Below are 141,913 nucleotides of genomic sequence, written 5' to 3' on the forward strand. Positions count from 1 at the left end.
TTTCAAAGCAAAAAATGTCAACTTTCTGAATTAGTCGACTAATCGACTCTTAATCGACGGGACAAAACGATTGATTTTTGAAAAATTTAGCAACAGTCGACTGAAGGTTTTCGTAGTCGACCTCACAGAATGTTTGTTTTCAGAAAAATTTAGCAGGAGTCGACTGAAAGGTTTTTCAGTCTACTGATGATTTTCATCAGTCGACTAACTTTTCTTTAGTTGACTAAGTTTCAAACTTCAGATTTTAAAATGGTTCTGTTAAACACAGTAGTCGACTGATGATAACTGTCAGTCAACTAATATTTGATTTCAGTCGACTAACTACCGTTCCAGTTGACTAATATAGTCGTTTTTCTGTAACTTTTAAAAGGTGTGTCTTTTCATTTTTCAAACGAATTGACCATTCAAAAGTGATTGTTTTGACACCCCTTTATACCCTCAACGTATGGAATCTTTCAACTATAAATATGAGTGCATTCCACACTCAAAAACATTAAATCCAATTGAATTACATTGAATTACAAAGTTTGAATTCTTTGCTTTTCACTCCTATTCATTCAAGTATTCATTTTCTCACTCACTTGATATTTTTACTCCAGATTTTCACTCAAATTCCTTTGAGAGATAGTGAATTCGTGAGTTGAGTATTTCAACAACCTTAAAAGACAATTGCATTTCATCTTCATTTATAAGAAAGGCTCGTAGGTTGATTGTAAGTGTGTTCACTCTGTAAAAGGAAAGGACTCCTTAGTTTAAAGAAGTTGTTTGCTTTCAGTAGGGTTGTTACTGACAGTGGGACCAGATTTGGTATGTATGTTCTTATAGTTACACAAGGTTGATAGTGAAAATCTCAAGTGAGTTTTGCTTCGGAACTAGATGTAGGTCAGGAAGACCGAACCAGAATAAATTCTTGTATTGTTTGTGTGATTGCTTTGTGAATGACGTTATTTAAAAGCACTATTACCCCCCCCCCTCTAGTGCTCGTTGCCTCGATCCTACAACACTTCTATTTGGTATCAGAGCAAGGTTTTTATATCGTGATTTTACCGTCATCTAGCATGGCAACAACACTGTCTTCTCAGCACAAATAAGGATGCGCCTCAGTTCATCCTCATCTTTTTGATAGAACGAATTATGGCTATAGAAAAGTAAGAATGACAATATTCTTACAATCTATGAATCTCGAAATTTGGAGAGTTGTTTTAGAAAAGTACCAAGCATCATCAACTGATTTCAGCCAATGAACCGATGAAGCAAAGAAGACTGCTTTACTCAACGCCAAAGCTATGAATATGTTATATTGTGATGTTGACAAAGTAGAGTTTAATCGCATCTCTCAATGTTCTACAGCAAATAAAATTTGGCATACTCTTCTCGTTACTCATGAAGGTACGCCAAAGGTAAAGGAATCTAAGATTGCTTCTTTAGTTCATAAATTTGAATTGTTTAAAATGAAACAAAATGAGTCGATATCGGACATGGTAACAAGAATGACCGATATTACTAACACTCTAAAATCCCTTGAAAAAGAATATTCGCAAGTGGATTTAGTTAGAAAAATCCTAAGGTGTTTAACTCCTGAATAGAAGAGAAAACCACAGCAACAGAGGAAGCAAATGATTTAAACACCCTTTCTCTTGAAGATTTGGTTGGCAACTTAATGGCATATGAAGTTCAACTTTATGATAGACAAGAAGAAGAACCCAAGAAGAAATCTCTTGCTTTCAAGGCCATTTCTGACTCTGAAGATTCAGAAGAAGATAAAGATATTGCCCTCATCACAAGGCTATTCAAAAGATTCATCAAAAAGGAAAGATTTCAAAGGAAGGTAAAGAAAAATGATTCTTCCAATCTTAATAAAGTCAAGTGCTTTAACTGTAAAAAGGCAGGACACATCAAGAAAGATTGTCATCTTCTCAAAATCAAGCCTAATGACGAATTCAAGAAAAAAAAGGTATTTCAAGCAAGTTGGGATGATAGTGACTCCTCTTTCGATGAAGAATCAAATGAAGAAGTCGTCAATATATGCTTTGTAGCACAAGAAGACTCGGTAAGTCAATTTGAGTATGATGATTTATTAGAAGCATTTAATAATTTATATGCTAAATTTAAGAATCTAAATTCTAAAAACAAAGAGTTAAAAACTGAAAATTCAACTCTTGACTCTCAAAACAAAGTGTTACTTCAAGAAATAGAAGATCTCAAGAAGGAAAACTCCTGTCAAGCATCTGAGATAAAAGAAAATGGAGTTAGAACCAATGTCTTACAAGAAGAAATATCAAGTCTGAAAGAAAAATTAAATGATCTTTTTTCTATAGTGACTAAGCTCACTAATGGACAAGAAAATCTAGAAAGACTTATTGGTTCTCAAAGATGCTCAGTTAATAAAATTGGATTGGGATATAGTTTCTTTCATACTCAAAATAGACCAAATTATGTGGTAAAGAATCAAAGTCAAAATTCTCAATCATTGATTCAAATAACTCAATTTTCTAGTCATAATAGAAATGTATCTATTCATGGTACTTATAAAGCTTATAAACCTAGACATGATTATTCTAGAAATGCTAAAACTTTTTATAGAAAGAATATTTATTCTTAAAGGAAACCAAAATCCAAATGGATACGGATTCCAAAGGCTAATGCTCATAGACCCGAAAATAAAAAGGGGTCAAATGCTTTGTCTTCCAATTTTGTTGTAGGTACACAAAATAAGGAGCAAATGGATCTTGGACAGCGGTTGTTCCAAATATATGACTGGAAGGCCGAAGTTATTTTTCACCCTCAAAAGTAAGGATGGAGGAACTGCTACCTTTGGTGACAATAACAAGGGAAAAGTAATCGGTATTAGTAACATTGGTAATCTAAAATTTCTCTTGATAGAAAATATTTTTTTAGTAGATGGTTTAATGCATAATTTATTACCCCTTAGACTTGTCTCTCTCTAAGGGATAGTCTCTTCTCTCTTTGGGTGAGTTGAGCCCTAGTCGGTCTGATCTTCTAAGTGGACCAAGGTTACAACCTAGGCTTACCTTGATCCGGCTAGATCAACACCACCTCTCTAGCATTCTTGACCTTCTCCAGGCAAACCGTAAAGCCTCTGACCATTACCAGCTTAGCCAACCTCTGTAGCCGACCTTAACCAAGTTTGTCAAGCATCATTAAGGTGTTCATCCCTTCCCTTAACCCTAAAACCTAGTGTAAACACCCCCACACCCAATTCAAGCAGAAGTCTAACAAACACTTTTGTTAGACTTGGAAAAATCACCCAGCCCAATTCATAAGGAGTATGAGTTTGAAATTTGGACTCAACACACCTTAGAATATCTAATTTCAGCCCCTCGAACCTCAAGATTTATAAAGTTCTCTTTAAAGAGAACTCTACTTCTCAATTTAGGTCTACCGAAACCAAAACTCAATCTACTCGTAGAAACTCTAAAACACTTGCATCTTGTCTTAGTCATATCTCTCAGAATATTAACCCTTTAGACCTAAAATTTTAATAGAAGCTAACCCTAAGTGTCTAGATTAATCCCTCAAAATTTGGGATTTTTTTATGATGATAATTAGGAATTCTGAATTTTCTATCAAACCCTATTAGAAAATTGAACCCTACCTACTCGATTTGACTTTTAACCTAACCCAAGCCTACCAAGCCCAAACAATCATAAACCTAGTTCCAGATAAGCATCACTCATGCCAATGTTTCAAAAAAAATAACTAATTTAACTTATTATTTCTAAAAAAATGGTTGTTTCAGCTGTTAAACATGTGCTTACCAAAAAAATATGTTGTTGATGATTTTGAAAAGCTCGACAATGAACCATTGCCAATATCTCAATGAAAAAAGTCACCAAAAATTGTTGTCCGAGATAAACACATTGGGGACCATTAGTGGTGGAGCCAGGAAGCTAAACTGGCTAGGGTGGGGAAAAATGCACAGCGAAAAGGAAGAAAAAAAACACAAAGAACCTAAAACCTAATCAAATATTCATGCTATACATAATTTATATAAATTTTAAAAACCTAAACTCCTAAAATTTTAAGTTTATAGCTAAAATTAAGCATATGGAATCAAGTTTAATGTTGACTAAAAAGAAGAAATACATAAATACCAAACACAAATTGAAAAAAATATAAAAAACCCAAAACCTAATAAAATGTTCATGGTTTTTTCTATTTAAAAAACAAAAACTAAATAAAAAAACATAAATCCTAAACAAACATCATTCACATATATATGCTCATTGAAAAAATAAATAAAATCCTAAGTTTCCAACTAAAATTAAACACAGAATCATGCTTAATATTGATTAAAAATAAAAATACTTAAATACCTAATTAAATATTTACCTCATTTAAAAAAAACAAAATCAAACACCTAAAACATAATTTAATATTCATGTTATTAAAAAAACTAAATAAAAAACCTAAATTGTAACAAACATCATTTATATATAATGATTAAAAAACCATAAAATTTTAAGCTTGTAACTAAAACCAAGCATGTGGAATCAAGTTTAATGTTTATTGACATGAAAAACATAAAAATACTTAAATGCTAATTGAAAGAAAAAAAAACATAAATAATAGTAAAACCTAATTAAACATTCATGGCTTATGCCATTTAAAAAATATAAAATAAATCAAAATCCTAAATCCTAAACAAGCAGCATATATATATACATATATATATATATATACATACATATATATATATATATATATAAGAACACTAAAATATCAAGCATGAGATCAAGTTTAATGTTGATTGAAATGAAAAAACACAAAAATACCTAAATGCTAATTAAAAAAATTATAAAAACCTAAAACCTAATTAAATATTCACGACGCATGCTATTTAAAAAATTAAAACTAAATAAAAAATATAATTCCTAAACAAACATCACACACACACACACACACACACACATGTGTGTGTGTGTGTGTGTGTGTTATAACTAAAAAAAGTAAAAAAAACTGTTTCTAACTAAAATCAAGTATGTGGAATTTTTCAATCATATTTAATGTTGATTAAAAATAAAAACACAAAAACTAATGTTGCATTCTTCGCATTTGCAAAAACAAAATACAAAACATAATTGCTAATTAAAAAAATAATAAAAATCCTAAAGTCCTAAAGCCTAAAAAAACACAAGAAAAAGATGAAGATGGAATTCCCACCGCCCTATGCCCGATGAAGAGCCCACCGAACATTGGACTCGGACTGCATGCTTGAGAGAGAGAGAGAAAGTGTGTACCGATATATCGCACGAACTTCAAAAAATCATTCATGCAAAGGTTAAAATGATCTTTTTAAAACCGAACATTTGCGAATTAGGACATCGGGCAGATTTCAAAAAATGTAGGGCATTTTGGATAACATGTCATTTTTGTCATTGAGTACAGTCATTTTCCGTATGTAAATGGTGTGGGGTTAGGCTATGATTTTGACCCGGGTCTGGCCACATAGTTAACCTGATTCCGGACCCTGATCTAACAAGAACCAAACTTATATTTTCCTGACTCAACCCAGATTAAGACGCATACTATCCACATCCAAAACTCCATGTCAGTTCCAGCTCAAACCCGTCAGAACTCAGAGCAGTTTATGCCCATACCTTCAAAGCGCACCCTTGCTTTTCTCCCACAAGGGGTGGACTTCAGATCAGCAGCTGGTTGGGCCAATATTGGGCCAGGTTAAATAAAGGATAAGATCCAATAAGACCTGTGCAAGAGTCCATGACTTGGATAACCATAACGGCGCTGGGAAAGTTTATTGCAGCATTGAGGGTGTCTGTTTGTGCCCTTTCCTATGAAAGAGACTCGTTTTCCTAAGAAACAGGGCCTCTTTTCTACAAAGAGCGAAACAAACATGTCTAATAGAAACATATGGTGGGACCCACATAATAAATGCAAAGAAAAAACAGCTTTCCTGTCAAGATGGGTTCATACCCCTCCCGGGGAAGCGTTTTCCCTCCAAAGTGGCTCTTTGAAAAGAAAGAGGTTACACATTTGCTTTGGTCACAAAGTGGAATAAGCCATCAAGCTTGAGGAAGTTCAAGCTTGAGAAAGTTGGTCACAAGGTCAGTCTTGTGATCAACTTCCTCAAGTTTCAAGGAGCATTCTCAAGTGAAAATCACGATCACAATTTGCATTTTCTCATGTTTGTAAAAACATGAGAAAGTGTTGTAATTGTGATTCACGCAATCTTTAGAAAATCTAACTAACATGTCCATCCCATGAAAAGTGCAAAGCCTGTTTTTGCGGGCTCGAGCTTTCTATACGAGGCACTTGGAAAGGTTCACGCGTTTGGGTACTGGGAAAGCTTATGCAATTTAAAAGACTATAAGCACCTTCTTTAGCCTATTAACATGCTCATCCCATCGGCAAAGCAAGGTTTTTGGAAGGTGAAATTTAAACAATTAGCCAACGCCTTAGTATTCATAATACAAGCAATAAACCTCCATATCACATGGAAATTAGATCCACTCACACTTGCCTTTGATGAGTGAACACATGCAGCCAGCAACCAATGGCTTACCTTTGATCAACCACCTCTCTCTCTCTCTCTCTCTCTCTCTCTCTCTCTCTCTCTCTCCACACACAAACGTACAATGATACAAACACATCATAAGATGCGATTGTAACACCTACACTCGATACAGGTAAAATAACTAAAATGTTCAAACTATGAGAAACCCAATAATAATTCAAATAAAGTGATTATGTTAGCCAAATTGGTGTAAAAGAGGCTGTATGCCTGATTGCTGGTTATAGTTGCAGCCCTAGCTGAGTCAGCAGGGTCAAAAAAGAGAGCTGCTCATACCAAATGTAAGTTACTTGTGTAGAGGTAGATTGGACTAGCATAAACCTTTGGATTATGCAGCTCGAGAAAAAAAATCCTGTTTGTATGTGGCTCAGCAACAAAATGTGGTCGACCTAACAAGTGAAGGTTTGATCTTCTCCTCCTCAAGTGAGACCATGCCCAGATGGGAAGGATCTTCAAGCATCATCTTGGAGACCAAATAACCAGCAATTGACCAGATTTGAAGCTTGCGTGATTGTTTGCCAACATACCGACCAGTTTTACCATCATAATACTCCGGCCAGCCATCCTTGTGAAGCCTACGTTCAGCAAGTTCAAGAGCCTTTCTTGCTATGTCTGGCCTCCCGGTTTTAATGCATGCTGCTGTGAGCAACCACAGAAGAACTGCAAAAACAGAGTTATCATTAGATGAAACTGCCAAGTTCAAGTCAGTTAGCTACATCACATGGATACATCTTTGGAAGCAGGGATGGATACATGCATTTTGGTGAAGGTTTCCATTACAAAATCGCACGGAAGAGGATTCAGTATGGAAGGTTGGGGTATCCATGCAATGTAAGCAACTGGTTTAATGCCACTACAACCAGGAGCCAAGAATCAAAACTACCATCAGAACAAACACCAAAACTAATGAGCAGAAAAAAACTGGACAGACCATGGCCAGAACTACACAGTGGAACAATAAACTTTCGGCCTGTCACAGAGATGTTCCATTTTGATTCACGCTCTGTACCCCCACCCCATCCCATATACTACTCATATTGGAAACCTCGTAAAAATGCCGGTATCCCCATATCCATGTGGCATGGCTTTCAGCTTTGCAGCATCTCTCTTTTGGCAACAAGTGTAGTTATGAATAATATAAGGCCATATGTTAACAGCTGAACCATTTAGAGTCGCTCTATCTTAATCAAAGGATCTCGGATTTACATACTTCTGAGGGCAACCCCTAGTTTAGCTACCCAAAAACAAAAAAGAAAAGGAAAAAGGTTCTTATATAAGAGTATACATAAATAACAGCATGCTTGAGTGAATAACATTCTCATTTTACAGGCAACCACTGGATTGAAGCCAAAAATGCCCTCAAGCAGTTCAGCAGTCTGCATGTATATGCACACACATGCAGAATTCAGACAACAGAGAAAGAAAGCATGCACATCAGGGAAGAGCAAGGCAAAAAGGAGATGGAGACTCGGCACTTTGCTGCATGTTCTTTTTCCCTTTGTTATTATTGTTGTTGTTGTTGTTGTTGTTGTTGTTGTGTGTGTGTGTGTGTGTGTTTGAGAGAGAGAGAGGCCCTCACATGTGTGTGTGTGTGCGTGTGTTTGAGAGAGAGAGAGAGAGGCCCTCACCTGGCCAAGAGCCACCATTATGATAACTCCATCTTGTGTTTTTAGGATCACAACCTGTGACTATCTGCCATTCATGACTCTCCAGAGCTGGATAGGTGACCTTCAGAGGCATTTCACCAACAAGATCCTCCCATCGCTTCTCAATAAGATCCATTATAGCCTCGGATTGTTCCTGAGTAGCTAACGATGACAAAATTGCTATGCAGTTGCCCAAAGCGAACCATCGGAAATCCATTCGAGCTGGACTGACATTCCCAATGAAGTATCCACCATTTGTTGGCATGAAGTCAAATAACCAATCTGGGATTGATTCAGGATTAACATTGAACTTGTTAACAGCAGTATGAGAGTACTCTTCAGTCTTGTAACGATAAATATTGTTTAGCTGTTGAAAATCAAGCCAGAAATAGTTGCGTAAATGATATCTGAGAGCATGTAATCTTTTGTCTATTCTTGCTATGAATGCTTCCCCACCACCTTCCGCCCTCAGAAGCCGACGAGCACACCTCAATGCCATAAAGAACAATGCTTGTATCTCAATAGGATAACCGTATACACCCTGAATGAAGAATTACGTATAGGAGTTCTTGATAAAGATAATGACAAGAAGAAACATGCAGCTAGATACACTGTGCGTTTAAAAGTATAAAAAAATGCCTGGATTAAAAAGAAAGGCTACATTGTGCAAATGCTAGGTCGGATGAGCAAATGCATTAACCTATTCTCACAAATATTAGCCTTCATTTAGCATATAAGAGTGACATGTTGTGGAACTAGTACACAAGCAAACGCTTGCAAAAGAAAATGGCAGCATTTAGTGAGATAATACCTCCAATAAGCATCGGTATGTAAAAGATAGGTACTCCATACAACAAACAATTTTCACTATGATTATAGGATATAATAAAAAATGACAAGCAACAAAACAAATCTCCATTGGTCACATAATGCATGCTAATGTACCTCATGGTAGAGCCCGTTAGTGCTTCCAGAATAAAAACAAATAAAATCAAATATCAGAACTCTGAATAGGTAATCCAGATAGCCAGCAAAGCAAGCTTATGAAGTGCCACTGCAAATATGTTTGAGTCAATCTCGCATTTCTCCAATCACTTCATGGAAAAGGAGAACAGAAATGACTGCACAATTTTACTTAGAAGAATAAAGGAAAAAGTGTTTATCGAATTGGTATTTTCACAAGGTTCAATTGGTGAATTGACAACAAGGTATTCATAACCAATATTCACTTTCAACATACTCGGACTCAGGGAGCAGCATGAGTATCCCTGGTTTTACAATTGATGCTAAAATCAACTGTGTTATTCTTCCAGATGTCTATTATCAATGAAATTCACAGATAGATATAATCATAACAATGAATCTAAAAATAACCAATGGCAATAATCACTTACTAGTGATTCCTAAAGGAAAGATTTCAGGAAAGAAGCGGACGCCATACATATTTCAAGTGTTCCACACGACAGCTTAAGAATTGTTTATAAGAAGAAAGAGGAGAAACTTAAATGGCAATATTCCGAGCTGATCACAAAAAGAAAAAAAATACTAACAGCTTCCAGAACATATCAAAATAAATCACCATATAAATGCTCACCATTCTACGGTCAACCATACAGCAACCATCTGTACAAAGAAGAGTTGGAAAAGTATCAAATCCCTCAGAAAGGCAAAGCGATAATATCAACCTCATTCCTGTTTGGCAAGAAGGCATTTCTATTAGGGAATGATCTCCTGTAGCTTTTGTGTAAGCATTCAACATGAATATCCACCAAAACCCAGAATCAACTGGTGCTACTCTTCCAATAGCAGTTCCTCCAAAATCAGCAACTGTTGTGTCGGTATCTCTTTCATGATTGTGGAGAATCTTGAAACTTGCTGGCATAACTCCTTGCCCAAGAGTGAAGCAATCAACATGCTTCACCAATGACTGAAGTCCAAGGGTCCTCAAAAGGAAATTTTTTACTATTACTGGTTCATTATTCATCAAGAAAGCCAAACCACTTGGAACAAAATCTCTGACAAATACCTAAAAGATAACAGAATGCAACACTCAATACACATATCAACTGGAACATGCCCAGCTAATCTAGTCCAAGTACAAATGTCAAGATTTGCAATCTTTTACCTTTCCAAATTCATGAAGTCTTTCTTTAGCATAGTATAAACGAGTAGACACAAGCTAAGAGATAAAATATGATAAGCATTATTTTTATGCATAGTTAGCAAACCCGGCAAGTCGACCCGGGGATCGCCCGAGTCGACCCGGGGATCGCCCGAGTCGACCCGGTCGAACCATAACTGGGTCACCGATTAAGGACCACAGATCCACGTCTCTTATGTGTTTTTCATGCATTTTGTGATTTTAATGCATAATGCCTATAAAAGAATACTTGTTATAAAGAATCATATGTTTTTAAATCATAAATATTATGTATAGTTGAATACTTATATAGCTTAGTCATTGATGTCAAGTGCTAAATTTAGTGATTATACAGTATGAATTTTGATTTTTTACATATCTTAACACTAGAAAATGCATAGTCCTAACTCGTCCAAGTTACCGACTTGACCCGCTGACTCGCGAGACAAGGGTTGGGCAATCCGAATCCGATCACGAGTTTGCCAACTATGTTTTTATGTGATTATGACATATCAAACTAAACCATGCAAATTAGGACAATCGTACAAACTTTAGAATGACATAATTGTTCAACGTTCACACTGACAACTAAAGAAGCACAACATGAATTAATGAAATAAATAAAAAATACTAAAATACGCTAATATGTCATACAAATGCAAACAAATAAATCCTTGATCTCTTCCTTTTTTTTCCTTTTGTATCTTAATCCCGGATGGTACAAATACCATGAGTATATAGGATACACAATGGTGAGAAACCACGAAATGAGCCCACATTCATGCTGAAGTATGGGTGCCTCACTGGATTGTCTTGGTTCATGTTATACTTCCCATAGGGTGTAATCGGCTCTTCAATAAATTTGGTAAGGTTCACATCCATTAGTATTTGGTCCACGATTGCACATTGTTCCTCAAAGAAGGTAGCCAAATCAACATTTACGAGAATTTGATCCAATTCCTCACATGGGTTGGACAAAAATTCAAGTAAATCTGCACATAGGATAATCCAATCTAGATCTGCATGTGACTTTCGCTCCATCAATGAATTCCAACATTATCCTCCGCTTTCATCTCATCCATGGTGGCTATCAATGAATTCCAGCGTTATCCTCCACTTTCATCTCCTCTTGTCGCCATCCTTGACAAGAGTAAATCCTAAATTCTGCAGCAGGATAAACTGCTTCTGATGCTAAAGAAATGTTATCGGTACCATGGTTTAGGACAAGGGTTAAGCCCAAATTTGAGTTTGATCTTAGTGGTAGGTAAATTGGCTAAGTTCTGGAATTTTTTGGTGAATTATTGTGAGGTTTAGGTGGGTGCAATAAACTAGAATCTACAGGTCTGTTCTATGATAGAATTCAGTACCTACAATGAGAGAAAAATAGGGTATTATAAAATGCCTAAGTCAAGATTGTGAATGAATTTTAGGGTGAGGTAAATAGGGTTAGGTTAAGGACATGTAAGGCTAGTCGTGTACCAATTTTTAGGTCTATAGGAGGTAGGGTTAGGTTGTGTGTGAGAATGTGAGTTTAGGTTCACCTCTGCCCTGTTGTGGTCTGAAACAGAGAACAGAAACAGAGCAAGGTACAAGAAGCGGCTATTTTGAAATGAATATGTCACCAAATCCAGCAATTCAAGATTTTAGAATTATCTACATATTCCAAGGAATTCAGGAAAATTATTGGAAGAATTTTTCTCAGCAGATAATCCAAACAGGTTTTTCAAGTCGGAGCAACAGAAAAATTACAGAATAGGAACAGAAATCCAGTCTGAATTTTTGCCAACTTTGCAAGGGTCCTCAGAATTCACCAGAAATCCAAATGAGATGAAACAAAATTCTAAACTTAAATTTAGGATGTGAAAAATATATACCCAAAATTTAAGCTCCACATGATACTCCAGTAAATATCAAAAGTCGAAATAATCCGATGTGTCAGCAAAATTTCTGTAGGACATAACTATAGAGCAAAATTTTCCCGTGTGATTCTTCCCGGACCAAAGGTAGGAATTTCGCACCAGATGGCTCTCCAACACAACTCCAGTGGGATCAACACCATAAAGGCTTGATCCGACCCCCTGTAGGGCAAGAGAGCTCCCCGATTTACGTGGATCTACCAAATATCTTGAAAAAAAATAATGGCCGGAATTTCTCTCCAAATTCAAAAACTTTCTCAATTCAACCAAAACAGCCAAATCAGCACCCAACTATTGATCTAATAACATCAAAACAATGATCCATGCTCAACAAACTCAGATCCATAGGTCGATCATCACGAAATAGCAATCAAACATCAAAATCATCCACTGAATTTCAAGCTAAAATAGGGAAACTCATCAAACATGAAACCCATGCTTCTACGAATTCATTCAAGCATCTAACAATCCAAATCCAAGCATACACATTTCAGATCTCCAATATAACATAATAAGATGCTAGATCTATGCAAATCCAAGCAACCCAAAATGAACTCCACGGTAAAATGAAATCAATCTCACTGTTCTTCACTTGTTCTTAACATTGAGTAGTCGTTCTTCACATTGGATGCTCCAAATCACTAGGTCTGAATTAATTTGCTCCAGTTCTAATGAAACTCCTCCTATTTGAGTCGATCTACACAAATCCACACTCGGATGATTCATTTCTCTACACCGATTGCAAATTTCACGTTAAATTAAGAAGAACTCCAAATTGGCTAGCCGGAATTGCACACCAATGGTGAAATTCCTTCTTGAATTCGATCACGAACACTTTTTCTAGATTTTCTAATAAGATGGAACGAGAACCATGCTCTGATACCAGAAATGGTAGCCTATCATGGAGGAGATGAGTTGGATTGAAGAGTAGTGGGAGATAGGAGGTAGGCTAAGGTGGAGAGGGTGACTTGATGAAGAAGAAAGGGAAAATTCTCACTAGAAAACCTTAATGAGCCAATATCAAGCCTCAAGAGGCAAGAGCCACATCCACTCTACAAAGAGAGAGGCCAAGGAGAACTAATTTTCATTAAGATGGATCAAAAGCATATGAGATAATTCTAACATAAGGGCACATATAGACCCCCATGATCCCCAATGACTAAAATACCCCTCACTAATCCCTAAGTAACCATTTACAACCTCCATGGATCCTTGGATCTAATTACATAATGTGAGAGGATCAACTACTAAGCTGCCCCATACAAGAAGACTCAAAAACAAGAAAAATGTCCCAACAAAATGGTATGCTATCATTTTCATATGAAAATGGCCATTGATCTCACGAAACAAACATGCATCAAGAGTTCAGAACTTAAGAAATCCAATTCTCTAATGCAATTTCCACAATAATGAAATATAAACATATTCTTGTCCAATACCCTAAACACTGCCCAAATAAAGCCTAATAAGGGAAAAAAGAACAATTTTGATCTTACTCTTGAAAAGATTATTGAAAAACAAGGAAAAAACACATTTTAGTTGAATTATCATTTCATTACATGTGTAAGTTATGTAGTCAAAAGCGCTAGGTGGTGCCTAGTCGGTGGACCCCGAAAAGGACTAGGGCAACTAGTCGGTACCTTCATTTAAAAAATAAAAAATATAAAAAATATACAAAAGAGCTGCTAAAATTAATAATAAACATGTATGCAACATAAAATCAATTAACAATAAGCAATAGACAAAAAAAAGCATGTCAAACATTACAAAACCTGCTCAAATATTAAAAACAATTGAATAAGCAAAGCAAACAACTATGAATATCAACAAATGCCAAATAATTTAAAAATAATCTAAATAAAGTGCTAAAACTAATAGCAAACATGTATCCAACATAAATTAATCAACAACAAATGAACGAAGCATAAGATATTGCTATCGTCAAGCATAGTAAACATGTTATATTAGAAAAACTGGCCAAATATTATTAAGACTAACAGCAGAGATGTATCTAACATAAAAATAAACAATAAATGCACAAAGTACAAAATACTGTGAAAATGTCTTCAAAAAGATTGTGCACAAAGGCACTAGATTCTCAATACGAAATGTGTGCACAAAGGCTCAAGATGAACATTCACAAAAGAATACAAATGCACCAAAGCATAAAATAAAGAGAACTTTTATTGAATAAGTGAGAGAGCGTTACAAAAGCTTACATTTACAAAGGGGGGAATCCCCTATTTATATACAAATGAGGACCCTGGAAGGGGCTCCCACATATAGATGTTGGAGGGGCCCAACATCTATATGATGTGGGCCCCTCTATGGCTAAAAGACAAAAAATAAAAATTAAAAAAAGAGAAATAAAGAAATACAAAAAAAAAGAGCATATTCAAAAGGAATGTGTGAAATAAAAAAAAAAGATTGTTTTACGCCTAGTGGGTATTACAAGAATTATACATATATATATATATACACACACGTCTCTCTCTCTCTCTCTCTCTCTCTCTCTCTCTCTCTCTCTCTCTCTCTCTCTCTCTCTCTCTCTCTATATATATATATATATATATATATATATATATATATATATATATATATATATATTACATTTTAATATCCCCCCTCAAACTTACGGTGTAATGACCGAAGGTTTCAAAGAAGAAAATTGAATCTAGGGGAATAGAGAGCCTTAGTAAAAAAGTCTGTCAGTTGATATTCTGATGTTATATAAGGTAGATCTATGACTTTCTTCAAATATTCTTCTCTAACATAGTGGCAGTCCATCTCGATATGCTTTGTGCGCTCATAAAAAGTGTGGTTCTTGGCAATATATATTGTACTCTTATTATCGCAACACAGCTTCATGGATCTTTGAACATGAACCCCCATATCTTTCAGCAGCCGCCGAATCCAAACAATCTCCATGGTCGTAGTTGTCATGGCTCGGTATTCGGCCTCAGTAGATGACAAAGACACTTTTTGTTGCTTCTTGCATCTCCAAGAAATTAATGATTCACCTAAGAACACAAAAAACCAGTGGTGGAGTGACGGTTATTTGGATCACATCCCCAATCAGAGTCAGTATAAACAATTAAATTTAATTCAGAAGATGTGGATAGAATTACTCCCTTGTTTATGGACCCCTTCATATATCTAATAATTCGAAAGATGGCATTCATATAAACTAATGTAAGAGCGTACTGAAATTGACTTGCAACATGTACAACATGAGAGATATCAAGTCTAGTGATACTAAGATGCATCAAAGATCCAATAAGTTGCCTATAAGAGGTGGGATCTTCTAGAGGAACCGCATCATCAATTTTCATCTTTGTTCCTACTACTTCAAGAGTTTCACAAATTTTATCATATATAATTCCTGATCGGTCAATAATCTCAAGAGCAAGTTTTGTTTGAGACAAAAAATAACCCATGTGAGAGTAGGCAACTTCAATACCTAAAAAATATGTCAAAAAACCTAAGTCTGACATTTCAAATCTTTCTGTTAATGTGGACTTGATACTCTTAATTCCTTTAGGATCATCACCTGTGATTAGCATATCATCAACATATAATAACAAAATTATAATTCTTGCATTAGATTTCTTGACAAACAAGGTTGTGTCAGTATAACATGAAGTAAAACCATTTTTTATCATTAAATTATTAAACTGATCATACCAAGCCTTAGGAGCTTGTTTCAAACCATAGAAAGCTTTTCGTAGACGGAGAATTTTTCCTTTAGAAACATCCATACCTAGAGAAACATCCATATAGACTTCTTAATTTAGTCTCCATTTAAAAATGCATTTTTAACGTCCATTTGATATATATACTCTATTTTTTAATGTAAACAATAGTAATAACTAATAAGACACCTAATAGTGACCATACGCGCAACGGGAGCAAAAGTTTTATCATAATCTATTTCATATTCTTGACTATACCCTTTGGCAACGAGACGAGCTTTATATCTTTCAAGAGACCCATCACTCTTAGTATTTACCTTAAAAACCTACCTACGTCATATTAACTTCTTACCTTTATGTAGATTTTAAAATTCTCAAGTTTTGTATTTTTTAAGAGCTTTAAGTTCACTTTTCATTGCATCCCTCCATTCTATAATTTTCTTGGCTTCTTAAAAAAATTTAAGTTCCACATATGAATAAATAGCACTAAGGCATGCTCTATGTTTAGGTGAGAAAGATTCGTAGGATATAAATCTAGAAGGAATTCTTCTAGCTCTTTCGGTCCTATAATGATTTAGATTATTTGTGGAAATAGGTTCACTAGATTCACTATACTTTTCAATTACACTTCTAAAAGTGTTTCTATCTCTATGGGAATAGGTAATATGTTCATTGGATGTTCCCATTTCGGTATGTTGTTCAAAAGTTTGAAAATGAGAATCATTGCTCTCTTGTATATTTTCATCATTACCAGGAGCATCATATATCAATTCATCATCTCTAGATACATAATCATTTCTTGATAACAATTCAAACAAAAAAGAATAATCCATATTATCTCCATGAGGTTCATATTCTTCAAAACCACTAACACTTTCTAAAAAGGTTACATTTCTAGAAACATATAATTTATCATTTTTGACATCATAACATCTAAAACATTTTTGTGTTTCAGAATATCCAAGAAATGCACAAGGAATAGATTTTGGTGAAAGTTTATCATTTTTATCGATAAGAACAAAACATTTGCATCCAGAGACAGAGAGAGAAGAATAAGAAGAGGCAGAGGAAGGGGGAGAGAAGAAGAAGAGGCGAAAGCATACCTAGAGCGACGGCGCAGAGTGAGGGTGCTCGAGCCTGCGAGTGCGACAAAGAGTGAAAGATAGAGAGAGAAGGCTTTATAACCCCTCGACCGGCCCTTTTATCGTAAAAATGAAAAAAAAAACATTAAACGTAACTGCCCTCGCGCCTAGGCGAGGGCAATTTAAGGGCCGACTAGGTGCCTAGTCGAGAAAGTCATACCTCTATTGGGGTAAACTAGGAATCATACCGATTCCTAGTTTTTTTATGACTAGCCCTAGTTGGTGCCTTTGACTACATAGTGTGTAAGTGTTCTTTTTTATTAATGGTAGTCAAGCTAGGTGTTGCCCCTAATGAGATTCAAACTCAAGATCTTTTAGATAAGATGATGCAATTATTTTATTTGAATATCTAGGTGTAAGTTGGGATAAAAGTAGTGTTAATAAAATATATATCACTGTCATAGTTATAGGCAAATTTTTTTATATGTAATTTAATGGAAAAAATATTGTGGTAGTTTTCAGAGAATATCAGCCATTTAGAAATAATTATGTTATAGTACTTACTGAACGCATTACATGCATGACTACAAAGTTGACCTTCCTTCATAGTTCCAACATACAACTTCCAGATCACTCCCTCCTTAGCTTGACTAAACAATAATACATAATCGCAGACATAAGATATACAACTGAATATTCAATTCAATGATTCTTTGTCTCTAGTAAATACAAAGCAGTATGGGATCAATGCAGACCCTCAATATAATACAAACAATGGCAAAGAAGTCTTGCATATATGCTCCATACATTTGTTTGTGCAAGAGCCCGTACACAATCTGCTACACAAACATTTCCTCCTTTTATTAGCCCATGTAAATTACACATGTATTGTTCATTGGACTAGGCACAATGTAACACCCCGGATTTCCAAAACAATACTTGGTCAAAAAATCATGGATTTTTTTTTCTTTGCAGTGAAATTTAGAAAAGGTTTTTGACAACGAAAACATATGATAATGAGTCATCTATTTTAGAAAACACCTGGCAAGTCATAGGTATGTGGCCAAGCACTCATTGACCACCAAAGTGTTCTATTTATCAAAACAAGTTTATTACAAACATCACAAATTGAAAAAGCAATATTCTATGAAATTGGTTTTATAAATGAAGTGGTGCAACACTGTTTAGAGACCCTGAAACTCGATGCCTCCTTGCTCAGCATATCACATTGCAGGTTCAGTACATGCATTCTCCATTAAACGAGGTCAAAATCATCGTTGGTCTGATAAGAAAGCATTCAAATTCAAAGCAAGTATAAACTTGTGCAAATACACGAAGGGGCCTCAGTTCGGATCAACGACGGTCAAGTCTCCAAAACTTAACGTATATCACGAAAGCCTCCTCAGGGCCACGGTTGAAACATTCAAGCTCAAGTCTCAAAGACTTGGCATCTTAGTATCCCACGAATCCAAGCGAGAGCTCCTCGAGCTTAGCTTAGTAGTGCGAATACAACACGGGTTTTTGAACAATCGGTCCAGCAGTGTACCGATCTCAACACCTTTCACAAGGTTATGCATGAATCATCATAACAACGCACATTTATTCATTCATTGTTGAACTTATAACTAATGAATTGTTTCGATATTAACGTGTTCACCCCTTGGTAAGAGGGAGAACTTATCTTCAGCGTCAAATGAAGTCATCTTGGGGTTTATTATGCTATGTATTTTATATACCTCAGATGCCTGAGTGACAGTGTCCGTAATGGGGCGACAGTCAAAGCTCATGCCGGGATAACCCCACCAAGTTGTTTTGGATGCATCTTCTACTGCAGTAGTGGAGTTTAATCCTTAGATCTTAAGGATAACCCGACCTCAAAACTTCCTAAGTGACGGGGAGGTCCCTTAAACTCTTTGGTTCATAATAAATTTGTGTTACTCGTGTCTATACCATCATCGTTTGCCACGGCTAGCGTAATTTCTGAAGGAGTTCGGTGGCTTAACCGTAATTATTTGAATGCCACTTGGGCAAACGAGTGTGTTCTGCACTAAGGGACATATGTACCCCAACCTCATTCAGTATTCCGAAGCATAGATTGCCCGTGTGGTCCAGAGACTATCGTTAAGTTTTATTCATATGCATGCAAGACCCCGCTCTCGGCATCTACGGCCTTCACGAGCGCTTCACCCCTTTCGGGTGGACAATTAAGTTCGGCACGCCGACCCTTACGAGTCTTGTTGTATAACAGTGTTTCACATGGGCATGCATAGACAATGATCATCTTTGATCGATTGGTCGACGTATGTAGCCGTAACGAGTACTAGCCTAGTCAAGGCGCAATAACTAGTCTAACGCATCGGCCCTTACGAGTATAGTGCCCTTGCAGATGAAGGTGGAACGAGCCATTCAGGCAGGGTTACGACAATAGGGGCATCATCATGCCATTGCAATTAGCTCAAGCAAGTATTTTGCCAGACATTTCGGCAGCACTTCCTTTGTTTGACGGAGGAAGCGTGACAATCGTTTCTACTTATACAAAGTAACTTGTCAGAATTTTGGCACCACCTTCTCTGTTTGACGGAGTACGTGTCACGCTCTTTCTAAGCTCGGTGAACTTCTTTCAGAAAATTTGGCAGCACTTCCTCTCTTTGTCGGATAAAGTGTTTCGTTCTTTTAAGATCGGTGAGCATCTTTTCAGAAAATTCGGCAACACTTAATCTCTTTGACGGAAGAAACGCCATGCTTAAATCGAGGATAGATGTGCACCATTGTGCGTACTTCGCATCTATCATGGTTTGTTGGAACCTAGGCCTTAGTTAGGTCATGCGCAAGTGACTTAGGTGTTTATAAAAAGCTATTTTGCGCAAAGAGCAAAAGCTTTCCAATAGGGGTTTCTTTCGTCAATCAAAATCTTGATCGATGAACGACATATACAATCGCATTTGGCAATAGGAGTTGATCTTCGTTTGAACACTTGCTTATGCGCAGCTATATATAGTATAAGCACGAGTTTGTGCACGATATAATTGGTTCGTTGAAGTCTATTCATTTTGCATTTCGTGTTCATATGACATTTTTACATAAAATACCTCTTAGATTTATTCAGAATTTTGGCTAAAAATTTGCGAGTCTTACATCATTACCCCCTTAAAAGAATTTTGTCCTCAAAATTCTGTTAAGAGTACTACGTGAATAACTCAAGATATTTCTCCCACATATAAGATTCATAATGCTATCAACAAAAAGACCAAGTGTGACGTTTCTCTCACTAGTATGTCAACGTATCCATCCTAGTTAGATATCGGATAACAATTTTGCAATCATTTGCAAGGTTTCTAAGTATGAGTGGTGTGTCATTCACCTAGTTTGTTATCGCATTCATTCCAATCATAACCTCATATCACGATCTATGATCGATGAGGGTATACTTTTCATATATGAGTTCAGTATCAAATCATACTACCATAATGACTGCTTAGTTAAATCTATAATCTTCCAACTGGCTATCAATTATAGTCATTCTGTGTAATTATTTCATACACCCAGGTCATTCTCACAAGGATTTACCATATTGGAACAAATCTCATGTCAAATTACCCGGTCTTGAAAACATACCTCCTAACAGGCTCATCCTCGTCATACTCAACTGATATTGAGACAGTACACCCTCACAGAATCGTCCTAGCCAAGCTACTGGTTTTGGACATGTACACTCATACAGGGTCCCGTAAGACTGCCTAGTCGTGGAGTTGTACATCCTGGCTAGACTATTCGATCTTAAATATGTAAAACCTAACAGGGTTCTCTTCTTGGGAACAAATCCTCAACAGTTTACAAATTTTATTGACTTTTAGTGTCATTGCGCAAACTCAGTTACCCACTCATAGTGGTCAATAGCCAGCAATTTGGGCACAAGCACGTATAAATTTAATTTGACAAGTCCCAGATTTTCAATCATTACTTTGAAGAAATAAATACATATCGATTCAGATGACCATACACAAGGTTATGAGTCACTTGTCTAGACTCAAACATTCACTTTATTTTAATTTTCGATTGTTTTTTACCCAACACAACTCCTTATCAAGGGTATTTGAGTTCCTCGATAAGGTCATCATCCGTGAGTTGTTCGATTGACACAGCATAAACACGACTCGTCACAAGTTTTTGCTCTGCCATAGGTAGCGGTGGTCGTTGGAATGAGGGACGTTGTTGCATTTGTTTGGAAGGTCCTCCACATCTCATATTCCTCCGTTGATGGTATGAGGCCTTCTTGTGATATTCTCTTATATGATAGCATTGTTGGACGTAATATACGCAACCCCCCATATTGCGGGAACAGGCCTCTTCAGGGTGATGTGCGCTACACCTTGGACAACAAAAATGGGATTACTAGTTGGGCTAAATGGCTTCATCCATCTGCAGTGGCCACTCGGCCGGTGGAACGAAGTTCTTTACTCGGAAATCCCTCTTATGGAAAGGTGGTCATGATTCCTACTAATGCAGAGCAGGTTCGATCCAGATCCATACAGCCTGACCCAGGCAGGAGACCGGACATGCATGATGGGATTGAGGATCGGACCCGCGTAGTGGATCCGACCCAGAACATGGTACCAAGACGCAGGGATGGTGTACCCCTGCGTACTTATTCCAAACGAGCACAGGTTCGAGCGTGCCAGGCCCAGCAGCAACAAAAAGACGTCTCGGGTTCAGGACCGGACCCGAGACCCGAATCCAGTTGACATCTTTAAAAAACCCTATTCTAGGGTTGCGTGGAGCAGAGATTATTGGAGATTGCAGCAGCCTTTTGTTTCTGAATTATTTTCTTCCAGCATATTTCCCTTTGTTCTTTATTCCTTCCTATTGCTTGTTTCTATTTAATTTAAGATCACTCTATTGTTCGATTGAAGTGCATATTGAAATAAAGAAAACCCAACACCATCGATTTCAATGGTTATTCCAATTATTTTCTGAGCAACGCACGGTGTGGGAGTCGTGCTCTTCGTTTCAACTTTCAAGTGCCCGTGAAAGTCGATCCCCTCGCTGCATCAAAGTGGTATCAGAGCACAGCCTTCCTCCTTCGTCAGTGGTATGGCTCAAGAGGCGAGGAACGATCCTGGAAGTGGAAAAGAGCGAGAGGAAACCGGTAACGAAGATCCAATGACGTGTATAATGGAAATGATGACCAAAATGCAAAAAAATATGGTGCGCATGAACAAAGAAGTGGCAGAGATATCAAAACGGTTGGACGGTATTGAAGGTCAGCTCGTCGCCCTAGAGTCGCCAGCGGAGCCTCACACGATGCCAACCCAAAAAATGGGTACAGGAGTGGGCAACAGTGCTGTCGGTCTCGTCAATGCTGCAGTGATCGACCCAGTCCAACTGAATCGTCAGCCTGCCGTGCAACCAAAGGGCATCGGGGAGGATCTGTGCAGGAATGCCATCCGCAAGACGCTCCAGCAAGGAGTGTCGTTTCTGAACCCTGGCGCAACTGCCACTCGGGTGGTCGGAGCCCTCCAGCCAACCCCGGAGCCCATTGGAAACCCTCCTATCGTCGGCCTGGGTACACAGGCTTGGGACCAACCCACGGCCCAGGGGCTGCATGCCAGACATGGCCTGCAAGGCCCGAGCGTGATGCAGGGCCTGGTTGCAGGCGCGCCGGCGTCAGCCCGTGCCGGGGCAGGCCTGTCGACCCTCCTAGCACCCGTGCATGGGGGCTCGATCGCAGCCCACCAACGAGCAAAGGGGATTGATCCCCTGTGGATCGGACCGAACCTGACAAGGTCCGGCCATGAGCCGAGACAAGTGGGTCCTGGACCCGAGTCCCGGGGACCATCCTTTGGGTCCCCGGGAGAAGGTCCGAGTCTTGAAACCCCATACCCGACCTACCCAGTTGGGTTCGGTTCGCGGTTCGCCCCAAATCAGACCCAACCCACTACTTTTGATCCCCAAAATAGATCCAATGCCGACCCAAACCCATATCGGACCCGGACGGAGCTCCTGTTTGAATTTGAGTCGGGTCAAAACCAGACTCATCTTGTTGCGGATCAAGGATCGAGTTCAAACCAGGCCTTCTCATACCACAACTCGATCCATGATCCCACCTACCCCATTCTGGGTCCGACAAGTAGTTTAGGACTGGACCCGATCCGGATCCAATCGGGTGAATCATCCTAGTATTACACCAATCAAACCCAATACCCGTACCAGACCCATCCCCGATCCAGAAACCAGTACCATACCGGACCCAATACCTCTACCCTAACCTTACCCATAATCCAGACCCATATTATCCCGTTCCTTACCACCTAAATCCCTAGACCCGACCAACCTGTCCACCTTTAGTAGGACCCACTGACATACCAGTGCCACGACGTCGGCCACAAATGGCTCCCACCCACGGGCAAGCCAGACCGATGCAGTTTCAAGTAGCTGTCACGCAGATTCAGCAGGGACCGGTGCGACCTGAGCGTCGACCACCCGCCGTTGGAGTTCGTCAGCATCAGTATCCAGGCAAGCAGTACCGCGCAGAGGGTGATGAAGCAGTGTTGGATGACGACGCTTTCTGGAACGAGTACCCCGCAGGAATGATAGAGACTCGTCAACAAAGAGCACTTGAGCACCCATCCACCTACGGGGTGAAGCTAGACCTTCTGGAGTTCGCAAGCCGATTCGATGCAGAACAGTTTTTCGATTGGTCCTATGTCGTACAGTTTTTCTTCGACTATCAAACTATAGCTGAGCACTGTCGTGTCTCTCTAGCGTCAACTCGGTTGAAGGGCCTAGCACAAACATGGTGGGTTGAGCTGCAGAAATCGAGGGAACGGCAGAGACTAGAGCGCATACAGACATGGGAGAAGATGCACAGGTTGATGCAGTCAAAGTTCGTGCCTTCAGACTACGTCGAGCGAGTCTACAAGAAGTAACTGACCCTGCGTCAAGGCACCCGTACCGTGGCGAAGTACACTGCTGAGTTCCATTGTCTATCCCTGCGAGTGCAGATCGAGGAGACCGCCCGCCAGCAGGTCACGAGGTATGTTTCTGGTCTTCATCCTGCTATTTCTGATGATTTCAGTTGTGTCACAGTCGAGACATTAGATCAGGCAAGCAGGTATGCCATGAATGTTGAGGAAAAATTGAAAAGAAGGCAGAAATATAGAGTCTCCCGTACTGACCAGTCCAGTCGACCCAAGTCGAGTTTCCCAACTAGGAGAGCGAGCTCCCCTAGGGAGGAAGACTCAAAGTCCACCCCTAGGGTAGATCTTAGCAAACCCGACTAGTCTGGACCCGCATTCAATACCAGATCCAAAGCCAAACCTAGTGAGTCTACCATCCGTTGTTTTAGGTGTCAGGAGTTAGAACATATCGCGTCAAAGTACCCCACCGTGAACAAAAACGCCCATTTAGTCGAGGGTATAGTTGAGTCAGCATCCGATAGTGAGAGTGAGGGTGAGTCGTTGGTTGAAGGGGATGATGATAGGAAAGTCGTGGAGTTTGACGGCAACGTCAAAAATTTGTTATCTATTTGTCATGTTTGGACCGCACCGCGAGAGTCGACCCGTGCAAAATGGTTGCGGAACAACATTTTTAGAACTCGATGTAACTATGAGGGTCATGCGTGTGATGTTATTATCGACACTGGTGTGTGTGAGAACATGGTGTCCGAGAGTATTGTGTCCACTTTGAACTTGAAAACGGAGAAAATGTCCCAACCATACAAGATGTCATGGTTCAAGAAAGGAAACGAGGTTCCCATCACCCAGTGTTGTTTAGTTCGGTTCTCCATGGAGGAGCATTACCACGATGAGGCGTGGTGTGATGTAGCCCCTATGAGTGTGTGTCACATTCTTTTGGGTTGTCCCTGGCAGTTTGATTGCAAGACCATTCACGATGGTCGTAGGAACACGTACTCTTTTATTTTTAAGGGTCATAAAATAGTCCTCCCTATCAAGGAGACCGGTTTTCCCATTGTGGATAAGCTCGAGTGAGTTCCGAGGTTTGTGGGCCTCTCATACCGGTTTTTCCTGAGCCATTGTCGGGCGGATGGTTATTGTTTTGCCCTGGTGGCTAAGTCGTTGATGAGTACGTCCTTATCCGTTCTCGCGGACATCACCCCCCTTGTTGAGGAGTTTTGCGACATTATGCCAGATGACCTTCTTGATGGTCTACCTTCGATAGGGATGGTGCAGCACGCTATTGATTTTGTCCCGGGATCAAGTCTCCCTAACCTCCCCGCATATCACATGAACCCATCTGAGCATGTCGAGTTGTTGAGGCAGGTCCAGGAGTTACTGCAAAAGGATTTTATTCGTGAGAGTGTGAGCCCTTGCGCAGTACCCGCCTTGCTCACTCCTAAAAAAGATGGGTCCATGCGCATGTGTGTCGACAGTAGAGCGATAAATCGCATTACGGCCAAATACTGTTTTCTCATTCCTCGTTTGGATGATATATTTGATATGTTGGCCGGTGCCTCTATCTTCTCCAAAATTGATTTAAAAAGTGGCTACCACCAAATCCGTATCCGAGAGGGGGATGAGTAGAAGACGGCATTCAAGACACGTGATGGATTGTATGAGTGGTTAGTCATGCCATTTGGGTTATCCAATGCCCCGAGTACCTTCATGAATATGATGACCCAAGTGTTGCGCCCTTGTACAGGGAAGTTTGTCGTTGTCTATTTTGATGACATTTTGATTTATAGCTCGTCTTTGTCTGCTCATTTGAGTCATCTGCGTCAGGTCTTAGAGATTTTAAAAAAGAAAAAATTGTATGTCAATGCCAAAAAGTGTGAGTTTATGACGTCAAGTGTTGTATTTTTTAGTTTTATTGTGTCATCTGATGGAGTGAAGGCGGATCCCGCCAAAGTCCGTGTGATTGTAGAATGGCCTACCCCAAAGACTATACGAGAAATCCGTAGTTTCCATGGGTTAGCCACTTTCTACCGTCTTTTTGTGAGAAACTTCAGCACCCTCATGGCCCCCATCACGGAGTGCCTAAAGGGTACTAGTTTGCATTGGACATCTGCTGCAGGAAAAGCCTTCATGCTCATCAAAAAGAAAATGACTAGTGCCCCTGTCTTAGCCCTTCTTGATTTTAGCGCAGTCTTTGAGGTTGAGTGTGATGCCTCTAAAGTGGGAATTGGTGCAGTCTTGAGTCAGAACCGCAGACCCATTGCTTTCTTAGTGAAAAGCTGACCCAAGCCAGGTGCCAGTACTGCACTTATGATGTTGAGTTTTATGTCGTGGTACAAGCCCTTCGTTATTGAAGGCATTATCTTATTTATAAGGAGTTTGTCTTATATACAGATCATGAGGCGTTAAAGTATTTGAATAGTCAAAAGAAGTTGAGTGCTCGTCATGCCAAGTGGGTCAGTTTCTTGCAAGAGTACACCTTCAATATTCGTCATCAATCAGGTACTCTAAACAAGGTAGTTGACGCACTTAGCAGGAAGAATAGCCTTCTGATGACTATGTCTGTGCAGGTCATTGGGTTCGAGCAGTGCAAGGAGCTATACCCGACGGACCCTGATTTCCAGCAGGTCTGGGAAGGGTGCCTCTCCCCTGATGGCACAGCTGACCCACGATTTAGTATTCATAATGGTTACCTTTTTCGAGGTAATAAGTTATGTGTGCCTGCATTTTCTCTTAGACTCCAATTGATTTTCGAGTTGCATGAAGGGGGACTAGCTGGGCATTTTGGACATGATAAATTGTTCATTCTGTTAGATAAACGCTACTTTTGGCCCAAAATGTGCAAAGATGTCAAATTTGTTCAGAGTTGTCAAGTGTATTAGGTGTCCAAGGGTCATCGTCAGAATAGTGGTCTGTATACTCTGTTGCCCATCCCTGAGTGGCCCCGGGAACATGTGTCCATGGATTTTATTATGGTTCTTCCTAAAACCTCGTGTCGTTTTGATTCCATCTTAGTTGTGGTTGACCGATTTTCCAAGATGGCTATCTTTGTCCCGTGTAAGCGAACCACCGATGCTTCGTTAGTAGCCTCGTACTACTTCAAGGACGTGGCCCATTTTCATGGATTGCCTCACACGATCACCTCAGATCGTGACACGCGTTTTATGAGCCATTTTTGGAAATCGTTATGGGCCTTATTGAAAACCAAGTTTCAGTTTAGCAGTGCATATCACCCGCAAACCGATGGTCAAACCGAAGTCATGAACCGCACCCTAGGGAACTTGTTAAAGAGTCTCGTTGGAGAAAATGTCAAAACATGGGACCTAGTCTTGCCTCAAGCCGAGTTCGCATATAATAGCTCCATCAACCGGTCCACGGGCAAGTCTCATTTTCAAGTGGTTTATGGTCGATCACCCACTCATGTGGTAGATCTAATCCCTGTGACCAATCTCCCCGACCTAGCCCCAGACGCGTTTGATGTCGTTGAGTACATGTGTGATATTCATAGACAAGTCCGAGCCAAACTTATTGAAAGTTATGAATCCTACAAAGCTTTCGTAGACCAAGGTCGACGAGATGTCCAGTTCTAAGTCGGTCAGTTAGTATGGGTTTACCTACGTCCTGAGCGCTTTCCATTGGATACTTATGGCAAGTTGAGTCCTAAGAAATATGGCCCTTTCAAAATTATTCGGCGATTGGGTCTGAATGCCTACCTCCTTGAATTGCCTGAAGATTGGCATATTTCGCCTATCTTCAATGTGTCTGATCTATACGCTTACTGTGGGGACAACAAGTCGTCAAAGCCGATTTCTTCCCAACCAGAGGAGAATGATGCAAAGCAGGATCGATCCAGATTCATACAGCCTGACCCAGGCAGGGGACCGGACATGCACGATGGGATTGAGGATCAGACCCACGTAGTGGATCCGACCCAAAACATGCTACCAAGATGCAGGGATGGTGTACCCCTGCGTACTTATTCCAGACGAGCACAGGTTCGAGCGTCCCAGGCCCAGCAGCAACGAAAAGACGTCTCGGGTCCGGGACCGGACCCGAGACCCGGATCCAGTTGACGTCTTTAAAAAACCCTATTCTAGGGTTGCGTGGAGCAGAGATTATTGGAGATTGCAGCAGCCTTTTGTTTCTGAATTATTTTCTTCCAGCATATTTCCCTTTGTTCTTTATTCCTTCCTATTGCTTGTTTCTATTTAATTTAAGATCATTCTATTGTTCGATTGAAGTGCATATTGAAATAAAGAAAACCCAACACCATCGATTTCGGTAGTTATTCCAATTATTTTTTGAGCAAGGCACGGTGTGGGAATCGTGCTCTTCGTTTCAACTTTCAAGTGCCCGTGAAAGCCGATCCCCTCGCTGCATCACCTGCCCACCTGGGAACGTTCTCTTGTTGTTTTCATTGCTTGCTACTGGGCTCTTTCCTACGACCACTTTAGATCGCGCTCGGTCCGTGTTAATCTTCGAAGTTGCCGCCACAGCAGCTTGGAATGTTTGGTGCATACTGGTGATATCACGAGACGGTAGCCCTTCCCGTAACCTATTGATATATTTGTCGACCCTCTCCTGGTCAGTCTCGAATAACCGAGAGCAACATTACTCAAGGTTTTGAAACTTGGTAGTACAGTCGATGAGACTCATACCACCATTCTCTAGTTCAAGAAATTTTATCTTTTTCTTATTCCTAGAGTATAATGGAAAGTAATTATCCAAGAACGCCCTCTGAAAGTCACCCCAAGGGATGACCTCATGCTCTGATAATTGGATAATTTTTGTGGTATCCCACCACATCTGTGTGTTATCTTTCAGCCTATACGTGCCAAAATTTGTTTTTTTGTCCTCTAGCACTCCCAATACCAGAAACGCATGTTCCGTTTCCTCTATTCAACTTTCGGCAAGTTCTGAATCGGCTCTACCGACGAAGACCGGTGGGTCAAGTTTGAGGAACTTCTCATAAGTTATTCCTCCTGAGCTCTTGTTGCGAGGCGAGGCTGGTTCCTGTCTCGTTTTACGTATGGCAGTCACTAGGTTGTTGAAAGTCTCTAATAGGAACCCCTGCGTGTGGGACTTCTCGCTTGGCGCAGTTCTCCTCGTCGTAAGAGTTATTTATCTAGTCACATACAAACAACGTGATTCAGTTTCTCGATATAAATAAGTAAAAAAAAAATTACTTGTATATATACATTGTATCGCAAACAAGCATACATTACCTTTAATTACAAGTGTCACGCCACACTGGAGGACATTGACGGCGAAAACCCCACACATGATTCTGTTGACTCAAAACATAACTAGTTCCTAAGAACTAGATTTCTTTTTCGATAAAAATAGCCTCAGATAGGCTCATCGGTCAACACATCGCCTTGGCTTAGGCACAGTTGGAGTTGGCTTGGGCGATACTTCCGCATTCTCAAGTGAAACCGGTGGGTAGACCGGTGATGACCGTCCATTTTGTGGCATGGCAGCATTATGGCTCAGAGAGTCCGAGATCAAAATGGGCAAATAGAAGGAGCTTTATCCCTCATTTGGGTCGTCGAGGCTAGGCGTACGTGTTTCTAGATGATAACTTAGTGAGTGATAGAATTCAGAAGAGAAAAGTCAATCATTGCCTCCCAGACTCGGTGATCCTACCGAAGTCGATGAGGTACTGCTACTCCCCACATTATAGTGATGGGGTCCACTGATGCGCGAGGTCTTGTCTCTAAGACCAAGCGATGCGCGCCGACCTATATCGACGGTGTGTTTCCTTTGGCATTCGTTGGCGAAATGCCCCTTTTCACCACAAAATTGGGAGTCTTGGACTTCGAATTGACACAGTCATTCGAAGGGTATGATTTGGCACCGATAACAGTAGCCTCGCGAATCGTAGGTTGACATCTATATTTGATAAGGATTTACAAGATCAAAAAACTTGAAAACATATTTACATTGTGATACTACGAACATGACGGATCTTGAACCAGGTTTCTCAAACATAGGTTCTTATACCAATTGGATAATGCCTCAGATTTCCAAAACAATACTTGGTCAAAAAATCATAGATTTCATTTTTTTTAGCGTAATTTAGAAAAGGTCTTTAGCAACGAAAATAGACGATAATGAGTCGTTGGTTTTAGAAAACACCAGGCAAGTCACAGGTATATGGCCAAGCACTCATTGACCACCAAAGTATTTCATTTATCAAAACAAGTTGTTTATTACAAACACTGCTTGGAAAAGTAGTATTCTATGAAACTAGTTTTATAAATGAAGCGGTGCAACACTATCTGGAGAAACCCTGAAACTCGATGTCGTCTTGCTCCGCAGATCACATAACAGATTCACTACTTGTATTTCCCATTAAACGAGGTTTGGTCTATTCAGAAAGCATTCAAATTCAAAGCAAATATAAACTTGTGAAAATACACGAAGGGGTCACAGTTCGGATCAACGATGGTCAAGCCTCCAAGACTTAGCGTATATCACGAAAGTCTCCTCAGGACCACGGTTGAAACATTCAAGCTCAAGTCTCCAAGACTTGGCATCTTGGTATCCTACGAATCTAAGTGAAAACTCCTCGAGCTTAGCTTAGTCGTGTGGATACAACACGAGTCTTTGCCCTATCGGTCCAACAGTGTACCGATTTCAACACCTTTCACAAGGTTATACATAAATCATCAAAACAGCGCACATTTATTAATTCATTCATCGCTAAACTTATAACTAAAGCATTATTTCAATATTAACTCGTTCACCCCCTGTTACACGAGAGAACTTATCTTTGGCGTCAAACGAAGCCATCTGGAGGTTTATTATGCTATGTATTTTATATACCCCAAATGTCTGAGTGACCTTGTCCGTAATGGGGCGACAGTCAAAGCTTATGTCGGGATAACCCCACCAAGTCGTTTTAGATGCATCCTCTAATGCAACAGTGGAGTTCAATCCTTAGATCTTAAGGATAACCCGACTTCCAAACCTCCTAAGTGACGGGGAGGTCCCTTGAACTCTTTAATTCATAATAAATTTGTGTCACTCACGGCTTTACCATCATTGTCTGCCATGGCTAGCGTAAGTCTTGAAGGGGTTCGACGGCTTAACCGTAATTACTCGAATGCCACTTGGGCAAACCAGTGTGTTCTGCACTAAGAGACATATATACCCCAACCCCATTCAGTATTTCGAAGCACAGATTGCCCGCGTGGTCCAGGGAATACCGTTAAGTTTTATTCATATGTATGCAAGACCCCGCTCTCGGCATCTACAGCCTTCACGAGCGCTTCACCTCTTTCGGGTGGACAATCAACTCCGGTACGCCAGCCCTTATGAGTCTTGTTGTATAACAGTGTTGCACATGGGCATGCATAGACAACGATCATCTTTGATCGATTGGTCGACGTATGTAGCCGCAACGAGTACTAGCCTAGTCAAGGCGCAATAACTAGTCTAACGCATCGGCCCTTACGAGTATAGTGCCCTTGTAGGTGAAGGTGGAACGAGCCATTCAGGCAGGGTTCCGACAATAGGGGCATCATCGTGCCGTTTAAACTAGCTCAGGCAAGTATTTTGCCAGACATTTCTGTAGCACTTCCTCTGTTTGACGGAGGAAGCACAATGATCATTTTTACTTATAGAAAGTAACTTGTCAGAATTTTGATAGCACCTCCTCTGTTTGACAGAGTACGTGTTACACTCTCTTTAAGCTCGGTGAGCTTCTTTCAGAAAATTCGGCAACACTTTCTCTTTTTGTTGGAGAAAGCATTGCGTTCTTTTAAGCTCGGTGGGCATCTTTTCAGAAAATTCGACAATAATTCATCTCTTTAACGAAGGAAACACTACGCTTAAATCGGGAATAGATGTGCACCGTTGTGCATACTTTGTATCTATCATGGTTTGTTGGAACCTAAGCCTTAGTTAGGCCATGCTCAAGTGACTTAGGTGTCTACGAAAAAGTGGTTTTGCGCAAAGAGTGAAACCTTTCCAATAGGGGTTTCTTTCGTCAATCAAAATCTTGATTGAGAAGCAACATATGGAATCGCATTTAACGATAGGAGTTGATCTCCGTTTGAACGCTTACTTCAGGAGCCTGTGAACGATATAGCGTGACGGCGTAAGTTAAAGCATATTTAATGTTTGACAAAGAAAACCAAAATAAATAACTTATTGAAAGCAAATACATATATATTTGCGAAAAACAGGAGCCTTGGCATCGATCGAAGCAACGACAATCTTAAAAGTATAAGCAAATACATATATATTGCAGAAAGCAGGAGCCTTGGCATCGTTCGACGCGACGGCAATCTTAAATGCATAAGAAAATACATATATATGTATATTGCGGAAAGCAAGAGCCTTGGAATCGTTCGAAGCAACGACAATCTTAAAAGCATAAGCAAACACATATATATTGCGAAAATCAAGAACCTTGGCATCGTTCGACGCGACGGCAATTTTAAATGCATAAGCAAATACATATATATATATATATACTACAGAAAGTAGAAGCCTTGGCATTGTTCGATGCGACGGCAATCTCAAAAGCATAAGCAAATATGTTTATATCGAGAATAGTAGAACTTTGGCACTATTTGGTGTGCAAACCTATCCAAGCTATGCGGCGGTACTCCAGCGAAGTGGTTGAGGCACTCCTAGGTCGTAGCCAACACGTCCTTTACATCCGGTATAGTCACAACCAAGAGTGTCTCTTGCAGCTTTCGATGAAACGGCGATCCGACGAAGCCTAGACCAAGAGTCGGATTGGACCTAGCTTAGGTCCAACAGGGTTCAAACCTACCTCAACTAAGCTAGGCTAAGTCGGATAGGTTGGACCTAGGCAAGGGAATGGTAGAGGTCAGGACTAAGGGGTTTTGTCCCAATTGGGTTTGATCTAGGTCAAGTGGGTCTAAGCTCACTTCAAGTAGGCTAAGTCTAGGTCAAGTAGGTTTGACCTAGGTTAAGACCAAAACAAGAGAGCAGAGAGAAAAGCTAACTTGGTAGGTCAAGTGGATCTTGACCAACAGGGCTTAGCCTAGGCTGAGCAGGTCCAAGTGAGCTTGGTCTAGGCTAGAACCAAGAGAGAAGGGAGAGAGGCTAGAGAGAGAAAAAGGAAAGAGAGAGGGTTAAATGATTTTCTAAAAGGAGTCACTTCTTATTTATAGGCAATTATGTGGATCCGATCCAGAACTTACTTGATCCAAGATCCAAACTTAGTGGTGAAGAAATAAAATGATTTTTACGTCCCTATGGGGCCAACCTCATGATTTCATAATATATTTTTATGGGGCCCATAGGATTTTTTTTTGAGATATTGTTGTGGGGTCCACCGAATATTTTTTTGGGTCCCACGTATTTTTGAGGTTTCGCCATTATTTTTCACAAAAAAATGTGAGTACACCATTTTATTCGTATCGACGTAACTAAGCGAGTTGGCTCGTTAAAATCTCCTAATTTTATTCAAGGAGAGTTATGGCTCCCTGATTGTTTGAGCATATATCTACGAGGATATGTACGTCATAAGTATTTCGCATTTTGTGTTCATATGACATTTTTACATAAAATACCTTTTAGATTTATTCAGAATTTTTGTTGCAAATTTGCGGGTCTTACACAATGCTACATCTATAATTTCATTTAGCACATATTTCTCATTGCTGGCCATGTTTTCTTTCAGCAGAAGGAAGGGGAAGAAGAAGAAAAAGAGCGAAAAGGATATCAGTTGCAAACTTTCTCCCTATATCAATAAAGCAGGTTTCTTACAAATCCCTGAAATATTGTGCATACACTACAGAAAATGTAAAGCTTACATCATCAAACAAGAGGCTGCAGAATGCTCAAGGAAATGGTGCAAAATCTATGCATCTTCAATATGCATATATAGATAAATAAGAAGAAGAAGAAGAAGGTATACACCTGGTTGTAGTTTAGAGCATCATCAGTTGAGTGATCTAGTGCAGCAATTGTACCCACCATTTTCCCTTGAAAATAGACAATGGATTTTCTCAAGGTCTCCCAAGCATCACTCACTATTTGGTTTTGATTGAAGGAAACATGACCAGCGCGAGGGGTGCACGAAGTTGATTGTTTGGTTGGTGATAACAGACACTCCGATGATGCCGTGGATTTTAAGCATTCTATAAAGTGGGGGTCGGCAGATATGGCATGGTGAAGAAGCTCCCTCATGCTGGGTACATCGCAGGATACTTGACGCTCGATTTGCTGTAACGTTTTGTCCCTTGCATGCTTGAAGAAGTCCTCAGATGCATTTTGTATGGCACTGAAGCACGTCTCCATATCTGGTCCTGGTCCATCTGCTTCTTTTAGTAGATCTGACGATGACATACCGATATAATGTTATTGAAACCCACCAAGCCTCTGTTTGCACCTTGTGAGCAGAAATTGCAGCCTATTCCACAGAGACGATATAATTCTCGATGTCAATCCTTATTACACAATGTAAAGAAGCGATAAGAAGCAAATTGAGCTCCAAAACTTATTTTCCATGAGACCATAACATACAGTGAATACTCTGAGAATCACATACTGGGGAAAAACAAAACAAATAAAACAGGAATTGCATATATCCTAACCATCACACGTTAGGGACACGAAAGAATGATCGGGACTACCAACAACATAAACATCAAGTAACATGAAATTCAAAACCCGTGAACCCGCCTAATTCGCATCAATCATGAAAAAACACCACCAATCAGAACGGGAGACAAAATCTACCACCATCAATTTTATGGCGAAAAGCCCCTGATCATCCAATCCACGAAATTCAAAACCCGTAACCCACCTAGTTCGCGTCAATCGTGAAGAAACGCTACCAATCAGAATAGGCAACAAAACCCACAGGCATCTAATCTATAGTGAAAACCCCTGAATATCCAATCCATGGAAGCTGAAAATAGCACAAAACTACGAACGGAAACCCTAACCCATGAAACGCCTGGAACCAACATGAAAACGTAAGCACAATATGTTATTTGCAAAAGGGAAAAAATTACAACGACGAAAAAGAAACCCTAAATTCTGCACAGAACATTAAACATCGATGCGAAATGAAACGAAAAAAAACAAAACAATCGATTAACCGCGATTGATCCACATAGCATGTGATCGATTCGATAATTGAAAAAAAAAACGCAAAGAAAACGTATCTTTGGGTTACCTTCGGCGGGATCGGTAGTCGAAGGAAACACGGACGGTAAATGAGATCAAATAATTGCAGAGAAGAGATCGGAGACGAGTGAATAGGGTCGAGAAGAGGGAAAGGAGATCGCCTCGCCATGAGAATCGGACAGAGCTTCGTAATTCTCTCGCTCGCTTCAAACGGAGAGAGCGGGAAAAAATCAATGCATATTTATATCGGCGTACATCGATGTGACACGTAACTGCGTGGTGGAAATTTGGTCAAGTCTGGAAGTGTGAAAATTGTTCATATGAAACGCTTACATGTGAAAAACCCCATACGAAGAATTTTAAGTGTTTGCTTTGGTCACAGGTAGGGCTGGTAAATGAACGGAGCAGCTCGAGACTCAGCTTCGCTCGGCTTGTCACAAATTTGTTTGTGATAAGTTCGTATAGCTGGTGAGCCGAGCCATGAGCAGCTCGTTTAGCTTAAACTAGTTGAACTCGAACATAGGGTGTTAGGCTTGGTCAAATAACTCATATAAAAATAATATATAAATATAATATATAAAAAGAATAATGCATAAAAACATATATATGAAAAGAGTGATGCATAGAAAACATATAAATAAAATGTGAAATTTAAGCATAATATATATATATATATATATTAAAATGGGAATCTACCCGACTTCATCCATGCCTGACCCATTTCAGATGAAGTTTTTCAAAACTTTTGGTATTTTTTCGAAATTCTATCCTTGCAGACTTGCAAAATGTGTTCTGCGTGCTTGTTTTCATATGAATCAGGTCTTGGATCATTTGATTATAATGCATGGATAAGTTTTTATAAGTTTTTAAAATCAACGGTATATAATTTTTTTTTACTTTAGAGGCTCCAAATGGATCATGCAGAACACATCTGTAAGGTCAGAATTTCAAAGAATAAAAAGCCCATCAGGTATAGATCGGGCAAGATGGGGTCGGATATATTAGCAATGCATGGTCAGCGAAGAAGGAGAAGGCCTTCATCAATTGTTTTGGCTACCGATGCTAGGTCCCTAAGAAGGTCGTCTCGGTGTCACCAACCCCGGGTTTTTCCAGATTTTGTTTCATGAAGACTGTTTGTTGGAATGTTAGGGGCTTAAATTGTCCCACGAAACACCTGTTTCTGGCTAATTGGGTTAGGGAGGAAAAGCCTAACCTACTTGCTTTATGTGAAACTAAAATGGAGGTCATCACGCTCGTGGTCACCTCTAGCATCTGGCAGGGAGTTGACTATTTATTTAAGCCTACGGTCAATCATGCAAGAGGTATCCTTATCTTGAGAAAGCAGTCTTTAAATTTATCTGAGCTGGATGTGGGTCTTTTCTCTCTATCTGTTGCTTTCAATTTGCAAACAGTTGGTAAAAGAGTAGTGGTTTTTGTTGTTTATGGCCCTATTCCCGTCGTCATGAGGCTCGCATTTTAGGATGGTTTATATAGGGTTGTCGTTTCCAACGCAGATTGTCACCTTCTTATGGGGGATTTCAATTATTTGTTATCTATTCATGACTCTAATAACCTCGTTATTCATAATCCCTCTATGCGAGGTTTTCAAGACTTTGTTCATCGACATTCCCTCTACCTTATTCCTTTAACCGAAGAGCGCTTCTCTTGGTCGAATAGGCGGTCTTGTTCGTGTTGTAGGATCCTTGATAGAGACTTTGTCACCCCTAATTTATTGGACCTCATTCCCGACGTTAAGTGTGTGTTGTTTACTCCCTCTATCTCGGATCATGGGCAAATCATCACTCATTTGGGGGATGACTTTCAACCCACCAGGAGCTTTGCGTTTGAAGAATGGTGGCTTCAAGAGCCAGATTTTCTCTCGGTTATTGCTAAATTTTGAAACAAACCAGTTGATAAGCATTGGGCGACACTCCGGGTTCAAAATAAACTTTCTCGTCTAGCTAAGGATATCAAAGTTTGACTTCATAGTCGTAATGTGGATAAATTTCAGCAAATGGCTACATGGGATCAAGAGATTTCTATGTTGTATCAATCTATGTTTTCTCCTGACTCTCTTTCTGATTTGCAACTTCTCAGTCTCTAGGTCAGGTCCTTAGAATTAACTATACTCTTGAAAAGTTGAAGGGTCAAAGAGGAAATTCGTTGGAAGCAGATGTCTAGGGTAAAATGGCTTGTGACTGGTGATGGCAACACTAAATTTTTTTACTCATATGCTCCTTATCGTCATAGGAGGAAGGTCATTCCTTCTATCTCCATTGGGGGTGTTTTCTATCACAATCAGCACGTTAATCCGGCAGTCTTGCTATATTTTAAGGATTTATATTTTGCTTCATTAACCGGGGAGGGTGTCTTTGGTAATGTTTTAGTTGGGTCAATTCAGCCTAAGCAAGTCAAATTTATGCAAAGAAGGTTCTCTGACGATGAGATTTTTAGGGTCATTAAGGATTTGTCGAGTTCGAAAGCGCCTGACATTGACGGGTTTCATGTCGATTTTTTTAGAATCTTTTAGGACTGTGTTAAATCAGACGTGGTGAGCATGTTTGATGAGTTCTATCGTAACTCCAAACTGCCTTATCATTTTCATGTTGCTATTATTTCGCTTATTCCAAAAGAGGATGAGGCCACTGATATTTCACAATTCTGCCCAATTTTAGTTATGAGTGCTCTCTATCGGATGTTTGCCAAGGTTTTGGCGAATAAGCTGAAATCGGTGGCTAACTAGATTTTTTCAGACTCTCAGTTCGCCTTTATCCGTAATAAGAGGGTTCAACATTCGTTCATCATGGCGTTCGAGGTTGTTCATTCCTTGCAGCATAGTGGTCAACCTTACTTTGTCCTTAAATTAGACGTTCATAAGGCTTTTGACTCTGTGCATTAGTCATTCTTATTTTAAATGTTAGCAAATTTTGGTATTGGTCGTTGTTTTTCTGTTTGGGTGCGGGAGCTGGTCTTAAATGCCCATGCCATATTAAATATAAATGGTGTTAGAGGAGACATGTTTAAGCTAGGGCAGGGTTTGCGGCAAGGATGCCCCCTCTTGCCTTTGTTGTTCAATGTTGTTATTGAGGATCTTGTGGTCTTGCTTAAGCAGGCTGCGGTATCGTGTTTCATTGATCCTTTACAGGTTTTAAACTTCTCGGGTCATATTCTTACTTATGCTGATGATATGATCATTTTTTGTCATGCAAATATTCAGCAGATGCTTAGGTTCAAGCTTATCATTCAGTTCTTTCTCTCCCTGTCTGGGCTTTCTCTAAATGAAACCAAATGCTCTATTACCATGTTCAATGTTCATGCCAATATGCTTGCAGCTGGAAAGATACATTTTAATTGCACTATTTCTGACATGCCTATTATGTACCTGGGTTTGCCGTTACAAGTGAAGCACCTCTCTTTTGCTGCTTGGGCTCCAACGTTTTAAAAAGTGAAGCGCAAATTGCTTTCGTGGCAGTCGTCTTATATCTCCATCGTCGGTCGTCTAACCTTAGTCATACATGTTCTTTCAACTATTCCATAATTTTTCATGTCTATGTTTGTGATGCTTGTGGGAGTAGAGAAGCAGCTGACGCACTTGCTGACAGGTTTTCTTTAGTTTGGGTGTCAACTCAAGGGTAAGCGTCACTTGATTGGATGGCGTTCGGTGGTCTTACCTCGGCGTATGGCTGGTTTAGGCATTCCAACGCCCAGACTACGAAGCATTGTTCTTGTTGCCAAGTAATGTTGGTTGACCCACCAATCAGATAACCCTTGTGCTTGTTTGCTTCTTGCTAAATATGGGATTCATGCTCTTATCCCGGTTCGTCTGGGAACCCAGGGTTTGGTGCTCTCGCACTTGCGTAAATCATGGTTGAGGGCTTTAGCCTGCTTTAGAGACCATTTTGAGAACTACAAAAATTTTGGGCAATGGTTGCAGTGGGCGCTGGCGCCAAGCAGAGAGTTCCTCACCAAAAAAGTCTATAGATCGTTGCTCCTCCCGGGGGCTGATTGGTTGCTCGAGGATGTGCTTTGGGCGAAGGGTCCTTCTCCCCGTTCTCAAGTCCTGACTTGGTTAATTTTGCACGATAGGATCCAGACCCACAACAATTTAAAAAAGTGGGGCATTCAACTACCGAGTTGGTGCGTGCATTGTCAAGTTGCAGAAAAATCTATGTTTCACTTGTTTTGGTCTTGCCCAATATCTGTGGAACTCTTTAGCAGGACCTGGAGGCATCCAGAAGTGTTTTTTAAGGAGGAGCCTTTTGCACTAGATATGATCTTGGGTCCGATTTGTATTAGGCGCAGCCCGAGATGGAGGTTCATCTGGCGAACGTGGTTGCTTACTTCTTGGTGGTTTGTTTGGATGGCACGAGACGATGCTCATTTTCGTCAATTTCCGATTAACATTCAGAACCTGGTGCAAAAATTTTTGGTAGATATTTATGCAATCTTGCGTATGCATCTTAGTGATCTTTCACTCCCTCCTGCTGATGCTACATCTCTTTTGCCCCAATCTGGGCAAGCGGCTCCGGCGTGAGCCCATTTTATCTGTCTGATGTTCTTTTTCTCTTCTGCTTTCTTTATTTGTTTTGACTTTGCTGTTGTTCAGTTCATGGGTTCAACATTTTGTTGATTTTCATGAGTGATAATGTTGAGTCTCTCTCTCTCTCTCTCTCTCTCTCTATATATATATATATATATATATATAGTGTAACATATAAAAATATATATATTTCATATAGAAATAACATGTGATGTTTTTACAAGAGCTAACTCATATTTAACCTGTCACATTTAGGAACAAGCCCGGCTCAAACTCTGCTTGGCTAAACATGAACACAGGCCAAGTCACGAGCTCAATCCACTGATAAACAAGTTGAACTTGAACATGCCCTGTTTAGTTCATTCGATTTGTTTCTCATCCTAGTCCTGGGTGAAGATAAACAATTACATATGAGAAAGTAAAAGCTGGAATTGTTGTTCACAAGGTCAATCTATGATCAACTTTTCTCATGTTTTACTAATCTTGAGAAAGTGGTGTGGTTGTGATTCACAGGATCTTGAGAAAAATCCAAGAATCACAGCAACCGGAAAAGAAAGAAAACTAGAACTCTTCATATGAAAAAAATCCATGTGAAAAAACAGATTTTTATGAAAAAAATTATGTGAAAAGGTTTCTCTCTTGTAGATTGATTGTGCATGTGCACATGACTGCATGGACAACCAGGCATCGTTTGCAAGTGAGAAAAAAAATCATACAGAAAGGGAAAGTTTAGATAAGAAAAAATATCATGAAAAACTTTTACATATAAAAACGTTTCTTTTGCATGTGATTATGAAAATCAAATTGGTAAGGACAAATTTGAAAGTGATAAAAAAATATATAAAAATTTAATTTTTGCCTATAATTTTTTTTCATGTATATTTTTTTACATGAGAAAACTAGGTTGGGAATTTTTTAGTGTGTTGATTGGAGAAATCTTTTATGTGGAAATCAGGGCAAAATATACAAATTTTTTTCAAAATATTTTATATGGTTTGGAATTAGTATAAAAGTTGTCACTTTTCCTTTTCAAGTTGCATTATTATTCGTATTTCCCTTCTTCTAAACTTGCCCTTAAATTATTTTTTTTGCACGAGAAAAAGTTTTTATTTAAAACAATTGAAAATTTTGCACATTTTCCCCATCTTTTTTCCGCACTTTCAAAGATATATCAAAAGTAGGCGGTGGATGCAAGACGAGCTGCTTGCAGTTGCATGGCTCACAAAGAGTTCGTTTGAACTCGTTTTTTGTTTGAAAGGCAGCCCGTTTAGGGTTTATCTAGACCTAACTTGAACATGAATGAAATTAATGTCCGCCTCATTTGGAACCACCCTGTTATTTAACTAAACCCGTCAATCCATGTTGGTCCACAATGTTCAGCAATACCTGAATCCAAACTCGAACTTAAATCGAACTGGGTTGGGGTTTGGGTCTATTTGCTAGACCTGATAAAAAAGAGGTCTTCTTAAGACCTGAACTGTTTGGAGTCGAATAGATTTACATCTGAACCCATTAACCCAATTAGGTCTTCAATTTTAACCATAACTACATCCAAACCCGAACATAAATCAATCTCGGTTTGGGTGTGGGTCTAATTTTTTGACCTGATTCAAATATGGAGTTGACAAGAGTAGGTTTGAAGTCGAACCACAGGTCCACAACTGATCGGGTTACACTCCTATTGGCAACTCATGGAAATGGTGTTTCCATCTAAATGCAATGCTTCCAAAGAGAGTCTTAGTCTCAGTCTCAAACCTGACCCAAGCTCAAGTCAAATTGAGTTGCGTCTATATCCAACTTGTAGACCCGATTGAAAAACCCAAATCTTGCGAATTTTTACCAACCTAATTTATACCCAACCACATTAATTGCATACAAGTCAAACAAATTTCAATTATACCCATGCTCGAACCCAAACTTGAATCAAAATAGGTATGAGTATATTTATGATTTTCAAACCTATTTGAAGAAACATGTAAGGCAACCTCGCTCAAAATCATTTTGAAGTTGGGAAAGCTATCTTTTAGGGGTGATTCCCTTCAACCATCCCATGCACATCATCGTTTTTATTTTTTGAGGCATTGAATTTTTTTTAATCAATATAGTTTTACATTATCATGTTTTTTTTTTACTTGGACAAACTGCTCTAGGCGTCTTTGTAGTACCCATGATTTTTTTGAAATCTTTGAATAAAATAGAAAGAAAAATTGCAAGGGTTTTGAATAAAGTATCTTGATGTGGATCTTAGTGAATATATAACAAAAACAATTGACACATACTTAAGTTAAAAATATCCAATTGAAACACACAATATTCACTTAACCTAAGCTATTCAATTTGGATCTTAGATGACATCTGAATTAAATCTGTGGCGCCCCAAACCCCGACTTTGGAAACCTTAGAATTTTCTGTGATTTTTTTTTTTAAAGGTTTTACTAAAAAACAACGGAAAACAAGGTGTAAGGGAAACAACAAAGCCACGAGTCTGGACGGCCACAAGAGAGTGAAAAAAGGTAAACAACAGTGTAACCAAAGGTATAATTATACAACCACAAACGTAAAGAGGGTATACAACCCAACAGTTTAAAGGTTTACAAAAATAAGAGTACAAAACTCAAAATTAGGGAGTATATCCCAACCAAGTCTCAAAATCGTCCACTAGAGGGGCGCCACATGGGTTTGGGCCACCTCTAGTCAATCCAGATCTGAATCCATAATGCACTATATTTAAAACAATGCTTATTTAATGTTTTTAAATATAAAATTGACTTCAATAAATCATTTATTTGTTTTCAAAAACTTATTTGACATGAAATGTTTAATGCTACTTAAAGAAATTTCGCATCGTTTGCAAGAAATAGGCTTATTATGACTCGCGTATAATCGTTAAACAAATCTTGTAATTCACATGCACTGACAGGGTTTTTTCGTCGTATGGGTTCCAAATTTGGGGACAAACTATACAAATATATTACAAACTTACCCTTAAATTTCCAGAGGTTAATTAATCATGAATTAAGCTCTTCTTAATTATATACTGTTCTTACGCGATTTCGGGTCGCGCGCACAAAGCTGAAATACAATGCATAATCAAATTTATACTTACCTATGTGCAACCATCGTAAACACACGAAAATATACATATATCAACTCTATGCAAACAGTAAATTCTTCAGAAAATTTCACGGGTCTTACATCCTACCCACCTTAAAAGGGATTTAGTCTGCAAAATCACAAAACATCAAACAACGACAAAAATGGTCAGATCTCATCTGACGACGCCTAATCGGCCACAACTAAGTCTCTCGTAGACTTCCTCGGACAGAACTTGGCAATATGCCTCGGTTGTCCACACTTGAAACACTTGTCATCGTAACGAGGACAAGTTCCAAAAGCGTGATCTTCGTTGCATCGTCGACACTTCCACTAGACATTCGGTCGTTGGGATTGCCTCTGATGGCGATTCTGCTGCACTTTTTGACGCTTCCGCTCTCTAGTAGGTGGCAAGGACTCCACCTACTAGGATTCTTCTCACTCGTAATAGCAAAAACCTTAGTCTGTTGCTCGGCTTGGTCTTCATCCAATAGAGTAGCTACCTCAACAGCCTCTTCGAGCGACTTTGGCCCGCTAGTGAACACTTTGGTTCTCAAAGTATGCCTCAAACCACGAGCGAACTTCATTGCTCGATCATTCTCCGCAACATAAACATCCAAATAATATCGTTCCAAACAACAAAACCTCATAATATAATCAGACAAGGTCGTCGTTCCCTGTTGCAGATCCAGAAATTCTTACATCTTCTTACTGCGCTCATGCTTCATAAAATACGCAGAGTTAAACACTTCAACGAATTCATCCCACGTAACATTCATGTCTTTGAATCTAACTGAAGAAACAGTGCCCCACCACTTCTCAGCGTGGTCTTTCAAAAGATAGGTACCAAAATTCACTTTTTGTTCCTCTGGGACATCTAAAACGCGAAAAATACGCTCTATCTCACATATCCACGACTCAGCAGCTTCAGGGTCTGTCTTACCCTCAAAAACAGGAGGATCCAATTCCATGAATCGCTTATAGGTAATCGTACTATTGTTCTGTCCACCTTGGGTTACGGACTGAAGATTCACACCCATCTGTTGCATCGCAACTACTTGCTGTTGCACAACCTCTGCAAGGTTGTTCACAGTGCCCATAATATCGTTGCATCTGGTCTTCCAAGTCATCTATCATGACAAAAAGACGTAACAATCAAATGATAGGTCTGACAGCCATGCTCGCTAAACGATAATCGCAGCAATCATTCAAGAATTATAAGCACACTACACATAATTCAGACAAAAGCCATATCGCAATTCAATCATGCAACACAACACGACATATAAACATGTTTCACGAACAATCTTAAGTGACACCATACAAGGCCGCTATCGCTAGAAAATCACCATTCTAGCCGACAAATGTTAGAGAATCACCACTCTAACACAGCAAAACAAGGAGAACATTATACAAAGAACATCATTAGTCGTAACATCGTTAGGGAATCACCACCCTAGCGACATCGTTAGAGAATCAACCCCATATGACTAGGATTGGAACCCAATTCATATTAGGTCTAATTATGTTTGGACCTAAGAAAATATCTGAACTCAAAACAGATCTATATGGGTTTTAAGAACTTTAGATCTGTGGTATGTGGTTCTCCAAATTATTCGGGTCAACCCAAATGTGTTCGGGTGAGGTTTATACCCATATTAGGAGTTGAACCGAATATGAGAGAGTTTTGGATCCGTTTGAGACCCCAAATGGGTCTCACTAAGGTTTTGGATTCATAGAAGATCCCAAACGGATCTTCTAAAGGTAAATAAGATTCTAGGTTCATTTGGAGACCTAAGTGGATCTCATCGAGGTGAAAATGGTTTTGATCTAATTGAGACCCAAACGGATCTCACCAAAGTGAAAATAATTTGGATCTATTTGAGAGACAAATGGATCTCATTCAAGGTAAATGAGTTTTGGATCAATTTGGAGACGCAAATGGATCCCACTAAGTAAAATGATATTTGGATCTAGTTGGAGACCCAAACGGATTTCACTAAGTAACATGAGAATGTTGGATTCACTTGAAGACCCAATTGAATCTCTTTAAATAATTAAGGTTTTGGATCTATTTGAGAACCAAATGAATTCCATTAAAGTAAAGTAAAATTATGAATCTATTAAAAGACCCAAATGGATCTAACTTAAAATGAAAAGGGTTTGGGTCAACTTAGACCCAAATGAATCTAATATACATTAATATATATTGGATTTGGATTTCATGAGATCGAAATGGGTCTCACCAACTCCAAACCAAATAATACATCCCCTTAATGGATAGATTAGTGTTGGATCTCATTTGAATCCAATCCAAGGTCCAAATACTCACCCCATCACCTCTACATCTCTCGTTAAAGCCCTACTTATACCTATAGCCCCCTACCTACTCCCTACTTCCTTAATGGTGCCCCTTCCCTACTCCCTACTATTGTTTTTTGTCACTTACTCACTCCTTTTCTTGCCTTTAAAATGACTTTTACCCCCTCTCTCTTTTTCATATCTTACTCTCTTAAGTCTTCTATCCTTCTTTTGGAGTAAAAGTGTTTGTTTGTTTTTTCATGGTTTTTTTAGTGACTTTTAATTATGCCTTCTCTAAATCCATGAAATTGTGGGAATTCACTATTGAAAAAGTTTGCCATTTTTTGGGTTTCCATAATCTTCAAACAAGGTAGAGTAAATCTACACTGACTCTGGTATTTGTGCAATTCTAATGCATACACAATTTTTATGTGCTCTTACATGGGTTTACGATAACTTACGTACATGTGTAGTTTTAGGTTATTTGAAATGCATAAATTTTCATATTTATGTAGTTACAGATATATGGTTTTGAAAAATGTTCATATTACATGCTTTATGGTAAAATGAATATTTTTGCAACCATTGGATTTTTACGAGCAAAAATGTGCATATGTTAAAAAAGACTTGAATTTATCCATATATGAGTATTTCGAACACAGTTCAAATAAAGACATGTATATGTTCAAGTTTTTATTAATGTATTCCGACATATGTATTTCAAATTTTGTGAACATGTAAATACAAGTATATTTCATAATTTTATGAAAAAATGTGTGCATGTGACTCACTTTATGAATATATTTGTTTTTTAATGATTACATAATTATAAATATTTTAAGCTTGTGCATGAATGGAAAATCAAATTTTTAAGATAAGAGTACAATCGAGATTTTACAAAGTATGTCAATATGATGTTTATGCTTATATGAATAATGTGCTAATGCATTGTGTTAAATAATGCATATGGATACTTTTTGTTTAAGCTAAGGTATATTGAGTGATGCACGTATGTGATGCATAATGAATGTTGTAATGCATGTTGAATAATTGAAAGATGCAATGCATATTGAATGATGCATGTATATGATCCATAATTATGTAATGCATATTGAGTGATGTCTACGATGAAAAGTATGTTATCAAATTATTATGGCTCGAGGCCGGATGAGTGACACCCAACCTTATGCACGGTTAACTGAATCGATATGTGATAATGCCTCTAATGGGTAGCCAAGAACCTTATGATAAGGCTAATTGAAAATCATACGTGCTTGTGGTGAGTAGAAACTATTGAAATTGTAAATGATTAAATATTGCTTAAAGCATATATGCCGAGAGAGTTAATCAAATGATAAAGAACATGTATGTTAATTCTATTATAGCTTACAATGAGTGGATAAGCAGTACACTGTGTTTTGTGGTATATTGTTTCCTTAGCCATGAAGATAGGGAATAACTATCACCAATGTCGTGGGGTGGTAGTGAAATTATTCTAGCTAAAAGTAAATTACGATATATCAGGTTGCAGATGTTGGGATCTCTCTCGATTAGATTATCCCTCGCCCTGAGACCAGAAAAGATGTACAAGATCAGGGTAATAAGTCACATATTGATTGAATATACTCCATGGGTCCTGCCTCTAATATATATGTATGTATTGTACTTACAGAGATGTTATGAAAGAAAAATAAAAGTGTATTGTGCATATAATGAAGTATGACATATACCATATAAAAAATAAAATATAAATAAAAATAATTGTAAAGTTACCCATGCCTAAGATGAATGTTTAAAATGCATTGATAAGTCATGCATGAATTGAATGATCACGTATAATTAAGATTATTGTATAGAACATTGAACTGTTGTTTATGTGCACTGATAATTGCTTATTTACATGAAAATGCTATTATTAAATTGAAAAGAATGTTCCGTGTATACCCATTTTTTATGCATGTGTGTTTTTGAGAATACATACTAATTTCAATAGGATGTTAATATGTATAAATTAAATACTGCATATGTCCATATCAACTATAGAATGTGGCATGAGATTATGATTAAACAAATTAAACATGTGAGTGTATGACACATTAAGCCTACTTAGTTACTTTGCAAATGAATGCATTCCTGATTGAGATATATCACGTACACGTATCATGATTGATATATATCGTGAATATCTGATTAAATGAATTATGTTATCATTAATGTGTTATATGTATTAGCTATGTACACTCACTATGTGTTATAATGTATACCTATCAGGCATTCACGAGTTTGTTAATTTTTATGAGTTTTTAGGTGAAGTGTGATGTATAGCTGAAGAATGTATACGAGATGCTGCGACAATGTTGGGAGTCAGTCATTTTTTTTCCGATAACTGAAATTGAATATATTTAATTCAATTTTATCATTATTGTATGAAATGTAACTAGCTTGATTTTTTGAATCCAAGTTTAAAAAAGTTTTCACTGCCGATTTTAATAAAAAAAGTTTTATTTTTCACGTGTTTTTTAAAGCTTAAAATCTCAGGGCGTTAGAGACCTAGCTGGGCTGGCTAAGCCTATCGTACTTATGGGATTCATCCTTTGCTGCAAGGTACGATTAGTATCGGGTACCTGACCGGTCTCGAACCCAATCTTTTGGGTATGAACATGGAAAGTGCCAAACTGAATGATCTTTGTGTCGACCCGAACCCGATTCGAATAATATGCTGGCCGAGTTTGGGCCATGATTTGTTCCGGGCACCTGACCGGATTCAAGTATTTTTAATAAGAATACACTTATAAAAACATCGGTTTTGGGTTTGGAATTCCATTTTCGTGACCGAACAAATCAATACCCGAACCCGGCAATTTGTTATTTTTGATGGCTGCGGGTATACCCTGGGTCGGGGAAGGAACAATTTCGCAAATTACAAGAGCAGGGCCGTTTTTCCCATGGATCGGGCTTCCCTCTTTTATGCGTCCGATTGCTTCCCCTCTTTTCTTCCTTAATCATCCCTTCATTCTGGTTCGATTCAAGAACTCAAGAAGGAGTTTCGTGCTTCCTTTAGTCTCCTCTCCGGCTGTGTGTCACTCGAGAGATCTTCGTTACTAAACCCTGAACTTTGCTCGTTTCAACTCATCCCAAGGCAGATATAGTTCAGCAATCATGGGCTCCGGTACGGATTCCCTCTCTTCGATCACCATTTGGTTGTAAACTTAGGGTTTCATACGAAAGATTTACGGTTTGTAATTTTCTTGTTTTAGCCTTGTAATCAGTTGGGAACCATATATTTTACGGTATCGAGTTCGCGCTCAAGTACTAATCAAGATGCGGCGGTTTGCTCAATTTATGATGCTCGGGGATTTAGTGATTAGAGAATTGATTGAATTTTTGCATCATTTTCGTTTTTTTCCCACTTATTCTGTTATTCATGGTCGCCGAACTTTGAACGAGTTGAATTCAAGGTGGAATATCTGGAGATCACTTGACATATGGGGCAGTAATCTTCTACGGCGTTGAGTTTGCGCTCAAGATCTAATCCAACGCGAGATGCGACATTTGCTCAATTTATTATGCTTAGCGATTTAGTGACTAGCGGATTGCTTGAAATTTCAAACTGCATTTTCTAGGGTCTTGTTTATCTCGTTATGGTATTCATTGTCGCGGGACTTTGAATGAGTTGAATTCAAGGTGGAATATCTGGAGATCATTTGACATATGGAACACTAAATCTTTTACGGTATTGAGGTTGCGCTCAAGACCTAATCCAACGCGAGATGGGGCGGCATTTGCTCAATCTATGATGCTCAGCGATTTAGTGATTAGAGGATTGCTTGAATATTCAGATTGCATTTTTTAGAGATGCGGCGGCATTTGCTCAATTTATGATGCTTAGCGATTTAGTGATTAGAGGATTGCTTAAATTTTCAGATTGCATTTTTTATGGTTTTGTTTAACTCGTTATGGTATTCATTATCGCAAAACTTTGAAGGAGTTTATTTCAAGGTGGAATCTACTTGATATTTGGACGAATTAATTTTACTGGGTCTCAAAATCTTGAGTTTGATTCTTCTTCTTATCCTTGTTAATTTTTTTCCATAGCAGAAGAATCACTGCTCTGATTTCATCGTTTCTGTGATGTTTCTGTTTGGTTCAGAATTGCGAGTGAAATTCTCCTGTTATTTCGAGTTGTGGAAGTTGTATACGATTCCCAATGCCTTGTTTGATGATGCTCTGCATTGAGCTATTGTCAGTCGAAGCTTGAATCTGTTTTTTTGTTTTAGATGCGGACATGGAGGATTATGGATTTGAGTATTCGGACGAGGAACCTGAGGAGCAGGATGTCGATATAGAGAATCAGTATTACAACTCTAAAGGTAATGTTGTTATATGTTTTGAATGGGTATTTTGGAAAGTTAAGTTGTGGGTTTTGTTTACTTGTGAATGACAACCCTATACGAGCCGAACACATTCATGCAGTTATATGTGCATTTATTTATTTATTCTTCTAGCCTTTTGCTGCTATTCAATACGGGCATTAGCAACTTGTTTCACTGTTTCTTTTATAAAAGTGAACATTTGTTTGGTTCAACTTGTATGTAGTCAATTGGTTGGGATTGCAAAGAGGTTTACAGAGTTATGTGCATTTCTCCTTGTTCTTCCCATTGCCTAAGATAGAACCTGAGGAATGGCTTTTGATATTGAAAATCAGCACTATAAAGCCACATCCTGTAAATTTGAATGGGTAATTTACAAAGTTAAATTTTTTATTTTGCTTATCAAGGGAGTGCTGGCTGATGTGCTATACAAAGGGAACTCTGTTATTTTACTTTTATTGTATGAGGTGTATTTTTTTGAATGTTTGCTTTAGATGCAAGTAATCTCCCAATTGTATCAATTCTTGTTCTTTTTTTTGCTGGGGTGGGTGGAGTGGTGTTAGTGCTCATGGTGGGTGTTTTACACATAATTAGTAACTTAGCGGTTGATGCTAAGTATATAACAGAAGACCCTATCTAGAACTGTTTTGAATCAACTGTGGTTGTTTGGGAATCGCCTACAGTTACTAAGCTACAACCCAGTAACTTGGATATGGCTTACCTAAGTCAGTACAACAGCCAATACAACAAACAACAACAACTACGCCTTCATCCCAAAACAATTGGGGTCAGCGATATGAACCAAAAAAGAAATTCATTTTGGGTCTTCCACATGAATCCTTTTCCTCCAATCATTTCTATCCAACGCCATGTCCTCGGTGAGGTTCAAAGCATTCATATCCTTTCCTATCATCTCCATCCAAGTCTTCCTACGCCTACCCCGACCTCTTTTAACTAATATATTTTCCCATTTCTCCAACCTTCTAACTGGAGCATCATTAGGCCTTCGCCGAATATGTCCAAACCACCGTAAACGATTCTCTCGCATCTTATTTTCAATGGGTGCAACACCTACCTTCTTACGTATCTCTTCGTTCCGAATCTTATCTTTTATTGTATTTCCACACATCCATCTAAGCATCCGCATCTCAGCTACACTCATTTTTTGAATATGATGTCTCTTGGCAGCCCAACATTCCGTACCATATAGTAAAGCGGGTCTAATAGTCGTCCTATAAAACTTTCCCTTCAACCGCAATGACATTCTACGATCGCACAGCACTCCAGTAGCACTTTTCCATTTCATCCACCCAACCTTTATCCTATGATTTACATCTCCATCAATTTCTCCATACTTTTGAATAATGGATCCCAAATATTTGAAATAATCATTCACCGGTATATCTTGCTCACCAAGCTTCACTACACTCCCATCACTACTTCGTTGCTTACTAAACCGACATTCCATATATTCAGTCTTACTCTTACTCAACTTAAAACCTCTAGCTTCCAATGTCTGTCTCCATAATTCTAACTTAGCATTAACCCCAGCTCTAGACTCATCAATCAAAACAATATCATCAGCAAACAACATACACCACGGTACATTTTCTTGAATTGATCTTGTAAGCTCATCCATCACTATCGCAAATAGAAAAGGGCTTAAAGCAGATCCTTGATGTAACCCAACCGTTATCGGAAAATCGGTTGTCACCCCTCCACAAGTGCGGACATTGGTTACTACTCCTTCATACATATCTTTAATTATACTAATGTACTTGAGAGAAACACCTTTCTTCATCATTGTCCACCAGAGAACGTCCCTAGGTACTCTATCGTATGCCTTCTCTAAATCAATAAAAACCATATGCAAATCTTTGTTCCTCTCTCTATATCTTTCAATAAGTTGTCTAAGAAGATGTATAGCTTCCATAGTTGATCTTCCAGGCATAAAACCAAATTGATTCTCCGATATCATGACAACCTTCCTCAACCTAGACTCAATCACCCTCTCCCAAAGTTTCATAGTATGACTCATGAGTTTTATACCACGATAGTTTGTGCAATCTTGTATATCACCCTTATTCTTATATAAAGGCACCAAAGTACTCTTCCTCCACTCATTAGGCATCTTATTTGTTCGCCAAATCAAGTTAAAAAGATTTGTCAACCATTCTAAACCTTTCTCTCCCAAGTATTTCCAAGCCTCGATAGGTATATCATCTGGGCCAACTGCCCTTCTTGATTTCATTTTCTTCAAAGCCTCTGCAATTTCTTTCTTTTGAATCTTGCGTATGAAGTCACGATTTATCTCATGAAAAGGAATGGAGAAGTCTCCAAGATCTTGAGCATGACTATCATTAAATAGCTTATCAAAATAATCTTTCCATCTCTCCTTAATCTCCTCATCTTTGACTAAAACCCTTTGCGTTTCATCTTTGATACATCTAACCATACCCAAATCCTTCGATTTCCTATCTCTCATCTTTGCAAGCCTATAAATATCCTTCTCGCCTTCTTTGGTATCCAACTTGTCATAAACCTCCTTATATACCTTAGCCCTCGCGTTTCAAACAACCTTTTTAGCTTCCTTCTTTGCTATCATATACTTCTCCAAATTCTCATTATCACGACTCTTACTTAGATTTCTATAACACTCTCTTTTAACCTTAATAGCTAATTTGACATCCTCGTTCCACCATGATGTATCCTTACCTAGTGGTGCACCGCCTTTAGACTCACCCAATACCTCCTTAGCTACTTTTCTCATACCACCCGCTATCTTATTCCACATTGATTCTGAATCCTCCTCGAGACACCAATCAACTTCCTTAACTACCTGCTCTACAAACATTCCTTGTTTAGCTCCTTTCAGTGCCCACCACTTAATTCTAGGATCTATCCTATGTCTATCCCTTTTGCGGCATTGTCTAATTCTAAGATCTAAAATTAAGACTCTATGTTGTGTAGCTACACTTTCTCCTGGTATAACCTTACAATCGATGCAACAACCCCTATCTCTCTTTCTAAGTAGGAAAAAATCTATCTGACTCGTATTAACCCCACTTTTAAATGTTACTAGGTGAGACTCCCTCTTCCTAAACCAAGTGTTTGCTAAGATCATATCATAGGACAAACAAAAATCTAAAATCCTTTCTCCACTTTCATTTCTTTCTCCTATACCATAGCCTCCATGGATATTCTCAAATCCATCCCTACTAATGCCTACATGTCCATTAAGGTCACCGCCGATGAAAAGCTTTTCTCCATAAGATGTCTCTTGTACTACTCCATCTAAATCTTCCCAAAATTGATGCTTAATGGAATCATCTAAACCTACTTGAGGTGCATAAACACTAATAATATTAATAATATTCGTACCTAATACTAATTTAATAAGTAAAATTCTATCACCCTTCCTACGGACCTCAACTACATTATCTATAAACTGACGACTCATAACAATCCCTACTCCATTCCTATTCCTATTTATTCCTGTATACCAAATCTTATATCCCCAAGGTTCTATCACTTTAGCTTTCTCACCTACCCATTTGGTCTCTTGAAGACATAAAATATCAATCTTTCTCCTACACATAACATCTACTAACTCTACCAACTTACCAGTTAAAGACCCTATGTTCCAAGTGGCTAACCTAATTTTATGGTCTTGGACTAACTTCTTTACCCCCACCCGTCCAACAAAGTGAGGGAACCCTTGCCTATTTGACACCACACCCGGGCGCCGGTGTGACGCGTCGCTTCTGGGCGACGACCTAGCAACCCTTGCACATTTATCACTGCCTCCGGGCCTAGAGAGTACAGCGCGTCGCTCAGTAGGGAACGCCCCAACGAAATTCTCATATTGGTTCATTTTCATAGGATATGACAAAGTTTTTATGCTGGCTGTCACAGGCCTACCGCAACCCTCCTCCTTTATCCGGGCTTGGGACCGGCAGTGTATAACTACACAGGCGGAGTTAACATATGTATTCATAGTTGAGCCTTGAACAGAATGCATCTTTTTGTCAATGAATGGTTTTCTGTATTTTTTCCCAGCATTTAACCAAACGCTTGTTCAGTCTCCTTCTTCACTGTCCTCCACTTGTTTAGTTTTGTCAAGTTTCTTCACTTCTTCTGTGCCAATTGTTCTCTTCTTTCATTTTCCTTAAGGAAACTACCTTGTTTTTTCAGAAGAAGGCCCTTAGAGAAACTACCTGTTGTTCTTTTTTGCCATATTGCCTAAGGAACCTACCTACTACATCAGTTCAAAGAATATTTATATTCTATCTTCGGGATACAACTGGTCAGCCACTATTGTTCTTCAAGCTTGCACATCTTCTTGTCTCAAGAACACGAGAATTGTTTGAATGATAAAGTTTTCATGGCACAGGAAAGACCTCTGTAGTGTTAATAGGAAACAATAATTTCTATAACAAAGAAAGAATTGACTGAACAATTCTAAAAAATAAGGAAGCAATACTAAGAGTAAGTGGATAGTTGTAGTCGCCTTATATTCGGGTGGCAATTTATAAAAAAGGAAAGACATAAAGGTCAAAAGTTATGTCCTTTTAAAACTGTCTTTTAGACAAAACAATCCTTGCCCACTTTTAACTGCTGTGGTCGAGTTGTCACTTAAGTGACCCAAATAAAACAAGAATGACCCCTAACTTAGTTTGACCAATCAATCAATTATGTTTTACTTTTGACCATTAATGATCAAATTAGACCTCTTAAAACACTCTACTGTGAATAGTCACTTGTCTTGGATGTTCATGACCGTCAACAATCAAAGTAGATGGTCAAAGTTGACAAATAATAAGGTCACAGCTAGACTAAACATTGACTTGAACTTAAAACAAAAACTGACCATATCTAAGTCCAAGTCAAGGTCAAGGTTAGGGTCAATATCAATGCCAAAGCCAAAGCAAAGACAAAGATCAAATCCAAAACCAAAGCCAAATCCAAGACCAACGCTAAAGTCAAGGCTTGGCTTGGGCATAGGCAAAGACAAATGGAAATGCATTTGATTAGCCTGAAGAGGGCCTTGCCCTCTAAGATGGCTTTGACATATATAAACTCAATTCACTTCCTCTTATTCTTTGATATATGACTACATTTTTAGTTTTGTAAATTATTTTTGGAAGGAAACCAAATTTTCATAAAACTATAATTATAAAGTCAAAATGAAAGTAAATCATTCATGTACTAGCTAGCTCACCTAAAGACAAAATGAAAAAGGTAAATCTTGTGACATTACATCTAATTTTAACCTCAATAGATATTTTAAAAGCAACCAAATGTTTTATTATTTTGAAACTAATTTAAAACAACTGAAACAACCTCTATGAGACAAGAGGGGATCATTAATTTGTGGCTGACAGCATGGTCTGGGCTCTGGTTAGGCTTGATAGGGATCGATGGATTTAGAGTTAAAGCCAGACAACTAAGCATAAGCAAATGAACAAAGAAAAAGAAACAAATAGACACAAGAGTGCATTTTTATTAATCATATTACATTCATATATCACAATGCACACATGTACAAATGCACCTTCATGCATTCAAACACATTAAATCTCCCAACTAATCTGCATTGCTTTGTCTGTGTGTAAGTATCAGTGACATACAATTGAATTGTGATTTTTTGATATAACTTCAGACAATGCAAAATTCATGATAAAATCACAATAAATTCCATTTATTATCTTTTTTCTATACATAATGTTTTTATTATGACGTCAATGTGAATTTTCTTTTCTATATTTTAATAAATTTCTTATTTTTTGATTTTTGATTTCTTCTTAGTTTTAAATTCACACATATTTGCTTGATAATTTCTCAAAAGTTAGATATAGCGAAATTTCCTTTCCAGGAAAATCTGAATGGGTTTCTGACACTTTTCTTATCATTCAGGATGTTTTCTTGACCCATTTGCAGGCTGAAAGAATAAGTTATGATAGCTGACTGCCAATATAATGAACTTTTTCCTCCCAAAATCATCCTGAACATTTTTTCTTTTCAATTTCCAAAAGAACCATTGTACTTTGTACAACTTGCATCATGAAATCGTGGACGCTTGGTGTTTAGGTCACTGCATTGCCGCTTATTTTGTTTGGGCTTGAGCATTGTCACATCCAACCATAGATTATAGGTTTCTTGTTTTTTCTTCAGCTACTATCTTTTTGCTAAAGTTTATCTCCAGGAATGTGTTATACTTTATTTGAATTTTTTGTCTCAGGATATCTGATTTGGTATGTTGTCTACTTATTCTTTTTATTTTTCTTTCTGTAGCTGTATATCTGCTGCTAGTTTTATAATCTCTTCCATGAAAGGAAACATGAAAATGTTCTTTTTTCAGGTTTAGTGGAAACTGATCCTGAGGGAGCCCTTTCTGGATTTGCTGAGGTGGTTCTGATGGAACCAGAAAAGGCAGAGTGGTGAGTAAACATGTAGTATCTCCTAGTTAATAAAATTTTATGGATGATTTTCGAGTTCATTTGAATCCACTGATGGTTGGATGTGCAATCTGAGGGCTTAGAGTTGCATCCACCTATCCCGGCACTATTCTTGTGTTTAATAGCAAAAAATTGGATCTAAAACTACATATCAAAACTTCTTTTCCCTTGTAAGATGTTTTTGTTGGTTTCCATCGGCTACTATTTAATTTTAGGACCTTGAAACTGTTAAGATGTACACTTTGTATATATCATATATATACATATATATGTCTATGTGTATACATACTTATGTATATATATATACATACATATATATACATTATTTTATTTCTTTTAGAATAGGGTATTTCTGTTTTCTTTTTATTTATTTTTTTGTATTTTTTTGTGTTGACTAGCCGTTAGATCTAGTTTAACGGCTAGTTGGCTGCTCCCTTTTGTATATATAAAAGGGTTTTCCCCTCTTTGTTATGAATGCATTTTATGTGCATTATTGTTATTAATAAAAATAATATTTTTGCGTAGTGAGTGCTCTCTTGGTGTATGCCTTTTGTGCCCTTAGTGGCATTTTGTGAGTGTGCCCATAGTGGCCCTTTGTGCTTGTGCCTTTGGTGTCTATTTTGATGGACTATCGTGCTCGGTTGGTAGTGTTGGTTCTCACTTCTTCACATGGTATCATAGCCATAGAGCTCTTGACCCTTGAAGTTGGTGATCTTATTGCATCTTGACGTAGAGAGGTCCTTGTTCGTGTGCTTGTGGATCACTCTTTAAGTGTTCATGATTCAAGTGCGTATGTTTTTACTTCCATATTATTTTCTCTCTATGCCTCTCTCTCTATCGGTCTTTATCCTTGGAGGACAAGGAGAACGTCACCATCGTGCCAATCATGCTCAATGACACAAATTATGTAATGTGGTATTCTATCATGAAACACCACATTTGGGGCAAAGGCTTGTGTGGGCTAGTAGATGGTTCCAATTCGGAGCCCAAACTCCTCACCAAGGTTGAGAACGAAAAAAATATAGAACTTCAAGGAGAGGAGAAAACCAAAGCAATAGCCGATTATGAAAGAATGTGGAAAAAGTGGAGAATGAAACACGAAAAAATAATGTCATGGCTTATCAATAGCGTAGACATTAAAAAGTTATAGTTTGAGCATGCTAATGATGCTTGGAGCACAATCTTAAGAGTATGTACTTGCTTAAAGACATTGCATATGTGCAACTTGCAAGACAAGATTAGGATGATGACTCTAGGGGATATGAACATTAGAGAATACTGTAATGCTTTATCCGAACTATAGGAGGATTTAGTCTTGCTTGAACCAAAGTGGCATTGCCCTTTGGATATTGAGCTTTGGCAAAAACAAATAGATGCAAAGCATTTTTATTAGTTCATAAATGGGTTGCGATCAAAATTTGAAGTCACCAAGTCGGTTTTTCTCCATAGATGGAAGATTCCCTCCATCGCTGATCCTATTGAAGAGCTAAGCATGAAGAAAAATAGGATAAAGAAACAAGCACCAAAAAAATGATGGAGAATCGGTTTTGACCGTGTTTAGGTCGGGATCCTATGCTCGGACATAGAAGCCACCTCATTTTGGGAGACAAAGCAATGAGTACGGGAACATGAGAAATTATTTGCCATCATTGCCACGAACCCTGACACATCAAACCAAGGTTGTAAGTATCGTATCGTTACCCATATTTGTCGGGCCCAAAATAAGATACGTATTGTAAAAAATCATAATTTTTTAAAAAAATTATCCCAAAAAATCATGAAAATAAAATTTTTTTATCAAAAATTACAAAAAAATAACAACACATGAAACATTGCTGAATTTATATCTCATATGAAGCATTTATATCTCTATGATCTGAATAAGACATCATCAAACATCAACTATCTCACGAACAATGCAAAATATTAAATATCTTGCAATTAAGAACATGCTCCAAAATTTATACTTTCATATTACATAAACAAAAAACAAAATAACCAAGTTTATGAACACATAACTGTTAAATAACTAAGTTTTTTCATAAGACAACCTCAATCATAATCATCTTCTTCTTTTCCTCTTTCATCATCCACATCGTCTTTAATATACATGGGTTCTTTATTATCTACCTCCTGTGCTTCTTCCACGTTGATCCACTGAATGTTCTCTTCATTCAAAATGCCTGCTTCTTCTTCAACCCATACATTCAATACATACATTTTTTTCAAACTGATGAGATCAAATTGCTCTTTGTGCATCCTTGATGATAACTTTTTTATTTGCCTAAAAAGATATGAAAAAATTAAAATTAGTTGGGTTTTGTATGATATAAAAAAAACTTTAAATAAACACATGAAAATGATAAGTAAACTTTAGAATTTTATATACCTGTACCTCAACCGTAAGTTGTAGCGAACGTAGATGAGGTCATTGAGCCTTTTTTGCTCCAATCTATTTTTTCTTTTTATATGAATTTGCTTAAAGACGCTCCAATTTCTTTCACATCCACTTGCACTACACGTTTGACTAAGAATGTGAATGACAAAGGCTCTCAAATTTAAAACATCACTTCAAACCGGGTCCGCTACATGTTTGAAAAAAAAACAAGAAAATGAGAAATCAATAAGATAATAACAGATACAATCATACAAAACATCGTAACTAAATAACAATATAAAATTAAAATTGAAATAGACAAATAAATTACTTGGACACATTGTCGTACAATTTCACATTGCTGCAGGTCTCCCCATATCATACTGTAATGGGCTTAAAAGCGAAGGTCCCTGCGACGTCGCCTCAATTGATCTTAACACCAAGAGCAGGCCTTTGAAGCGCACAAGCGAACTCTCTACACACGCGAAGGAGCAGAAGCAAAAGTATGCACATGCATAAACACATAGAGAGGGCAAGGAGATATGAAAACATAAACTTCTTTATAGCAATTGTAAGAAAGTACAAAGAGAGAGAGAGGGAGAGAAGGGAAAGGGGTCTGTTACCGAAGTATATAGGGGTTCTTAGGCCAAAGGCCATTTACAAGCACCAGAGAGTGCCAAAGAGGTATATATATCGAACGCAAAAAGTGAAAAACATGGCGGTTTAAAACACGCTTTTCCATCTAAGCTGGTGTCGTCCTCAATGCCAATCGTTCATAGTAATTTTCCACGAGTTGACGATAATGGGTAGCTTTTTCCCAGGTGACGTCACTTTCTGGTAGATCTTTCCACTGCACTAGGTCAAAGTTGTAAGTATCATATCGTTACTCGTATTGGTCAGGCCCAAAGTAACACCGTATTATATCTTAAACATATCATAAAATTTTAATAAATTTTTTAAAAAATTTAAAAAAAACAAGAAAAATTAGAAAAAGTAGCAAATTTTAAAAAAAAAGCATATCACATGAAAGAGCTCGACATCCTATTGATCGATGGGTGAGTTATGAGAACTTTAGCACTGAGCATCAAGCATTTTTAATTACTGTCTCTCGATATCAAGAACCTCGATCCTACAATTAAGCCTCAAAATCCAACAAATGGATCAAAGTTGTGAATGAAGAGATGCAAGCATTGTATGAGTGCAAAACTTAGGATGTTGTCAAAAGACCTATAGAGAAAATGTGGTTGGGTCAAAGTGGGTTTTTAAAATCAAATACAAACCGGATGCCAATATAAAAGGTATAAAGCAACGCTGGTAGCAAAGGGATTTACTCAAGAGCATGGACTGGATTACGAAGAAACATTCAGCCGGATTGTAAAAATGACAACTATCAGAGTTATTCTTTTATTAGCACTGGATCACTGTTGGTTCTTGACTCAGTTAGATGTTAAAAATGCCTTCATACATGGTGACCTCAAAGAAGAAGTGTACATGGAACACCTATAAAGATACAACGAAAATGATCCGACCAGTTATGTGTGCAAGTTGTACAGGGCCATATATGGGCTAAAACAAACATCTAGGTCATGGTTTGAAAGCTTCTCACTTGAAATCCAAAAACATGTGTGGAAGTTGATAGGAGAAACAATGCATTAATGTTGACTCAACCTAAGTATACAGTTGACTTGCTTACTAAGGTCGGGATGAAAGACTACAAGCTGATATTGACACAAAGTGTGTTGCATCATAAACTTGAACGTGATGAAGGAGAGATTTTTGTTGACCCCACGAGGTATAGGAGTATTGTAGGGATGCTCCAATATCTAACTTTTACTCGTCCTGATGCTGTTTATGCAGTAAATCAAGTTTCCCAGTTCATGCACTAGCCATGTGAAGGCTGTTAAAAGGATCCTTAGATATCTAAAGGGCCCTCTAGGATATTGTCTTTGTTATCAAAAGAGAGATAGTGGGGAGAATATGTTGACTTTTTATAGCATTTTCAGATGCGGACTGGGTAGGCTAGATGAAAGAAAATCGGTTTCTGAATATTGTATTTTCATTCGAAAAAAAATTAGTTTCATGGAGTAGCAAGAAGCAAAAGGCAGTTGGTCGTTCCAGTACTGAGGTTGAATACCGATCATTGGCATCAATTTCATCAGAAATTACCTGGATCAGGTATTTGTTGTTTGATCTAAACCAACAAATACCAAGTTCAATGTTGTTTTGTGATAATTAAAGTGCGATTAAGATATCTCTCAATCCAATTCAACACCGAAGAACCAAACATATTGAGATAGATCAACACTTCATCATAAGCAAAATAGAAAGTGAGGAGATCACAACTCAATTTGTTGGGACTTAGGATCAAGTAGCGGATTTGTTTACTAAAGGATTAAGCAAACAACATTTCTGGTACTTGAAGAGCAAATTATTCATGGTTATCACCATGCACAACTTGAGGGAGACTATTGAGACGTGACGTTCTGGATCTAGATCCAGATTTGGACGTGATCCAGATCCAGATTGAAATGTATTTTCTGTTTCTATTTTACCCCTCTGCTGTATTTCTAGTTTGTATTCTAATCAAGGGCATCCTTGGCATGTATTTTGTTCTTGATATTAAAGTAACTCATGACCCATGAGGAAAGGGCATGGAGAATAAGTGCTGCAGCCTTTTCTTCTCTTTTCTCTTGTCTTCCCTCTTGTGAAGATCTGGTGACGTGACCTGAATTTACAGTAACCTCATCTAGCATGTGATCATTAAGCGAAATTGTGTAATTGCCCTTTGTCATGATTCATGATTAGACCATTATTTACTTCACATCAACCACTTTCTCCTGGCTGTAAAACAACCTTTTCATGTCCAGCTTAATTTGTTTAATTTACAACGCTGAATGCTTTGCTCTCTCCCAATATCTTGTTCTTGCTTTGTTTTGGGGCTTTATTATCTGTGAGGGAACCCTAAAATAGTTCTTCCACTTTATTAATTACATGTTGCTAAGCTATGAATGTGCTTGTTAGCTGCTGCTTGTCTATATAATGGACCCAGACAAAAGATTAAAAAAAGGGGAAAAAAATAGACTGCTTTTTGTCGTTGCCAGTGCCGTTTTTGCATATCCAGTCCAGATATTGTTTTACTCGAATATTCTGTCCGCATATTTGAGAATGGAAAGAAAAGTAACCCTACACATCCTCGTTCCATGTGGAGTGGCTGGGTGGTTTGCTTTCTGTGACCTTGTAGGGACCAGTGTCCTTTTGGCATTGTTGCATACTTGCTTTCCAGATGTCTCTTCCTTGGCTAAGCTGCTCATTAGAATTATGAACCTTTTATAGCTGTTTATCCCATTTTTGCATCCTGGTGTATCATGAAAAAACCCAAACTTTGAGGCCTCGCTATAATGTTTGATATTTTAGCCATCTGTGCACATTTTTTCTTTTGGATGTACCCAGGGGATTTAAAGCTCTTAAACAAACCGTGAAGCTCTATTATCGGTTGGGGAGGTACAAGGAGATGATGGATGCATATAGGGTGATGTTGACATACATCAAATCAGCTGTGACTCGCAATTACAGTGAGAAGTGTATAAACAACATAATGGATTTTGTTTCTGGATCAGCAAGCCAGAACTTTGGTCTTTTGCAAGAGTTCTACCAGACAACTTTGAAGGTCCTTGAAGAGGCAAAGAATGAGGTCAGAATTGTAACTAAACTTTTGCATATCCTTTGGCTATTTTTGACATTCGTGGAGTTTGTGGTTTATCTATTGACTACTATCCATTTTCCTGCAGAGACTTTGGTTTAAGACAAATCTTAAGCTTTGCAAGATTTGGTTTGATATGGGTGAGTATGGGCGCATGAACAAGGTAATCCACTTTGTTCTTTAAGATTACCTTGCCTGAAGTAGTGCTTGCCTCTGTTTCAATGATACTCTTGGATATGCATAGATCTTGAAAGAGCTCCATAAATCTTGCCGAAAAGAAGATGGTACTGATGATCAGAAGAAAGGTACACAACTGTTGGAGGTCTATGCTATTGAGATTCAGATGTACACTGAGACAAAAAATAACAAAAAGCTCAAGGTAAAGCTTCTATCTTACTTGGTTTGTGTTATTAGATTTGACAATTGAAGTTCTAAATGTGAAACTTGGCCTATGACGCAAGGGTGTCTGGTGTTGACTTGACAAGCACCACTTGGATGGATCTTCCTGAATCAGTCAAGTGGCTAACGTGGTCCAGACTCTTAAGCTCCCATCTCTATAGATTTACTTAGCACTGAATGTTTATAATAATTGGTGGTTGTGCAAATTATATCTGTGTTATCTAGCTCCCAGCCAGTTGGCTTAGTTGCATAGACCATAGACTCATAGAGGTGATCTGAGCAGGACGAAACTATGAATCCAATGATATTGAAACTTGAATTCACACCCATCCATGTTGGTCTGGTTGTTGGGCTACTTCACAAAGATATTTCCTCGATGATCCTTTTTGTTTCTTCTTGTTACTATATAGCTCATGCTTTACTCTTTTGCTGCTATAGTCATAATCATCTGGTTGATTTTGATTTTGCTTCAGAATGTTCTGCTATTAATAGTTCTGTATCTAATGCATATATTTATGTCTCAGTGCTGTTGTATGTTTTTGGCAGCAACTCTATCAGAAGGCACTATCGATTAAGTCAGCAATACCCCATCCTCGGATCATGGGAATTATTCATGAATGTGGAGGGAAAATGCATATGGCAGAACGCCAATGGGATGAGGCTGCAACAGATTTTTTTGAAGCTTTCAGAAATTATGATGAAGCTGGAAATCACCGGCGGATTCAGTGCCTGAAGTATGGTTGAATCTGTGTTAAGACAACAGGATCATTTGACAGTATTCTAGGTTGTTCTTTCTGTGTTTCCCATTTCTGATTTTGTTTTATTTGATGTTGCTACTATCAATGTAGATATTTGGTCCTGGCAAACATGCTAATGGAGTCTGAAGTGAACCCATTTGATGGACAAGAGGCAAAACCGTAGGATCTCTCTCTATATTTTCTTTTCCAAATTTTAACGTGCATGGTGTACTTTTTCGATTTTGTGGTAATTAACTAATTATTTCTTTGTTTATCTTACAGATACAAAAATGATCCAGAAATCTTGGCGATGACAAATCTGATAGCAGCATACCAACGTAATGATATCTTTGAGTTTGAGAAAATCTTGAAGGTGGAGAACTTTTTTATTTTTTGAAGCTGAATGACTCACATGTTCCGATTTGGTTTTTATAACATTTGCATTGGTTGATGAAAATGCTCTCAGAGTAATAGGAGAACCATAATGGACGATCCATTTATCAGGAATTATATTGAAGACCTCCTCAAGAACATCAGAACCCAAGTGTTGCTTAAGCTTATCAAACCATACACGAGGATCCGTATTCCTTTTATATCAAAGGTATTCTTGTCATCTTGGTTTTGGGTTTGACATCTTTCCAAAGTCGTTTTATCCTCTATTCTGGATTCTTATTGTTAGCAGGTGGACTGTTTTCTTATTTCGTAGTTAAAATCAGTGACCTGTTTCAGATTAGGTGATGTAGAAGCCATAGGAGATTTGGAGCAAGTTGTCCCAATCGATTCTGTTAGGCAAAAGGGATGCATGTAGATAACGAGAATTATCACATTATGCTAAATATAAAGCAGGACAAGAAGAAAAAGGGTGACAGAAGATTAATAACCGATAGAAACAAAGAGCAGCTAAGAATCACAAGTGCTTCTTGATGACAGCATTCTTTCCAGACTTTTGTCTTAGCTAGGAGATCCAGTTGCCTTGTAAAGTCTCCATCCAATATGGTACTGAACTCCTCTAAGAGACTAAGACAGTCTCCTACAGTGTCTCTCACTTGATTTGGTACTTTGATTCTTTCACTCAAGCTCAACTTGTATGGCATACTCTGGTTGCATGTAAGGTAGGTGTCTAGAGACCACCAAGTGTTGGTTTGGATCGTCTAAACTGTAATCACCTTGGTGATCTAGGGTATGTAAGGTTATGGGTTGTTGGGCCAAAGCGAACCAAAAGAGAGGATATATCTGCTACTGATATCTTTAAGAGGAATCCTGTAGCAATCCAAAATCTAAATGCTGGAGACAAATCTCATCAATACTAGAAGCAGAATTTGATCCCTGATATCATCATGAAAAACACAGTTGAGCCAAACATGAAAGATTACTTTGAATTCACAAAAATTAAAGAAAATGCTATCTCCAACCATACACCATGAAATTGTTAAATTATGTATCGATATTTGTAATCTCATATATATATAGATATATATACATATATACTATATATGTATATATATCTATATACACTGCCGGTCCCAAGCCCGGATAAAGGAGGAGGGTTGCGGTAGGCCTGTGACAGCCAACATAAAAACTTTGTCATATCCTATGAAAATGAACCAATATGAGAATTTCGTTGGGGCGTTCCCTACTGAGCGACGCGCTGTACTCTCTAGGCCCGGAGGCAGTGATAAATGTGCAAGGGTTGCTAGGTCGTCGCCCAGAAGCGACGCGTCACACCGGCGCCCGGGTGTGGTGTCAAATAGGCAAGGGTTCCCTCACTTTGTTGGACGGGTGGGGGTAAAGAAGTTAGTCCAAGACCATAAAATTAGGTTAGCCACTTGGAACATAGGGTCTTTAACTGGTAAGTTGGTAGAGTTAGTAGATGTTATGTGCAGGAGAAAGATTGATATTTTATGTCTTCAAGAGACCAAATGGGTAGGTGAGAAAGCTAAAGTGATAGAACCTTGGGGATATAAGATTTGGTATAGAATTTTACTTATTAAATTAGTATTAGGTACGGATATTATTAATATTATTAGTGTTTATGCACCTCAAGTAGGTTTAGATGATTCCATTAAGCATCAATTTTGGGAAGATTTAGATGGAGTAGTACAAGAGACATCTTATGGAGAAAAGCTTTTCATCGGCGGTGACCTTAATGGACATGTAGGCATTAGTAGGGAGGGATTTGAGAATATCCATGGAGGCTATGATATAGGAGAAAGAAATGAAAGTGGAGAAAGGATTTTAGATTTTTGTTTGTCCTATGATATGATCTTAGCAAACACTTGGTTTCGGAAGAGGGAGTCTCACCTAGTAACATTTAAAAGTGGGGTTAATACGAGTCAGATAGATTTTTTCCTACTTAGAAAGAGAGATAGGGGTTGTTGCATCGATTGTAAGGTTATACCAGGAGAAAGTGTAGCTACACAACATAGAGTCTTAATTTTAGATCTTAGAATTAGACAATGCCGCAAAAGGGATAGACATAGGATAGATCCTAGAATTAAGTGGTGGGCACTGAAAGGAGCTAAACAAGGAATGTTTGTAGAGCAGGTAGTTAAGGAAGTTGATTGGTGTCTCGAGGAGGATTCAGAATCAATGTGGAATAAGATAGCGGGTGGTATGAGAAAAGTAGCTAAGGAGGTATTGGGTGAGTCTAAAGGCGGTGCACCACTAGGTAAGGATACATCATGGTGGAACGAGGATGTCAAATTAGCTATTAAGGTTAAAAGAGAGTGTTATAGAAATCTAAGTAAGAGTCGTGATAATGAGAATTTGGAGAAGTATATGATAGCAAAGAAGGAAGCTAAAAAAGTTGTTCGAAACGCGAGGGCTAAGGTATATAAGGAGGTTTATGACAAGTTGGATACCAAAGAAGGCGAGAAGGATATTTATAGGCTTGCAAAGATGAGAGATAGGAAATCGAAGGATTTGGGTATGGTTAGATGTATCAAAGATGAAACGCAAAGGGTTTTAGTCAAAGATGAGGAGATTAAGGAGAGATGGAAAGATTATTTTGATAAGCTATTTAATGATAGTCATGCTCAAGATCTTGGAGACTTCTCCATTCCTATTCATGAGATAAATCGTGACTTCATGCGCAAGATTCAAAAGAAAGAAATTGCAGAGGCTTTGAAGAAAATGAAATCAAGAAGGGCAGTTGGCCCAGATGGTATACCTATCGAGGCTTGGAAATGCTTGGGAGAGAAAGGTTTAGAATGGTTGACAAATCTTTTTAACTTGATTTGGCGAACAAATAAGATGCCTAATGAGTGGAGGAAGAGTACTTTGGTGCCTTTATATAAGAATAAAGGTGATATACAAGATTGCACAAACTATCGTGGTATAAAACTCATGAGTCATACTATGAAACTTTGGGAGAGGGTGATTGAGTCTAGGTTGAGGAAGGTTGTCATGATATCGGAGAATCAATTTGGTTTTATGCCTGGAAGATCAACTATGGAAGCTATACATCTTCTTAGACAACTTATTGAAAGATATAGAGAGAGGAACAAAGATTTGCATATGGTTTTTATTGATTTAGAGAAGGCATACGATAGAGTACCTAGGGACGTTCTCTGGTGGACAATGATGAAGAAAGGTGTTTCTCTCAAGTACATTAGTATAATTAAAGATATGTATGAAGGAGTAGTAACCAATGTCCGCACTTGTGGAGGGGTGACAACCAATTTTCCGATAACGGTTGGGTTACATCAAGGATCTGCTTTAAGCCCTTTCCTATTTGCGATAGTGATGGATGAGCTTACGAGATCAATTCAAGAAAATGTACCGTGGTGTATGTTGTTTGCTGATGATATTGTTTTGATTGATGAGTCTAGAGTTGGGGTTAATGCTAAGTTAGAATTATGGAGACAAACATTGGAAGCTAGAGGTTTTAAGTTGAGTAAGAGTAAGACTGAATATATGGAATGTCGGTTTAGTAAGCAACGAAGTAGTGATGGGAGTGTAGTGAAGCTTGGTGAGCAAGATATACCGGTGAATGATTATTTCAAATATTTGGGATCCATCATTCAAAAGTATGGAGAAATTGATGGAGATGTAAATCATAGGATAAAGGTTGGGTGGATGAAATGGAAAAGTGCTACTGGAGTGCTGTGCGATCGTAGAATGCCATTGCGGTTGAAGGGAAAGTTTTATCGGACGACTATTAGACCCGCTTTACTATATGGTACGGAATGTTGGGCTGCCAAGAGACATCATATTCAAAAAATGAGTGTAGTTGAGATGCGGATGCTTAGATGGATGTGTGGAAATACAATAAAAGATAAGATTCGGAACGAAGAGATACGTAAGAAGGTAGGTGTTGCACCCATTGAAAATAAGATGCGAGAGAATCGTTTACGGTGGTTTGGACATATTCGGCGAAGGCCTAATGATGCTCCAATTAGAAGGTTGGAGAAATGGGAAAATATATTAGTTAAAAGAGGTCGGGGTAGGCCTAGGAAGACTTGGATGGAGATGATAGGAAAGGATATGAATGCTTTGAACCTCACCGAGGACATGGCGTTGGATAGAAATGATTGGAGGAAAATGATTCATGTGGAAGACCCAAAATGAATTTCTTTTTTGGTTCATATCGCTGACCCCAATTGTTTTGGGATGAAGGCGTAGTTGTTGTTGTTGTTGTATATATATTTTCTTATTCACCCAAAAGGGTATTTCTGTAAATTCCTGTTTTACACATATTCCATTTTGGAATATGCTTGTAACTTTGCTTTTTTCCTTTTCTTTTTTTCCTTTTTCTTTTTTTCCTTTTTCTTTTTCTTTTTTTTGTTTTTTTGTGCCACATAGGGAGGCTCCCCAAAGAGTCGTTGGGGAGCCTCCAACGGTCACATATGTGACCGTTGGGGGCTCGCAACGACTCTCTTGGGAGCCCCCTATGTTGCTCCTTTGCTTCCTTATAAATAGGGGCTTCCCCCTCTTGTATTTCTTATGGCTTTGAGTCAAAGCCCAAGTGCTCAATAAAGTGATTCCAATATTTTTTATGCCTTTGTGCATTTGTGAGTTTTTGTGAGTTGTGCTTTTGTGCACAAGTGTTCTAAAGTGTTCTTATTGTGCATGTGTGCTGGGTTTATTATCAAGAATATTAAGGTCTTGATCTTAGTATCTTGTTTGAAGATACTTTTACATGGTATCAGAGCCTCGTTGAAGAAGGAGGATTGTGCATCTCTTCATTTTTGAAGTGCCTAAAAAAACGTGCCTTCAAGTTATTGAAGTTTTAAAGTGGATCATCTCCTTCGGGCAATATTTTAGAATCATCTTTTGTCAAGAAAGATTTGAAAATCATTTGAGGTACGCGTTATTTTCTATCTTCTTCCCTCTCTAATGGGTGAAAAAGACTCCTACTTCTCCCTTGGTTTTAAACTTAGTGGTTCAAACTATCATGTTTGGGCCGACAATATGGAAACCCATATCAAAGGGAAAGGTCTTTGGGGGTACGTTCAAGGTTCAATATCGGAACCCGAACCCAAACTTACAATTATCGAAAAAGGAGATATTAAGATTCTTGATGGTAAAGATAGACAAAAAGCCCTAGAAGATTATTCCAAAATGCATAATGAGTGGGAGATGAAGAACTTCAAAATCTTGTCTTGGATTTTTTCATTCGTAGAAACTAAGATCAACGCCAACATCATTAAGTTTAAAAAGGCCTCTGAAGCTTGGTTGTACCTTGAAAAAATGTATACTTCAAGGGACTTATCTCACAAATATTACCTCCAAAAGAAGGCATTGACCCTTCAACAAAATGATTTGTCTATTCGGGAATATTTTGCCGAACTATCATCTATTTGGGACGAACTTGCTATGCTCGAACCAAAATGGAGCGGAGAAGCAATCGAGTTAAGACACAAACAATTAGAGGAAGATCGATTCTTCAATTTTCTAAATGGTCTTAGACCCGAATTTGAGCAAATTCGGTCCTCTCTTCTATCCGCCTTCACATCTCCCTCTATTGAAGATGTTATCACTAAGCTAAGTGGTGAGGAAACCCGTATGAGGATTAGTAAAAATAATCCTAGCATCCTTGCTGCACCTTCTCAAAATGATTATGAAGCGGTTAATGCTGTGTCAAGACTCGAGAATAATATGAAGGCCTACAAACCTCCTCATTTCAAAAATCAAGGACAATGAGGAAATGATCGATATGGCAAAAGAGACTATAGCAAATTAACTTGCCATTTTTGTAAAGAACCCAGGCATATCAAACCCATTTGCCCCAAATGGAAGAAAATTCTTGCCGCGGCTATGGCATCCCAACCAGAGGAACGACCTTCTTCATCAAATGAGCCTCTTTCTCTTCAACAAATTGTGGATGCTTTTCAACCTCTTCTCAAAGGAGGCATTTCCGGAGCCGCTATGTCATCCTCCTCTTTTCTCGGTAAGACATCTTGGCTCCTAGATTCCAGTGCATCATTTCACATGACTCCAAGTTCTTGTTTTCTTTCTGATTTTTCTAAAAATTCTCTTCTATCTTTTGTCTCAACGGTTGATGGAACAACTCTTGAAATTAAAGGAATGAGCAGTTTTGAAAAGCAAGACTTCTTTATTCCAAAAATTCATCTTATACCAAAACTAAACTTAAATTTACTCTCGGTTTCTCAACTCTCGGACTATGGTTGCGATATAAAATTCTTTTCTGATAAATGTTGGATACATGATCGCCAGTCCGGGAAGTTGATTGGGGAAGGTTTTAGGAGAGGAGACCTCTACTATGTTGATTTTCTCAAAATTTTCAAGAACCAATTTTGTAATGTTGCTCAAAACAAAGATATTCATGTATGGCATAAGAGATTGGGTCATCCCAACATTGTTAAAATCTCTTATTTGCCTTTTATTAAGCATCTTTGTAATGAAAATTTTGTATGTAATGAATGTATTCTTGGGAAAATGAAAGGTCTTCCTTTTTCTCAAAGATCCATGTTTACAACAAAATCTTTTGAAATTATTCACTCCGATGTATGGGGTCCGACTCTGGTGATATCTAAAAGATGTTTCTCATACTATGTTATCTTTGTGGACGATTACACTAGATTTAGTTAGATATATTTTCTTAAACATAAACATGAAGTTTTCTCGATTTTTAAAACATTTCATATGATGATTTTAAATCAATTCAATGGAAGTTTAAAAATTCTTAGAACCGATTCGGGTGACGAATATCTTTCCAATGAATTCAAAAGTTATCTTGAAAATCATGGTATTTTTCATAAAAAATCTTGTCCTAAAACCCCACAACAAAATGAGTTGGCTGAACGAAAACATAGACATATTATTGAAACAACACAAACTTTGCTCATTTCACAAAATATTCCGAAAAGACTCTGGGCTGAGGCAACCCTTACATCAATCTATCTCATAAATAGACTCCCATAAAAAAACTTGGACAAGGTTTTCCCATTTGAAAAATTATACGGAAAAGAACCTGATTATAGCAGGTTAAGGGTTTTTGGATGTAAATGTTTTGTCCTTACTGATAAAAATGACAAACTCTCCCCCAAGGCCATTCCTTGTGCCTTTCTTGGTTATTCCGAATCTCAAAAAGATTTTCGTTGTTATGATATTAAAAATGATAAACTATATGTTTCCAGAAATGTAAGCTTTTTGGAAAATATCAGTGGTTTCAAAAAATTTGAATCTAATGACGAGAATATAGACTATTCTTTTCTGTTTGATCTGTTGACTGAAGATGATGATACTAGTGATGATGAGTCGAATCAAAATGACTCAAGTAATAATGAAACCAATTTTGTGCCCCCAACGTTTCATCAACATGTCAATGAGGAACCGCATAGAGATCCCATAACCTACACTCATAGAGATAGGAATACTTTCAGAAGTGCCCTCGAAAGATATGATGACGCTAGTGGGACTACTCCTCAAAGTGAGGAAAACCTTTGTAGGATCGAAAGACAGAGAAACCCCTCTTCTAGGTTCATCTCATATGAGTCTTTTTCACCTAAATATAGAGCCTGTCTAAGCGCCATTCACTCTTACAAAGAACCTAGAAACTTCGAGGAAGCACAAAAATATCCGGAATGGATAGTCGCTATGAACAATGAACTTGAAGCTCTAAGGAGAGCAAAGACATGAGAATTTCAAGACCTTCCTAAAGATAAGAAAACAATAAGGTGTAGATGGGTGTTTAAGGTTAAGACTAAGAGTGATGGGTCCCTCGAGAGATACAAGACCCGTTTAGTTGCAAAAGGATATAGTCAAGAATATGAGATTGATTATGATGAGACCTTTGCCCCGGTAGCTCGAATGGTCACCGTTCGATGTCTTATAACCGTTGCCTCAATCAACAAGTGGAACATCTATCAAATGGATGTTAAGAATGTTTTTTTAAACGGAGATCTAAACGAAGAAGTGTATATGGATGCTCCTCCTGGAATGAAGTCTCCTAAAGGAAAAGTGCTTCGCCTTCGAAAAACACTTTATGGTTTGAAACAAGCTCCCAAGGCTTGCTATGATAGGTTTAACTCCGTAATGTTAGAAAATGGTTTTTCATCCTGTTTTACTGATACTGCTTTGTTTGTTAGAAAATTTAATGCAGGGATTGTTATTTTATTTCTATATGTGGATGACATGCTTATAACCGGAAGCGATTCTAAAGGGATTAAAAGCATAAAATCGATTTTAAAGGATAAGTTTGAAATGTCTGACTTGGGTTTTTTAACTTATTTTTTGAGTATTGAGGTAGCATACTCTCATAGAGGGTATTTTTTGTCTTAAACTAAGTTTGCATCTGAGATTATTGACAGGTCAGGTATTACATATGATAAAGTTTGTGAAACTCCTGCTATAGTAGGAGCTAAAATGAAAATTGATGATGGTGTTATTCTCTCCGATCCTATTCCCTACAGACAACTTGTAGGATCGTTGATGTACCTGAGTATTACCAGACCAAATATCTCACATGGAGTGCATACGGCAAGTCAGTTTCAGCATGCACCAACTTTTATTCATATGAGTGCCGTCTTACGTGTTATAAGATACCTAAAACATACTCTTAATAAGGGAGTTTTTCTGTCATCCTCTTCTGAGTTAAAATTAATTGCTTATACTAACTCTGATTGGGGAGGTGACCCAAATAACCGTCACTCCACTATTGGTTTTTGTGTATTCTTAGGTGATTCTTTAATTTCATGGAGATGTAAGAAGCAACAAAAAGTTTCTCTATCTTCGACTGAAGCTGAATATCGTGCGATGACAACTACTACCATGAAAATTGTATGGATTCATCAGCTGCTTGAAGACATGGGATCACTATTGAAGGGCCCACTAAGCTATGCTGTGATAACAAGAGTGCAATATAAATTGCCAAAAATCATACTTTCCATGAGCGGACTAAGCACATTGAAATGGACTGTTACTATGTTCGTGAAGCCTACTTAAAAGGAGTCATTGATCTACCTTATGTTACTTCAGAATATCAGTTGGCAAATTTTTTCACCAAAGCCTTATGTGCCCCAAGATTCAACTTTCTCCTTGGCAAACTCTCGATCATCTTGCCCTAAGTTTGAGGGGGGGTGTTAAATTATGTATCGATATTTGTAATCTCATATATATTTATATTTATATATATATAGATATATATATATATACATATATACTATGTATATATGTATATATCTATATATATATATTTATATATAAATATATATATTTTCTTATTCACCCAAAAGGGTATTTCTCTATGTCACATGGGTGCGGGTGCGGGTGCGGCGCAATTTCAAAAATTTTGGACACGGGGACTCGGCTATATATATATTAAAATATATATATATATATATATATATATATATATATATATATATATATATATATATATATATATATATATATATATATATATATATATATATATATATATATATAAAGACTCGGTCAAAGTTGTGCCCATTAGGGGACAGGTGATGAGTTGCGAAGGCATTCTGTACACTTTCTTCATACAAGAATAATTCACTTTTGGGCACTTTCTTCATACACTGTAATAATTCACTTTCTTCATACAGGAAAAAACCACAAAAACTTGAGTTGTGCCCATTCTGTACTTAAAACTTGAAAAACCTCAATACTCAGAAAATTTCAAAAAAAAAAAGTTAAAATTTTTTTTCCAAAAAATGGACCAAAATGACCCTGGGTGCGTTGACCACACCCAGGGTCGGGTTGACCGAGTCCGAGCCGCACCCGTGTCCGCACCCGTGTCGGTGCGTGTCGACGCGGGTGCGGCGACCTTGGAGCCGAGTCCGTGTGACATAGGTATTTCTGTAAATTTCTGTTTTACGCATATTCCATTTTGGAATGTGCTTGTAACTTTGCTTTTTCCTTTTCTTTTTTTACTTTTTCTTTTTCCTTTTTTGTTTTTTTGTGCCACATAGAGAGGCTCCCCAAAGAGTCGTTGGGGAGCCTCCAACGGTCACATATGTGACCGTTGGGGGCTCCCAACGACTCTCTTGGGAGCCCCCTATGTTGCTCCTTTGCTTCCTTATGAATAGGGGCTTCCCCCTCTTGTATTTCTTATGGCTTTGAGTCAAAGCCCAAGTGCTCAATAAAGTGATTCCAATATTTTTTATGCGTTTGTGCATTTGTGAGTTGTGCTTTTGTGCACAAGTGTTCTTATTGTGCATGTGTGCCGGGTTTATTATCAAGAATATTAAGGTCTTGATCTTAGTATCTTGTTTGGAGATACTTTTACAGAAATTATGTTCGTTCTGATCGGAAAGGGCTTTAGAAGCAGCAACTGGAACAAGTGTTCTCTGAAATTAGAAAATAAAGGGTAGACAGCTTGCTTGGAACAAACATAACCACACCAGGTGAGTGGCTTATGATCCATTCTTGGGGGCATTGCACCATGAAATCCGAATACATGAACAGTTGGTCTATAGTAGATTAAATAATAGAGCCGAGGTCCAAACATGCGTCTACTATCTTGCCTTTTGTCTCTCAATGCCCTATAAGCAAGCAGAAAAATATCTGAGAAGATTTTAGAATTTTTTGGTTCTCTTCTTAGAATTTTGGACTTTATTTTTTTTTTCCTGCAAAATATAACTGATTTGACATCCAGGAGCTGAACGTGCCAGAGAAAGATGTGGAACAGCTTCTGGTATCACTAATTTTGGACAATCGGATCAATGGGCATATCGACCAAGTCAATCGTCTGTTGGAACGTGGTGACAGGTCAGCTCGAGTGACTCGACTGCCTGTCCTTTTTCTACTAAATCTCTGATAGCCCCAATATTGATTTTCTCTGTAACTTTCTGTTTGGCAGGTCAAAGGGCATGAAGAAATATTATGCGATCAACAAATGGAATGCTCAGCTGAAGTCCTTGAACCAAAGCATCACTAATAGAATAGGTTGATAACAGAGGAGTCGGTATCTTTCATGCAATAAGACTGCCAATTTTGACATAGCGGGGTTGGCCTGCATATTCGTTCAGGTTGTTTCAAGTCTTTATCTGCTTTAAATTGAGCTGTGAATGACATGTAATTTGATGTGGAGAGATGATGTTTTGAAGTGTATAATGTAGAGCTTCATGTGAAAGTGCTTACATGGTTATATGCTTTTCATTCAAAAGAATGGAGGCTGTTTTGTTAGAGCGGTTAAAGGGTACTGTGTTTTCCCTTGTGGGGATTTTTTCAGTGTGATGACTCTGTTGGAGGAGATCGACAAATTTTTGTTGATGTGAGTCCTTGAATTCTTCGTTAGAGAAAGGAAAACTCAGCTGGCCGTCTAACATAACGAAATGATGGCGCTTGCAAACTTGGATGAGTGATCAAATCATCATGTTTGGCAGGGATGTGGGACTAAGACGTGTGAGGCGTGAAGCCAGTGATTTGAAGATGCCTTAGCCTTGGAACGCGAAGCATTAAGTGTTCAGGAAGCGTAAGAGAATGTGACAAAAAGGTAAAACCTGTTATTTATCTTCAAGCTTTTTTGCGCAAAATTATCCATCATACCTAGGTTTTACAATAAAAATGAAATTTCAAAAATGAAAAAAAGAGAACGATTCTTCTAACATTACCTTGTACCAGGTACCTGACCCAACTCGAACCCGAATTCCCGGGTGACCCGAACCCCACCTGAGCAATATGCGGGCTGGGTTTGGGTTATGATTTTTATCGATCAGGTACTTGACCTGACCCGAGTATTTTATATGTATTTTTTATAAAAATAAAAAATTGAAATTATGCTGGTTTGGGTTTGGGATTCCATTTTTGTATCCCGTCGAAACTTGAAACCAAAGCCGGTCATTAATTATATGGATTAATTATATGGGTGGGTCCTACTTGACCCTGACCTATTGACATAGAGAGACGTTTGTCTTAAGTTCACCACAATTTTTTTTGAAAGGCAATGTTCACCGTATTTTCTTTTTTATTTTTTACATTAGATAGATTCAACCTTATAAAAATGATTAAAATACCTTTAAAAGAATGATGCTTCTATAAATACATACTTTTTTGGGCATTACAAGTCTTTTAAACTTGAAGAGAATTTAAAACTCAAATACCTTTAAAAAAAGTAGCTTTATGAATCCATCAAATTTACCTTTTTGACCTGAAAAAGTAATCATATATTTTAAAAATTATTATTTTAAGAGTATTTTAACCATTTTAATATGATTGAATTATAACTAGTTTAATGTTAAATTAACTTAATCTAACGTTAAATTAATTATATTTAACATTAAATATATTCAATATTATGAAAATGACTAGAATACTTTTAAAAGAATGATACTTTTACAAATACATGTTACTTTTTTAGCATTATAAGTCTTAAACTTGAAGGGAATTGAAAAGTCAAAAACCTTTTTCAAAAAGTAATTTTATAAATTGATCAAATTTACCTTTTTTCTTTACTATATGGTACAGAATGTTGGGCTGCCAAGAGACATCATATTCAAAAAATGAGTGTAGCTGAGATGCGGATGCTTAGATGGATGTGTGGAAATACAATAAAAGATAAGATTCGGAACGAAGAGATACGTAAGAAGGTAGGTGTTGCACCCATTGAAAATAAGATGCGAGAGAATCGTTTACGGTGGTTTGGACATATTCGGCGAAGGCCTAATGATGCTCCAGTTAGAAGGTTGGAGAAATGGGAAAATATATTAGTTAAAAGAGGTCGGGGTAGGCCTAGGAAGACTTGGATGGAGATGATGGGAAAGGATATGAATGCTTTGAACCTCACCGAGGACATGGCGTTGGATAGAAATGATTGGAGGAAAAGGATTCATGTGGAAGACCCAAAATGAATTTCTTTTTTGGTTCATATCGCTGACCCCAATTGTTTTGGGATGAAGGCGTAGTTGTTGTTTGTTTGTTTGTTTGTTATCAAATTTACCTTTTTTGACTACAAAAAGTGATTATATATTTTTTAAAAACATTACTTTTTATGAGTATTTTAGTCATTTTAATATTCTTGAATTCATCTAATGTTAAACACAACTAGTTTAATGCTACATTATACATAGGTTAATATAAAATTAAACTAGTTGTGTTTAACATTAGATAGATTTAACCTTATGAAAATGACTAAAATATCATTAAAAGATTGATATTTTTATAAACTCTTGGTTACTTTTTGTGCGTGTGTATATATGAAAGGGGGACCGTCCAAACAAAACAAGGTTCAAAATCTACAACCAACGACGATTAGACGACTTCTCTTATTCAATGCTTGAACATCTCATCAATTGAACCTAATATACATGGTGACAAATCTTGCAAGATTTATGAAATTTTTGTGAAAATATTGCAAAAAGTTAAAGCTGATAATTTCTCGTGAGTTTTTTTGTCAAAAACATAAATATCATGTTTTTATGTTTTCATCGGCTATTTATCATGAAAAATCTATGGTTTTTATTTTTAAATATTTTTATTTATATTTTCTTATAAAAAAGTATTTATATTTTATATTTATTTTTTATTGTTAACATGATTTTTTAAGGCTTGAAAATTGACAACTTATAATTTTTGTAAATATTCAAGCATCTAAAAATCATGTTTGTTTCTCAAAAAATTCATGATCTAACCGTTGATTCTTATCATATGGGCTATGTTGAACACATCCTTAGGGCCATATTAGCAAAAAAAAATAAATAAAAATGGTTAGTTCATACAAAATTAAACCTTATGGATGTACTCAACATAGTTTATTTGATAGGAATCATTGTTTGGATAGTTTTTTTGGACATAAAAGTAGTATCTTTTAAGTCAAGAATTTTTGATACATTGTGAACCATTCATTTTTAAGTCTTAAAAAACATACATATATACTATAATCACATGATCCAAAACTTATTTTCTACTAAATAATGTTTATAGATCATATATGGTCTTATCAACTAAAAAGTTTAAGAAATTTGACAATCTAAAGCTTTATTAGGTGGGAGTATGTACTCCTGGAGCATCATATAGATAGATAGAGAGAGAGAGAGAGAGAGAGAGAGAGAGAGAGAGAGAGAGAGAGAGAGAGAGAGAGAGAGAGAGTACGCTCCAAGTGTGGCGACAGTCTCACCGTATGAAGTCCGTTTTGCTAGGCCCTGGTCTTTGGTTCTTGTTTTACCGATGAGAAGATAAAAAGTTGTAATGTTTGACGTTTAAAAAAATTTGTTCTTTTTTATTAAAGCAACACATGCACCCACGTGCGCACACATGCATGTCTTAAAAAAAAAACAAAACCGCATTAAACTCAAAATTCAGAAATTTTAAGGCCTGAAAATATCGGTTTTTGAATTTTAAATTTGTGATGATTGGAGAACTTGACGCAAAGCAAACAGCACTTCCTCATATTCCTTGTGCCATGGAGGGAGAAATCTGACACCTTTTTTTTTGCCTTCAATTAGAATGAAATATTGGGCTATCTCTATCTGTTTTTTTTAAAGGTGGTTTACATTTGCAAAAAGCACACAAGTACTCCTGACTCTTAAGACAATCTAAAGAGAAAATGACAGAGGTAAGAATCTATTTTATTTTTGAGATCTTTTTCATCATCATTAAGTCCAATGTTGTCAGAATCAGCTCGGTCCAGTGTCGGAGAGGGTGATGGGAGTAGAAATGAAGATGAAGATGAGGTGGAGTTGTCAATGTAGTTGCCAGCCTCATCTCCAAAAACGGGGTGGGGTAGGTGATATTAATTACATTCTCGTTAAATACCATGTCCACTCCCATCTCCCGCTCCCAAACAAAGCCTTGGATAATCGTCTGCTTCATACCCTGAACCGAATTTAGCTGAATCAGTCATTTTTTTACCAACAGATGACGTCTTAGAAGAATATTAAAAAAGTGACATTTTTTAAATTAAAAAACTATGCCTAATCGTTGCGTATCAATTTTGAGCCGATGCGATATGAATTGCGTGGTGATATCCCAACTACATGGGGTTTTGAAATCGTTATTAAAATTAATTTAAACAAATTGCCCCGACATCAATTATATAAATACATAAATAAGTTATATATATATGGGTCTGTGCTAAATGAAACATGCCAAATGGGTTTTTCTACTGTTCCTGTTTTTTTTTTTCAGTTCCAACCCCATAAATGTGTTAGGCATGCTCGATTTCTGAAGAATCCACACCTGGTCATGTGTTTTAAAATTTACAAAGATTTTTGACCATTGATTTTTAGAACGTTATAAAAACTCACCCATATGTGGGAATAGAACACTTCAAGATCTGATCTCTAAAAAATCAAGTACATAGATCACATGGTCAGAATTTAAAAATAAAATGAAAAAACCCTGAAAAACTCATTTAGTGTAACGTCCCAAATTTAACACAAAATTTGTAACCATTTTTTTTTTTGAAACACATAATAGATTTGGGCTCGCTACAAACAAATAACTGAACAAACCATCTTATTGGAAATTCAAGTTCATAATTTAAGAATCAGTAGAATAAGTCTCAAAATATAACAAAACAGCCCAAAATCAAATCCCTAGAGCAACACACTCGTCGAGCCTTGTCCAACGCCACGCCATCAATCAGAACCTGTAACATTTTCAACGGAGAGGTTAGCCTCTCAAAGTACAACAGTAAAGATCATAGCATATGAAAACATGGCATTAGAAAATCATTTGTATGTATAGAAATATGTTCCATAGCAAACTTATATACATATTATTTTGTTCCATGTTGTCCCTGGACCATAAAAGTCGGTGTTGACCCTTAGTCAAAACCCATGCCATCAATTCCAATTGTCACATACAGAGGACTGCGGTACCCACAGCCGTTGCTCCCACTAGGGCGATACATTGATCGGGAGGTCCCATAGTGAGCCTTTCATATTGAGCTCAGTCAGTAGGGCTAGTCATCGGGCTTTCCCGTGTAACTACCCAGGTCCCCCTAGGACAACCGGGCTGGGTGGACCGAGGAGACGCCTTGCTCTCCAAACAATATAACAGAAATTTCGGAGCCTGGTACCACCTACCCTCTCCGTAGGCAAACAGAAGTCCTGACTTATTATACTCCCTCAGGAGGAGTTCCACTTCCCCATTTAGGGTACACGACATATGTACAACTTGGTCCAAGGTACAAGGGTTGTGGTGTTTTTACAAACATGATAAATTTAAACTAGAGAAAAAAAAACCATAGAACACTAAAAAAATAATATCTTCCATGTACATTATCCAAATGCCCTTTATAAATTGTCGTTGGGGTTTTGGATGCAAATACCGTACTTTTATATCTGAAACAAAAGGACTCTATTTCAAACATATAAAACTTTTACCAGAATTTATGAAACAAATAAGTTTGGTCATTTTAACATAATCTGTCTAAAATGGGTATCTCTTGATAAACTTCTGAAAAGACTAATTTTGCTGAAAAATTAGGACTCAGACCCATTCAACATCATTCAGGGACCAGTTAACGAACCTCTCGATGATTCCAAAATGCCAAGACATGCCTAAAAATTTCATCGGATCGCTGAGATTTGCACGTCAATAGTTGACCCAAGTTATTTTATTTTATATATATATATATATATATTTATACAGTCTGATCAAAACCTGTAGGTCATTGAAACCATGTATGACTAGAACCTGGCCTGTAAATCATGTTATCAATGCCCTATTATGCTCAGCCATTTACCATCATATATTATCAATACAATAAAAAGCTATTCAAAAAGAAGTAATACGAGGTACTTGCATTCACTAATGAAATAATAATATTTATAACTCACAGTTATATGAGTAATCTATATCCATCAAGAATAAACATCTAAAACATGGTTTCAACCATGCCCTCACGCTGAATTCTCCAACCACTTGCCCCATCTAAATGCCATGCTAAAGTACATGCATGAAGTCACATAATATAAAGTCACATAGTATAAATTAACATACACCTAACGTACAATATAAATCTGATGCTTACCCCTTTTTTTTTTTTTTCACCAAGCCCTCTTGAAATACATACTAACGTCTGGTCCCATATCCATTAATGTGTAGAGTTCACCTAATATAAATTAACATATACCCAATGTCCATTATAAATCTGATGCTTACCTTTTTTTTTTACTAAGCCCTCTTGAATTACATACTAATGTCTGGTCCCATATCCATTAATGTGTAGAGTTCACCTAATATAAATTAACATATACCCAATGTCCATTACAAATCTGATGCTTACTTTTTTTTTCACCCAGCCCTCTTGAAATACATACTAACGTCTGGTCCCATATCCATTAATGTGTAGAGTTCACCTAATATAAATTAACATATACCCAATGTCCATTACAAATCTGATGCTTACTTTTTTTTTTCACCCAGCCCTCTTGAAATACATACTAACGTCTGGTCCCATATCCATTAATGTGTAGAGTTCACCTAATATAAATTAACATATACCCAATGTCCATTATAAATCGGATGCTTACCTCTTGTTTTATATGCTGATGAACACCTGTACAAACACAGACCCATGTATACCAAATCTCTAAGCCCTCTTGAAACACATACTAACGTCTGGTCCCATGTCCATTAACGTGTAGAGTCTTGATATTTTTTTTTCTTTTAAATCTTTTAGAAATCCAAATGCAGTAAATACAGTTTTAAATTTCCTCAAAAACCTATAGTTCATATGCATGCTGCACATAATCATAAGCTAAAATCTGAACCACCGTACCTTTTTTTTTTTCAAATCGCTCCGGTCCTTCGCTCCCTTGTGCAAGAAGGTTGTGATCAACACGCTCCGTTGCTCAAGCTCCTCTATCGATCTCCAGTTCTCTTTCCCCCTCTCTCTTTTTTTTTAAAAGCTTGTTTGAGGATGCAGTCCACGTCTCCTTCTCTCTTTTACAACAAAACAAATCCCTTTTTTTTTTGTTTCAACGTTACCTCCTTTTTACCACTATCTCTCTCTTCCTTTCTGGTCACCTTTCCTTTACGTTGTTAATTTTATGAGTCAACCCAATCTTCCAGCCACCTCCTTTCCTTATGCTAGCCATCTAATAAATTCTTTTTACTAACATTCCTTGCTAGAGTAGCTCTCTTTCTAAATAAAGTTTCCAAAATGTGTGCTACTTACCTCCTTAAAATCCAACCTTCTATCTTCACCTACTTAAATTAGGGGTCATTAAATCACTAACCAAATCCACCTTTTAATTAATTGTTTTTAATAACTTAAGACAAAGAAGGAAAGGGATTTTACTATTCCAATCATGCTGGCCAGAATCGTTATTTTATATCTATGCCTTATACTCATAAACCTTAAAGGCGATTTTGCCCATCAATGGTCGATCCATGTAAAAATATACATGTACAGAAAAATATGAGAACTTAACCTTAACATTTAAATTCAAAATAAATAAAAAAAAACAAAAACAACAACAACAAACACTGGGTTTTTACATTTAGCAGAGACCCATTACTATATATATAATGGGTAGGTGCTAAATGATAGTATTAAATGAGTTTCGCAGGCTTTTTATGTTTTATTTTTAAATTCTGATCTTAAAGATGTGATTTATATACTTGATTTTATAGGGATTAGCTCTTGAGTGTTCTATTCTGACAGATGTGTGGGTTTTTATAAGGTTAGAGAAAAATCAGCGGTCCAAAATCTTTGTAAAATTTAGAAGCTTCAAATATCATTTTTTTTATCAAAAATACTTGATCCAGGTGTGGATAGACCATGCCCAACACATTTAAGGGGTCAAAACTGCAAAAAAGATATCAAAAGAGTAGAAAAACCCATTAAGCAAGTATCATTTAGAACCTACCCATTTCTCTCTCAATCTCTCTCTTTATATAAGAGAGAGAGAATTACATAAAATCACACCTTTAGGTGCGAAATGATAGGTGATAAATGGGTTTTTTGTCCTTTTCTTATTTTTTTTGCAGTTCCAACCTCATAAATGTGTGGGGCATGGTCTATTTATGAGGAATCCACACCTAAATCATGTGTTTTTGATGAAAAAAAAAATGATATTTGGAGCTTTGAAAATTTATAAAGATTTTGGACCCTTGATTTTTTGAACTTTATAAAACCTACCCATGTGTCGAAATCGAACGCATCAAGAGCTGATCCCTATAAAATCAACTACATAGATTGCGGTCAGAATAAAAAAAATTGAAAAAAAGAATGAAAACCCATTTAGCACATTCATTTGGCACCTAACGTGTGAGCAACTACCAATCACTCTATGTATGTATATATTCTAACGCTGTACGTTAATAATAACTCCTTGGGGTCTGCCAGACCCCAGCTTGCCTTTAAAATATAATATATAATGATAAAAAGGAAAATGTTGAAAAGGTCCTTTGTGAGACTTGCTTTTCTAGAAGACCTAAGACATAAGGCATAAACAAAGATATTGGCTTTGGCACCATATTATCACATCTGAAACTTTGCAATTGTCGGTGAGGCATCTAGACCCAAAGGTTTTGGCAATAGTCCCACCATAAACTTAGGGAATCACAAACATGTCATCCAAACTAGTGAAAAAAGCCTTCCCACAAAGTAGCCCTGAGAAAGAGGGTGGAAAAGAAAAGAAGGAAATATGAAAAAAGATTTTACTATATATTTACCTAATTAATGATCCTGTCAATTGTAAAAGATTAAAGACAAGGGCTGGACCTCTCATTCATCAACTATTTACATCATGAGATTATAATTAAATTTACAAAAGTGCACTTATTTAATACTATACAAACATATCAAGACATTTTCATGGGAAAAGGATTTGTTCTGTCATGTGGCATGTTCAGATGGTTGAAACTAAAGATAGGAGTCCAGAAGTTGATAGCCATGACTAATAATCTCTCTTGAAAACGACAACTATATTTTTTTTTGAGAAAACTGAAAAGATAATTAGAGTAGATTCTTCCATAAGGGCCATGTAAGGTGTAAATCTGTGTTCTCAATTTGTTTAGTGGGCCATATGATCTTACCAAAGGAAAAATAAATGGCCTATAGCGAGGCAAGTGCAAGTTAATGATAGGCTATACTTAAACAGGCCAATTCTGAACCCACACGAAATAAATGATATTCAACCATGCTACTACTCTCCTTTGTAATTGGTACCTTCTCAATGTATTTTTACTCTCTTTGAGCAATGATCATTATGTCGTTATATATATATATATATATATATATATATATATATATATATATATATATATTGAAAGGCAAACTGAGGTTACACCAGTTACACAACATACCATTGGGTTTTGAACTCTCAAGGACCCAACACATGGTGACGTACACTAACAGATCCTACCAAACAAGCTAAGCCCCCCTTGGTAAAAAGGATATATTTGCCACAATCAATAGTACCTATAATCTAGTTGGGATCTCATTATGGAAGTTGTCTTGATTCAATTTTTAATGATGTATTCTAGTTGAATTTTTGCAAGTTGGAATCTTACTTTACCCCGTCCTACCATTCGACAACATGAGAAAAATGCCAAAACTGCATCACCAAATCTCAGAGTGTCATTCTCAACTCAGGATAAGAAGGGAAATGTCTTGTATGGCTTTCACGTTGGGTCCATGTCCATGTGGATCCCTATGCAGTGCCAAATCCCTTTCTCTTGTGGCACAGTGGTACGTGCTCTTCCTCCTCACCGTGGAAATCCGTTGGTTCTTAGGCCGGTCGGTTCATTGTTGGCAGAGCCGAACTTGTCAAGAGGCCAATGAGACTTGGGCCTAAGGCCCTTGGGCAAAAAAAAAAAATTTAGGGGCCTTGAAAAAATTAGAGGCGCTGCTCTCGAACTCCTACTATTAATAAGGTGCTCAAAAAATTTTGAGGCACTGCTCTCAAACTCTTACTATTAATAAAAGACCTATTTTTAGAGAGCCCATTTTTAATAAGAGCTCAAAAATTTTTGAGGCTTTGCCTTAAAACTTCTGCTATTAACAGGAAGCCCATTTTTTCCCTCCGCCTCAGGCCCCATAAAACACAGGTACGACCCTGATTGTTGGAACCTACAATCATGGCCGAGTCGAATCGGCGATGCCAGGCACAGGTACAAGCACCCGCCACAGAGTCCCAAGGCCAGCACATGCAGAAGTAGCCCAGTGTAGCAGATTCCAAGGGTTCAAATATTGGGGATGGATACTCCAACTAGTGACCGTCTCCAGAAATAATAAATCAAACACGTTCCAATCTGGTCCACAAGATGTTGACAGAGAATTTCACCGTACCCACCGTTGTAATCATATCCCCTTTTACTTCCTCGCCTCCCTTCAATAGTGTCATTCCCCTTCACCCCCACCCATTGTTTAACCTTCCCCCAAACCGCCTCTTTACCCTTCCTGTGCCTGCAGAGGAAAATCCGGCAATGGTGACTGTCTTCATGCCCCCTGATATGTCCTGCTTCTCAAACTTTGATTCAGACCCTCCATTTAGAAACTGCTGTGTGATAGCGAGACTCACGTCTAAGATGTCGATCTTCTCAAACACAATACAAACGATAATATGCAAACACAAAAAGAAAAACTTAACGTGGTTCGGTACAGAGACCTAAGTCCACGACCCTCAATTTCTCTGCGTTTTCTCACGCTGAGATGAGGATAAAAGATCCACTATATAAAGCGTTGCAAACAGGTTGCTAACTTGTTTCCTCCTTTTGAGGAGTTTTGATTACAAGGGGAGAACTTATCGTTATTAACCAGAATTTGTTTTCTAACGGGAAACTTGTCTTTAACAGAGGAGCCCTTTCTGGTAAGATATGTTGCCTTTCATTTGGAAAGTCCTAACTCGACTTGCTCGGTTTGGACGTTGATTCCTGCAACACAAGATTGTGGGTCGCCTGAATTGGATCAGAGCCAAGGGTCTTAACATTCCCCCGCAAGCCTAACGGGTTAGGCTACACGTTAAGCTTGGACTTCAGAAAGTTGAACTGAGTTACAACAAGAGGTTTGGTCAGAGCGTCCGCAAGCTGGTCTGATGAAGACAGATGCTGAACCTGAAGAGCCTGAGTGACAACCTTATCGCAGACAAAATGTATATCCAGTTCAATATGCTTGCACTACAAGATGGACTATATCCATCACTTATCCGTCGCTAAGTCGTCCCTAAAATGTTTAGCGACGGATTAGCGATGGATAGAGGCCATCGTGAATTTTTGCTCGCTAATTAGCGAAAAAACTTATCTGTCGTTAATTTCGTCGCTAATTTGTGACAGATTAGTGACAGACATTATCCGTCGCTAAATTTAAAAAAAAAAAACAAACAAAAAAAAATTGATCCCTGTCGGGCAGTATTCCGGCAGCAATAAGCCGGACTTATACCGCGCCCGACAGGCATTGCACAGAACGATCGCTCTGCCTCGTCGTCGGACTTGTATCATCCTCCGTGAACTGTTGCTCTCCGGCGTCGAACCGGCATCGTCGTCCTTCGTGAACCGGCGTCACCGTTCTCCAGCGATCACTCTGCATCATCGCCGTCCACCATGAACTGACTTGCACAACGATCACTTTGCATCATCGAAGTCTGTTTAAATCGAGCGCGATCGATTTAAATTTTGAACGGAGAGAGGGAAAATTTCGCGCTCGGTTTAAATCGAAAATTAGCGAGCGAGGGAATTTTTCCGTCGCTAATTCGTCGCTAATTAGCGACGGAAAAATTCTCTCACTAAATCCCTCGCTAAAATATTTTATTGTATTGAGAATTGGCGATGAAAAAATTGTTGTCGTTAATCCGTCGCTAATTAGCGACGGATTAGCAATGAAACAACTTTCATCGCTAATCTTCATGAAGAAAGTTTTCTCTAGCTAATCTATCACAAATTTGCGACGAAAAAAATCCGTCGCAAATTTCCATGGTTAATTAACAGTTTTCTTGTAGTGTTGCTGCTGCTGTGAAAGGTAGTGTGAGCAACAAGGTATGTGGCAGAGACATTATCACATTAAATGACTGGACTTGAAATATGATGGCTTTGTTCATCGAGAAGGTGACGAAGCCAAATGCATTCAGCAACAGAACAATACTCGGCTTTCATGCTAGATCACGATACCACAATCAGGGATAAGTGATATGACACAAATGGATGTCAACGCAGGTCAAGTGGATAAAACCCATTTTTGGTTGGACAACTGGCTAGGTCTATCGCAAATGCACCAATGGTTGTATAGGATAGCTGCGTCCAAAACCTGCTTGATAAGGGATTGTTGGATGAGAAATGTGGGTTGAAATATTCAGTTTAGTCGACAATTGCAACAACATGAGATGACCCAATTGTAGGCACTTCTACAACAACTAAGTTCGGTGTTAATACAAGCTAAACCAAATTGTTGGTCATGGAAGCCTAGCAAATCTGGTATCTAGCTACACGTTGGCCTCTTTCATCACAACCATTGGAGCAACGAGTCCCTGTCCTTTCATAAAGAAGATAATTTAGGGTCCAGAGCCAAGACATTTTTGTGGATATTCTTAGTCAATCAAGTAACCACACAAATCCACCTGAAAATAGAGGTTTTCAGCTTGCTAGCATGTGTCATGTGTAATGTTATAGAAGAATCACCTATCTGGACATCGTTTGGCATAGCCTCCTACATATGGCCTTGGCCACATCTACTATGGCTTCCCCCTAAGGATAATTGTATCAGAAGTCTCATATTCGGACCCCCTTGTATCCAAGAGAAGTGATGGGGCACAATATGGAGATGGTGGATCACCTCTGTTTTGTGGTACCTTTGGCCGAACACAACTCAAGGATCTTTAGAGATACACCATCTACACTCACTGCTGGCAATCCATTTCAAAACCATGAATGGCATCTGAGCCTTTGCTTCCATCAAATGGCATAATGACGACCTTGCTTGGATCAATAATGCCTTTTCTTGGTCAATAAGATTTAATCATGACAATTGAATGAAGCTTTGTATCTCTTTGAAACATTTTGCGCTGTATAGTTTATGTCTAAAATTTTAAGTTTTCTAAAAACAAATATATTGTAGATGTTTAACAAGTTAAATTAGGGAGCATTGACTCTTTTTTTTTTATGAAAAAATATGTTTTTGAGTCAGAAAAATTTAGTACTTTTATGGCTATTGATTTTGCATCATTGAAAAAGAAAAAACCTGCATACATGTCATATTCCGGTGATAAAAAAAACAATTCCTACTAAATGAATCATGTTGATTACATCTATGAGGTTCGACTATAAGCAAAAGAATATGTCAATGGAGCTTAGCCCATCCAACTCGATAATAGTTGAGTTTAAAAGCACCTAACCTAAGTTCGATGAGACCCAACCCAAAACCCGAACCAAATAAAGGTCAAATCGGGTTTTCAATGAGTTGGGATTGTGGTTCTGTCGTGTCAACCCGACCTTCTCAACCCTCTCCCAAGCAAGGAAAACCCCAGGTGAGACCCACGACCAACCCTACTTGATATACTTGGCATTGGATTTTTTTTTTCACAAATTACAGTTACCCATTAGATTGAGATTATTAATATGCAGAGAAACAAAATTTTAAATCTAAGTTCTTGGATTATATGGCTGTGACAATGACCCAAAGTTTGCACATGCTCGTTTGCATGCCTGTCGATGTTTGACAGGGCAATGCATCTTTCATTAATGTCCAGCTGACATCAAAAGAAAGAAAGGAGACGATTGTATCAGCGTATGTGTCATGATAATCTGTCAAGGGTCCCTCTGATGCCATTCAATTTCATGCATGTGGTAAACCTCGCCCACCAATGTTTTAGCTTTATTTCCCACCATACCTTTTGCATGCTCTAGATGCCGCTCATCTAAAAACATCAGTGACTCTAAAGAAAAAAAAAAAACTGTGGAACTTGAAAGGACTATAGTAGAACTTCCGAGATAGCCGAGTAGGCTATTTATAAGCTGAACAATGTACAATGGTTTGCGTACATGGAATAACGATACCTCTGAAATTATCGTTTTTGATAATGATTATCACAAATGATAATCAGCAACCTTTAGTTGGACTCTTCATTGACCGGACTCTTCGCTCTTTGAACTCTTCATGTGCTGAAATATTCTAAACACAGGAGAGATTTACTACGTTTTGAGGTATCCTTGTCATACTCCGGCGAGCTCAAAGTGGGGTCAATGACATTGAGCTTATCACGAAAGATGAACCTTGAAAACGAAAGAGGCTTCATGAGGCCATCATCAGCCATATGTTCAGACGAGGAGAAAAATTGAACCTGGATATAACTCTTTTGCACATGATCCCGTACGAAGTGAAAATCGATTTTAACATGTTTAGTGCGAGCATGAAAGACGGGATTTGCATCAAGATAAATTGCATCAATAGTGTCACACCAAAGTATATAGGTGGCGAAGAAGGGGCGCGACCAAGATCAGTTAGAAGAGACCGTAGCCAGAGAAGCTCTGACGCAACGCATGCAGGCTAGCAACTTGTACTCGGCTTCAGTGCTGGAGCGAGCTATGGTCCTTTGCTTGTAGAAAGACAAAGAGATCAGATTGGTACCCAGAAACACAACAAAACCACTTGTGGATCATGCAGTCATCAAGACTCTCAGCCCAATCGACGTCGGAATAGGCTGTGAGTTGAAATGAGGAGGACCGTGAGAAAAAGAGACCATGTTGAATGGTGTTTTTAACATACCGAAGAATACACTTGACTGCCGACCAGTGAGTCAATGTAAGATGATGCATGAATTGACACACATTGTTGACGACAAAAGCAATATCAAGCCTAGTGATGGTGAGATACTGAAGGCCGTCGATTATACTCTGATATAGTGTTGGGTTATAAAACACAGAGGCATCATCTTTAAGTAGCCGAGTAGTGGAGCTCAAGGGAGTGGAGACGAGCTTCACATCCGTCATAGAAGCACGATGAAGGAAATTCAAGGCATAAGTACGCTGACACAAATGAAGACCTGAGGAAGCGTAAAGCATTTCAATGCCCAAGAAATAGTTTAGACGCCCAAGGTCTTTGACGGAGAAGGCATATCTAAAATGTTGAATTAACTTGTTGATGGCATTGTGTGAATTTTCTATAATTATGATATCATCAATGTTGACAAAAACATACATAATCAAAGAACGGTCCAGAAAGACGAATAGAGAAGCATTAAAGAGCGACATCTGAAAACCGCATGACTTAAGATAAGAATTGAGGCTGTGATACCAAGCATGCGGAGCCTGTTTGATACCGTATAAAGCATGATCCAACTTACAAACATAATGAGGATGAGAGTTGTCTTCAAAACTGGGAGGCTGTGCCATATAAAAATCTTCTGAGAGAAGATCATTGAGAAAGGCATTGTTAAAATCCAATTGATGTAGAGGCTATACGAACAAGACTGCAAGAGCAATAACCACACATATGGTGGTAGGTTTTACCACGGAGCTGAAAGTCTCAGGGAAATCAATACCTTCTTCTTGATAAAATCCCTTGGCAACAAGTCGAACTTTAAATCGAGCAACGAAGCCATCGACATGACGTTTAATCCGAAAGACCCATTTGGAGCTAACAACATCATATTAAGGAAGAGGAGGAATATGCCACATGTGATTGAGTTGTAGAGCATTAAATTATTTTTGCATGACTAAGCGCCACTTAGGATCAAGATTTACCTGTTTGAAAGAGGTGAGTTTAAGTGTGAGTAAAATTGGGTTAAAGAGAGCAAGTGAAATCGGGTAGCGAGAGGAATAAAAAGTATGCGGTTTGAGTGAGATGGTCATGGATCGAGTAACCATAGGATTAACATGATCAGGGGGCGGTTTAATATGGGTTCAGGAGAGTCAATGATTGGTAGAGAGGGAGTTTGTGAGGCTGGTTTTGGGAGGTCAACATTAGGTACGTGACTCATACCATTAGTGAGGGACGAAGAGGAAAGAGTGGAACCAGATGGAGATGGTGGTTCAAAAGCCAGTAAGGATAGGAAATCCGGGGGAGGAAGAATAACGGGTGGGGGAGAGACCCCAGGCCGAGAAGAAAGGTGAAGGGGAGTAGGGTTATGAAAGTATGAGTCTAAAAGTGAACTCGTCAAAGTAAACATGGCGGGAGACATAGGTGCGGTTACGAGATGGATCAAGACATAGATATCCCTTGTGGTGAGAGACATATCTAAGAAAGACGCAAGGGATGGTCTTGGGGTGAAATTTGGTGGTGAGATATGGTGTTAACAGAGGGTAGCAACGGGCACCAAAAATGCGAAGATGATCATAGGTAGGTGGTTTATTAAAAAGTAGCTCATAAGGAGTTTTATGACGAAGGACTAAGGTGGGGAGATGGTTAATGATATAAACAACAATACAAAAAGCTTCGACCCAGAAAGAGTATGGCAAAGACAAAGATTGAAGTAGGCACAAGTCGATTTCAACAACATGTCGATGTTTTCGTTCAACGAGACCATTTTGCTCGAAAGTGTGCGGGCATGAAAACCAATGTAGTATGCCATGATCTCGTAAGAAGTTTTCAAACTCACGACTAGTGAACTCTCCTCTATTATCAGACTGAAAAGTACGGATGAAGGTTTGCAATTGCTTTTTAATAACAAACTTAAAGGCTTTGAAGCATTCAAAAACTTGTGACTTAGTGCACAAAAGAAAAAGCTATGAAAACCGAGAAAAATCATCAATAATAAGAAGATAAAAGCAAAAATCTTCAAGTGAGTTGACTGGAGCGGGTCTTTAGCCATTGGCGCAAAAAAGTTTGAGGGAAGATTTTGTGGATGAAGCCTAGTGTCCAAATATCATAACGTTGATATATAAATATCACCGTTGATATATAAATATCACCGTTGTAGGCTTTAACGGCGACATTTATAATTAACCCTTTTTAAAATTTTATCGCTTCTATGCAAATCTGCCGAACCGCTACCCTTCTCTCTGAAAGCCTCCTCCTCGCTCTGCTTCCGCCGAATGAGGCGACCAGCAGCCACACTCCCTTATGCAGCCCAAACCACAATGTTAAAAACATAAAACCGGTTAAAATAATGATTAAAACCTATGTTTAAGCTTGAACATGTCAAATAATTGGCGCCGCAGATAAAGCAGCGAGAAAAATCAGGACATCCTTTCAGGATATTGCACGACTCGGAGTCTCGGACGGCGAAGATAAGGATGAGACCCACTTTTGAATTTCTCCGTGGTTGTCCCCCATTCGACTATAATAATAATAATAACGGACACGAATCCTACTCCGTGGGCTTACCGCTTCCCACTTGCCCGGGAGGCCTAGCGGTCTTCTCTAATATATAAATTTTTTATTAAGTTTTTATAATTCTATTTTTTACACTGCTATATTAATCATGGTCTAAAATTTTCCACTTTCTTTCTTGTGGGTCTTCGTAGATATTGGTCAATCAGAAACAGGAAAATTGGTACCTGAAAAATTTTCATGTTGGGCATTGAAAAAATACTTAAATTTTCCATTTTTTTTTTCTTGTGGGTCTTCATAGATATTGGTCAGTCAAAATCAGGAAGGTTGTTATCTGATTTTTTTTAATGTTGGGCATACTTTTGGTTTGTGGGGATCATTTATTTTTTTATTTTTAATAGTTGGGGATTTTTGGGGTGAGGTGTATCTGGGGTGAGTTCTATTGTGATGCAGTTTGGAGCAAAGTGAGATACTACTGACGTGAAAAGCTTGTGTGGTGGTAAGTTGGTGTTGAGCAGAATCTGAGGTAGCTATTCCTTTCCCTGTTTCTAAGGGAATTTGGGTTTGTAAGGATCTGTAAGGCAGAAAAGAGAGGTTCTTGAAAGCAGATCTTGTTTATAACATATAGTTTTTTGAGCAAGATTGGAGGAATTGCGTGGTTTTCACTTGGTTATTGGGTGATTGAGAGTTGGACAGATTTTGAATGGTAGTTTTTTCACAGAATCGAAATTCATCAGGTGGGTCTTGTGTCTAATTGGTTTTAGCAGAGTTGGAGGATTCAGTTGATCGGGTGGTGGTCTTCTTTGTTGAGGCGTGAATAGGGAATTTTGGTGTCTGATCAGTTTGAAGCAGGGATCTGTTACTTTTGAGTCTGTTGCAGGGTGGTGGTTTTCATCCCACTGTGGCTTGAGGAGTGTGAATTAAAGGTATTCTTCTTAGTGTTTGAGCAGGCTTAGAAAGCTTTTGAGTGGCTTTTTCAGCACCATACAGGAATTAAGCGGTACTGATGTTTAATTGGTTGCACTTCTTTTGAAGAGCCTTTTTGCTATAGTGATAGAATTTCTGGTGATCTTGCGGTGTTTGTTAGTTGGTTTAATGGTGAAGCTGTTGTCTATATAGTTGTGATTTTCTTTTCCTTCCTTTAACGGGGAGCTTGGTTGGGTTGTCTAAGAGGGTTTGTGAGGTAATTTGCTGCTTGATTGCAAGAAGGGAGAAGGGTGGGATTTGTAAATGAGTGCACAAAAGTTGAAGCGCAAAGTGGGGAAGTATGAGATAGGGAGGACGATTGGAGAGGGCACTTTTGCAAAGGTCAAGTTCGCAAAGAATTCCGAGACAGGAGAACCTGTGGCTCTCAAGATCCTTGACAAAGACAAGGTTCTCAAAAACAAGCTAGTTGAGCAGGTCCTTTTTCTTGACATGATCCTTATTTGTTGAGTGTTCACTTTCTCATTATTTAACTTGGGAATAAAATTTCAGAAACTTATCTAAGTTTTAGATTCTATATTTTCATTGTCTCTGTGATGTTAAAGATATGTGGCATTGTAGACAGGTTCCTTAAGGCCACTAAAACTGCGCCAGATACAAGGTTTAGGCAGATCATCTACTGTCTAGTTGTTAAAGATTTCTTACTTTTAGCAAATTACTCATTTAGCTTAAGTATGCTCAGTATCTTCTTGTCAACACAGTTAGAAAAATAAATACCAATTGTCCAGACACTTCCAATTCTAGATTCTGCCTTTTCGAACAGCTGTTTAGCATTTTTCTGACCATCAGAGCATTGGGATGTCCAATTTATAGATGGTTATTGGATTGTTCTAGATTTTGGGAACGTGAAAATTTCTTTTTCTCTTGTAGTTATCTAAAATATGAGTCTAATATGATTTCAAAAATCAACTTTGCCTGCTGAAATTGCATTTGTAGTTTGCTTCAAGTTGTTAGCACTCTGAATTAATTTATCATGCAGATCAAAAGGGAAATCGCTACAATGAAGTTAATAAAGCATCCAAATGTTGTCCGCCTGTATGAGGTGAGTTACCTTATAAAAACAATTTTATTCCGTTCCATAGCTTCCATGTATTGCCATTAGTTACTTCACATTCCATGTCTGTCTTCTTAGTGAAATAGCATGTCCAAGTGGTGACTACTTGTAAAATGATTGACTCATAACAACATGTCTCTCTAATCCGTGTGCACACACACACCATTTTCTGAAAGTTAAAAGTCTTGAAGTGCCTCTGGTGACTGTTGTGCTCTGATACTTTTTAAAATGTGGAGGAAATGGGCTTGACATCATGGTTATTGCAGCTGGAGGTTTAGTGGATTATAGTCAAGGATATTGGCTATCTGATCTATGGTTATGATAAGTCATAGTGGTTCTATTATGGTACTGATCAATCTTCACATCAAGGAAACAAGGAAGCAAAACTAATTTTTTCATTTAAATTCTGAATGAACTTTCAGGAAGTGTGCATCATCACTTCCTGTAATAAGAGTGTTTTCTATTGATGTATAATGTGTAATTCATTCCATAGCATTGTATCTTAGTAAACCAAGGGACTGAACAATGAAGTACAAGATGTCAAACCATGAACAAGAGCCTTCTTTAGCTGGATAATGTTAGTAGAATGATCCCCACCATCACATCAGGGAGGTTATCCCATGCATATTTGATGATCTCCATAAGTGCATTGCTGACATCAAGTTGATGGAATTTCCATCCAGATGTGCCAGACAAAGAAAGAACCGTCCTAATCATGATTCATGCCTGTGCACATGAGTAAGATCAAGGTCGAAGCAAAACTGTGTCTTTGAATTCTATCTTCTGGAAAAAGTCTTACTTTTGAAAGCATGCTTATGGAATCCATATCCAAAAGCAAAGGGATTTAGCTCCTGATTTGAGTAACATCATGGAGATCAAGAAGAGATATTAACAATGGGATTTGAGAATATCATAGGATGGAGGCGAAGACCGATGGATAAGTAAATTCATAATGACTATTCACACTAACTTGACATCATATTGTGGGACTAACAACAATATTAAACTTAAATTTAGGTCAGTAATATACGTAAGGTTTTTGCTGTCAAATGGTATCCAATTAGGAGTATGACACAATCTGTAGATTTTGCTGCACTTATTTTTCTGTCTGGTTAGTCTAATCTTCACTCCATTTGGTGCTGCTTTTAGGATATTTCTATTTGCGAATTTTACAACTCACGCTTCTTCAGGTAATGGGAAGCAAGACCAAGATCTTCCTTGTCCTTGAGTTTGTCACTGGAGGGGAGCTCTTTGACAAGATTGTAAGTTGTGAAGCATTGTCTAAGTTGTAGCCACCATCGTGTTGACCTACCAACTGGAAGCATAAAACTTGCTACTGAGCCAGTCTTGGAACGTTTCACCTGTTTATTCAACTACTAGCTTAAACAAGTGTTTTCATGTCAAAGGTTAACCATGGGCGGATGAGTGAGGATGAGGCACGGAGATATTTTCAACAACTTATTAATGCAGTTGATTACTGTCACAGCAGGGGTGTGTATCACAGAGACTTAAAGGTAATTATTTTACATAATATGGTCTCCGCTCAAGATTTAAATGTTCCCTGTTATCTTGAAAGATGAAGGTTGATGTAGCTGTTATGGTGCTTGCAGCCAGAAAATTTACTCCTTGATGCATGGGGAAACCTCAAAGTATCTGACTTCGGCTTGAGTGCTCTTTCCCAACAAGTCAAGGCAATACTTTTTGTCAATCAAATTATATGTTCCTTCTGGTTACCGTGTACATTCAAATGTCAGCTTTTCTTTTAGCTTAATTCAGATGTCAGTTTTTATTTTAGCAGATATCAATTAAATGCTAATTTTTTGTCTAATGATTATTTCACATTTTCTTTTTCAAGTAATACAGAAACATGTATATGCAATTTTTGCTATGCAACCTAATGAAATAGCATTAACCTACATATAAATAATGTTAAACATCTGTCTATCTGAGCATATACCCTCAACAACTGCAATTCCAACATGTCTGGAGATTTGATCTGGATGTGGTCACCCTAATTCAAACCATAGCACAGATGCTGGACAGATTCAGGAAACTGTGTGCATGCTTATTTTTTCGTATGTATGTTTGTGCATCTATCCTGATGGAGCATGCCATCACCACTTCAACCAAAATAGATGAATCTGGTTGATCAAGATTAGAACAGAACCATGGTTGTGGTTTCAGCATAAAAAGTAGATGAGGAACTCTTGTATGCCTAAATGTTGATAAACATGGACCTTTATGAATGTCTGAATAGCTACATGGCCTATCTGCAGTACGTGTGAGCAAGTGTGGTATGAAAGAAGAAAAAAAAAGTAAGCACTGTTTATTGTTGTAAATGATAATTACCCACCCAAGATGCATACTTCAATGGTGGAACGTGTTATTGCACAGAGGCAGTTTACAATTCCTCAAATATAAGTAGGTTAAAACCTGTGTACAAGATAGTAATATATTATCTTAGGTGTCAAAGAAGGAATATGCCTAAAGACTAGTGCATTCTAATGTGGAGTCGTGGACTATACCTTTTGATTGTGACACAGAGAATTCATGGAACTTTTGAGTTATTATGATTAAGAATCCCTTTTTCGTCATGATACAAATACCCTGTGACCTATGCCATGGTTTGTGAAAATCTAGAATTGATAAACCTTTTCCTTTTCTTTCTTTTGAAGATATCTTATGTTTTAAATCTTGTTGTAATTTTAGAAGTCCCTTTTGCAGGATGATGGCCTGTTACATACCACTTGTGGAACTCCAAACTATGTTGCTCCAGAGGTGCAGATAGTAGTAAACTGCTCATTTTTTGTCTGCCAAATTCTACTTTATTATTTTTTCTAACAAGGCATATGATTTGCTGTCTTCTACTAGGTACTAAATGATAGAGGTTATGATGGGGCAACTGCTGATCTGTGGTCATGCGGGGTCATCCTCTTTGTATTGCTTGCAGGTTACTTGCCTTTTGATGATTCTAATATTATGACCCTTTATAAAAAAGTGAGCATTTTTCCAATTGTGGAGTGAGGTTTTCTTATTTTAATTTTCTTTTGTTTATTACAAAAGTTTCCATTGATTGCAGATTTCAGCAGCAGAATTTACGTGCCCATCTTGGCTTTCTCTAGGTGCAATGCAGTTGATTGCTAGGATTTTAAACCCAAACCCCATGACGGTGAGGATTTCTCATCTAACTCCTTGTTGGGATTTATAGTTCATGCCTTTGATGTGTATGGGCAAGGTATCCTGTTTGTTATCATTAATATGTCAGTCAAATGCAAACGTAACCTGAAAAACAGAAATTTGATCTTGTTATTGGTAGTGCTGGAACAATATATTCTTTCTACAGCTATGGTTGCACTTTTTACAAGTGAGTTTCACTTATATATGTTGGCAGCGTATTACCATCCCAGAGATTTTAGAGGACAAATGGTTCAAGAAAGGTTATAAGCCTCCTTCATTTCAAGAGGAACACAATGTAAATTTAGATGATATAGATGCGGTATTTAAGGACTCTGAAGTAAGTAAGAGATAAGCTTTCAGTTCAAGCAAAAATATTTTCTGCTATATTATTTCTATGTTATCAATAGAATATACCAGACTTATGCCTTCTTTTTTTTCCAATTCAGGAATATCATGTGACCAAGAAGAAGGAAGCCCAGCCATCAGTAATGAATGCGTTTGAACTTATTTCAATGTCCAAGGGTCTTAACCTTGGAAATCTGTTTGATGCAGAGCAGGTAAATAGACATGACATTTGGGTTCCATAAGTCAATATATAACTTTAGTGAGGTTCAAATATTGAATGAAGATGATAACAGAAATATGAGTTATGTAATGCTGGGATCTAGTCTTGTTTTTTTTATATGGTTAAACATGCCCCCCTATACATAAAACTTGTGAGTTCGATATCATGCTGTTATTGCTTTGTGATCCTCAATATCTCTCTCTATTCAACTGAATTTTGGATTTGTCTCTATTGGCCTTCTGGTACACATTTGATGCCTCTTTTCCCCTCACCAGCCTATTGGTTGTTACCACATGGAATTTGCATTTTGAAAAAATTGTTTTCTGTCATATCTGTGTTTAATTCCATCAGATATTTCATGTGAAGTGTAAAAAAAAGTTAGGATGGCAAACTTAGTGGAGTACATTGGAGTGGGTCAGTCTGCTGGCAATGAACAGAACCAGCGATGAGGACATATTCCCTGATTCTGAATAATGTTCTCACAGAAATTAAGAAGGCAGAGAAGTAAAGAGGTCACTAGAATAGTATTAAATTAAATTAAACATTTACATATTTTCTCTTTCATATGATTGTTACAGTGACAAATACTCTTGTTCCATCTCTGTCTATCAGCTTATTTGTTGACATATGTACAAGAAAAGTTTGGTGTATATGTCACAATATTCTTTGATGCTGTCACTGATGACACATCATTAGTTGTGTTTCTTTCTTCTGGCAGGATATGTTGGCTGATGAATTTTGTAGAACCACCATGATATTTTTTTATATGTTGCTTATCAAACCATTCACATTCTTTCAGGACATTCTCTTTATGATTTGCTTTATATATTTGTACTGGTCTGGATACCAACCAGTTCCCTCGCTATTGTCTTCATGCTAGGAGTTCAAGAGGGAAACACGGTTTACATCAAAGTGTCCTGCTAATGAAATTATCAATAAAATTGAGGAAGCTGCAAAACCTCTTGGATTTGATGTTCAAAAGAAAAACTACAAGGTAAACCCAAGACTTCATTTGTTTCATTTCTTTACAACTTGCTTGAGAATATATATGGTCATATCCATGCCAATCATAGTTGAACAACTAGGCTTCAAATGAGGGAGCTACAAATCTAATGTCACCCTGATGTTTCTGCATATTTTCTTTCAGATGAGGCTGGAAAATTTAAAAGCAGGAAGGAAGGGAAATCTTAACATCGCTACAGAGGTTGTCAATGGTTTCTAACCTTAGTTTTTATGCTTATGAAAACAGCGGACAATGTTCTTACTATCTCATCTATTCACTTAGGTCTTCCAAGTGGCCCCCTCTCTTCACATGGTTGAGGTACGGAAGGCTAAAGGAGATACTCTGGAGTTCCACAAGGTAGTTCAGCTTCTTGCCCTTTCTTTCCATTTCTTTTTATCATGATCATGAATACTTCCTGATTTTCATGCGGAAGATCTGCTTCATCATTTTGAAATGACAGATTTATGATTTATCTTCTTCATTTTCTCATGTGTAAGTGTAACCAGTTCCTAGTTTTCATGCAAACAATATGTTCAGATCCATGGTTATTATTTTAATTTATGGGAAGGAATAATCATGCTCAGAACACATTGCAATTGCAAACCTTGTTTTTTTACCAGTGGGCTATAGTTTATTATGGTGAGGCCAGGGCCCCTTTGAATTTGAATTGGATGACTGTAAACACTAGTCAATCCATTGTGATGCACATTGGGATGGCAACTTTCTGTTTATTCTTATTAGGTTAAAAACAATCTGTACCAAAAAGTTTCACTGGTTTGTCCTTAGATTTATCTTATTTACTCTTATCTAACAGACTAATGTACATGGCAACAAGATTGTCTCTAGTATGAGTACCCTGAGTTAGAGTTGTATTCTTTGACAATCCAATGTTCTGTGGTCTTTTATTCTTAATTTGTTCCTTCCTTACAATTTTTATTCTGATCTATCACTCATGCTCATATCTGTTTTCACTTCTTATCTCTAGAAGTCACCTGGATATCAATAGTCTGTTCTTTATTGCATGAACTATGAGTTGCTGTTGTTTTCTAAGTGTGACCGGTAACTTCTACCTGTTTCATTTTCTAATGTTTCTCTTTATGTTATATGGTTATGGAAGACCTATGTATATTTTTTCCTAGTCAAACTGAAGGTTTCTCTACCATACTTATCTAATTGGAAAACTAAACAAATTATGCTTCGTGATTCCCTAATCCCAGTTTTGAATGCAAATCACGAAAATGCATATTCTTCCCCAATTGTGGCATTGATAGGAAAGGAAGAGGGAGGCAGTTGTTCTAATGTTCTAATGTTTCCGCATTAATAAACCATAGTCTGTTTGTGGCATTTAAATGAGTTGTTTCCCCTTTCAAATGGTATGTGAAAACAATATTTGCTTTTGATATTCAATATAATGGATTTACTGTTCACTATGAAAATATAAATATTCTTATCTTTGCAAATTCCTTCTGTTTGTTTGATTCTCTGCTGTCACTGTTCTTTAAATTTGTGTTTTTCTAAAGGGACATATTGGCTATTCATGGCTAACACATGGTTGAAGCCTTTGATGTGTTAGAATATTTCTTTGTTCATTGGGATGTTTACTTTCCTTTCTGAAAATATGAGGAATAAACTTCGTAATTGCCATCTTGTTTCAACTATATTCATATTTCCTTTCTTTGCAGTTTTATAAGAACCTTTCAGCTGGCCTCAAAGATGTCGTTTGGAAAACAGAAGAAGACATGGAAGGTAACAAGTCAAATGACTGCAATGGTGGCGAAAGTATTTCTTCTTGATTATATGATAGTATACGGTGGTAAGGTAAATCGAGGGTTTATTATTATCCAATTTTTGTGATGGCATTGTCACCATCCTGGTTACTTTTTATGTATTTTGACTAGGTATTATTTTTTCCAAAGCAACTCTGGAAGGTTATGCTGTGTTAAACATGTATTTTTTGTCTGATTGTTGTTTGGACTGATCTGTGGAAAAATTTACTTCCATCCAAATTAAGATTTTTTCCCTTGCACAATTTACAGATGAGGGTTACAAGATTTTATTTCCGTCTATAGTTGTTATTTTCTCTTCACAACCTACATAAAGGTGTTGTTTGCCCATTCTCCAAGCGAATGCATTTGACAGCAAGAGACTACGGTAGCAAGGATGAGTCCAAAGGACCATCTCATGAAACTTGAGAAAATAAATTATGTTCTGTTTAGTGGTTTTTCTTGGTTTCAAGAAATAGACAATTATGTTTTATCTTTTGTAACTTGATGTTGAAAGTTAAAAAATTGTTTATCTTTGGACTCGTTCAGCTTCCTTGATACCTTGCTTCCATATCATCTTTAATCAGATAAACAAGGGTTGTGATGAGTTGTGGAGCCTGATTCACTGTTTTTGCCCCTGCAGGAAGGGGGGTCCGGGGGCTCCCCCCGGCGCGGGTCGCCCCTGGCGGGGGGTTATAGGGGGGCAGCGCCCCCCCCAGAAGAAATTTTTTCTGGGGCTTATGTTTGGGACCCGGTTTTCAGTGGATCCGACCCGATTTGGTTAGGGTTAAGGTTGTCGCCCTTGCCTTGTTTATATTCTCGCTTTTCTTTCCCGAACTTGTAACTGTCTGTTAAGAGTAATAAAATTTCTCTCTGGGCGGCCGTGGTTTTTTACTCTCTCTCGGATTTGAGGAGAGGTTTTTCCACGTAAATCTGTGTTCTTCTTGTGTTTTGTTTGATCGTTCTTGTTCTTTGTTTCCTTTTGATTGTCTCTTGCTCGTGGTTTTTCCTAACAACTGGTATCAGAGCATTGGTTCGTTGGAGCAAGAATGGAAGAGGGAAAGATAAAGATCGATCGGTTCGACGGTAAGGATTTTGGTTTCTGGAAGATGCAGATCGAGGATCTGCTGTATCAAAAGAAACTGTATCAGCCTCTATCGGGAAAGAAACCAGAGACGATGGGGGAAGAAGAATGGCTATTGTTGGATCGACAAGCCCTAGGTGTGATTCGTCTCACCCTGTCTCGCAATGTTGCGTTTAACATTGCAAATGAGAAGACGACGGCAGATTTGATGGCGGCTTTGTCAAACATGTACGAGAAGCCATCCGCCTCTAACAAAGTGTATTTGATGCGAAGACTGTTCAATCTGAAGATGGTTGAGGGTGCCTCTGTGACAGATCATATCAATGAGTTCAACACCATCACAAGTCAGTTGAGTTCGGTGAGCATCGATTTCGATGATGAGGTAAAAGCCCTCATTCTTCTATCCTCTTTACCCGAGAGTTGGGGTGCGACGGTAACTGCGGTGAGCAGTTCGTCTGGCCAGAAGAAGTTAAAACTCTTAGAAATTCGAGATATGATTCTCAGTGAGGATATTCGGAGAAAGGAGTCGGGAGAATCCTCAGGCGCTGCCTTGAGTTTCGAAGGCAGAGGAAGAAACTTTCAACGGGGACATAGTTCAAACCGTGGTAAGTCAAGGTCAAAGGGAAGGAGTAAGTCGAGACCTCGTGGTGACCTTGTCTGTTGGAACTGCGATAAGAAGGGTCATCTAAAGCGGGATTGCAAAGCTCCTAAGAAGAAGAAGAACCAGGACAACGCTCAGTCTGTGAATGCAACAGTTGAAGAAACTACATGTTTTGAGGACGTTTTGATCTTGAGCGTGGACAGTCCGATCGAGTCGTGGATTTTAGACTCAGGTGCCTCTTTTCACTCTACTCCGTGCAAAGAGCTTATGCACAATTTTGTGGCCGAAAAGCTTGGTAAGGTTTATTTAGCTGATGATGAGCAGTTAGATATTATGGGGAGGGGTGATCTGCATATTAGGACTGCTTCTGGGTCCAAATGGACATTGCATAATGTTCGTTATATACCTGGTTTAAAGAGAAATCTGATTTCAATAGGTCAGTTGGATAGTGCCGGGTATAAAACGGTATTTGGACATGGTTTCTGGAAAATTGTGAAGGGAATCTTGGTTGTTGCACATGGAAGAAAATTGGGGACCCTGTACATGACTGATAACGACCGAGATATTGTTGCTTCGGTGAGTTCGGAAGCAGATGCTAAGTTGTGGCATTGTAGACTCGGGCACATGAGCGAGAAAGGGATGAAGGTGTTAGCATCAAAGGGACTATTGCCAGACTTGAAGTCTGTACACACTGGTTTCTGTGAGGATTGCGTGTTAGGCAAACAGAAACGGGTCAGTTTATCAAAGATCGGAAGAGAACCGAGGGCAGAGAAATTGGAATTAGTACACACTGATGTTTGGGGACCAGCCCCTGTTTGTTCCCTTGGAGGCTCACGATACTATGTGACCTTCATTGATGATTCCACTAGAAAGGTATGGGTTTATTTTTTGAAGAATAAATCTGATTTTTTTGCCACTTTTAAGAAGTGGAAAATAGAGGTAGAAAATGAGACCGGGCTGAAAGTGAAGGGGCTACGGTCTGACAATGGAGGGGAGTATGACAGTACAGAGTTCAAAGCATTTTGTGCGGAGAACGGAATTAAAATGAGTCAGACTGTTCCTAACCGACCACAACAGAATGGAGTTGCTGAGAGGATGAATAGAACTCTCAATGAGCGTGCGAGGAGCATGAGACTGCACGCAGGTTTGCCCAAAGCATTTTGGGCTGATGCTATCAATACTGCAGCCTATCTGATCAACCGGGGTCCTTCAGTCCCATTGGATATGAAACTGCCAGAAGAAGAATGGACGGGAAAGAAGGTAAATCTATCTCATTTAAGAATTTTTGGTTGTGTTTCTTATGTACACATTGATTCTGAGAATAGGGATAAGCTAGATGCTAAGGCCCAAAAATGTTACTTCATTGGATATGGCTCTAATTACTTTGGTTATCGTTTCTGGAATGAAGAAAATCGGAAAGTAATAAGAACTAATGATGTAACATTTAATGAGAATGTGTTTTACAAAGACAGGTCCAGTGTAGAATCAGAGGGGACAGAAAAACAAGAAGATATGATGAGAGAGATTGACTTGGAGGAAATCTCAACAAATACCCCTGTTGAGAATTCTGATACAATCGAAGTAGACTCTAACGTAGAGCCAACCACTCCTGCATTTGAGTTGAGGAGATCTGTTAGAGTACCTAAACCTTTGACTCGGTATTCTTCATCTTTACACTACTTACTGTTGACTGATTCTGGCGAGCCAGAACTTTTTTCTGAGGCAATGCAGGTGAAAGATTCGGTTAAGTGGGAGTTAGCAATGCAAGATGAAATCAAGTCTTTGCAAAAGAATGAGACTTGGGTGCTAACCAAATTACCGAAGGGAAAGAAAACATTGCTGAACAAATGGGTGTATAGAGTGAAAGATGAGTCTGATGGCAGCAAGAGGTACAAGGCAAGATTGGTAGTTAAGGGTTTTCTGCAAAAGGAGGGGATCGACTACACTGAGATATTCTCTCCAGTGGTGAAGTTGACTACCATAAGGACAATTCTTGGTATTGTGGCTGCAGAAAACTTATACCTAGAGCAGTTGGATGTGAAAACTGCTTTTCTCCATGGAGATTTGGAGGAGGAGATTTATATGGTGCAGCCTGAAGGCTTCAAAAGTCAGAGTAAAGAAGACTTGGTGTGTAAACTGCAAAAAAGCCTATATGGCTTAAAGCAAGCTCCAAGACAATGGTACAAAAGGTTTGACACTTTTATGTGTAACTGTGGATTTAGAAGATCCGAGTTGGACCATTGTTGTTACTACAAGAACTTTGGTGAGTCTTACATTATTTTGCTTTTGTATGTAGATGACATGCTTGTTGCAGGTTCTAGCATGCAAGAAATAAACATACTTAAGCGGAAATTGTCAGAAGAGTTTGAGATGAAGGACTTGGGCCCAGCAAACCAGATTCTCGGTATGCGGATCACTCGGGATAGAGAGAAGGGAACTCTAAACCTATCACAGGAAAAATATATTGGAAAAGTGTTGGAAAGGTTTAGAGTTCAAGATGCAAAGCCTAGGAGCACCCCGCTGGGAAGTCACTTCAAACTCTCGAAGGAGCAGTCACCAAAAACAGACGAGGAACGAGAGAAAATGGCTAAGGTCCCATATGCCTCAGCCGTTGGCAGTCTCATGTATGCCATGGTGTGTACCAGACCGGATATTGCTTATGCAGTGGGAGTTGTGAGCCGTTATATGGCGGATCCAGGACCAGAGCATTGGGAAGCTGTGAAGTGGATATTGAGATATCTAAAGGGGACATCAGGTATGGCACTTTGTTTCAGTGGGAGAAGTGCAAACTTGCAAGGTTTTGTAGATGCAGACCTTGGTGGAGACGTGGACGGTCGGAAGAGCACTTCTGGATATGTGTTTACATTTGGTAACACAGCGATCAGTTGGATGTCAAGACTTCAGAAATGTGTTGCCCTCTCAACCACAGAAGCTGAATATATTGCTATTTCTGAGGCCGGAAAAGAGATGGTGTGGTTGAAGAATTTTCTAAAAGAGATTGGCAAGGAACAGGACAAAAGTGTTCTCTTCAGTGACAGTCAGAGTGCCTTGTGCCTTGCAAAGAATCCAGTATTTCATTCAAGGACAAAGCACATTCAATTAAAGTATCATTATATTCGAGAGAAGATAAATGATGGGACATTGTCATTAGAGAAGATTCTTGGTGCCGAGAATCCAGCAGATATGTTGACAAAGGGTGTGACCACTGAGAAACTGAGGCTGTGTATTGCCTCAGTTGGACTCCTTCAATGAGCATGAGGGAGGGATGTCGTTTCAGAGATTCAGAGAAGAGTTTGGGAAGGAAGACAGTTGGAGAATTTTTTTTATCAGTCTCCAAGTGGGAGATTGATGAGTTGTGGAGCCTGATTCACTGTTTTTGCCCCTGCAGGAAGGAGGGTCCGGGGGCTCCCCCCGGCGCGGGTCGCCCCTGGCGGGGGGTTATAGGGGGGCAGCGCCCCCCCCAGAAGAAATTTTTTCTGGGGCTTATGTTTGGGACCCGGTTTTCAGTGGATCCGACCCGATTTGGTTAGGGTTAAGGTTGTCGCCCTTGCCTTGTTTATATTCTCGCTTTTCTTTCCCGAACTTGTAACTGTCTGTTAAGAGTAATAAAATTTCTCTCTGGGCGGCCGTGGTTTTTTACTCTCTCTCGGATTTGAGGAGAGGTTTTTCCACGTAAATCTGTGTTCTTCTTGTGTTTTGTTTGATCGTTCTTGTTCTTTGTTTCCTTTTGATTGTCTCTTGCTCGTGGTTTTTCCTAACAGGTTGCCCACTTGGGACCCAAAGGCAAATGCAGCTTTACTGTAGCTGAAGTCTAGGGCCCCAGAGACCCTTTGAATGGTTAAGAACCTCATCTAAGGTATCATGAGCCCCAGAGACCCTTTGAATGATTAAGGATCTCACCTAAGGTACCATGAGCCTTGTTGAATAATGACATGTTGCGTTGCCTGAATCTCAAGGGTGTCTGGCTCAGCTAGGTTATTGGACCTGTAAACCATAGCTATGACTCAATCCCTACATGAGCCAGCGTTGCAGACTATTTCGAATATTAGGTGTGCATGCAAGACAAATTACCAATAAAAGATCTTCCCAAGATCTGCCAATTCAGATTTATCAAAACTTCGTTAATTTACACAAGGTGAACTAATTCTATAGATTCAACAATGTATTCTAATATTTTTTAATCATTCTAGCTAGTTGTTCAAGGAATGCAAGAATTCAGAAGCTTATACTCCCTTCTTACAAGTTGAATTGTCACTCCGTGAAAACAGTATTTGAACACAAAAGTAACCTGGGAAATGTAACTTTTCACGCTGGAAATTCTTGCTTTACACGCTACCTGTTTCATGGTTTCTATTTAGATCATTGAGATTGATTGAGTTTTAGTTGGAGAAGTTCATGTGTTACTAGTTTTTTGTGTTTTACGTTTCTAGAAGCAATTGGCAGGCTACACAATTCCTTGCCCAACAATAGGTTTGTTTAACACTCAGGGATGTACAAGTCTGAATCCTCAAGCACAGACATCCTTGGGTTGTAATTTCTGAATACTGAACTCGTTTTTGTTGATCACATGAAAACACAACCGATATTTATTGTAGTGTTTAATTCTTCCATTGCATTTCTTTTACATGATATACTTGTGTTTAAGTGTATGAGATTAGTAGATAAAAGTACAAGGATACTTTCTGGTATCAATGTTTCCATTAGTAATTGGTGGCCACAGATATCCCTGCCAAATAACAGTTTGGTTTCACACTCAGGCTATTCAAATCTATGAATGCCTGAATGGTCAAGCTGCGATATTCTTGGATGATGATTCCGAAAAAAGAACAGATTTTTATAGATTATAATAAAGATGGAACCAAAATACTAGGAGTTTGTAACATTCAAATTTTCCATTGCATATCTGTTACACAGCAGAATCAAGAGTGCGTGTACTAAGCAGATAAGTATTATAATAGTTCTATGGTGTAATAGAAGAGAAAACTTCCATAAATAGCTTGAAAGTTTTTCTTTGTGATACTCGTCAAATTCCATAAGCATCCCGTTTGTCAAAACCATGTCCATTCATTTCACTGGATTTTTCTGTGTAATGCATGTTGCCCATGGTTCAGCTTTGAACTGTTCCCGCATTTTCTGGCTCCACAACCATTTCCTTGGGCTGATTCACTTCATTCAAACCATGTCCACTGTTCATGATTCCATTTGGGATGATTTCTGCATGACCCTTCATTGTTGCTTCTACTGCTATTGGTTCCTTGCTAGCATCAGCATGAGTTGCATGGCTTTCTTTATTGGTCTCCTCAAGATGGGATGCAGTATCGTGATTCTTTACTATACTGGCAACCCAGCTAGTGAGCTCTTTGGAAGATGCCTCGTCTGCCAAGACCATATTCATTTCAAAAGTTTTCCCACAGATACAACGCAAGTGAACACTTCGTATTTTCATGTGGCAGTTTTGAGTGAGATTCATTAATCCCAAGTTCTAGACCAACGGCAACTCAGAACTTCGGCTCTACCTGAGGTTGCCACTACTTGAGTTTGCCAAATCAAGATACGGTGAGCCGTCCTTTAGTCGTGAGGATTAGGGTGCATCTTGGCCTAGATAAGGGGGATTTGCCGCATCTTCCATCCATTGCAAGTGTTTCAAGCAATGTTGTCAAAATTGTATCAGCCATCAAATCGTTTGGCCAACTATTCAGGTGAATCGGCCCGATACCAATTCCAAATTGAATCGAAATGAATCGGCCAACTTTTAGCCAGCAGCTGACATTTGTCATAAATTATTGAAATAATATTAATAATAATTTTTAGCATTTATTTGATTTATTTGAAAAATAGCCGAATCTGGTCAGTTGCAACCTTGCAGCAAACGATGCCCCTCACGAGTTTCGAACCGTGATCATCCCACATCAGGTGACAAACCACGGTGACGGCCCTCGTGAGCTGAATCTAGTATTATCTTATCAGATTATGAAGTCTTTGTTTTGGATTCAATTGAAGCAGGTCCATGGGAACCCAGTGACAGGGCTGTCAATGGGTCGAGTTTGTACTGGGTACCCGAATCTGAATTCTCAGGTATGGGCATGAAAAGTGCCACCCCCCGAATAATATTTGGGCCGACCTGTACCCGACCTGAGCAATATGCGGGTCGGGTTTGGGTTATAATTTTTGCCTGGTACCCAACCCAGCCCAACTTTTTTGCTGGGTACTGACCCGACCCAGCTTTTTTGCCTAATACCCGACCTGAGTATTTTGTATGTATTTTCAGTAAAAATATATTTATGAAATTATGTGTGTCCTGGTTTATCGCCGACCCCAATTGTTTTGGGATGAAGGCGTAGTTGTTGTTGTTGTATTTGTGTCCTGGTTTGGGACTCCACTTTTGTGACCTAGCAAAACTCGGGCCCAAACCTGAACCCGGTCATTAATTATATGGGCGGGTCCGGGATGACCCTGACCTGGCCCTGACCTGACCCGACCCGTTGACAGCCAGTGATGCAAGAGTTGTCACCTACCAAGCTTTGGTACCACATGGCCTCTGGGATGCCTAATGACCAAGGGGCTCTCAAATGCTGCAAGCAGCTCTTCAGAGGGTTGGCGAAGCCAGTCACCGTCACCAATCAAATGTGCAGATTTCACCTTAAATTGCTCCTTGTAAGCAACTTGGCATATGTTTGGATCCCTGAACTTGCACCCAGAAATGGAGATAAAGAGCTTTATGGGCGGATGTTTCTTTAGCAACACCCCCTGAGAATTCCCCATGCAATTTTAGACCATAGATCAGAGACGGCTTTGAATGTTAAAAAGAGCTTAAAACATTGAAGGTTTCAGCAAATACCAACCTGGGCTTTATAGCCAAGAAGAAGAGCTGAGATTGTCGCTCCCTGAAAATACAAACATGATGTATGAGCAGCATGTGTGCGTCTATGTAATATGAGATTGTTATAGGGGTTGAACTCAGTGTGTGAGGTTGTTTTGACTAAAAATAAACCCATGGATATGTGTTCAACATTGTCAAAATAGTAGGAATCGACTCTTGGATCGTATTTTATTGATGTAAAATTATGATTTTATGAAGTTTGAAAATTTTGTAGTTTGTAAGCTGTTGATGTTTCAACCCTTGCAAAATCTTGCATACATGGAATAATAACATGATCTAATCACTAATTCATCTCTACAAACCCAACATCTCAAAGGTTAAATGTGCCAAAAATATGAAAAAGTTAAAATACTACAGTTTTATACAAGGGGTTCCTTACACACACACACACACACACACACACACACACACACACACACATATATATATATATATATATGTGATGTTTTTTGAGCACCTAAACCACCTAATAAAAACCATAGGTGTACATCTTCTCAGTTAGACTTCATAGATTTATTCAGCCATGTTTTCTCAACATAAAAATAAGATTTTTTATACTATAAAATTTTAATACATTGTGGGCTGCTGATTTTTAAAGATCTTGAAAACCCTTCATGTAAGCCACATTCACATAATTTAAGACTTTTTTTTCACTCAGAAAATCGGTGCAGATGATATGTATGTATGTCTGACAAACAAAAAAGCTTTAGAACTTTGAAAATTTTATAGCTTCTTCTAGGCGGGTGTAGGTGTGATCCCCGAGCCTCCTATTACCTGCACACATGTAACTAGTGTGTGCATCCATGTGTTTTTTCTCTGTAAAAGAGAGAGGAGAGAGGTACCTGAGAGAAACCAAGAAAGCCATCAAAGGGTCCATTCTTTTCTATATAGTCACACAGGTAAGAGATGCACTTGTCTAGATTCGTGTACACGGTAAAGTCCTGGTGAGATCAACTCTCAGTATTGAATGCACCAAAATATGTAATATACAACCAAAATGAGAGGCTTGGCGAAGGGTAGTAGTACCTTATCATATTGGAACCATTCAAAATAAGGTGGTGGGAAGATGTCCTCAATGTCTGATTTTCCACCGGCAGGAAAGATGCCATCAGGGAAGTCCTACGACCAGGTTACAATTTGGTTACTCAAAGCACACAGGCGTTTATTTCATGCCGACAGAGGCTCTCTTTCATAAGAAATAAGTCCTCTTTTCTATAATGGTTGAAACAAACATGTCTATGCATGAGAAATACACGGACCCACATAATAAATGTAAAAACACCGCTTTCCTGTCAAAATGGGTTCATATATACCTCTCATGGCGAACCACTTTTTCTCCAAAGTGGCCTTTTCAAAGGAAAGAGGTTTCCCTTGTGTGGAAGTGTAACAAACACCCCCTTAAGGGATGTTTGGAAAATTGGAGGGATGTTTAATTGGCGTGAGAGAGATCCTTGGATTTGAGATTCAAGGATCTAAGAACCAACTCCGCATGCCCTGATGTGGACAGCTAGACTACTTAAAATTGACATCCCACAGAAATGTGAGAGAGAGAGAGAGAGAGAGAGACCATGCCCAGCCTGTTTGGTGAATGTACCTTCCACAATACAAGGAATTAAGGTGGGGTTTCAGATTCTTAGCTAGCTAAAAAATTTGGTTTCATCACCATGGTTGGTGCTGCCCAGCAAGCACCTGCCACGTCTGCAGGCACATCCATCTGGGCCCCCACCCTAGTCCGAGCAGCTATACCACACAGTGTGGCAAATATAGATGCGCTGCTTAGTGTGCATGGCATCCTTCCTTCAACACCAGCACCTGATATAGTAAATTAAAACTCTGAAAATTCTTATCCTTTTTTATTCCGTCACTTGTTTGGCTTAATACATTTCCTGGGAAATTCTTTTGGTTTGTCTTGGAGGCATGTTTACGGTCGGTGATCACCAATATGGAAAATAAGAGAAAAAAGTAGGTGAATCTGGGTGTAAAACTAATTATTCCAAAATCATACTTCATCATTCTTGGCGACCCCAAATCAACACCACCTTTGCGAAATTGATAGCTATCATCTGCCATATGTTAAGAATAATCTGAATGAGGTCACTTTTTATGCAGCGGCATTGCTGCTGATGACCATCCATCTCAACATTTCTCGAGATGTTCACCACACCCACCTCGAGACATCCCAAGATGGGTGGCTGTCAAGCAGGTTGCTGCATGCCCACCATGAAGCGAAGCTGCATATAATGTGTCAAGGGAAATTTCAAACCTTGATGGATGGATTCTCTTGAGAAAAGAAAAAGACTACGTGTAAATAAAACAGGTACCAATTCAAAATGTTGGAAAATGGTAGGATCCCATCTGCTGATCTGCTTCTGCAAGAATGCACCACTGGTCCTAAACCCATGGAGGCAAAGAATCTTCATCTTCTTCTCAATTTTCTCCATTTTTTCTTCCTCCTCTCTAACTACTCCGAAGCTTAAGCATATTTATAGTAGAAGTGGCCCTGCAAGCTCATCCGCCAGTCAAGTCATGACCTTCAACCACCAAGTTGGTCTTCATGATGTTTAGCCAAGCTTAGCATGATACTTGATCGAGCTCACTTGGACCATTGCTACATCCAATTGAACCAAGTCAAGTTTGGTTTTAATGTCTTCATATGTTTTTCTCAACTGCCACCACATGGGTAGGTAAGCTTGTTTTAGGAGAGACTGGTTTGGTGTGTGGCCTTCACGTTGCCAACCGCTCGCTAGACCTTTTATTTATTGCTGGACGAGCCTTTTCTAAGTTTATAAATGCCTTGAGGTTGCCTGGTGCATTGCTTTGAAAGCGAATCCAACCAATTGATCTCATCTTTCCAAATGAATTGTGATCCATGCTTACTATTACGGGTGTCAACGGGTCAGATTTACCCAGACCCAACCCATACCAAACCCCATAGGGTCCGGGTAGGGTGATAAATAAGAAGACCCGATTAAGACCCAGGTTCGGACTCGATGTAACGCTCACATGTATCATGGATTCGCCTTATATATATATATATATATATATATATATATATATATATATATATATATATATATATATATATATATATATATATTTCATCACCACCGGACATCTCACATGATGGAGGTGTGTGTGTGGGCCCCACTCTCCTCACGGTTCCCAGGTGACATGCCGGGAAGGCATTTTTTCTAGCCTTCCAAAGCAACCCGCTATATATGCTACCTACCTACCTACTTGGGATCATGTTTATTAGATCAATCGACGCCTGATCATGTATATTCCATCACCACCACACATCTCATGGAGGAGGTGTATGTGGACCCACTCTCATATATATATATCACGGTTTCACGTTTGCGTGGGGTCCCCACTCTCACGGTTCCCAAGTGGGTTGTGCGGTTAGGATTGAATGTTAACACGTCGCTACCTACATGGTGGGATTTCTATTTTCTACCCGCTAATAACAGAACCATTTGAAGCTGAATCTTGAAGAGAAAGAAAGCCAAGAAAAGGCCCCAAGGAGGGTTGGTGTTCGAATCTCATGGGCGTCGCCCTTCTGCATAAGCCAATGAATGCTTAGCATAGGTGCTCGGGGCAGGGGTCCTAACCTCACAGTTTTATGCTGTCAGCAGGACGACAGTAGGTATGGCATGCAGGCTGAGCCAGCACAGCAAGGTCTTGGTGCCGGGTGCGGTTTCTTTGGGTTATAAAAAAAAAAAAAAAACATAGAGCCAAAAAGCCATACGCCGAAACAAGAAAGAAAACAACCCAAACTAGACCAAGAACACAGAATTTTACGATCCAGGATCCCATCGAATCTTGAATGTCCAACCCTAAGACGATAACATCAGGTTGCATTTGTAGACTCATTCGGACATCTCTATGGACAAACTTGTAAACAACTCGAGACACAACGACGTTCCTCGGCCCATACCTAGGGGTGGCAATCGGGTCGGGTTGGCGTGTCAGCATACCTCAACCCGAACCCGACCCGTTTATTAAACGGGTCGGCTGTGGCAAACACGAACCCGACCCGTTTAATAAACGGGTAACCCGACACGACCCGCCAACCCATTTAATAAATGGGTTGGGTCGGGTAAACAGGTTTTCAGGTTCGCGGGTCAGGTTGGCGGGTTGACGGACCGGGTTGGCAGGTTGGCGGGTCGGGTTGTCTGGTTGATGGGTCGGGCAGATGGGTTGGCGGGTTTACCCACCTGCCTAACCCGTTTATTAAACGGGTCAGCCGGGTTGGCAGGTTGGCATACCCCCAACCCGAACCCGACCTGTTTAATAAACGGGTTATGCGGGTCGACCTGTTTATTAAACGGGTTGGCTTAAGCCCAACCCGAACCCGCCTAAGAGGCGGGTTGGTGGGTCATGTCAGAAATTGCCACCCCTACCCATACCTACAAAAGTTTGAAACGGCAATTTATTGTCTAGATTTTTCTACTGAGATTTTTTTGTTTATCTCCCATTTTTAATTTAAAATCAGTTAAAAATAAATAAACTAAAATTTAAAAGATATGAAAAATAGAAAATGGATCATTTTCTAGGTCTTGTTCATAATTTAAACATCTAAATAAGATCATTTCCTTCATAAGTAAATGAGATCATTTAAAGTTTTTGATTCCCAAGTGGATTTTAAGAAACCGTTTTCCGTTCTCAACATAAACGCATTATTCAAAGCTTCTAATTTTCAAGATGAATTTAGGACATCGTTTTCTATTCTCATCACTTTCCAAATATGGGCTTTTTAAAACGTTTCCTTTATTAAATATTTGAATATGAGTGAGAGAGAGGCAACGAATTTAATGCGATTTTATTGAGCCGAAAAATGCACTTAAAATAAAATTAAAGCAGTTAACTATCTCCTTTTTTTTTACTTCACGATTAAAACATAAAATATCGTGATAAAAATGTAGTATCTATGTTTTAACGAAAATTTTGCCTTACTTTTCAGTTTAAAATGGTGTCTCGGCCACGTTTATGATTTAGATATAGATGGTTCAGATTCAGATCGAATGTGGGCAATACCATATTCGACTAATTGGATGTATGGATCCTTAGAGTGAGATATAAATGTGCATTTGGATCAGAGTTGGTTATGTTTAATCAATTTGTTTTTGGACTGGGATCAATATTCCATGCCTGATTTGAATCGCATTCCGATACTGACCTGGATTGAATCCCTTGCATTTTGGATTCAGATTTAAATCTACCATGATCCGACCCTTCTTGATCTATTTGCATGCTTACTTTTCCTTCCCAGCTACCTGCTGGTGTTTTGTCTCAAAACTATTAAGTTAAAAGCCCACCGAGAGCTTATTAATTAAAAATTGAAAATTGAAAATTGAAAATTGAAAATTGAAAATTGGATTTTGAACTTTAGATATTAGACGTTGGATTTGGCTTTGGATTTGAACTTAGATTTAGGTTTGATTTGGTTCGGCTTAGTTTGGTCATGATCATGCTTGAACTTTGACCATTTTTTTTTGTTCTTGGGACCATTCTATATCCAAGACCTTGACTGACCCATTTAATAAGTTTGACCAACTAATTTAGACCTTGACCCAATCCACCCAATTGTTGAAGCCACCTTTGACCACCACTTTGGCGGTCCAATTTTCCTGCATGCACCATTTAATAGTCAAATGTCTCTGTATCACCCTCATTTATTCTAGCCCAGTTGACTACCTTTTGGTTTTTGAACATTTTTTGATATGTCAGGGTTATTTCTGACCCGTTGACTGCTCTTTCCATCCTTGGACTTAGTCAAGCTTGTAACTCTCCTCCTCCTAACCATTGGATCCTTTATGGCTAGCAGTTTATCCAGTCCAAACCCATTATTACTAGTTGTTGGGCTAGGGCTTATATATACCCCAACCCTCTCATATTCTTTTTACCATTGACAAGCTCTTCTCTCTCCTCTCTCTCTCACGAGCTCGTTGCTCTCTTGTGCTCTCGAAAGGTTGTTTGATGGCTTGTCCAATATTAGACAAAATGAACAAAAAATACAACATTGGCTCTGTTCATTCTGTTCTTTTTATTCCATGTCCAACAAATGTCCATTGTTTGTTGGAGAAAGAATGAAGAAGAAGAAGAAACCCTAATCAATGGAAAAATAACCTAATCAAGAAGAAGAAACCCTAATCAATAAAATAAAACAAAAACCTAATCTATAAAAATGAAACAAAAATCCCTAATCTACGAAAACCCTCACATATGAAAACATAAAAATGCCCAAAAAAATATTTGATTCAAACAGAAGAAGAAAGAAAAGGGGGAACCTCGCCAGCGACCTCATACCCGTCGGCCTCGTGTCGCCTCGATGACGGTCTCACATCGCCTCAATGGTGGCCTCATCCCCAGCATCGGTGCCCATGATCCCTTGGCTGCCAAGGAGAGAGAGAGAGAGAGAGAGAGAGAGAGAGAGAGAGAGAGAGAGAGAGAGAGAGAGAGGACCCCTACCCCCGATTTTTTTTTAACATGTTCCCCATATCCTGATCTTTTTGTAACAGGGAGAGGGATGTTACAAAAAGAACACCTTTTTGAAGATGTGGCGGATGCCATTCTAAGCATCCACTGCATCCAACGTTTGTTGAAATCACCATCCCCGGATCCATTTCATCTCATTTCAGGCGGGGTATAGTCATTCAAACATACCCTAAAGCTCTCTCTCCACAGTGTTCTTCCTGTCCCTCTCTCAAGTGAGTTCAAACCTTAACATAGTCAAGATTATATTGAAGTTAAGCTTATTATCAAACCTAAATTGCGCCTAGGCTTACCTAATCTAATCAAGAGGTTATTCAAGGTGGTCCATATCGAGTTTCTTGATCTCATCAAGTGCATGGCCGACCTTCGTAAGTAGGTAAAAGATTGGATGTATCTTAGAAGTCGAATTGAAAAATACCCATTGTACAAGGACTTTGTCTTAAATAGGACTTGGATCGATCAGTTTAGACCTTGATCCAATCCAACAAACCATTGGAGCCACCTTTGACCATGACTTTTACTTGGTCCAATGTCCTTGCATCCAACAACTATTGGTCAACCATCTTTGTTTTTAGCCTCATTTATTCTAGCCTAGTTGACCATTGACTACCCTTTATTTTTTTTTTATCTTCTTTGACGTGTCAAGGTTATTTTTGATCCGTTGATTGGAATTTTCATCTTTAGACTTAGCTCAGCTTGTAACTCTCCCCTTCTTAGCCGTTGGGCCTTTTATGGCTAGCCGTTGGGCCTTTTATGGCTAGCCGTTTAGCCAGATCAAACTCATTATTACTAGTTGTTGGGCTAGGGCCTATATATATTATACCCCAACCCTCTCCTATTTTTTTTATCATTCACAAGCTTGTATCACTTCTCTCATAAGTTTCTTGCTCTTGCTTATCTCCCATGAGCTCCCTACTCCCATGCGCTCTCTAGAGCCCTCTCTCTCTCTAGTGATCTTCTTGTCCCTCTCTCAAGTGAGTTCAAACTTTAAGTCAAGTTTATGCTGAAGTTATAAGCTTAGGTTTACGCCTAAATTGAGTCTAGGTCTACCTAACCTAATCAAGAGACTGTTTAAGGTGGTTTATGTCAAGTTTTTTGATCTCACCCAGTGCAGGGTGTAGATCAACCATTGTGAGTAGGCGAAAGATTGGTTGTATCTTAAGAACGAAGTTACATGAATACCCATTGCACCAATGACTTGGTCCTAAATGGGGCAGCTATCACTTAAAAGATAACATGTTTAATATCCACTTAAATAATTTCTCAACACTACCCTCGTAATCTTGCTTAGTCTAATTGCATGGTTTTTTACAACTAATACTTGAGTTTAAAACTCATGGTGCATTTTTTTTTCAAGGTTGAAACCATGTGTACTCTTTGGTGGGCAATAAGTCGGGACCTAAGTTTTTTTTTAGATGATCCAAGAGAAAAATGCCCCAATCATCGACTGCACACATTGGCTCGATTCTGGTTGATAAAAGCCTTAAGGTCTCTCTATCCATTGAGGAGTATGCTTAGCTTCGACCTTGCGGCAAGGGACGTCACCCATGGGTTTTGAACTTGTAAAGTTTTGTCAACTTGGTGACATTCATAAGTCGCCCCTACCAGCCAAGGAACTTGGTGAATTAGCTAGTTTTTCTCTTGCTATCGAACAGAAATTGCTACTTGGGAGTATGTTTACCAAACTTCTGTTGAATTCTGAACTTGGATTTGGATTCAGTGTAGCTATAGAGTCTCGCACACATAGAAATCCGATGAGACATAATTGATGGGCTCAATGAATGCAGTTAGAGGTGGTTACAAACCCCATATTTTGTGAAATTGGTAGCATAACCCTGGGCCTGCTATGGAGGGGTTACAAATGCATTAAATATATATTAGTATGAGAGAAATGGCTACCTAAGGGAGGTATACATAACCCTTTGCCCTGTGTACACCAGGGTGATGTCAGACAGGATGAACCCTTTGAAGTTGCAAGAGGTTATATGTTTCCCCCCGAAACATGCAGGTGCGTGTTCTCGGGTCTGAATGAGTGCCACATATGTAATCACGTGGGGCTCATTTCCCCATGTGTGTCAGCACCACTTAGCATCGAAGTGTGGTGTGTTTGCAAAGACTTAAGTACCCTTTCCCACCATTAGCGTCATAAAATGACATTTTAAGGAAATGACAAAAATGTCCTTCTGCCAGAAAGGGTTAAAATCATCATCGTATTCGCCCTAAGGAGTAAACTCCTCTGCTTTAACAGGAGCTTCTCACAATATGTTGCCCTAAACGTTCTGGATCACCCTTTGACGATGCACCATCTGCTGTAACAGGAGCTACGATTGATGATGCACCCTTTGCCGTCGTTTGCTGTCGTCGGAGCACCCTTTGTCGCTGTCTACTGTCGCCAGAGCATCCTTTGTCATTGTCTACTGTCGCTAGAGCACATTTTGCCATCGTTGTCGTCTATTATTGTCGGAGCAGCCTTTGTCGTCGTCTGTTCATGAGAAATAGTTGAACTACCAGAAAAATCAGCATTATGTCTATTATTCATCATGATATCAGGGTGCAAGTGTCAAAGTGAGTAGACAAAGAATAACGATTTACAGCAGAGATAATGGTGGCAACGTCAAACTGAGTAGAGTAGCGATTTACAATAGAAATCAGATAAGAGAGTATCGATTTACAGTAGAAATCAGATCAGAGAGTAGCGAATTACAGTAGAAATCAGATCAGAGAGTAGCGATTTACAATAAAAATCAGATCAAGGAGTAGCGATTTACAGTAGAAATCAAATCAGAGCGTAGCGATTTATAATAAAAATCAGATCAGAGCATAGCGATTTACAATAGAAATCAGATCAGAGAGTAGCAATTTAAAATAGAAATCAAACCAGAGAGTAGCGATTTACAATAGAAATCAGATAAGAAAGTAGCGATTTACATTACAAATCAGATCATCATTCGATTAGCAATATCCTTCAGCAAATCGTTGTTCGATTTGTAGTGTCCTTCAGCAAATCGTCATTCGACTTGCTACTTTCTTTAACAAATCACTATTTCGATTTGTGGTGTCCTTTGATAAATCACCATTGTGATTTGTAGTCTTCTTTAGCAAATCGTCATTTGATTTACGGCATTCTTCAATAAATTGCAATTGTGATTTATATTTTTCTTTAGTAAATCATAATTGCGATTTACAGTGTCTCTTAGTAAATCGTTGTGCGATTTATAATTGTCTTCAGTAAATCGCTATTGTGATTTACAATATCTTCGGTAAATCGTTATTGCGATTTACAATGTCTTCAGTAAATTGCTATTACGATTTACAGTGTCTTCAGCAAATCGCTATTGGGATTTATGGTGTTATTCAACGAATCACTATTCAAATTAGGGCCAACTTGTCGGAGACATATCTCTCTAACCGGATATCGTATTTATAATCCGTAAAAAGTGGTGTCTTTGTCATTAAATCTAGTTTAAAACAACAACAACAACAACTACGCCTTTATTCCAAAACAATTGGGGTCGGCGATATGAACCAACAAAGAAAATCATTCTGGGTCTTCCACATGAATCCTTCTCCTCCATTCATTTCTATCCAATGCCATGTCCTCGGTGAGGTTCAAAGCATTCATATCCTTTCCTATCACCTCCATCCATGTCTTCCTAGGCCTACCTCAACCTCTTTTAACTAATATATTTTCCCATTTCTCCAACCTTCTAACTGGAGCATCATTAGGCCTTCGCCGAATATGTCCAAACCACCGTAAACGATTCTCTCGCATCTTATTTTCAATGGGTGCAACACCTACCTTCTTACGTATCTCTTCGTTCCGAATCTTATCTTTTATTGTATTTCCACACATCCATCTAAGCATCCGCATCTCAGCTACACTCATTTTTTGAATATGATGTCTCTTGGCAGCCCAACATTCCGTACCATATAGTAAAGCGGGTCTAATAGTCGTCCGATAAAACTTTCCCTTCAACCGCAATGGCATTCTACGATCGCACAGCACTCCAGTAGCACTTTTCCATTTCATCCACCCAACCTTTATCCTATGATTTACATCTCCATCAATTTCTCCATACTTTTGAATGATGGATTCCAAATATTTGAAATAATCATTCACTGGTATATCTTGCTCACCAAGCTTCACTACACTCCCATCACTACTTCGTTGCTTACTAAACCGACATTCCATATATTCAGTCTTACTCTTACTCAACTTAAAACCTCTAGCTTCCAATGTCTGTCTCCATAATTCTAACTTAGCATTAACCCCAGCTCTAGACTCATCAATCAAAACAATATCATCAGCAAACAACATACACCACGGTACATTTTCTTGAATTGATCTCGTAAGCTCATCCATCACTATCGCAAATAGGAAAGGACTTAAAGCAGATCCTTGATGTAACCCAACCGTTATCGGAAAATTGGTTGTCACCCCTCCACAAGTGCGGACATTGGTTACTACTCCTTCATACATATCTTTAATTATACTAATGTACTTGAGAGAAACACCTTTCTTCATCATTGTCCACCAGAGAACGTCCCTAGGTACTCTATCGTATGCCTTCTCTAAATCAATAAAAACCATATGCAAATCTTTGTTCCTCTCTCTATATCTTTCAATAAGTTGTCTAAGAAGATGTATAGCTTCCATAGTTGATCTTCCAGGCATAAAACCAAATTGATTCTCCGATATCATGACAACCTTCCTCAACCTAGACTCAATCACCCTCTCCCAAAGTTTCATAGTATGACTCATGAGTTTTATACCACGATAGTTTGTGCAATCTTGTATATCACCTTTATTCTTATATAAAGGCACCAAAGTACTCTTCCTCCACTGATTAGGCATCTTATTTGTTCGCCAAATCAAGTTAAAAAGATTTGTCAACCATTCTAAACCTTTCTCTCCCAAGCATTTCCAAGCCTCGATAGGTATACCATCTGGGCCAACTGCCCTTCTTGATTTCATTTTCTTCAAAGCCTCTGCAATTTCTTTCTTTTGAATCTTGCGCATGAAGTCACGATTCATCTCATGAAAAAGAATGAAAAAGTCTCCAAGATCCTGAGCATGACTTTTATTAAAAAGCTTATCAAAATAATCATTTCCATCTCTCCTTAATCTCCTCATCTTTGACTAAAACCCTTTGTGTTTCATCTTTGATACATCTAACCATACCCAGATCCCTCGATTTCCTATCTCTCATTTTTGCAATCCTATAAATATCCTTCTCACCCTCTTTGGTATCCAACTTGTCATAAACCTCCTTATATACCTTATCCCTCGTGTTCCGAACTACTTTTTTAGCTTCCTTCTTTGCTATCATATACTTCTCCAAATTCTCATTATCACGACTTTTACTTAGATTTCTATAACACTCTCTTTTAACCTTAATAGCTAATTTGACATCCTCGTTCCACCACGATGTATCCTTACCTAGCGGTGCACTGCCTTTTGACTCACCCAATACCTCCTTAGCCACCTTTCTCATGCCACCCGCTATCTTATTCCACATAGATTCTGAATTCTCCTCGAGACACCAATCAACTTCCTTAACTACCCGCTCTACAAACATTCCTTGTTTAGCTCCTTTCAGTGCCCACCACTTAATTCTAGGATCTATCGTATGTCTATCCCTTTTGCGGCATTGTCTAATTCTAAGATCTAAAATTAAGACTCCATGTTGTGTAGCTACACTTTCTCTCGGTATAACCTTACAATCGATGCAACAACCCCTATCTCTCTTTCTAAGTAGGAAAAAATCTATCTGACTCGTATTAACCCCACTTTTAAATGTTACTAGGTGAGACACCCTCTTCCTAAACCAAGTGTTTGCTAAGATCATATCATAGGACAAACCAAAATCTAAAATCCTTTCTCGACTATCATTTTTTTCTCCTATACCATAGCCTCCATGGATACTCTCAAATTCATCCCTACTAATGCCTACATGCCCATTAAGGTCACCGCCGATGAAAAGCCTTTCTCCATAAGATATCCCTTGTAGTACTTCATCTAAATCTTCCCAAAATTGATGCTTAGTGGAATCATCTAAACCTACTTGAGGTGCATAAACACTAATAATATTAATAATATCCGTACCTAATACTAATTTAATAAGTAAAATCCTATCACCCTTCCTACGGACCTCAACTACATTATCTATAAACTCACGACTCATAACAATCCCTACTCCATTCCTATTCCTATTTATTCCTGTATACCAAATCTTATATCCCAAAGGTTCTATCACTTTTGCTTTATCACCTACCCATTTGGTCTCTTGTAGACATAAAATATCAATCTTTCTCCTACACATAACATCTACTAACTCTACCAACTTACCAGTTAAAGACCCTATGTTCCAAGTGGCTAACTTAATTTTATGGTCTTGGACTAACTTTTTTACCCCCACCTGTCCAACAAAGTGAGGGAACCCTTGCCTATTTGACACCACACCCGGGCGCCGGTGTGACGTGTCGCTTCCGGGCGACGACCTAGCAACCCTTGCCCATTTATCACTGCCTCCGGGCCTATAGAGTACAGCGCGTCGCTCAGTAGGGAACGCCCTAACAAAATTCTTATAATGGTTCATATTCATAGGGTATGACTAAGTTTTTATGCTGGCTGTCACAGGCCTACCGCAACCCTCCTCCTTTATCCGGGCTTGGGACCGGCAGTGTATAACTAAACAGTTATACACAGGCGGAGTTTCATTGAATCTAGTTTTTTCTGTTAATTTATAGCAATTTCTATAGTCATTTCATACCCCATTTTGATTAAAAACTAGACCCCTATCATTCTGCATTATTTATATTGCACAGATTTTAGTCTATTTTTTCCAGAGTCATATCTCCCAATGAAAGATCATTTTTCAGATCTGTAAAAAGGGTTGTATTTATTTATGTGTCTAGTTTATTCTTGTAAATTTTTATAAATTTTTATATCTATTTGTTACTTTATTTCTTTTAAAAATCAGAATTGGTTACAAAACTTCAGGTTCTGTAATAGGTTCATTTCCTGAAACAGAATGGTGACTTTCTGAAGTCACCATTTCTAAATCAGAATAGATTTTCCCATTCTGTAACTTGAGAAAGTTTTCTAATCATATTATGAAACTTCTCCCACAAATTTGGTCCAATTTGAATTCGTATGGCCTCTAAAACATCTAAATTACAGAAGTCTGTTCACTTTTTCTCAAATTCCTATTTTTGACAAAAGGCCTTCAATTTTGAAGTTTTCTTCCATGATTTCTGAAAAATATTCAATCTTAAATGGTTTTAAGATAAGTCCAGAGTCTTCATAATGATTATGAGCATTTTAATGCATCATTTCTTTCATTTTGCTTAATTTTTCTTATTTTGGAGCTTGAAAGGCCTATTTTAGATGATTTACTTCAATTTTTAAATATTGAAGGAAAATCCTACTAAGCCTACATTTATTACTAATATGTTTGCTCAATTTTGTAGGTATTTTATTTTCATGTTATTTTCCTTTTCAGTTGTTGTATTCAATTCGAGGGTTGTAATTAAATACTCAATGAGAATTTTTACTTTATGCTTAGTTTAGGAATGAATGAGTATTTAGTTTAAGCTTAATTTCATGATTACCTTGTTCCATTTCTTTTTATTTTATTCCAAATATATAATGGAAAAACATGAATGGCACGTACAGTATTCTAATAAGAGGTAAATAACCCTAAGTAAATGATTCACATTTATGGCTATAGTCAAAATGTGAACAATACTTAAGATTTTTATCTTTCATGGGATAAAATTTGACCTCCACTTTAGGTCCCTTTTTGAAAATCATCATAGTTCTCTAAAATAAATTTCTTTTTCTTCATCTATTAGAATTTAAGATATAAATTAATTTGAGATATATTTGTTGCCATAGTCATGAATATATTGAAAATTAATTTTGTTTTAAATCCTATAAATGCCCAAAAAATTATTTTATTCTTTATTAGAATTCAAATGAAGATTAGACTATAATATATTTGTAACCATAGTCACGAATATATTAAAATTTAATCTTTGTTTTTAATTCCAATTTCAAATAAATTCTTTTAATGCATTCATCAATTAAGATAGAATTGCATCATTATTTTCCATCTTTTTCAAATTATTTCAAGTTTTTTTTTCAAAATTTTAAGCGGTTTTTGAAATAAGTTTTCAAAAACAATTTTCATTTGTAAATTCAAAGACATTTTTTATTTCTAATTATAAATTCAAATTTATCTTTTTATTTCATTTTTCAATTTCATTCAATTTTAAATCCTATTTCAAATATCTATTTTTCAATTTCCAAATTTTTTATTTTATTTCTAAATTTCTCATTTTTCAAATTTCATATTCCAAGTTTGAATTCCATTTCCAATATTAAATTCAATTCTTTATTTCTTTCAAAATTCCAAATTTCGAATTCTATTTTCATTTCAATTCCAATTTTAAAATTTCAAATTTAAATTCTGAATTTAATTTTAAAATTCAATTTCAAATTTCACTTTGAAATTCAAATTCCAAATTCAATATCATTTTTGAATCTCAATTCAGTATTAAATTCCAATTTCAATTCTGTATTTCAAATTCGATTTTCAAACTTCAATTCTGATTTCAAGTCAATTTCAACTCTGATTTCAAGTTTGAAATTCAATTCTAATTTTTAAAATTCAAGATTTCCATACTAAATTCAAAATTTAAACTTTGAATTCTAAGTTTGAAGTTTAAGTTCAATTTCACATTTCAAACCCAATCCTGATTTTCAACTTCAAAATCCTAAAAATTCCAAATACAATTTCAAAATTTCAAGTCATATTTCTCAATTCAATTCTCAACCAAACTCCAATTTTGATTTTTTCTCTTTCAAATCAATTCAGATTTCAAAATTCCAAAACTTAACTTTGAATTCAATTTCAAAATCTTCAATTTCAAACTTTCAACTCAAATTCATTTCAAGTTTTGATTTTTCAAATCAAAATCGATTTCTGAAGTCATTTCTTAAAAAGATATTTTCAAATCCATTTCAGAATCACTTGAAAAACTTCAAATTTTTGAAGCATTTCCAAAAGCATATATATTTTCAAGTTCAAAATCATAGCATAAGCCTGATTCAATATGGATTTAGGACTTAGAATAATCACTTAGATAAATTTAGGTAAAGCAAAGACATGAATTCGATCCTTGGTTCAATTACCCCTCATAAAGGTGCCAAGAATGATTGAGTCTCGTACCGACGAGCGAATCTTGTCTCTTCATTTTTTAGGAAAATTTCAAAATGGAGGTGAGTAATTTCAAAACATTTTTTTCAATAGGTCAAGTGAGACCTTCAAAGAATTTTTCTTCTCGCTTCTGCTTTTTTCCCTAAAAAGGAAAAGGAAGAAAGGGAAAAGAGAACATTTTTGCAACGATCACAACCCCATCCATGTTAGGGTGGTAAACTCATACCAGGAGAACCCCAATAGGCTGGTTCAGATGCATCATCTACTTGCAGTAGTTGGGTTCAATCCTTAGATCTTAAGGATAACCACGACCTCAAACCCCTTGAGTGACTGAGGTCTCATTGAACTCTGTCAGGTTCATAATCAAATACATATCACTCAGGTTGTACCATCACCGTCTGCCACGGTGAGTGTTAGTCCAGAAGGGGTCCGTCAGTCTAACTGTTACTTGTTAGATCTGTTCTTGCCATTAGGACAAGCCAGTGCATCCCACACTGAGGATATATAGACCCTACCCCATTCAATAATCCCCCTTAACATGGCCATTGTCCACGGGGTTCATGAGATATTTAAGTCTAATTCATAGGCATGCTTAACTGAGCTCTCGGCACTACGCCCATCACGAGCACCTCACCTCCTTTGGGTGAACAACGTACTCTGGCACAACGGCCCTTACAAGTCTATTTGTATAACATTATCCATGAGCATGCATATGATTCAATCTCAACGGATCGGATGCTCGGTGTGAATCACTGCAACGAGCAGTTGGCCTATTCATGGAACAACAACTACTCTGGCTTTGTGGCCCTTATGAGTAGTGGCCTAATCAAGGCGCAACAACTACTCTGACTCTTCGGCCCTTATGAGTAAAGTGCCCTTACAGGCAAAACATGAAAATGAGTTATTCAGACAGCGTTCCAACAATATGACATCCTCGTGTCATTCAATTAGTTTTGGTAGCTTTTCTGCCAACCATTTTGATAGCACTTCCCCTCCTTCGACGGCAGAAGTGAGTCGAACCTTTCTACATTGTAGAAAATACTTGACAGAATATGGGCAACACCTCCTCTATATGATGGAGTAACATGCTATGCTCTTTCCGAGCTTGGTTGAGCTTCTTTAAATTTTTTTGCAGCACTCTCTTTCTTTATCTGAGGAAGCGTGTGTTTTCTTTAAGCTCGGTAAACATCTTGTCAGAATTCCAGCAACACTTTCCCTCTTTGAAGGAGAAATCACTACGCTTTAACTCAGGAACGGATGTGCACCGTTATGCATACTTTGCATCCATCAATGTTTGATAGAACCTTGAGCCATATCCAGGCCATGCACAAGCGACTTAGTTCTTGCGAAAAAGCAGTCTTGCGCAAAGGCGAAACCTTTCCAATAGGGATTTAAAATTGAATGAAATTAAACATGAAATTAAAAAATAAAATAAAAAGATAAATTTGAATTTATAATTAGAAATAAAAAATGACTTTGAATTTAGAAATAAAAAGTGTTTTTGAAAACTTATTTCGAAAATCACTTGAAAATTTGAAAATAACTTGAAATAATTTGAAAAGGATGGAAAATAATGATGCAATTCTATTTTAATTGATGAATGTATTAAAAGAATTTATTTGAAATTAGAATTAAAAGCAAATTTCATTCTTTAATAGAATTAAAAACAAAGATTAAATTTCAATATATTCATGACTATGGTCACAAATATATTCTAGTCTAATCTTCATTTGAATTCTAACAAAGAATAAAATAAATTTTTGGGCCTTTATAGGATTTAAAACAAAATTAATTTTCAATATATTCATGACTATGACCACAAATATATCTCAAATTAATTTATATCTTAAATTCTAATAGAGGAAGAAAATAAAATTTATTTTAGAGAAGTATGATGATGTAACGCCCCAAATATTTAACTTGAAAATTTTGGAATAATTTTTTTTTTCTAAACAACAGCGGAAAAGCTTTATTAAATCCTTCGTCAAATTATTTGGGCGGGTTACAAGTAATAGCACAGACTCAAGGCATTTAAGTAAAATAAATTCTTGCATTGAAATACTACAAGTTATTATTTACAACTTAATGATTTATTACAAGTCATATTCCTCAGGACATCCGAAGAAGATATGGTCACATGGCACTGTCATAGCGACGACCGCAATTGCTCGTCATTCAGTTTCCTGAAAAACATTAATTCAGAAAGGGTCAGACTACCACGTCTGAGTAAGAAGCATAATATCCATATGAATGTGCACAGTGTCCCGTGTACAAGTATATGTGCAACATGTTTAGATAGAACTAATAACCATTTAACAAGTGATAAATGTACAGGTCACTAAAGTCAAGTATTTCATGATATATTCCATCAACGTCAAAGCACGATACATCATATGCATGAACCATATTTGTATAAGCAATAACAACTTTGGAACAAATGAGGATGTACGCCTGACTTAACTAAAGCAATTAATGTAAAGTGTGTATAAAGCACAAACATCAACGTTCAACACATCATTCATAAGTTATCACGATTTCCATGTAATGGAAAACTAATTGGAATCATGCTCTACAGGAGTCACAACTTACTCCAACAATTTCAGCATCGAGCAGTATGCAACTACTTAAAGATCTTTCTTAATGCACTAACTTTATGTTTCATCTTGTTAATTACCCTGTGGGTACACACAGGCATTCGACATCGTAGTGGACCGAGACCACACGGGGGTTTATTATTTTATAACCCGTATGACTAGCCGTACGGATATCCAAAGTGGGCGGTTCACGACCGAGAGAGTACTCCCCAATGGCTTGAACTAGAATTAGGATGCACCCTGTACTTCTGCAGAAGACTTGGATCTACCACCTAGGACGAATTGGTAGTCCTGGTCCCCTAACTCCGAGGACTGGGGACCGGGTGAGACGCCTCACTCTCACCAAAACAAAAATTGTCCCACGGAGCTTGTACCATCCACCATCTCCAAGGTAGACCATGGGTCCAGTAACATACACCGTCTTTCAGGTGTACCCAGAGCCCTGGGAAACCAGTAACATATAACGTTGTCAGGTATACCCAGTATCCCGGGAAACCAATAACATATACCATTTCAGGTATACCTAGAATCCCATATATTATTTTATATGTGCATGATTTTCATTCTTTCTTTGTTTGGATCCAGTAACATACACCGTCTGTCAGATGTACCTAGAACTTTGGACAAAATCTAGTAACATATACCCTCTTTCAGGTATACCTAGAATCCCAAATAGAAACTGGTAACAAATACCGTCTTTCAGGTATACCCAGGATCCAGATTTTTCATTCATGTGAACATATTTTAATTTAGCTTTTATTTTTGTTGCTAGGGTATACGTATTGTACCCCACTGGTTATGCTACAATCTGGCATAACCCAACTTTAACAATTTATAAGTGCTCGTATGGCACTATCAACATTTGGCGAAACCACATGTTCTGTTTTGAACCTTTGTATAATCATGAACATGCAATGATCTTAAATCTGCAATTATTCATATCATGCGTGGTCCATGTACTGGACATAGTTCTAAAGTTCATATGTGAATCACATATGTAGTTTACTATCGAAACCATTTCCAACATGGATATTTTATTTTCTGTCAAAGCCCAATGGTAGCATAACGTTATTTTCATATGTATGCGATAAAAATTGTGTTTTTGCGAGAACATGCAAGCACACTCATTCCAATAACCTAATGGCCCGAATAATAAAGTATGCATGCCTCTATCAATTTAACAAGTTTTCGATCACAACTACCTGATTGAGTACATGACAACCCTTTTGAGAATCCAATTCTATAACCAATTCATATATGAAATGAGCATTTTAGAATTAGAACCATGATCAAGGCACTCACGTGTGAAGGATACATAATCTCATGTGTGCGATGGACAATAGTTTGTGAGACCTGATTGTGCTTGGGGATTTTCAAAGTAAATGCAACTAACTTTGTGAATGTATTCTCACCTTTATCCTTTCACATGAAATGATGTCCAAGTCTATCATCCTTTTCACCTATCTTTTTTTTGTTATGATCAAAATCCAGCCTATTCCATTACATGCAACAAGCTAACAATCGTTGTTTGTGTTAATTTGAAACTTGTCGTTGAAGGTCTATATATATATATATATATAACTGGTTATGGTAACCATCTTACAGCTCTGCAGCACACTTAAGTCAGTGTTCTATTATTAGGAGCAATGTGTCCCAGTTCTGGTCGTCCCTCAATACCTAAAAACCCACCAACAGCCCTCGTATCTTAGGTCAATGAGAGGCATAGTGTTTGTGGCTAGCGCTGAATCGACAAAACCAACCCACTCTCAACAGCTCAATAGGGCAAGAGAGGGTCTGTATTATTCTAGTTCAGGTCACATTACATCAAGATCAAGATATAACACCTATATATATGTACTTTTAATATACAAACCCTGATGTAGTAAATATATATATATATATATATATATATATATATATTAGCAACCCAATCGTGCGTTATGATTAAGTCTGTTTCAAAAGATCTGTGTCTACAACGACATTCATCAGTGTGTTATACACTATTGAACTATGGGTGTTGGTTATATATTGCAAAGGTTCATAGTTCGTTAAGCAATAACCCAACTAAAATTATCAAACCTAACGTCATAACAACAAGAAATCATATGTTAAGTCAAACCATACACTTTCTAAATATTAGTCCCAGCCAAGACATGTGTTAATAATGTATGTAGGCCTATCCTTGTTTTGTTATTTAGCCCCTTTTGAGTAGTCTATGTATCACAGTGATGTCAATACATGTGTTAATAATGTGTGTAGGCCTATCCTTGTTTTGTTATTTAGCCCCTTTTGAGTAGTCTATGTATCACAGTGATGTCAATACATGTGTTAACACAGTATAGTCTGTAACTCTCCTGTAAGAAATGCAATTAAAAGGAAATAGAACCCAAAATTTTTAAGATCCTAAGTGCTGCCATAAGGGTAGATTCAGCATGCATAACAACACTGCTAATACTAAAATAACGTAGACTAACATATAATTAAATCTGTAAATTGGTCCAAACTCTATATATCAATGATTACCAAATAAACAACTTCATATATTCATCATCAATTTTTTTTTTTTTGTATACTATTTAGTCATACATAACTAGTTCAACTCAACAAATAACATCTTGTTATCAGTTACAATTAATTTACTGGTTTGATATATATGCAGGTTAACAGTTTTGTTTTATGCAATACAACCATTGTGTGCAACTATTTTGCCCCTACGAATCAAATGCTCAGTCATTGTATATGATACTTAGCATAGAAAAATTATTGCTACGAAATAATTATGAACCTATGCTGTGCATCCAAACCCCATTATAATTCAGTCCTTCCATTCTGTGTGAAAAGCCACAGCCAACAGACCATACCAACGTGGTGATGGTCAGGGCCTCCGCCCCTCTTTTTTTTTTCTTTTATATATTGGGGACAGACCACCAGCGCCCCAACTGGGCCTCCTGCTACCAGCCACCATTCCTGGCCGTTGGTGTTGCCAAGACCTACATTAGCCGCACTGTACATATCCATATGCAGGGCATCGATCATAAATATGTGGAGTAAAATCCCCATTATTCAGTTCTATCACAATGGAGGGTCCAAAGCTTATATTTGAAACCCTTGTGATGGTGGACTCACCACCCATGCTGGTAATGCCATGATGGGGCGTTAACCATTGTTGGGATCACAGGACACATTACACATACATATAATATCTTGCCTCTTACCTTGTTGAAGACCGAAGGAGTTTTGCGAGAGTGCTTCCTCTTGCTCCACAGGTCTCCTTAGGGGTTCTTACCGGGAGTCACCGAGGTGGAGATAGAGCAACAATGGTGGCAATGGCTGGTATAGAGAAAACGTGAAGAGGGATAAAGATGAATCCCAAAAATGATTTTTTTGTAAAGCCCCTTCTCCATCCGTTATTTTTTTTTTCATTAACGTATTTGGTTGGGCTTTCCCTTTGGGAAAATGCCCAGCCCTCTTTCTTTGTGCGTCTTCCCCCCTTTCCCCATTTAACCCGTCTTAAATGGGAAGGTGAAACGCCCCTCTTTAAAATTTCCATAAAAAAAATTATCAATAGCTTACCTTTCTGCAAAATACTTTTTATTGATGGCGCCCAAGGGATTTGTACTAAGGACCTCATCTGCAAGGGGTAACGAGCCCCACCAGTGTGCCATATACAATTTCGTTGCATATCTTTGCAACAAAATTTTATTTAACCACTTATAGACGTCTGATGGTATTTATTTCTTTTCTTGGAACCGCCATTCTCATTTAAGACTCCTTCTCTCAATTCTAAAATCGTGGGCATGGTCTTCCCAAAACGTTTTTCTCACCCTCTTCAATGTCCTTTATTAGGTTTCCAACTTGGAAAATCGGTCAGCCACCACCCTCTTGAAAATGTCATTCCTCATTTAAGCCCTCATAAATGAGAAGTTCTAAGGTCTTTTCGAATTTCAGCAAAAGTAATAAAAATATTTTTGTCAAAATGGCTCGGCGCACAGAGGGATTTGAACCAGGCTTCTCTTCCCTGTCAGTACATCATCTTGACCAATACACCAACTCCTCTTTAGTTGCTCATTCTTGCAACTAAAATTCTCTTATATACGTATTAATTCTCGATGAATCTCAAATATGAGTTGGATAATAATTATATTTTAAATCTTATGAACTTTCTAACTACATTTTTGGATCTTAATTATGGTTCGACCCTATTTGGCTCTCTTTAGATCCAATTGGATTCTAATTGGGTTTCGGATCCATCCAGGATCCAAATTCATTCATCGTATCCGAATCCAGATACTGGATCCATTTGATCCAGTTTGGATTTCAAGATCCATTTGGATCGACTCTATATCATTTTATCGTATTTATTTCAAAGGATTTTATCCTTTACTTAGTTTGATAATTATCGAAATTTTTCGGGTTTTACATCCTTTCCCCCTAAAAAGAATTTCGTCCGCGAAATTCGTTACAAGGATTAAATAATTGGATTGGGACATCTTACTACGTGTGTTATACTTAATGAAAATTTTCAAAATCAATTGAAATTTAAACTTTGTGTCTTATTTAAAGTCTAATTCAGGGTATTTACAATCCCTACCTAGATCATTATATTCTTTATTTAATAGAAAGTGATATATGACCTAAAGATATCACCATTCAATCGAGATTCAATCTAAAGCATTAATCCTGACTTGGTATTGGGGTTGCCTGTTATGTCGCAACCTTAGTAAAGTGTTTAGTGAATCTAGGAGATCATCACACCTAGCTCCTCTAGCCATCTAGTCGAACAACAAAATAACATATGTCTCCCATATATCTTAATCACAATAAATTAAATTTTTCAAGCAATAAAAATATAACTCTAATATTATATACTTACAGAACTCTTGCAGGGTCGCTGGAAGGGCCATGAACCATATATTCTTGTCCTGCTCTGATACCATAGTTGTAACGCCCCAAATATTTAACTTGAAAATTTTGGAATAAATTTTTTTTTTCTAAACAACAGCGGAAAAGCTTTATTAAATCCTTCGTCAAATTATTTGGGCGGGTTACAAGTAATAGCACAGACTCAAGGCATTTAAGTAAAATAAATTCTTGCATTGAAATACTACAAGTTATTATTTACAACTTAATGATTTATTACAAGTCATATTCCTCAGGACATCCGAAGAAGATATGGTCACATGGCACTGTCATAGCGACGACCGCAATTGCTCGTCATTTAGTTTCCTGAAAAACATTAATTCAGAAAGGGTCAGACTACAACGTCTGAGTAAGAAGCATAATATCCATATGAATGTGCACAGTGTCCCGTGTACAAGTATATGTGCAACATGTTTAGATAGAATTAATAACCATTTAACAAGTGATAAATGTACAGGTCACTTAAGTCAAGTATTTCATGATATATTCCATCAACGTCAAAGCACGATACATCATATGCATGAACCATATTTGTATAAGCAATAACAACTTTGGAACAAATGAGGATGTACGCCTGACTTAACTAAAGCAATTAATGTAAAGTGTGTATAAAGCACAAACATCAACGTTCAACATATCATTCATAAGTTATCACGATTTCCATGTAACGGAAAACTAATTGGAATCATGCTCTACAGGAGTCACAACTTGCTCCAACAATTTCAACATCGAGCACTATGCAACTACTTAAAGATCTTTCTTAATGCACTAACTTTATGTTTCATCTTGTTAATTACCCTGTGGGTACACACAGGCATTCGACATCATAGCGGACCGAGACCACACGGAGGTTTATTATTTTATAACCCGTATGACTAGCCGTACGGATATCCAAAGTGGACGGTTCACGACCGAGAGAGTACTCCCCAATGGCTTGAACTAGAATTAGGATGCACCCTGTACTTCTGCAGAAGACTTGGATCTACCACCTAGGACGAATTGGTAGTCCTGGTCCCCTAACTCCGAGGACTGGGGACCGGGTGAGACGCCTCACTCTCACCAAAACAAAAATTGTCCCACGGAGCTTGTACCATCCACCATCTCCAAGGTAGACCATGGGTCCAGTAACATACACCGTCTTTCAGGTGTACCCAGAGCCCTGGGAAACCAGTAACATATAACGTTGTCAGGTATACCCAGTATCCCGGGAAACCAATAACATATACCATTTCAGGTATACCTAGAATCCCATATATTATTTTATATGTGCATGATTTTCATTCTTTCTTTGTTTGGATCCAGTAACATACACCGTCTGTCAGATGTACCTAGAACTTTGGACAAAATCTAGTAACATATACCCTCTTTCAGGTATACCTAGAATCCCAAATAGAAACTGGTAACAAATACCGTCTTTCAGGTATACCCAGGATCCAGATTTTTCATTCATGTGAACATATTTTAATTTAGCTTTTATTTTTGTTGCTAGGGTATACGTATTGTACCCCACTGGTTATGCTACAATCTGGCATAACCCAACTTTAACAATTCATAAGTGCTCGTATGGCACTATCAACATTTGGCGAAACCACATGTTCTGTTTTGAACCTTTGTATAATCATGAACATGCAATGATCTTAAATCTGCAATTATTCATATCATGCGTGGTCCATGTACTGGACATAGTTCTAAAGTTCATATGTGAATCACATATGTAGTTTACTATCGAAACCATTTCCAACATGGATATTTTATTTTCTGTCAAAGCCCAATGGTAGCATAACGTTATTTTCATATGTATGCGATAAAAATTGTGTTTTTGCGAGAACATGCAAGCACACTCATTCCAATAACCTAATGGCCCGAATAATAAAGTATGCATGCCTCTATCAATTTAACAAGTTTTCGATCACAACTACCTGATTGAGTACATGACAACCCTTTTGAGAATCCAATTCTATAACCAATTCATATATGAAATGAGCATTTTAGAATTAGAACCATGATCAAGGCACTCACGTGTGAAGGATACATAATCTCATGTGTGCGATGGACAATAGTTTGTGAGACCTGATTGTGCTTGGGGATTTTCAAAGTAAATGCAACTAACTTTGTGAATGTATTCTCACCTTTATCCTTTCACATGAAATGATGTCCAAGTCTATCATCCTTTTCACCTATCTTTTTTTTGTTATGATCAAAATCCAGCCTATTCCATTACATGCAACAAGCTAACAATCGTTGTTTGTGTTAATTTGAAACTTGTCGTTGAAGGTCTATATATATATATATATATATAACTGGTTATGGTAACCATCTTACAGCTCTGCAGCACACTTAAGTCAGTGTTCTATTATTAGGAGCAATGTGTCCCAGTTCTGGTCGTCCCTCAATACCTAAAAACCCACCAACAGCCCTCGTATCTTAGGTCAATGAGAGGCATAGTGTTTGTGGCTAGCGCTGAATCGACAAAACCAACCCACTCTCAACAGCTCAATAGGGCAAGAGAGGGTCTGTATTATTCTAGTTCAGGTCACATTACATCAAGATCAAGATATAACACCTATATATATGTACTTTTAATATACAAACCCTGATGTAGTAAATATATATATATATATATATATATTAGCAACCCAATCGTGCGTTATGATTAAGTCTGTTTCAAAAGATCTGTGTCTACAACGACATTCATCAGTGTGTTATACACTATTGAACTATGGGTGTTGGTTATATATTGCAAAGGTTCATAGTTCGTTAAGCAATAACCCAACTAAAATTATCAAACCTAACGTCATAACAACAAGAAATCATATGTTAAGTCAAACCATACACTTTCTAAATATTAGTCCCAGCCAAGACATGTGTTAATAATGTATGTAGGCCTATCCTTGTTTTGTTATTTAGCCCCTTTTGAGTAGTCTATGTATCACAGTGATGTCAATACATGTGTGTAGGCCTATCCTTGTTTTGTTATTTAGCCCCTTTTGAGTAGTCTATGTATCACAGTGATGTCAATACATGTGTTAACACAGTATAGTCTGTAACTCTCCTGTAAGAAATGCAATTAAAAGGAAATAGAACCCAAAATTTTTAAGATCCTAAGTGCTGCCATAAGGGTAGATTCAGCATGCATAACAACACTGCTAATACTAAAATAACGTAGACTAACATATAATTAAATCTGTAAATTGGTCCAAACTCTATATATCAATGATTACCAAATAAACAACTTCATATATTCATCATCAATTTTTTTTTTTGTATACTATTTAGTCATACATAACTAGTTCAACTCAACAAATAACATCTTGTTATCAGTTACAATTAATTTACTGGTTTGATATATATGCAGGTTAACAGTTTTGTTTTATGCAATACAACCATTGTGTGCAACTATTTTGCCCCTACGAATCAAATGCTCAGTCATTGTATATGATACTTAGCATAGAAAAATTATTGCTACGAAATAATTATGAACCTATGTTGTGCATCCAAACCCCATTATAATTCAGTCCTTCCATTCTGTGTGAAAAGCCACAGCCAACAGACCATACCAACGTGGTGATGGTCAGGGCCTCCGCCCCTCTTTTTTTTTTCTTTTATATATTGGGGACAGACCACCAGCGCCCCAACTGGGCCTCCTGCTACCAGCCACCATTCCTGGCCGTTGGTGTTGCCAAGACCTACATTAGCCGCACTGTACATATCCATATGCAGGGCATCGATCATAAATATGTGGAGTAAAATCCCCATTATTCAGTTCTATCACAATGGAGGGTCCAAAGCTTATATTTGAAACCCTTGTGATGGTGGACTCACCACCCATGCTGGTAATGCCATGATGGGGCGTTAACCATTGTTGGGATCACAGGACACATTACACATACATATAATATCTTGCCTCTTACCTTGTTGAAGACCGAAGGAGTTTTGCGAGAGTGCTTCCTCTTGCTCCACAGGTCTCCTTAGGGGTTCTTACCGGGAGTCACCGAGGTGGAGATAGAGCAACAATGGTGGCAATGGCTGGTATAGAGAAAACGTGAAGAGGGATAAAGATGAATCCCAAAAATGATTTTTTTGTAAAGCCCCTTCTCCATCCGTTATTTTTTTTTTCATTAACGTATTTGGTTGGGCTTTCCCTTTGGGAAAATGCCCAGCCCTCTTTCTTTGTGCGTCTTCCCCCCTTTCCCCATTTAACCCGTCTTAAATGGGAAGGTGAAACGCCCCTCTTTAAAATTTCCATAAAAAAAATTATCAATAGCTTACCTTTCTGCAAAATACTTTTTATTGATGGCGCCCAAGGGATTTGTACTAAGGACCTCATCTGCAAGGGGTAACGAGCCCCACCAGTGTGCCATATACAATTTCGTTGCATATCTTTGCAACAAAATTTTATTTAACCACTTATAGACGTCTGATGGTATTTATTTCTTTTCTTGGAACCGCCATTCTCATTTAAGACTCCTTCTCTCAATTCTAAAATCGTGGGCATGGTCTTCCCAAAACGTTTTTCTCACCCTCTTCAATGTCCTTTATTAGGTTTCCAACTTGGAAAATCGGTCAGCCACCACCCTCTTGAAAATGTCATTCCTCATTTAAGCCCTCATAAATGAGAAGTTCTAAGGTCTTTTCGAATTTCAGCAAAAGTAATAAAAATATTTTTGTCAAAATGGCTCGGCGCACAGAGGGATTTGAACCAGGCTTCTCTTCCCTGTCAATACATCATCTTGACCAATACACCAACTCCTCTTTAGTTGCTCATTCTTGCAACTAAAATTTTCTTATATACGTATTAATTCTCGATGAATCTCAAATATGAGTTGGATAATAATTATATTTTAAATCTTATGAACTTTCTAATTACATTTTTGGATCTTAATTATGGTTCGACCCTATTTGGCTCTCTTTAGATCCAATTGGATTCTAATTGGGTTTCGGATCCATCCAGGATCCAAATTCATTCATCGTATCCGAATCCAGATACTGGATCCATTTGATCCAGTTTGGATTTCAAGATCCATTTGGATCGACTCTATATCATTTTATCGTATTTATTTCAAAGGATTTTATCCTTTACTTAGTTTGATAATTATCGAAATTTTTCGGGTTTTACAGATGATTTTCAAAAGGGACATGAAGTGGAGGTCAAATTTTATCCCATGAAAGATAAAAATCCTAAGTATTGTCCACATTTTGACTATGGCCATAAATATGAATTATTTACTTAGGGTTATTTACCTCTTATTAGAATGGTGCACGTGTCATTCATGTTTTTCTATTGTGTATTTGAAATAAAATAAAAAGAAATGAAACAAGGTAATCATGAAATTAAGCTTAAACTAAATGCTCATTCATTCCTAAACTAAGCATAAAGTAAGAATTCTCATTGAGTATTTAATTACAACCATTGAATTGAATACAACAACTAAAAAGGAAAATAACAAAAAAAATAAAATACCTATAAAATTGAGCAAACACATTAGTAATAAATGTAGACTTAGTCGGATTTTCCTTCAATATTGAAAAATTGAAGGAAATCATCCAAAATAGGCCTTTTAAGCTCCAAAATAAGGAAAATTAAGCAAAATAAAATAAATGGTGTATCAAAATGCTCATAATCGTTATGAAGACTCTGAACTTATCTTAAAACCATTTAAGATTGAAGATTTTTGAGAAATCATGGAAGGAAAATTCAAAATTAAAAGCCTTTTATCAAAAATTGGAATTTGAGAAAAAGTGAACGAACTTCTTTAACATGATTAGAAAACTTTCCCAAGTTACAGAATGGAAAAATCCGTTCTGGTTTAGAAATGGTGACTTCGGGAAGTCACCGTTCTGTTTCAGAAAATGAACCTATTACAAAACCTGAAGTTTTATAACCGGTTTCAATTTTTAAAAGAATTAAAATAACAAATATATATAAATATTTATAAAAATTGGTAGGAATAAACTAGACATATAAAGTAAGACAACCCTTTTTACAGATCTGGAAAATGATCTTCCATTGGGGAGATATGACTATGTGAAAATGGACTAAAATCTGTGCAATATAAATAATGCAGAATGATGGGTTCTAGTTTTTAATCAAAATGGGGTATGAAATGACTATAGAAATTGTTGCAAATTGTCAGAAATAAACTAGATTCAATCATAAAGACACCGCTTTTTATGGATCAAAAATACGATCTCTGGTTAGGGAGATACGCTTCTGACAAGTTAGCCCTGATTTGAATAGTGATTTGCTGAATAATATCATAAATCACAATAGCGATTTGCTGAAGACACTATAAATCACAATAGTGATTTACTGAAGATACTGTAAATCACAATAGCTATTTACTGAAGTCAATTGTAAATCGCACAATGAATTACTAAGAGACACTGTAAATCGCAATTGAGATTAACTAAAGAAAATTATAAATCGCAATTATGATTTATTGAAGAATGTTGTAAATTGAATGATGATTTGCTAAAGAGGACTACAAATCGCAATGGTGATTTGTCAAGGGGCACCACAAATCGAAATAGCGATTTGCTAAAGAAAGTAGCAAGTCGAATGACGATTTGCTGAAGGACACTACAAATCGAACAACGATTTGCTGAAGGAGGTTGCAAATCGAATGACGATCTGATACTGTAAATCACTACACTCTGATTTGATTTTTACTGTAAATCGCTACTCTTTTATCTGATTTTTACTATAAATCGGTACTCTCTTATTTAATTTTTATTGTAAATCGCTACTCTCTGATTTGATTTTTACTATAAATCGCTCTTTTCAACAGAGAGAGAATATAAAAAACCCCGACCGCTCAAAGAGAAATCTTATTGCTCTTTTCAATAGTTACAAGAGAGAAAGAAAAAAAAAGAATTTATACAAGGTAAGAGCGGCAACTCTAAACCTAAACAAGTTGGGTCTGATCCATAAGAAACCGAGTCTCAAACATAAGCCCAAAAAATATTTCTTTCGGGGGGCGCTGCCCCCCACAACCCCGCTCGCTGATCGCGCTGGGGGAACCCTCGGACCCTCCTTTCTTTAAGGGAAAAAACTATGAATTAGGCTCTACAACTCATCAAGCAGGAACGAGAAGGCGGCCATGTGGTGTAAGACAAGCTAAAAACAAAGGCGAAACATGCAAATCTATTTACGGGGAATGGGAGGACATTTTCATCCAACACATATCTATCTAACGGGAGGACATTTCTGTCAAAAACATATCTACCTTTTTTATATATTATTTAATTATAAAGTCATCATGGGCAACATTGGCATATGAATTATCGCGGGTCCCAAGATATTCCTTCTTCACAGGAACATGCGAATTTGTGTTTCGGGGAGAACACACACCACCGTCTTTTTTGAAGTAGGTTTTTTCCCGCTCTCCCATCTCTCCTCCCTCTATGTTCTATTTTCAGGTATCGCGCCACCCTCTTTGTGGACACCTCGGTCCAGAGTGGTATTGGAGCCTGGTTGCGGGTGTGTGGAGGTTGGAGTGGACTCGGCCTTGACTTGAACTGAAGCCGTCAAAAGCGTGGATTCAGTGAGCCAAGGTGCAGATCAAGAAGGTTGAGCTAGACTCTCTACGAGGTTATTGGCAGGGATTTTCTGCAGATGTTGTTCAATGCCGAAGATGGCAAGAATGGTGATGTCAGCGTAGGGAGCCACCGTATCATGCGGTGATGCACCTCCGCCGGACAGCCAAGCTAAGGGGCGGAGGGAGGCGACTACAGTCGGATATTGTTCCTCCACTGAAGGATGTACCCGACGCGGCTGCCGAAGAGAGACCGTCAGTGAGACCAGCGCCAGAGAAAAAGAAAAGGCTCCCGATCCTCTCATCCATAGCGACAGAGGCGTTGGAGGAGCTCATGAATCCCTGGGATGATGATAGCGATGAAAAGTACGACTCAGTCCCTCTGACTTCATGCAGTGAGTACGAGGCGAAGCCGTCCCAACGCTTGCCAAAGAGCGTCGCCGGAAAAGCCGAGGCTTCCGGTGAGGGCTACATCAGCCTGCTCATCGAAGTTGTCCGCCTGGTTTTCGGCAACCCCACCTTTCGTTCTTCTTTTCCATGTTTTTCTCCTTTCGTGTTATCAAACCTTTGTGTGGTTTTTTATGGAATGGTACAGAGCCAACAAAAGTGTTGGCAACATGAAAGCAGATCAGGTCATGCTGAAAATGAGCGTTTTTGCTCATGCGGACATCGTGACCGTCTGTTTGCATTTTGGATGAATGCCGTGGTTTTGTTGACTTTTGAGCTTTTTAAAATGCAAATCGGATGGCTACGATGTCACAACATGAGCAAAAACGTTCATTTTCAGCATGACCTGATCTGCTTCCTGGCAGCATGGCATGTGGTTTCGAAGCCAAGGGAGATGGAGAGGAGAGGACTCAATATTTTTAGACTGCACCTGTTTTTCAACCATGCCCTTTTTTGAAGATGGTGGTGGCGACTTGTCACTAAAGATGGATTTTAGACCTCTTTTTTGAAGACCAAGTATATACAGTCAGATTTGGATGAGTGGTCGGCTAATGCTTTAAGGAAGAGGGGTTCACGTTACTGAAAAACACTCGTAAAGGTGCTATATTTTTCCAATCAATGGGTTCTCACAAGTGACCAACATCATAGTGCTAGATGGTGCCTTAACAAAAAAAAAATTAATGGTGACTTTCTTGTCTCTTCATGTTACCATGCTTCCTTGGAGGATGATGTTAACTGGTTGCGGTAGTCAGCAGTCTGGAGCTTCAACCCCTCTTCTCAGGCAAAAAAATGTTTGGACTAACTTCCCTTCTTACGGGAGGCTGAAAAAGAAAACTAAAAAAAATGAAAGAAGCAGAGAGAGCTGTTGGTGTCGGGGATGGTAGAGACCCCACGCCGGGCGGTTGTGCCAAAACTAGCGGCGGTCGCGGATTAACCTGCAAAAAGAAAAGAAAGAAAAGCCAAAAAAGGTTAGTACCGTGGTTATTCCGTTTTTTTTTCTTGCCGGAAAATCATATTCCAGCCGCACCAGAATACGTAGCCGGATCTAAGGGCATGATAAAAAAAAAAAAAAAAATCTTCGACAAAACTCTTCTCTGGAACGCCTCTGTCGGATGACCATGTCTCACTGGTCGTCCGGTGACCCTCTGCTTCGGCAAAACACTGACCCTCCATCGGTCGGCCCACCGGACCTCTGCCGGTACGACAACAACAAGAGGAAGAAAAAAAAGGGAAGAAAGAGAGAGGAGAAAAAAAATGGAAATGGATTGACCTTTTGAAAGTAAAATTATTGAAATGCTCTTTTTTATTTTAAAAAATTCTTTTCTAACGGTGTAATTATTACTTATCTTTTTTATGTTCAATTACTATATTACTCTTACTATTTTTCAAACATTTCGGTCTATTAAACTTGAATTCAAAATTTACCTTTGTCCTTTTTATATTTTCCCTTTATTACGGTTAAGGAATTATCATTTTTGGTAATTTTCTTTTATTGAGTAAGATTAAAGAATTGTCCATGTTACTTTCGTTAATTACTCTTATGCCCTTATATTTTTTTAACAAGGGACTTATCGTAAAAGGTTTGTCCTCTAATAACTAACCGAGACAGGGATGTAAGTTTTGTTTTTTTATAAATTGATTCTGATTTATTGTTTTTGCCCAAAAAATTCTTTTAACTTTTCATGTATTGCAAAAAAGTTGTTTTAATTTGCTGAAAATCTCACAATGTTTTATTTTTTTTATAAGACCTGGTTTGGATCTAGTTAATCCAGAATGAGGGTAAGTTTAGATTCAGAATTTATTTATTTATTTATTGGCATAATTGATCCGTTATATGTGCTTTGTATGGCATTTTTTTGGATTTTTTGATTGCATGGGTCCATATTTGATCTAGGTTTTATATTGGATTTGGATTAGTATCAAGTAGAGTATTTGGACCTAGTAATATGTTTTTTGGTGTGGATCTAGTTTTTTA

General features: G+C 38.0%; 4 protein-coding genes across 4 annotated transcripts; 2 read left to right on the plus strand and 2 right to left on the minus strand.

Annotated features, from left to right (window-relative positions):
- Positions 1-6,400: 6,400 nt before the first annotated feature.
- LOC149836454 (putative alkaline/neutral invertase F) lies at positions 6,401-35,183 on the minus strand. The gene is made up of 5 exons (XM_090006998.1): positions 35,108-35,183; positions 33,844-34,336; positions 9,794-10,225; positions 8,182-8,740; positions 6,401-7,213 (listed from the first exon to the last, which is right to left on the minus strand). The coding sequence occupies exons 2-5, from the start codon at positions 34,270-34,272 to the stop codon at positions 6,921-6,923; spliced, it is 1,713 nt and encodes a 570-aa protein (XP_089863124.1). The 5' UTR covers positions 34,273-34,336; positions 35,108-35,183; the 3' UTR covers positions 6,401-6,920.
- Positions 35,184-47,883: 12,700 nt separating this feature from the next.
- On the plus strand, positions 47,884-74,623 carry LOC149836455 (COP9 signalosome complex subunit 2). Its single transcript, XM_090005357.1, has 12 exons — positions 47,884-48,161; positions 49,270-49,362; positions 55,724-55,802; positions 61,648-61,888; positions 61,986-62,060; positions 62,142-62,276; positions 62,843-63,030; positions 63,145-63,213; positions 63,316-63,406; positions 63,500-63,634; positions 74,114-74,226; positions 74,318-74,623. The coding sequence occupies exons 1-12, from the start codon at positions 48,152-48,154 to the stop codon at positions 74,406-74,408; spliced, it is 1,320 nt and encodes a 439-aa protein (XP_089861483.1). The 5' UTR covers positions 47,884-48,151; the 3' UTR covers positions 74,409-74,623.
- Positions 74,624-91,781: 17,158 nt separating this feature from the next.
- LOC149836456 (CBL-interacting protein kinase 32-like) lies at positions 91,782-100,401 on the plus strand. Its single transcript, XM_090005347.1, has 14 exons — positions 91,782-93,013; positions 93,576-93,638; positions 94,841-94,912; positions 95,057-95,164; positions 95,261-95,341; positions 96,375-96,428; positions 96,522-96,647; positions 96,730-96,819; positions 97,042-97,164; positions 97,274-97,384; positions 98,273-98,386; positions 98,540-98,596; positions 98,678-98,752; positions 100,078-100,401. The coding sequence occupies exons 1-14, from the start codon at positions 92,843-92,845 to the stop codon at positions 100,186-100,188; spliced, it is 1,356 nt and encodes a 451-aa protein (XP_089861473.1). The 5' UTR covers positions 91,782-92,842; the 3' UTR covers positions 100,189-100,401.
- Positions 100,402-106,715: 6,314 nt separating this feature from the next.
- LOC149836457 (uncharacterized) lies at positions 106,716-111,337 on the minus strand. Its single transcript, XM_090006999.1, has 6 exons — positions 111,045-111,337; positions 109,750-109,842; positions 109,566-109,664; positions 108,686-108,727; positions 108,359-108,590; positions 106,716-107,219 (listed from the first exon to the last, which is right to left on the minus strand). Exons 1-6 carry the CDS (start codon positions 111,162-111,164, stop codon positions 106,951-106,953), a joined length of 855 nt encoding a protein of 284 aa, XP_089863125.1. The 5' UTR covers positions 111,165-111,337; the 3' UTR covers positions 106,716-106,950.
- Positions 111,338-141,913: the final 30,576 nt, after the last annotated feature.

This window comes from Nuphar pumila, chromosome 5 (assembly GCF_984573655.1).
Source record: "Nuphar pumila chromosome 5, dmNupPumi1.hap1.1, whole genome shotgun sequence".
Taxonomy (NCBI): Eukaryota; Viridiplantae; Streptophyta; class Magnoliopsida; order Nymphaeales; family Nymphaeaceae; genus Nuphar; species Nuphar pumila.

Bases quoted from the DNA above. Each gene is read 5' to 3' on its own strand.
- LOC149836457 (XM_090006999.1), bottom strand. From the start codon at position 111,164: ATGGAGAAAATTGAGAAGAAGATGAAGATTCTTTGCCTCCATGGGTTT. The intron at 109,843-111,044 runs GTACCTGTTTTA...ACCTGGTCGTAG, and splicing joins TTTTCCAACATTTTGAATTG to GACTTCCCTGATGGCATCTT. The intron at 109,665-109,749 runs GTACTACTACCC...TGATCTCACCAG, and splicing joins AATGGTTCCAATATGATAAG to GACTTTACCGTGTACACGAA.
- LOC149836455 (XM_090005357.1), top strand. The intron at 49,363-55,723 runs GTAATGTTGTTA...TTCTTTTTTCAG, and splicing joins TCAGTATTACAACTCTAAAG to GTTTAGTGGAAACTGATCCT. The intron at 61,889-61,985 runs GTCAGAATTGTA...ATTTTCCTGCAG, and splicing joins TTGAAGAGGCAAAGAATGAG to AGACTTTGGTTTAAGACAAA.
- LOC149836454 (XM_090006998.1), bottom strand. From the start codon at position 34,272: ATGTCATCGTCAGATCTACTAAAAGAAGCAGATGGACCAGGACCAGAT. The intron at 10,226-33,843 runs GTGTATACCTTC...GTTATCTTTTAG, and splicing joins ATGCTCTAAACTACAACCAG to GTATTTGTCAGAGATTTTGT. The intron at 7,214-8,181 runs GTGAGGGCCTCT...CTGTTTTTGCAG, and splicing joins TAATGGTGGCTCTTGGCCAG to TTCTTCTGTGGTTGCTCACA.
- LOC149836456 (XM_090005347.1), top strand. From the start codon at position 92,843: ATGAGTGCACAAAAGTTGAAGCGCAAAGTGGGGAAGTATGAGATAGGG. The intron at 95,342-96,374 runs GCAATACTTTTT...TCCCTTTTGCAG, and splicing joins CTCTTTCCCAACAAGTCAAG to GATGATGGCCTGTTACATAC. The intron at 98,753-100,077 runs GTAGTTCAGCTT...CTTTCTTTGCAG, and splicing joins ATACTCTGGAGTTCCACAAG to TTTTATAAGAACCTTTCAGC.